Here is a 144,179-nt window from a genome sequence, read left to right on the forward strand (position 1 = left end):
CCCCTTTCCATGAAAGTGTTTCTCGCCAGTCAGTGCTTAGGGCTACATCAAGAGGAAACAAACCATAAAGATAGAACGTGAAACTACTTTACTGTGTCAAGTTTCAAGAAGCTAGCACAAACCGTGTTGGATTTAGAGTTCCAAATACATGTATCAATATAGGAGACAACAGAGTGAAACCTAAAATTTCAAACTGTTACTGGAAATGAACGCTTCAACATAGAAGAACGAAATTTGGGGAACCAAGTCGCCTTAGTGTACTGATCATTACCTGAAAGTATCATCCAGTTTGGGTGAAAAAATATTTGCTGAGATTTCTGGAGATTCGTAATTTTTGGAAGCTTGGAAACCCCTTTCCATGAAAGTGTTTCTCGCCAGTCAGTGCTTAGGGCTACATCAAGAGGAAACAAACCATAGAGATAGAACTTGAAACTACTTTACTGTGTCAAGTTTCAAGGAGCTAGCACAAACCGTGTTGGATTTAGAGTTCCAAATACATGTATCAATATAGGAGAAAACAGAGTGATACCTAAAAATTCAAACTGTTACTGGAAATGAACGCTTCAACATAGAAGAACAAAATTTGGGGAACCAAGTCGCCTTAGTGTACTGATCATTACCCGAAAGTATCATCCAGTTTGGGTGAAAAAATATTTGCTGAGATTTCTGGAGATTCGTAATTTTTGGAAGCTTGGCAACCCCTTTCCATGAAAGTGTTTCTCGCCAGTCAGTGCTTAGGGCTACATCAAGAGGAAACAAAACATAGAGATAGAACGTGAAACTACTTTACTGTGTCAAGTTTCAAGAAGCTAGCACAAACCGTGTTGGATTTAGAGTTCCAAATACATGTATCAATATGGGAGAAAACAGAGTGAAACCTAAAAATTCAAACTGTTACTGGAAATGAACGCTTCAACATAGAAGAACGAAATTTGGGGAACCAAGTCGCCTTAGTGTACTGATCATTACCTGAAAGTATCATCCAGTTTGGGTGAAAAAATATTGGCTGAGATTTCTGGAGATTCGTAATTTTTGGAAGCTGGGCAACCCCTTTCCATGAAAGTGTTTCTCGCCAGTCACTGCTTAGGGCTACATCAAGAGGAAACAAAACATAGAGAGAGAACGTGAAACTACTTTACTCTGTCAAGTTTCAAGAAGCTAGCACAAACCGTGTTGGATTTAGAGTTCCAAATACATGTATCAATATAGGAGAAAACAGAGTGAAACCTAAAAATTCAAACTGTTACTGGAAATGAACGCTTCAACATAGAAGAACGAAATTTGGGGAACCAAGTCGCCTTAGTGTACTGATCATTACCTGAAAGTATCATCCAGTTTGGGTGAAAAAATATTGGCTGAGATTTCTGGAGATTCGTAATTTTTGGAAGCTTGGCAACCCCTTTCCATGAAAGTGTTTCTCGCCAGTCAGTGCTTAGGGCTACATCAAGAGGAAACAAACCATAAAGATAGAACGTGAAACTACTTTACTGTGTCAAGTTTCAAGAAGCTAGCACAAACCGTGTTGGATTTAGAGTTCCAAATACATGTATCAATATAGGAGACAACAGAGTGAAACCTAAAATTTCAAACTGTTACTGGAAATGAACGCTTCAACATAGAAGAACGAAATTTGGGGAACCAAGTCGCCTTAGTGTACTGATCATTACCTGAAAGTATCATCCAGTTTGGGTGAAAAAATATTTGCTGAGATTTCTGGAGTTTCGTAATATTTGGAAGCTTGGCAACCACTTTCCATGAAAGTCTTTCTCACCAGTCACTCCTTAGGGCTACACCAAGAAGAAACAGAACATAGAGATAGAACGTGAAACTACTTTACTGTGTCAAGTTTCAAGAAGCTAGCACAAACCGTGTTGGATTTAGAGTTCCAAATACATGTATCAATATAGGAGAAAACAGAGTGATACCTAAAAATTCAAACTGTTACTGGAAATGAACGCTTCAACATAGAAGAATGAAATTTGGGGAACCAAGTCGCCTTAGTGTACTGATCATTACCTGAAAGTATCATCCAGTTTGGGTGAAAAAATATTTGCTGAGATTTCTGGAGATTCGTAATTTTTGGAAGCTGGGCAACCCCTTTCCATGAAAGTGTTTCTCGCCAGTCACTGCTTAGGGCTACATCAAGAGGAAACAAAACATAGAGATAGAACGTGAAACTACTTTACTCTGTCAAGTTTCAAGAAGCTAGCACAAACCGTGTTGGATTTAGAGTTCCAAATACATGTATCAATATGGGAGAAAACAGAGTGAAACCTAAAAATTCAAACTGTTACTGGAAATGAACGCTTCAACATAGAAGAACGAAATTTGGGGAACCAAGTCGCCTTAGTGTACTGATCATTACCTGAAAGTATCATCCAGTTTGGGTGAAAAAATATTTGCTGAGATTTCTGGAGATTCGTAATTTTTGGAAGCTTGGCAACCCCTTTCCATGAAAGTGTTTCTCGCCAGTCAGTGCTTAGGGCTACATCAAGAGGAAACAAACCGTAGAGAGAGAACGTGAAACTATTTTACTGTGTCAAGTTTCAAGAAGCTAGCACAAACCGTGTTGGATTTAGAGTTCCAAATACATGTATCAATATGGGAGAAAACAGAGTGATACCTACAAATTCAAACTGTTACTGGAAATGAACGCTTCAACATAGAAGAATGAAATTTGGGGAACCAAGTCGCCTTAGTGTACTGATTATTACCTGAAAGTATCATCCAGTTTGGGTGAAAAAATATTGGCTGAGATTTCTGGAGATTCGTAATTTTTGGAAGCTGGGCAACCCCTTTCCATGAAAGTGTTTCTCGCCAGTCACTGCTTAGGGCTACATCAAGAGGAAACAAAACATAGAGATAGAACGTGAAACTACTTTACTCTGTCAAGTTTCAAGAAGCTAGCACAAACCGTGTTGGATTTAGAGTTCCAAATACATGTATCAATATAGGAGAAAACAGAGTGAAACCTAAAAATTCAAACTGTTACTGGAAATGAACGCTTCAACATAGAAGAACGAAATTTGGGGAACCAAGTCGCCTTAGTGTACTGATCATTACCTGAAAGTATCATCCAGTTTGGGTGAAAAAATATTTGCTGAGATTTCTGGAGATTCGTAATTTTTGGAAGCTTGGAAACCCCTTTCCATGAAAGTGTTTCTCGCCAGTCAGTGCTTAGGGCTACATCAAGAGGAAACAAACCGTAGAGAGAGAACGTGAAACTATTTTACTGTGTCAAGTTTCAAGAAGCTAGCACAAACCGTGTTGGATTTAGAGTTCCAAATACATGTATCAATATAGGAGAAAACAGAGTGAAACCTAAAAATTCAAACTGTTACTGGAAATGAACGCTTCAACATAGAAGAACGAAATTTGGGTAACCAAGTCGCCTTAGTGTACTGATCATTACCTGAAAGTATCATCCAGTTTGGGTGAAAAAATATTGGCTGAGATTTCTGGAGATTCGTAATTTTTGGAAGCTGGGCAACCCCTTTCCATGAAAGTGTTTCTCGCCAGTCACTGCTTAGGGCTACATCAAGAGGAAACAAAACATAGAGATAGAACGTGAAACTACTTTACTCTGTCAAGTTTCAAGAAGCTAGCACAAACCGTGTTGGATTTAGAGTTCCAAATACATGTATCAATATAGGAGAAAACAGAGTGAAACCTAAAAATTCAAACTGTTACTGGAAATGAACGCTTCAACATAGAAGAACGAAATTTGGGGAACCAAGTCGCCTTAGTGTACTGATCATTACCTGAAAGTATCATCCAGTTTGGGTGAAAAAATATTTGCTGAGATTTCTGGAGATTCGTAATTTTTGGAAGCTTGGAAACCCCTTTCCATGAAAGTGTTTCTCGCCAGTCAGTGCTTAGGGCTACATCAAGAGGAAACAAACCATAGAGATAGAACGTGAAACTACTTTACTGTGTCAAGTTTCAAGGAGCTAGCACAAACCGTGTTGGATTTAGAGTTCCAAATACATGTATCAATATAGGAGAAAACAGAGTGAAACCTAAAAATTCAAACTGTTACTGGAAATGAACGCTTCAACATAGAAGAACGAAATTTGGGGAACCAAGTCGCCTTAGTGTACTGATCATTACCTGAAAGTATCATCCAGTTTGGGTGAAAAAATATTGGCTGAGATTTCTGGAGATTCGTAATTTTTGGAAGCTGGGCAACCCCTTTCCATGAAAGTGTTTCTCGCCAGTCACTGCTTAGGGCTACATCAAGAGGAAACAAAACATAGAGATAGAACGTGAAACTACTTTACTCTGTCAAGTTTCAAGAAGCTAGCACAAACCGTGTTGGATTTAGAGTTCCAAATACATGTATCAATATAGGAGAAAACAGAGTGAAACCTAAAAATTCAAACTGTTATTGGAAATGAACGCTTCAACATAAAAGAACGAAATTTGGGGAACCAAGTCGCCTTAGTGTACTGATCATTACCTGAAAGTATCATCCAGTTTGGGTGAAAAAATATTGGCTGAGATTTCTGGAGATTCGTAATTTTTGGAAGCTTGGCAACCCCTTTCCATGAAAGTGTTTCTCGCCAGTCAGTGCTTAGGGCGACATCAAGAGGAAACAAACCATAGAGAGAGAACGTGAAACTACTTTACTGTGTCAAGTTTCAAGAAGCTAGCACAAACCGTGTTGGATTTAGAGTTCCAAATACATGTATCAATATAGGAGAAAACACAGTGATACCTAAAAATTCAAACTGTTACTGGAAATGAACGCTTCAACATAGAAGAACGAAATTTGGGGAACCAAGTCGCCTTAGTGTACTGATCATTACCTGAAAGTATCATCCAGTTTGGGTGAAAAAATATTTGCTGAGATTTCTGGAGATTCGTAATTTTTGGAAGCTTGGCAACCCCTTTCCATGAAAGTGTTTCTCGCCAGTCAGTGCTTAGGGCTACATCAAGAGGAAACAAACCGTAGAGAGAGAACGTGAAACTATTTTACTGTGTCAAGTTTCAAGAAGCTAGCACAAACCGTGTTGGATTTAGAGTTCCAAATACATGTATCAATATGGGAGAAAACAGAGTGATACCTACAAATTCAAACTGTTACTGGAAATGAACGCTTCAACATAGAAGAATGAAATTTGGGGAACCAAGTCGCCTTAGTGTACTGATTATTACCTGAAAGTATCATCCAGTTTGGGTGAAAAAATATTGGCTGAGATTTCTGGAGATTCGTAATTTTTGGAAGCTGGGCAACCCCTTTCCATGAAAGTGTTTCTCGCCAGTCACTGCTTAGGGCTACATCAAGAGGAAACAAAACATAGAGATAGAACGTGAAACTACTTTACTCTGTCAAGTTTCAAGAAGCTAGCACAAACCGTGTTGGATTTAGAGTTCCAAATACATGTATCAATATAGGAGAAAACAGAGTGAAACCTAAAAATTCAAACTGTTACTGGAAATGAACGCTTCAACATAGAAGAACGAAATTTGGGGAACCAAGTCGCCTTAGTGTACTGATCATTACCTGAAAGTATCATCCAGTTTGGGTGAAAAAATATTTGCTGAGATTTCTGGAGATTCGTAATTTTTGGAAGCTTGGAAACCCCTTTCCATGAAAGTGTTTCTCGCCAGTCAGTGCTTAGGGCTACATCAAGAGGAAACAAACCATAGAGATAGAACTTGAAACTACTTTACTGTGTCAAGTTTCAAGGAGCTAGCACAAACCGTGTTGGATTTAGAGTTCCAAATACATGTATCAATATAGGAGAAAACAGAGTGATACCTAAAAATTCAAACTGTTACTGGAAATGAACGCTTCAACATAGAAGAACAAAATTTGGGGAACCAAGTCGCCTTAGTGTACTGATCATTACCCGAAAGTATCATCCAGTTTGGGTGAAAAAATATTTGCTGAGATTTCTGGAGATTCGTAATTTTTGGAAGCTTGGCAACCCCTTTCCATGAAAGTGTTTCTCGCCAGTCAGTGCTTAGGGCTACATCAAGAGGAAACAAACCGTAGAGAGAGAACGTGAAACTATTTTACTGTGTCAAGTTTCAAGAAGCTAGCACAAACCGTGTTGGATTTAGAGTTCCAAATACATGTATCAATATAGGAGAAAACAGAGTGAAACCTAAAAATTCAAACTGTTACTGGAAATGAACGCTTCAACATAGAAGAACGAAATTTGGGTAACCAAGTCGCCTTAGTGTACTGATCATTACCTGAAAGTATCATCCAGTTTGGGTGAAAAAATATTGGCTGAGATTTCTGGAGATTCGTAATTTTTGGAAGCTGGGCAACCCCTTTCCATGAAAGTGTTTCTCGCCAGTCACTGCTTAGGGCTACATCAAGAGGAAACAAAACATAGAGATAGAACGTGAAACTACTTTACTCTGTCAAGTTTCAAGAAGCTAGCACAAACCGTGTTGGATTTAGAGTTCCAAATACATGTATCAATATAGGAGAAAACAGAGTGAAACCTAAAAATTCAAACTGTTACTGGAAATGAACGCTTCAACATAGAAGAACGAAATTTGGGGAACCAAGTCGCCTTAGTGTACTGATCATTACCTGAAAGTATCATCCAGTTTGGGTGAAAAAATATTTGCTGAGATTTCTGGAGATTCGTAATTTTTGGAAGCTTGGAAACCCCTTTCCATGAAAGTGTTTCTCGCCAGTCAGTGCTTAGGGCTACATCAAGAGGAAACAAACCATAGAGATAGAACGTGAAACTACTTTACTGTGTCAAGTTTCAAGGAGCTAGCACAAACCGTGTTGGATTTAGAGTTCCAAATACATGTATCAATATAGGAGAAAACAGAGTGAAACCTAAAAATTCAAACTGTTACTGGAAATGAACGCTTCAACATAGAAGAACGAAATTTGGGGAACCAAGTCGCCTTAGTGTACTGATCATTACCTGAAAGTATCATCCAGTTTGGGTGAAAAAATATTGGCTGAGATTTCTGGAGATTCGTAATTTTTGGAAGCTGGGCAACCCCTTTCCATGAAAGTGTTTCTCGCCAGTCACTGCTTAGGGCTACATCAAGAGGAAACAAAACATAGAGATAGAACGTGAAACTACTTTACTCTGTCAAGTTTCAAGAAGCTAGCACAAACCGTGTTGGATTTAGAGTTCCAAATACATGTATCAATATAGGAGAAAACAGAGTGAAACCTAAAAATTCAAACTGTTATTGGAAATGAACGCTTCAACATAAAAGAACGAAATTTGGGGAACCAAGTCGCCTTAGTGTACTGATCATTACCTGAAAGTATCATCCAGTTTGGGTGAAAAAATATTGGCTGAGATTTCTGGAGATTCGTAATTTTTGGAAGCTTGGCAACCCCTTTCCATGAAAGTGTTTCTCGCCAGTCAGTGCTTAGGGCGACATCAAGAGGAAACAAACCATAGAGAGAGAACGTGAAACTACTTTACTGTGTCAAGTTTCAAGAAGCTAGCACAAACCGTGTTGGATTTAGAGTTCCAAATACATGTATCAATATAGGAGAAAACACAGTGATACCTAAAAATTCAAACTGTTACTGGAAATGAACGCTTCAACATAGAAGAACGAAATTTGGGGAACCAAGTCGCCTTAGTGTACTGATCATTACCTGAAAGTATCATCCAGTTTGGGTGAAAAAATATTTGCTGAGATTTCTGGAGATTCGTAATTTTTGGAAGCTTGGCAACCCCTTTCCATGAAAGTGTTTCTCGCCAGTCAGTGCTTAGGGCTACATCAAGAGGAAACAAACCGTAGAGAGAGAACGTGAAACTATTTTACTGTGTCAAGTTTCAAGAAGCTAGCACAAACCGTGTTGGATTTAGAGTTCCAAATACATGTATCAATATAGGAGAAAACACAGTGATACCTAAAAATTCAAACTGTTACTGGAAATGAATGCTTCAACATAGAAGAACGAAATTTGGGGAACCAAGTCGCCTTAGTGTACTGATCATTACCTGAAAGTATCATCCAGTTTGGGTGAAAAAATATTTGCTGAGATTTCTGGAGATTCGTAATTTTTGGAAGCTTGGCAACCCCTTTCCATGAAAGTGTTTCTCGCCAGTCAGTGCTTAGGGCTACATCAAGAGGAAACAAACCGTAGAGAGAGAACGTGAAACTATTTTACTGTGTCAAGTTTCAAGAAGCTAGCACAAACCGTGTTGGATTTAGAGTTCCAAATACATGTATCAATATGGGAGAAAACAGAGTGATACCTACAAATTCAAACTGTTACTGGAAATGAACGCTTCAACATAGAAGAACGAAATTTGGGGAACCAAGTCGCCTTAGTGTACTGATCATTACCTGAAAGTATCATCCAGTTTGGGTGAAAAAATATTGGCTGAGATTTCTGGAGATTCGTAATTTTTGGAAGCTGGGCAACCCCTTTCCATGAAAGTGTTTCTCGCCAGTCACTGCTTAGGGCTACATCAAGAGGAAACAAAACATAGAGATAGAACGTGAAACTACTTTACTCTGTCAAGTTTCAAGAAGCTAGCACAAACCGTGTTGGATTTAGAGTTCCAAATACATGTATCAATATAGGAGAAAACAGAGTGAAACCTAAAAATTCAAACTGTTACTGGAAATGAACGCTTCAACATAGAAGAACGAAATTTGGGGAACCAAGTCGCCTTAGTGTACTGATCATTACCTGAAAGTATCATCCAGTTTGGGTGAAAAAATATTTGCTGAGATTTCTGGAGATTCGTAATTTTTGGAAGCTTGGAAACCCCTTTCCATGAAAGTGTTTCTCGCCAGTCAGTGCTTAGGGCTACATCAAGAGGAAACAAACCATAGAGATAGAACTTGAAACTACTTTACTGTGTCAAGTTTCAAGGAGCTAGCACAAACCGTGTTGGATTTAGAGTTCCAAATACATGTATCAATATAGGAGAAAACAGAGTGATACCTAAAAATTCAAACTGTTACTGGAAATGAACGCTTCAACATAGAAGAACAAAATTTGGGGAACCAAGTCGCCTTAGTGTACTGATCATTACCCGAAAGTATCATCCAGTTTGGGTGAAAAAATATTTGCTGAGATTTCTGGAGATTCGTAATTTTTGGAAGCTTGGCAACCCCTTTCCATGAAAGTGTTTCTCGCCAGTCAGTGCTTAGGGCTACATCAAGAGGAAACAAAACATAGAGATAGAACGTGAAACTACTTTACTGTGTCAAGTTTCAAGAAGCTAGCACAAACCGTGTTGGATTTAGAGTTCCAAATACATGTATCAATATGGGAGAAAACAGAGTGAAACCTAAAAATTCAAACTGTTACTGGAAATGAACGCTTCAACATAGAAGAACGAAATTTGGGGAACCAAGTCGCCTTAGTGTACTGATCATTACCTGAAAGTATCATCCAGTTTGGGTGAAAAAATATTGGCTGAGATTTCTGGAGATTCGTAATTTTTGGAAGCTGGGCAACCCCTTTCCATGAAAGTGTTTCTCGCCAGTCACTGCTTAGGGCTACATCAAGAGGAAACAAAACATAGAGAGAGAACGTGAAACTACTTTACTCTGTCAAGTTTCAAGAAGCTAGCACAAACCGTGTTGGATTTAGAGTTCCAAATACATGTATCAATATAGGAGAAAACAGAGTGAAACCTAAAAATTCAAACTGTTACTGGAAATGAACGCTTCAACATAGAAGAACGAAATTTGGGGAACCAATTCGCCTTAGTGTACTGATCATTACCTGAAAGTATCATCCAGTTTGGGTGAAAAAATATTGGCTGAGATTTCTGGAGATTCGTAATTTTTGGAAGCTTGGCAACCCCTTTCCATGAAAGTGTTTCTCGCCAGTCAGTGCTTAGGGCTACATCAAGAGGAAACAAACCATAAAGATAGGACGTGAAACTACTTTACTGTGTCAAGTTTCAAGAAGCTAGCACAAACCGTGTTGGATTTAGAGTTCCAAATACATGTATCAATATAGGAGACAACAGAGTGAAACCTAAAATTTCAAACTGTTACTGGAAATGAACGCTTCAACATAGAAGAACGAAATTTGGGGAACCAAGTCGCCTTAGTGTACTGATCATTACCTGAAAGTATCATCCAGTTTGGGTGAAAAAATATTTGCTGAGATTTCTGGAGTTTCGTAATATTTGGAAGCTTGGCAACCACTTTCCATGAAAGTCTTTCTCACCAGTCACTCCTTAGGGCTACACCAAGAAGAAACAGAACATAGAGATAGAACGTGAAACTACTTTACTGTGTCAAGTTTCAAGAAGCTAGCACAAACCGTGTTGGATTTAGAGTTCCAAATACATGTATCAATATAGGAGAAAACAGAGTGATACCTAAAAATTCAAACTGTTACTGGAAATGAACGCTTCAACATAGAAGAATGAAATTTGGGGAACCAAGTCGCCTTAGTGTACTGATCATTACCTGAAAGTATCATCCAGTTTGGGTGAAAAAATATTTGCTGAGATTTCTGGAGATTCGTAATTTTTGGAAGCTGGGCAACCCCTTTCCATGAAAGTGTTTCTCGCCAGTCACTGCTTAGGGCTACATCAAGAGGAAACAAAACATAGAGATAGAACGTGAAACTACTTTACTCTGTCAAGTTTCAAGAAGCTAGCACAAACCGTGTTGGATTTAGAGTTCCAAATACATGTATCAATATGGGAGAAAACAGAGTGAAACCTAAAAATTCAAACTGTTACTGGAAATGAACGCTTCAACATAGAAGAACGAAATTTGGGGAACCAAGTCGCCTTAGTGTACTGATCATTACCTGAAAGTATCATCCAGTTTGGGTGAAAAAATATTTGCTGAGATTTCTGGAGATTCGTAATTTTTGGAAGCTTGGCAACCCCTTTCCATGAAAGTGTTTCTCGCCAGTCAGTGCTTAGGGCTACATCAAGAGGAAACAAACCGTAGAGAGAGAACGTGAAACTATTTTACTGTGTCAAGTTTCAAGAAGCTAGCACAAACCGTGTTGGATTTAGAGTTCCAAATACATGTATCAATATGGGAGAAAACAGAGTGATACCTACAAATTCAAACTGTTACTGGAAATGAACGCTTCAACATAGAAGAACGAAATTTGGGGAACCAAGTCGCCTTAGTGTACTGATCATTACCTGAAAGTATCATCCAGTTTGGGTGAAAAAATATTGGCTGAGATTTCTGGAGATTCGTAATTTTTGGAAGCTGGGCAACCCCTTTCCATGAAAGTGTTTCTCGCCAGTCACTGCTTAGGGCTACATCAAGAGGAAACAAAACATAGAGATAGAACGTGAAACTACTTTACTCTGTCAAGTTTCAAGAAGCTAGCACAAACCGTGTTGGATTTAGAGTTCCAAATACATGTATCAATATAGGAGAAAACAGAGTGAAACCTAAAAATTCAAACTGTTACTGGAAATGAACGCTTCAACATAGAAGAACGAAATTTGGGGAACCAAGTCGCCTTAGTGTACTGATCATTACCTGAAAGTATCATCCAGTTTGGGTGAAAAAATATTTGCTGAGATTTCTGGAGATTCGTAATTTTTGGAAGCTTGGAAACCCCTTTCCATGAAAGTGTTTCTCGCCAGTCAGTGCTTAGGGCTACATCAAGAGGAAACAAACCATAGAGATAGAACTTGAAACTACTTTACTGTGTCAAGTTTCAAGGAGCTAGCACAAACCGTGTTGGATTTAGAGTTCCAAATACATGTATCAATATAGGAGAAAACAGAGTGATACCTAAAAATTCAAACTGTTACTGGAAATGAACGCTTCAACATAGAAGAACAAAATTTGGGGAACCAAGTCGCCTTAGTGTACTGATCATTACCCGAAAGTATCATCCAGTTTGGGTGAAAAAATATTTGCTGAGATTTCTGGAGATTCGTAATTTTTGGAAGCTTGGCAACCCCTTTCCATGAAAGTGTTTCTCGCCAGTCAGTGCTTAGGGCTACATCAAGAGGAAACAAACCGTAGAGAGAGAACGTGAAACTATTTTACTGTGTCAAGTTTCAAGAAGCTAGCACAAACCGTGTTGGATTTAGAGTTCCAAATACATGTATCAATATAGGAGAAAACAGAGTGAAACCTAAAAATTCAAACTGTTACTGGAAATGAACGCTTCAACATAGAAGAACGAAATTTGGGTAACCAAGTCGCCTTAGTGTACTGATCATTACCTGAAAGTATCATCCAGTTTGGGTGAAAAAATATTGGCTGAGATTTCTGGAGATTCGTAATTTTTGGAAGCTGGGCAACCCCTTTCCATGAAAGTGTTTCTCGCCAGTCACTGCTTAGGGCTACATCAAGAGGAAACAAAACATAGAGATAGAACGTGAAACTACTTTACTCTGTCAAGTTTCAAGAAGCTAGCACAAACCGTGTTGGATTTAGAGTTCCAAATACATGTATCAATATAGGAGAAAACAGAGTGAAACCTAAAAATTCAAACTGTTACTGGAAATGAACGCTTCAACATAGAAGAACGAAATTTGGGGAACCAAGTCGCCTTAGTGTACTGATCATTACCTGAAAGTATCATCCAGTTTGGGTGAAAAAATATTTGCTGAGATTTCTGGAGATTCGTAATTTTTGGAAGCTTGGAAACCCCTTTCCATGAAAGTGTTTCTCGCCAGTCAGTGCTTAGGGCTACATCAAGAGGAAACAAACCATAGAGATAGAACTTGAAACTACTTTACTGTGTCAAGTTTCAAGGAGCTAGCACAAACCGTGTTGGATTTAGAGTTCCAAATACATGTATCAATATAGGAGAAAACAGAGTGATACCTAAAAATTCAAACTGTTACTGGAAATGAACGCTTCAACATAGAAGAACAAAATTTGGGGAACCAAGTCGCCTTAGTGTACTGATCATTACCCGAAAGTATCATCCAGTTTGGGTGAAAAAATATTTGCTGAGATTTCTGGAGATTCGTAATTTTTGGAAGCTTGGCAACCCCTTTCCATGAAAGTGTTTCTCGCCAGTCAGTGCTTAGGGCTACATCAAGAGGAAACAAACCGTAGAGAGAGAACGTGAAACTATTTTACTGTGTCAAGTTTCAAGAAGCTAGCACAAACCGTGTTGGATTTAGAGTTCCAAATACATGTATCAATATAGGAGAAAACAGAGTGAAACCTAAAAATTCAAACTGTTACTGGAAATGAACGCTTCAACATAGAAGAACGAAATTTGGGTAACCAAGTCGCCTTAGTGTACTGATCATTACCTGAAAGTATCATCCAGTTTGGGTGAAAAAATATTGGCTGAGATTTCTGGAGATTCGTAATTTTTGGAAGCTGGGCAACCCCTTTCCATGAAAGTGTTTCTCGCCAGTCACTGCTTAGGGCTACATCAAGAGGAAACAAAACATAGAGATAGAACGTGAAACTACTTTACTCTGTCAAGTTTCAAGAAGCTAGCACAAACCGTGTTGGATTTAGAGTTCCAAATACATGTATCAATATAGGAGAAAACAGAGTGAAACCTAAAAATTCAAACTGTTACTGGAAATGAACGCTTCAACATAGAAGAATGAAATTTGGGGAGCCAAGTCGCCTTAGTGTACTGATCATTACCTGAAAGTATCATCCAGTTTGGGTGAAAAAATATTTGCTGAGATTTCTGGAGATTCGTAATTTTTGGAAGCTTGGCAACCCCTTTCCATGAAAGTGTTTCTCGCCAGTCAGTGCTTAGGGCTACATCAAGAGGAAACAAACCATAGAGATAGAACGTGAAACTACTTTACTGTGTCAAGTTTCAAGAAGCTAGCGCAAACCGTGTTGGATTTAGAGTTCCAAATACATGTATCAATATAGGAGTAAACAGAGTGAAACCTAAAATTTCAAACTGTTACTGGAAATGAACGCTTCAACATAGAAGAACGAAATTTGGGGAACCAAGTCGCCTTAGTGTACTGATCATTACCTGAAAGTATCATCCAGTTTGGGTGAAAAAATATTTGCTGAGATTTCTGGAGATTCGTAATTTTTGGAAGCTTGGAAACCCCTTTCCATGAAAGTGTTTCTCGCCAGTCAGTGCTTAGGGCTACATCAAGAGGAAACAAACCGTAGAGAGAGAACGTGAAACTCTTTTACTGTGTCAAGTTTCAAGAAGCTAGCACAAACCGTGTTGGATTTAGAGTTCCAAATACATGTATCAATATAGGAGAAAACAGAGTGAAACCTAAAAATTCAAACTGTTACTGGAAATGAACGCTTCAACATAGAAGAACGAAATTTGGGGAACCAAGTCGCCTTAGTGTACTGATCATTACCTGAAAGTATCATCCAGTTTGGGTGAAAAAATATTGGCTGAGATTTCTGGAGATTCATAATTTTTGGAAGCTGGGCAACCCCTTTCCATGAAAGTGTTTCTCGCCAGTCACTGCTTAGGGCTACATCAAGAGGAAACAAAACATAGAGATAGAACGTGAAACTACTTTACTCTGTCAAGTTTCAAGAAGCTAGCACAAACCGTGTTGGATTTAGAGTTCCAAATACATGTATCAATATGGGAGAAAACAGAGTGAAACCTAAAAATTCAAACTGTTACTGGAAATGAACGCTTCAACATAGAAGAACGAAATTTGGGGAACCAAGTCGCCTTAGTGTACTGATCATTACCTGAAAGTATCATCCAGTTTGGGTGAAAAAATATTGGCTGAGATTTCTGGAGATTCGTAATTTTTGGAAGCTGGGCAACCCCTTTCCATGAAAGTGTTTCTCGCCAGTCACTGCTTAGGGCTACATCAAGAGGAAACAAAACATAGAGAGAGAACGTGAAACTACTTTACTCTGTCAAGTTTCAAGAAGCTAGCACAAACCGTGTTGGATTTAGAGTTCCAAATACATGTATCAATATAGGAGAAAACAGAGTGAAACCTAAAAATTCAAACTGTTACTGGAAATGAACGCTTCAACATAGAAGAACGAAATTTGGGGAACCAAGTCGCCTTAGTGTACTGATCATTACCTGAAAGTATCATCCAGTTTGGGTGAAAAAATATTGGCTGAGATTTCTGGAGATTCGTAATTTTTGGAAGCTTGGCAACCCCTTTCCATGAAAGTGTTTCTCGCCAGTCAGTGCTTAGGGCTACATCTAGAGGAAACAAACCATAAAGATAGAACGTGAAACTACTTTACTGTGTCAAGTTTCAAGAAGCTAGCACAAACCGTGTTGGATTTAGAGTTCCAAATACATGTATCAATATAGGAGACAACAGAGTGAAACCTAAAATTTCAAACTGTTACTGGAAATGAACGCTTCAACATAGAAGAACGAAATTTGGGGAACCAAGTCGCCTTAGTGTACTGATCATTACCTGAAAGTATCATCCAGTTTGGGTGAAAAAATATTTGCTGAGATTTCTGGAGTTTCGTAATATTTGGAAGCTTGGCAACCACTTTCCATGAAAGTCTTTCTCACCAGTCACTCCTTAGGGCTACACCAAGAAGAAACAGAACATAGAGATAGAACGTGAAACTACTTTACTGTGTCAAGTTTCAAGAAGCTAGCACAAACCGTGTTGGATTTAGAGTTCCAAATACATGTATCAATATAGGAGAAAACAGAGTGATACCTAAAAATTCAAACTGTTACTGGAAATGAACGCTTCAACATAGAAGAATGAAATTTGGGGAACCAAGTCGCCTTAGTGTACTGATCATTACCTGAAAGTATCATCCAGTTTGGGTGAAAAAATATTTGCTGAGATTTCTGGAGATTCGTAATTTTTGGAAGCTGGGCAACCCCTTTCCATGAAAGTGTTTCTCGCCAGTCACTGCTTAGGGCTACATCAAGAGGAAACAAAACATAGAGATAGAACGTGAAACTACTTTACTCTGTCAAGTTTCAAGAAGCTAGCACAAACCGTGTTGGATTTAGAGTTCCAAATACATGTATCAATATGGGAGAAAACAGAGTGAAACCTAAAAATTCAAACTGTTACTGGAAATGAACGCTTCAACATAGAAGAACGAAATTTGGGGAACCAAGTCGCCTTAGTGTACTGATCATTACCTGAAAGTATCATCCAGTTTGGGTGAAAAAATATTGGCTGACATTTCTGGAGATTCGTAATTTTTGGAAGCTGGGCAACCCCTTTCTATGAAAGTGTTTCTCGCCAGTCAGTGCTTAGGGCTACATCAAGAGGAAACAAAACATAGAGATAGAACGTGAAACTACTTTACTCTGTCAAGTTTCAAGAAGCTAGCACAAACCGTGTTGGATTTAGAGTTCCAAATACATGTATCACTATAGGAGAAAACAGAGTGAAACCTAAAAATTCAAACTGTTACTGGAAATGAACGCTTCAACATAGAAGAACGAAATTTGGGGAACCAAGTCGCCTTAGTGTACTGATCATTACCTGAAAGTATCATCCAGTTTGGGTGAAAAAATATTTGCTGAGATTTCTGGAGATTCGTAATTTTTGGAAGCTTGGCAACCCCTTTCCATGAAAGTGTTTCTCGCCAGTCAGTGCTTAGGGCTACATCAAGAGGAAACAAACCGTAGAGAGAGAACGTGAAACTATTTTACTGTGTCAAGTTTCAAGAAGCTAGCACAAACCGTGTTGGATTTAGAGTTCCAAATACATGTATCAATATGGGAGAAAACAGAGTGATACCTACAAATTCAAACTGTTACTGGAAATGAACGCTTCAACATAGAAGAACGAAATTTGGGGAACCAAGTCGCCTTAGTGTACTGATCATTACCTGAAAGTATCATCCAGTTTGGGTGAAAAAATATTGGCTGAGATTTCTGGAGATTCGTAATTTTTGGAAGCTGGGCAACCCCTTTCCATGAAAGTGTTTCTCGCCAGTCACTGCTTAGGGCTACATCAAGAGGAAACAAAACATAGAGATAGAACGTGAAACTACTTTACTCTGTCAAGTTTCAAGAAGCTAGCACAAACCGTGTTGGATTTAGAGTTCCAAATACATGTATCAATATAGGAGAAAACAGAGTGAAACCTAAAAATTCAAACTGTTACTGGAAATGAACGCTTCAACATAGAAGAACGAAATTTGGGGAACCAAGTCGCCTTAGTGTACTGATCATTACCTGAAAGTATCATCCAGTTTGGGTGAAAAAATATTTGCTGAGATTTCTGGAGATTCGTAATTTTTGGAAGCTTGGAAACCCCTTTCCATGAAAGTGTTTCTCGCCAGTCAGTGCTTAGGGCTACATCAAGAGGAAACAAACCATAGAGATAGAACTTGAAACTACTTTACTGTGTCAAGTTTCAAGGAGCTAGCACAAACCGTGTTGGATTTAGAGTTCCAAATACATGTATCAATATAGGAGAAAACAGAGTGATACCTAAAAATTCAAACTGTTACTGGAAATGAACGCTTCAACATAGAAGAACAAAATTTGGGGAACCAAGTCGCCTTAGTGTACTGATCATTACCCGAAAGTATCATCCAGTTTGGGTGAAAAAATATTTGCTGAGATTTCTAGAGATTCGTAATTTTTGGAAGCTTGGCAACCCCTTTCCATGAAAGTGTTTCTCGCCAGTCAGTGCTTAGGGCTACATCAAGAGGAAACAAACCGTAGAGAGAGAACGTGAAACTATTTTACTGTGTCAAGTTTCAAGAAGCTAGCACAAACCGTGTTGGATTTAGAGTTCCAAATACATGTATCAATATAGGAGAAAACAGAGTGAAACCTAAAAATTCAAACTGTTACTGGAAATGAACGCTTCAACATAGAAGAACGAAATTTGGGTAACCAAGTCGGCTTAGTGTACTGATCATTACCTGAAAGTATCATCCAGTTTGGGTGAAAAAATATTGGCTGAGATTTCTGGAGATTCGTAATTTTTGGAAGCTGGGCAACCCCTTTCCATGAAAGTGTTTCTCGCCAGTCACTGCTTAGGGCTACATCAAGAGGAAACAAAACATAGAGATAGAACGTGAAACTACTTTACTCTGTCAAGTTTCAAGAAGCTAGCACAAACCGTGTTGGATTTAGAGTTCCAAATACATGTATCAATATAGGAGAAAACAGAGTGAAACCTAAAAATTCAAACTGTTACTGGAAATGAACGCTTCAACATAGAAGAATGAAATTTGGGGAGCCAAGTCGCCTTAGTGTACTGATCATTACCTGAAAGTATCATCCAGTTTGGGTGAAAAAATATTTGCTGAGATTTCTGGAGATTCGTAATTTTTGGAAGATTGGCAACCCCTTTCCATGAAAGTGTTTCTCGCCAGTCAGTGCTTAGGGCTACATCAAGAGGAAACAAACCATAGAGATAGAACGTGAAACTACTTTACTGTGTCAAGTTTCAAGAAGCTAGCGCAAACCGTGTTGGATTTAGAGTTCCAAATACATGTATCAATATAGGAGTAAACCGAGTGAAACCTAAAATTTCAAACTGTTACTGGAAATGAACGCTTCAACATAGAAGAACGAAATTTGGGGAACCAAGTCGCCTTAGTGTACTGATCATTACCTGAAAGTATCATCCAGTTTGGGTGAAAAAATATTTGCTGAGATTTCTGGAGATTCGTAATTTTTGGAAGCTTGGAAACCCCTTTCCATGAAAGTGTTTCTCGCCAGTCAGTGCTTAGGGCTACATCAAGAGGAAACAAACCGTAGAGAGAGAACGTGAAACTCTTTTACTGTGTCAAGTTTCAAGAAGCTAGCACAAACCGTGTTGGATTTAGAGTTCCAAATACATGTATCAATATAGGAGAAAACAGAGTGAAACCTAAAAATTCAAACTGTTACTGGAAATGAACGCTTCAACATAGAAGAACGAAATTTGGGGAACCAAGTCGCCTTAGTGTACTGATCATTACCTGAAAGTATCATCCAGTTTGGGTGAAAAAATATTGGCTGAGATTTCTGGAGATTCATAATTTTTGGAAGCTGGGCAACCCCTTTCCATGAAATTGTTTCTCGCCAGTCACTGCTTAGGGCTACATCAAGAGGAAACAAAACATAGAGATAGAACGTGAAACTACTTTACTCTGTCAAGTTTCAAGAAGCTAGCACAAACCGTGTTGGATTTAGAGTTCCAAATACATGTATCAATATGGGAGAAAACAGAGTGAAACCTAAAAATTCAAACTGTTACTGGAAATGAACGCTTCAACATAGAAGAACGAAATTTGGGGAACCAAGTCGCCTTAGTGTACTGATCATTACCTGAAAGTATCATCCAGTTTGGGTGAAAAAATATTGGCTGAGATTTCTGGAGATTCGTAATTTTTGGAAGCTGGGCAACCCCTTTCCATGAAAGTGTTTCTCGCCAGTCACTGCTTAGGGCTACATCAAGAGGAAACAAAACATAGAGAGAGAACGTGAAACTACTTTACTCTGTCAAGTTTCAAGAAGCTAGCACAAACCGTGTTGGATTTAGAGTTCCAAATACATGTATCAATATAGGAGAAAACAGAGTGAAACCTAAAAATTCAAACTGTTACTGGAAATGAACGCTTCAACATAGAAGAACGAAATTTGGGGAACCAAGTCGCCTTAGTGTACTGATCATTACCTGAAAGTATCATCCAGTTTGGGTGAAAAAATATTGGCTGAGATTTCTGGAGATTCGTAATTTTTGGAAGCTTGGCAACCCCTTTCCATGAAAGTGTTTCTCGCCAGTCAGTGCTTAGGGCTACATCAAGAGGAAACAAACCATAAAGATAGAACGTGAAACTACTTTACTGTGTCAAGTTTCAAGAAGCTAGCACAAACCGTGTTGGATTTAGAGTTCCAAATACATGTATCAATATAGGAGACAACAGAGTGAAACCTAAAATTTCAAACTGTTACTGGAAATGAACGCTTCAACATAGAAGAACGAAATTTGGGGAACCAAGTCGCCTTAGTGTACTGATCATTACCTGAAAGTATCATCCAGTTTGGGTGAAAAAATATTTGCTGAGATTTCTGGAGTTTCGTAATATTTGGAAGCTTGGCAACCACTTTCCATGAAAGTCTTTCTCACCAGTCACTCCTTAGGGCTACACCAAGAAGAAACAGAACATAGAGATAGAACGTGAAACTACTTTACTGTGTCAAGTTTCAAGAAGCTAGCACAAACCGTGTTGGATTTAGAGTTCCAAATACATGTATCAATATAGGAGAAAACAGAGTGATACCTAAAAATTCAAACTGTTACTGGAAATGAACGCTTCAACATAGAAGAATGAAATTTGGGGAACCAAGTCGCCTTAGTGTACTGATCATTACCTGAAAGTATCATCCAGTTTGGGTGAAAAAATATTTGCTGAGATTTCTGGAGATTCGTAATTTTTGGAAGCTTGGCAACCCCTTTCCATGAAAGTGTTTCTCGCCAGTCAGTGCTTAGGGCTACATCAAGAGGAAACAAACCATAGAGATAGAACGTGAAACTACTTTACTGTGTCAAGTTTCAAGAAGCTAGCGCAAACCGTGTTGGATTTAGAGTTCCAAATACATGTATCAATATAGGAGTAAACAGAGTGAAACCTAAAATTTCAAACTGTTACTGGAAATGAACGCTTCAACATAGAAGAACGAAATTTGGGGAACCAAGTCGCCTTAGTGTACTGATCATTACCTGAAAGTATCATCCAGTTTGGGTGAAAAAATATTTGCTGAGATTTCTGGAGATTCGTAATTTTTGGAAGCTTGGAAACCCCTTTCCATGAAAGTGTTTCTCGCCAGTCAGTGCTTAGGGCTACATCAAGAGGAAACAAACCGTAGAGAGAGAACGTGAAACTCTTTTACTGTGTCAAGTTTCAAGAAGCTAGCACAAACCGTGTTGGATTTAGAGTTCCAAATACATGTATCAATATAGGAGAAAACAGAGTGAAACCTAAAAATTCAAACTGTTACTGGAAATGAACGCTTCAACATAGAAGAACGAAATTTGGGGAACCAAGTCGCCTTAGTGTACTGATCATTACCTGAAAGTATCATCCAGTTTGGGTGAAAAAATATTGGCTGAGATTTCTGGAGATTCATAATTTTTGGAAGCTGGGCAACCCCTTTCCATGAAATTGTTTCTCGCCAGTCACTGCTTAGGGCTACATCAAGAGGAAACAAAACATAGAGATAGAACGTGAAACTACTTTACTCTGTCAAGTTTCAAGAAGCTAGCACAAACCGTGTTGGATTTAGAGTTCCAAATACATGTATCAATATGGGAGAAAACAGAGTGAAACCTAAAAATTCAAACTGTTACTGGAAATGAACGCTTCAACATAGAAGAACGAAATTTGGGGAACCAAGTCGCCTTAGTGTACTGATCATTACCTGAAAGTATCATCCAGTTTGGGTGAAAAAATATTGGCTGAGATTTCTGGAGATTCGTAATTTTTGGAAGCTGGGCAACCCCTTTCCATGAAAGTGTTTCTCGCCAGTCACTGCTTAGGGCTACATCAAGAGGAAACAAAACATAGAGAGAGAACGTGAAACTACTTTACTCTGTCAAGTTTCAAGAAGCTAGCACAAACCGTGTTGGATTTAGAGTTCCAAATACATGTATCAATATAGGAGAAAACAGAGTGAAACCTAAAAATTCAAACTGTTACTGGAAATGAACGCTTCAACATAGAAGAACGAAATTTGGGGAACAAAGTCGCCTTAGTGTACTGATCATTACCTGAAAGTATCATCCAGTTTGGGTGAAAAAATATTGGCTGAGATTTCTGGAGATTCGTAATTTTTGGAAGCTTGGCAACCCCTTTCCATGAAAGTGTTTCTCGCCAGTCAGTGCTTAGGGCTACATCAAGAGGAAACAAACCATAAAGATAGAACGTGAAACTACTTTACTGTGTCAAGTTTCAAGAAGCTAGCACAAACCGTGTTGGATTTAGAGTTCCAAATACATGTATCAATATAGGAGACAACAGAGTGAAACCTAAAATTTCAAACTGTTACTGGAAATGAACGCTTCAACATAGAAGAACGAAATTTGGGGAACCAAGTCGCCTTAGTGTACTGATCATTACCTGAAAGTATCATCCAGTTTGGGTGAAAAAATATTTGCTGAGATTTCTGGAGTTTCGTAATATTTGGAAGCTTGGCAACCACTTTCCATGAAAGTCTTTCTCACCAGTCACTCCTTAGGGCTACACCAAGAAGAAACAGAACATAGAGATAGAACGTGAAACTACTTTACTGTGTCAAGTTTCAAGAAGCTAGCACAAACCGTGTTGGATTTAGAGTTCCAAATACATGTATCAATATAGGAGAAAACAGAGTGATACCTAAAAATTCAAACTGTTACTGGAAATGAACGCTTCAACATAGAAGAATGAAATTTGGGGAACCAAGTCGCCTTAGTGTACTGATCATTACCTGAAAGTATCATCCAGTTTGGGTGAAAAAATATTTGCTGAGATTTCTGGAGATTCGTAATTTTTGGAAGCTGGGCAACCCCTTTCCATGAAAGTGTTTCTCGCCAGTCACTGCTTAGGGCTACATCAAGAGGAAACAAAACATAGAGATAGAACGTGAAACTACTTTACTCTGTCAAGTTTCAAGAAGCTAGCACAAACCGTGTTGGATTTAGAGTTCCAAATACATGTATCAATATGGGAGAAAACAGAGTGAAACCTAAAAATTCAAACTGTTACTGGAAATGAACGCTTCAACATAGAAGAACGAAATTTGGGGAACCAAGTCGCCTTAGTGTACTGATCATTACCTGAAAGTATCATCCAGTTTGGGTGAAAAAATATTGGCTGACATTTCTGGAGATTCGTAATTTTTGGAAGCTGGGCAACCCCTTTCTATGAAAGTGTTTCTCGCCAGTCAGTGCTTAGGGCTACATCAAGAGGAAACAAAACATAGAGATAGAACGTGAAACTACTTTACTCTGTCAAGTTTCAAGAAGCTAGCACAAACCGTGTTGGATTTAGAGTTCCAAATACATGTATCACTATAGGAGAAAACAGAGTGAAACCTAAAAATTCAAACTGTTACTGGAAATGAACGCTTCAACATAGAAGAACGAAATTTGGGGAACCAAGTCGCCTTAGTGTACTGATCATTACCTGAAAGTATCATCCAGTTTGGGTGAAAAAATATTTGCTGAGATTTCTGGAGATTCGTAATTTTTGGAAGCTTGGCAACCCCTTTCCATGAAAGTGTTTCTCGCCAGTCAGTGCTTAGGGCTACATCAAGAGGAAACAAACCATAGTGATAGAACGTGAAACTACTTTACTGTGTCAAGTTTCAAGAAGCTAGCACAAACCGTGTTGGATTTAGAGTTCCAAATACATGTATCAATATAGGAAAAAACAGAGTGATACCTAAAAATTCAAACTGTTACTGGAAATGAACGCTTCAACATAGAAGAACGAAATTTGGGGAACCAAGTCACCTTAGTGTACTGATCATTACCTGAAAGTATCATCCAGATTGGGTGAAAAAATATTTGCTGAGATTTCTGGAGATTCGTAATTTTTGGAAGCTTGGCAACCCCTTTCCATGAAAGTGTTTCTCGCCAGTCAGTGCTTAGGGCTACATCAAGAGGAAACAAACCATGGAGATAGACGTGAAACTACTTTACTGTGTCAAGTTTCAAGAAGCTAGCACAAACCGTGTTGGATTTAGAGTTCCAAATACATGTATCAATATAGGAGAAAACAGAGTGAAACCTAAAAATTCAAACTGTTACTGGAAATGAACGCTTCAACATAGAAGAACGAAATTTGGGGAACCAAGTCGCCTTAGTGTACTGATCATTACCTGAAAGTATCATCCAGATTGGGTGAAAAAATATTTGCTGAGATTTCTGGAGATTCGTAATTTTTGGAAGCTTGGCAACCCCTTTCCATGAAAGTGTTTCTCGCCAGTCAGTGCTTAGGGCTACATCAAGAGGAAACAAACCATAGAGAGAGAACGTGAAACTATTTTACTGTGTCAAGTTTCAAGAAGCTAGCACAAACCGTGTTGGATTTAGAGTTCCAAATACATGTATCAATATAGGAGAAAACAGAGGGAAACCTAAAAATTCAAACTGTTACTGGAAATGAACGCTTCAACATAGAAGAACGAAATTTGGGGAACCAAGTCGCCTTAGTGTACTGATCATTACCTCAAAGTATCATCCAGTTTGGGTGAAAAAATATTTGCTGAGATTTCTGGAGATTCGTAATTTTTGGAAGCTTGGAAACCCCTTTCCATGAAAGTGTTTCTCGCCAGTCAGTGCTTAGGGCTACATCAAGAGGAAACAAACCATAGAGATAGAACGTGAAACTACTTTACTGTGTCAAGTTTCAAGAAGCTAGCACAAACCGTTGCTAGGAGCCACAAGCAAATATACAATGTATGGCACCTTTGGTTGTAAAGTGACGCCAGCTAGCCACTGAGATGATTATGTTAAGATTTACATTCATATGCAAATTGGACTCCCGCTGTTCACCTTGGCCTGCTACCGGACTCATGTTACGGACTCATGTTACCAGACTCTTGGAGAGTTCCCATTGGTTGGGGAAGGATAGTAGGAGGAAATTCCGGGGGAGGTCCGGGGGGACCCCGGGGGTTCCGGTCGGCGCGCGGTTCCGGTCGGACACCCTCGTGGGAGGACCGGTTTTTGACTTGCTGGCGCTGAGAGTGTTAGCGGCTTTTTCAAAATAAAGTTTTGTTCCTGCTTGATTGGCTCGTGATTCTGTGCCCAGCCAAGACTGCGGCATTTGGCGGCCCGTGCGGGGAACGCCTGAAGCTTAGAGGTGAGTAAATTGCTCGCCCCTGAGGGAAGGCGACAGGATGGATGACCTTCTCAGAAAACAATGTGTTCTTGTTTTGATTTATTTTGTTTTCATTTCGAGCTCCCTAGCCCTAGAATTTTCTCAGGCGAACTGGAAAAAATGGTTGGCTCAAGGTTTGAAGTTATTCAGCCCTGAGAAAGAGAAAATTGATACAACCATTGTCTGCTCCGTCTTTGTTTCATTCTGCTTCGGCTTTGTTTTATCCTACCTTATTGGGTTAGGTTATAGTAGATTAGAATCCAATAAAAAACAAACCGAAAAACTGTTAAGTAAATTGTTAGAGGTCCAGACTATGGTAGAAAAAACGCTAGGTCAAGCAAAAGAGAAGGTCTCTCAAGCTAGTCAGACAGAGGAGAATTTAAAGAAAGCAAGCTTAGAGGACAAGCAGCCATCAGGTGGAGAATTACAACAGGAGGTTGCTACCAACTCCGTTCTATCACCAGAGGGCGTAACTCAGCCAACAGCTCCATCTACCGCTGAGCGGCCCTCAACTACCGTAGTTGATGGACGGAATTCTGAGGCAGGACCCCAAAGATTAGCATGCCCTGTACTTGAGCAGGCAGGAGGGCAACGAATTCACCGTGCTTTAGATTTCAAAACAATAAAGCAATTAAAGGAGGCTGTAACGACCTATGGGCCGCAAGCTCCCTTCACAATAAGCATGGTTGAATCTGTTACCAACTTGGACATGACACCAGCAGATTGGGCTAACATGTGTCGATCTGTGCTAAACGGAGGACAATATTTGTTATGGAAGGTTGCCAATGAGGAATTTTGCATGGAGACAGCTAGGCGAAATGCAGAAGCTGGGTACCCTCAAAGAAATATGGACATGCTTTTGGGGAAGGGACCTTATGAGGGTCAAAGACAACAAATTGAATATGACCCTGGTGTGTACGCACAAATTGCTGTAGATGCAGTTAGGGCATGGAAAACTTTACAGGGGCATGGAGACTTACAAGGTCAATTATCTAAGGTAATACAAGGAACTAATGAACCTTATGCTGAATTTGTAGATAGACTTATTCAGTCAGCCTCTAGGATATTTGGAAATACAGAACAGGTAATGCCATTTATAAAACAACTGGCTTATGACCAAGCAAATCGTTGCTGCAGAGAGGTCATTAGACCATGGAGACATGAGGATTTAAACACATATATTAAATTATGTAGAGACATTAATGAACAGGGGCAAGTCTTAGCAGCAGTACAACAGGCTTTAGATGCCAGGCCAAGAACATGCTATAATTGTAATCAAACAGGACATTTTAAAAGGAGTTGCCCCATAAGAGGAGGGTTTAACAAAGCTGGATATCAAAGGAATAGAATACCAGGTATTTGCCCACGATGCCGTAGAGGGAGACATTGGGCTAATGAATGCCGTTCTCAAACCACCATAGAGGGTATTCCGTTATCAAAAAACGAACAAGGACCAAGTGTTTACCCACGATATCGTGGAGAAAGGTATCAAGCTCCATTGCCAAAAAACGGACTAGAGGGCCCAATGCCCCGGGGCCCCAAACCACAAATATATGGGGCAATGGAGGAACCCAACAGCCCCATCAAGGTAGTGCCCAGGACGCATTATCCATTAAATCCCTCATCAGACAAACTAGAGGGAGCGCAGGGCTGGACATCTGCGCCTCTGCCAGAGCAGTACTAACCCCAGAGATGGGAATTCAAATCATTCCCACAGGAGTAAAAGGACCTCTTCCCCAGGGAACAGTAGGCTTATTATTGGGACGCAGTTCTTCTACACTAAAAGGACTTATGATAAGTCCTGGGGTAATTGATCCCGATTATGAAGGTGAAATAAAAATTATAGCTAGTTCTCCAAGAGGTATATCAGTAATTTCACCAGGAGATAGAATAGCACAGTTATTAATAATACCCAGCCTGCATGATAAATTTTCCAGTTGTAATGTAGAAAGAGGTTCCAAGGGATTAGGCTCCACAGGTGTAGATTGGGCTATGCTGTCTTTGAATTTAGATTCTCGCCCAATGCTAAAATTAAATATTCAAGGACATGACTTTAATGGGCTGCTGGACACAGGAGCTGACCTTAGTGTCATCTCTCGTCAAGAATGGCCAAAATATTGGCCATTACAACAAGCCACTCAAACGCTTCGAGGCCTAGGAGTGGCAACAAATCCCCATAGAAGTGCTATGGTATTAGATTGGAGGGATCCTGAAGGATGTGAAGGAACTATACAGCCCTATGTATTGGATCATCTTCCTGTAAATTTATGGGGACGAGATGTCCTAGATCAATTAGGATTGACATTAACAAATAACATCAATCCTAACGCGCCCACTACTAGGGCTAAACAAGGCTTTAGGAAAGAAAAAAGATTAAGAGAACAAGAACAAGGTATGACAGCACCTATTCAAATAGATCAAGAAATAAATAGACATGAATTGGGTTTTCAGAAAGGGCCACTGAGACAATCAAAATTACTTGGAAATCAGAAAGACCAGTGTGGGTTCCTCAGTGGCCCTTGACTAAAGAAAAGATACAAGTAGCCCATGACTTGGTCAGACAACAGTTAGCGGAAGGACATATACAACCTTCCGTATCCCCCTATAATACTCCCATTTTTGTCATTAAAAAGAAATCTGGTAAATGGAGATTATTACAAGATTTAAGAGCCATTAATAATGAGATGGTTATTATGGGACCTGCTCAATCAGGGATTCCTCAATTGTCTGCTTTACCAAAAACCTGGCATGTTTTAGTTATAGATATTAAAGATTGTTTCTTTTCAATTCCAATTCATCCCGAGGATAGTCCACATTTTGCATTTACTATCCCTGCACTGAATCATGAAGGTCCTGATCAGAGATATGAATGGAAAGTACTCCCTCAAGGGATGGCTAACAGCCCAACTATGTGTCAAATTTATGTTAATAAAGCAATCCAGCCACTTAGAAACCAAAATCCTGAACTACAAATATTTCACTATATGGATGATGTGTTACTGGCACATAAAGATAAAAACACATTACTAGAATGTTATGCCACACTTACAAATTTATTGAAAAATTATAATCTAGAGATAGCAATAGATAAAGTACAATTAAATCTTCCAATTAATTATTTAGGAGTTCTATTATCCTCAACCATGGTCCGTCCACCAAAAATTCAAATACGAGTAGATCAACTCAAATCACTTAATGATTTTCAAAAGTTATTGGGAGACATAAATTGGATAAGGCCTTATCTAGGCATACCAACAGGAGAGTTAGGACCTTTATTTGATATTCTAAAAGGTCCATCAGATCCAAATTCACCCCGCATGTTAACGCCTGAAGCAAGAAAAGTATTAAAAATCATTGAAACATATATGGAAAATATGCATTTGGATAGAATTGATATAAGTTTGCCTTTATTATTTATTGTACTACCAACAAAAAATATTCCTACAGGAGTATTTTGGCAAGAAGGTCCATTATTGTGGATACATTTATCTTATTCCCCTAACACTATTCTTACTAGATATCCTGAGGCTGTAGGACAATTAATACTCAAAGGAATAAAAGCAGCTAAGGGAGTGTTTGGGATTTCTCCCAATAAAATTATTACTCCATATACTATGGATCAAATTGATGAGTTAGCTAATGAGTTAAATACTTGGGCAATAATCCTGTGTAAAACTAGTGTTTCATTTGATAATCACTTACCATCTAATCCTTTGTTGTCTTTTTGGTCTAAGCATCCTGTAGTTTTTCCAAAAATGACAAGAAAAACCCCTATCATAAATGCTCCAAATATATTCACTGATGGGTCAAACAATGGTACAGCAGCAGTAGTTACTCCTGATCAAACTTTTACATTTTTAGTACCCAAACAATCAGCTCAAAAGGTAGAGCTTAATGCAGTATTACAAGCTTTTATGATGTTTAAAGATTCTGTATTTAATTTATTTTCTGATAGTCAGTATGTAGTTAATGCTATTAATTCCCTTGAAGATGCTGGTAGGATTTCCCCTTCCTCTACTGTTTTCTCTTTGTTTTCCGCTATACAAAGTCTAATCTGGGACCGAAAAGATCCATTCTTCATAGGTCATATCAGGGCACATACAGGATTGCCTGGAGCCCTTAGTATGGGCAATGAACTAGCAGATAAATCTACACATGACATACATATTTTCTCCACAATAGAAGAAGCTATAAATTTTCATAAAAGGTTCCATGTCAATGCTAATACTTTACAAAAGCGTTTTAAAATAACTAAAGAACAGGCCAGACATATAATAAAACAATGTCAAAATTGTGTGACATTTTTACCACAAGTTAATCTTGGAGTCAATCCTAGAGGACTAATACCTAACCATATTTGGCAGATGGACGTCACACACTTGCCAGAATTTGGAAAATTAAAATATTTACATGTTACAGTTGATACCTCTTCCGGATTTTTGATGGGCTCCCTTCATGCCGGAGAAAAAACTAAAGATGTTATAGCTCATTGCTTACAAAATTTTGCCACTGTGGGCGTTCCAAAACAGTTAAAAACGGACAACGGTCCTGGTTATACTTCCTCCTCTTTTAAACAATTTTGCTCATCATTTGGTATTACTCACATAACAGGAATTCCATACAATCCACAAGGACAAGGCATAGTTGAAAGAGCTCATCAAACTATTAAAATGTACTTATTAAAACAAAAGGAGGGAATTGGAAAGGGGTATATATCCCCCAAAGATAAACTTAAAATAACCCTTTTTACTCTAAACTTTTTAAATTTAGATTCATCGGGACTTAGTGCTGCGGAAAGACATTTGTACCCCAAAAATGTACATAAGCCTAAGGTACTTTGGAAAGATATTCTAACAGGACAATGGAAAGGCCCGGATCCAGTGATAGTCTGGAATCGGGGCGCTGTCTGTGTTTTCCCACAGGATGAACAGCAACCAATTTGGATTCCAGAGAGATTAACTAAAACAATTTCTACAGAAAAAGAAGATGATTTGACTCAAATCCATAACAGCTGACATCCAGAGCTCCAGCTTGGCTATTCTTACATCGGCGACAGTGATTAACCAAGGTGTTTTTTTTTTTTTTTTTTTTTTTTCAGTATCTATTTTATTATTGCATTTTTCCACATCATAAAGTTCTATTTTATTTTTGAGCTCATACAAACCTAGGTTAATGTTTTTCTGATCAGTTTTATTTTTTGACTGTGTTTTATTTTTTTTTTATTTATTTATTTATTTATTTATTTTTTGACTGTGGAGTTTTTAAACATTGCAATGGAGATTTCACCTAAGTATAGTTACAAGGCCTTTATTTACTATTGTCTTATGTGTTGTATGTTGTGTGCACACTTCTGTTTTGTGTTGTATGTCTGTATGTGTGTATGTCCATATTTCTTATATGAGGAGCGCTCATGAAAAAATGGATCCGAATTTTTTCTTTATTCACGTGATTTATATGGTTTAATTTAAATTAGGTGAACAGCTGTTTATGATTGTTGTTAAAGATGGTTAACAGATCTGTTTGTTTACTTTCACCATTCCTTTTCATTATATTTAATAACTCTGTTCAGGATAATGTCTCTTTAGCATCATTGCCAGAATTTCCATCTCCATCCCAATTCCGGTGAAGACTGAGATAAAACCAAACTACAGCTTCTATGATAGCTATCACAGTAAACTGTATAAACTGATGCATCAATGAATATAACTCAACAAGTAATGCTCAATCAAGGACTTGATTTACTTTGGGAGGAAATGGACATATTGATAGACTCCTCCAATTTGAACTGCTTGCAGAACTTGCCTGGACTATATATCAGTTGTATACATTGTAAAATATCATCTGGTGCACCGAATTGTGGTACTGCTGGCATATCTTTGCTGATGGTGTCACCAGTGATGCAATTTCCTTGCCAGCTCACCCCATGTTTATTGTGGTAATACTGGCATATCTTTGCTGATGGTGTCACCAGTGACGCAATTTTTCCAAGGAGCCATCAATTGGCTTGGTGTCGTGGCATTTCTGTATCCTCCTCCCTTCTACTAGTGATGGTCTAAAATTTGGGGGCCAACAGAGGTGAGGCAAAGAACCTCACCCCCCCACTGGCACCAAGGCAAAATTTGGGGGCCAACAGAGGTGAGGCAAGAACCTCACCCCCCCACTGGTGCATAGGCCTATCCACGAGCATGGCTGAATGCTGGACCGGTAGTCAGCGACGGGTTGCTCTGATTACAGTGGATTCAACCTAAGACAGGAAGCTGACGCCTAAAGGTCAGTTCTCCCATGACGGGTAAGAACCATATGTTAAATTGGACAACCTACCAGGCACGGTCCCTAGCCACATTGCTTGTTGCTTAATTAAACAGAAGGGGGCAGATGCTAGGAGCCACAAGCAAATATACAATGTATGGCACCTTTGGTTGTAAAGTGACGCCAGCTAGCCACTGAGATGATTATGTTAAGATTTACATTCATATGCAAATTGGACTCCCGCTGTTCACCTTGGCCTGCTACCGGACTCATGTTACGGACTCATGTTACCAGACTCTTGGAGAGTTCCCATTGGTTGGGGAAGGATAGTAGGAGGAAATTCCGGGGGAGGTCCGGGGGGACCCCGGGGGTTCCGGTCGGCGCGCGGTTCCGGTCGGACACCCTCGTGGGAGGACCGGTTTTTGACTTGCTGGCGCTGAGAGTGTTAGCGGCTTTTTCAAAATAAAGTTTTGTTCCTGCTTGATTGGCTCGTGATTCTGTGCCCAGCCAAGACTGCGGCAAACCGTGTTGGATTTAGAGTTCCAAATACATGTATCAATATAGGAGAAAACAGAGTGATACCTAAAAATTCAAACTGTTACTGGAAATGAACGCTTCAACATAGAAGAACGAAATTTGGGGAACCAAGTCGCCTTAGTGTACTGATCATTACCTGAAAGTATCATCCAGTTTGGGTGAAAAAATATTTGCTGAGATTTCTGGAGATTCGTAATTTTTGGAAGCTTGGCAACCCCTTTCCATGAAAGTGTTTCTCGCCAGTCAGTGCTTAGGGCTACATCAAGAGGAAACAAACCATGGAGATAGAACGTGAAACTACTTTACTGTGTCAAGTTTCAAGAAGCTAGCACAAACCGTGTTGGATTTAGAGTTCCAAATACATGTATCAATATAGGAGAAAACAGAGTGAAACCTAAAAATTCAAACTGTTACTGGAAATGAACGCTTCAACCTAGAAGAACGAAATTTGGGGAACCAAGTCGCCTTAGTGTACTGATCATTACCTGAAAGTATCATCCAGTTTGGGTGAAAAAATATTTGCTGAGATTTCTGGAGATTCGTAATTTTTGGAAGCTTGGCAACCCCTTTCCATGAAAGTGTTTCTTGCCAGTCAGTGCTTAGGGCTACATCAAGAGGAAACAAACCGTAGAGAGAGAACGTGAAACTATTGTACTGTGTCAAGTTTCAAGAAGCTAGCACAAACCGTGTTGGATTTAGAGTTCCAAATACATGTATCAATATAGGAGAAAACAGAGTGAAAGCTAAAAATTCAAACTGTTACTGGAAATGAACGCTTCAACATAGAAGAACGAAATTTGGGGAACCAAGTCGCCTTAGTGTACTGATCATTACCTGAAAGTATAATCCAGTTTGGGTGAAAAAATATTGGCTGAGATTTCTGGAGATTCGTAATTTTTGGAAGCTGGGCAACCCCTTTCCATGAAAGTGTTTCTCGCCAGTCACTGCTTAGGGCTACATCAAGAGGAAACAAACCATGGAGATAGAACGTGAAACTACTTTACTGTGTCAAGTTTCAAGAAGCTAGCACAAACCGTGTTGGATTTAGAGTTCCAAATACATGTATCAATATAGGAGAAAACAGAGTGAAACCTAAAAATTCAAACTGTTACTGGAAATGAACGCTTCAACATAGAAGAACGAAATTTGGGGAACCAAGTCGCCTTAGTGTACTGATCATTACCTGAAAGTATCATCCAGTTTGGGTGAAAAAATATTTGCTGAGATTTCTGGAGATTCGTAATTTTTGGAAGCTTGGCAACCCTTTCCATGAAAGTGTTTCTCGCCAGTCAGTGCTTAGGGCTACATCAAGAGGAAACAAACCGTAGAGAGAGAACGTGAAACTATTTTACTGTGTCAAATTTCAAGAAGCTAGCACAAACCGTGTTGGATTTAGAGTTCCAAATACATGTATCAATATGGGAGAAAACAGAGTGAAACCTAAAAATTCAAACTGTTACTGGAAATGAACGCTTCAACATAGAAGAACGAAATTTGGGGAACCAAGTCGCCTTAGTGTACTGATCATTACCTGAAAGTATCATCCAGTTTGGGTGAAAAAATATTGGCTGAGATTTCTGGAGATTCGTAATTTTTGGAAGCTTGGCAACCCCTTTCCATGAAAGTGTTTCTCGCCAGTCAGTGCTTAGGGCTACATCAAGAGGAAACAAACCGTAGAGAGAGAACGTGAAACTATTTTACTGTGTCAAGTTTCAAGAAGCTAGCACAAACCGTGTTGGATTTAGAGTTCCAAATACATGTATCAATATAGGAGAAAACAGAGTGAAACCTAAAAATTCAAACTGTTACTGGAAATGAACGCTTCAACATTGAAGAACGAAATTTGGGGAACCAAGTCGCCTTAGTGTACTGATCATTACCTGAAAGTATCATCCAGTTTGGGTGAAAAAATATTTGCTGAGATTTCTGGAGATTCGTAATTTTTGGAAGCTTGGCAACCCCTTTCCATGAAAGTGTTTCTCGCCAGTCAGTGCTTAGGGCTACATCAAGAGGAAACAAACCGTAGAGAGAGAACGTGAAACTATTTTACTGTGTCAAGTTTCAAGAAGCTAGCACAAACCGTGTTGGATTTAGAGTTCCAAATACATGTATCAATATAGGAGAAAACAGAGTGATACCTAAAAATTCAAACTGTTACTGGAAATGAACGCTTCAACATAGAAGAACGAAATTTGGGGAACCAAGTCGCCTTAGTGTACTGATCATTACCTGGAAGTATCATCCAGTTTGGGTGAAAAAATATTGGCTGAGATTTCTGGAGATTCGTAATTTTTGGAAGCTGGGCAACCCCTTTCCATGAAAGTGTTTCTCGCCAGTCACTGCTTAGGGCTACATCAAGAGGAAACAAAACATAGAGATAGAACGTGAAACTACTTTACTCTGTCAAGTTTCAAGAAGCTAGCACAAACCGTGTTGGATTTAGAGTTCCAAATACATGTATCAATATAGGAGAAAACAGAGTGAAACCTAAAAATTCAAACTGTTACTGGAAATGAACGCTTCAACATAGAAGAACGAAATTTGGGGAACCAAGTCGCCTTAGTGTACTGATCATTACCTGAAAGTATCATCCAGTTTGGGTGAAAAAATATTGGCTGAGATTTCTGGAGATTCGTAATTTTTGGAAGCTTGGCAACCCCTTTCCATGAAAGTGTTTCTCGCCAGTCAGTGCTTAGGGCTACATCAAGAGGAAACAAACCGTAGAGAGAGAACGTGAAACTATTTTACTGTGTCAAGTTTCAAGAAGCTAGCACAAACCGTGTTGGATTTAGAGTTCCAAATACATGTATCAATATAGGAGAAAACAGAGTGAAACCTAAAAATTCAAACTGTTACTGGAAATGAACGCTTCAACATAGAAGAACGAAATTTGGGGAACCAAGTCGCCTTAGTGTACTGATCATTACCTGAAAGTATCATCCAGTTTGGGTGAAAAAATATTTGCTGAGATTTCTGGAGATTCGTAATTTTTGGAAGCTTGGCAACCCCTTTCCATGAAAGTGTTTCTCGCCAGTCAGTGCTTAGGGCTACATCAAGAGGAAACAAACCATAGAGATAGAACGTGAAACTACTTTACTGTGTCAAGTTTCAAGAAGCTAGCACAAACCGTGTTGGATTTAGAGTTCCAAATACATGTATCAATATAGGAGAAAACAGAGTGATACCTAAAAATTCAAACTGTTACTGGAAATGAACGCTTCAACATAGAATAACGAAATTTGGGGAACCAAGTCGCCTTAGTGTACTGATCATTACCTGAAAGTATCATCCAGTTTGGGTGAAAAAATATTTGCTGAGATTTCTGGAGATTCGTAATTTTTGGAAGCTTGGCATCCCCTTTCCATGAAAGTGTTTCTCGCCAGTCAGTGCTTAGGGCTACATCAAGAGGAAACAAACCATGGAGATAGAATGTGAAACTACTTTACTGTGTCAAGTTTCAAGAAGCTAGCACAAACCGTGTTGGATTTAGAGTTCCAAATACATGTATCAATATAGGAGAAAACAGAGTGAAACCTAAAAATTCAAACTGTTATTGGAAATGAACGCTTCAACATAGAAGAACGAAATTTGGGGAACCAAGTCGCCTTAGTGTACTGATCATTACCTGAAAGTATCATCTAGTTTGGGTGAAAAAATATTTGCTGAGATTTCTGGAGATTCGTAATTTTTGGAAGCTTGGCAACCCCTTTCCATGAAAGTGTTTCTCGCCAGTCAGTGCTTAGGGCTACATCAAGAGGAAACAAACCGTAGAGAGAGAACGTGAAACTATTTTACTGTGTCAAGTTTCAAGAAGCTAGCACAAACCGTGTTGGATTTAGAGTTCCAAATACATGTATCAATATAGGAGAAAACAGAGTGAAACCTAAAAATTCAAACTGTTACTGGAAATGAACGCTTCAACATAGAAGAACGAAATTTGGGGAACCAAGTCGCCTTAGTGTACTGATCATTACCTGAAAGTATCATCCAGTTTGGGTGAAAAAATATTTGCTGAGATTTCTGGAGATTCGTAATTTTTGGAAGCTTGGCAACCCCTTTCCATGAAAGTGTTTCTCGCCAGTCAGTGCTTAGGGCTACATCAAGAGGAAACAAACCATAGAGATAGAACGTGAAACTACTTTACTCTGTCAAGTTTCAAGAAGCTAGCACAAACCGTGTTGGATTTAGAGTTCCAAATACATGTATCAATATAGGAGAAAACAGAGTGATACCTAAAAATTCAAACTGTTACTGGAAATGAACGCTTCAACATAGAAGAACGAAATTTGGGGAACCAAGTCGCCTTAGTGTACTGATCATTACCTGAAAGTATCATCCAGTTTGGGTGAAAAAATATTGGCTGAGATTTCTGGAGATTCGTAATTTTTGGAAGCTGGGCAACCCCTTTCCATGAAAGTGTTTCTCGCCAGTCACTGCTTAGGGCTACATCAAGAGGAAACAAAACATAGAGATAGAACGTGAAACTACTTTACTGTGTCAAGTTTCAAGAAGCTAGCACAAACCGTGTTGGATTTAGAGTTCCAAATACATGTATCAATATAGGAGAAAACAGAGTGAAACCTAAAAACTCAAACTGTTACTGGAAATGAACGCTTCAACATAGAAGAACGAAATTTGGGGAACCAAGTCGCCTTAGTGTACTGATCATTACCTGAAAGTATCATCCAGTTTGGGTGAAAAAATATTTGCTGAGATTTCTGGAGATTCGTAATTTTTGGAAGCTTGGCAACCCCTTTCCATGAAAGTGTTTCTCGCCAGTCAGTGCTTAGGGCTACATCAAGAGGAAACAAACCATAGAGATAGAACGTGAAACTACTTTACTGTGTCAAGTTTCAAGAAGCTAGCACAAACCGTGTTGGATTTAGAGTTCCAAATACATGTATCAATATAGGAGAAAACAGAGTGATACCTAAAAATTCAAACTGTTACTGGAAATGAACGCTTCAACATAGAATAACGAAATTTGGGGAACCAAGTCGCCTTAGTGTACTGATCATTACCTGAAAGTATCATCCAGTTTGGGTGAAAAAATATTTGCTGAGATTTCTGGAGATTCGTAATTTTTGGAAGCTTGGCATCCCCTTTCCATGAAAGTGTTTCTCGCCAGTCAGTGCTTAGGGCTACATCAAGAGGAAACAAACCATGGAGATAGAATGTGAAACTACTTTACTGTGTCAAGTTTCAAGAAGCTAGCACAAACCGTGTTGGATTTAGAGTTCCAAATACATGTATCAATATAGGAGAAAACAGAGTGAAACCTAAAAATTCAAACTGTTATTGGAAATGAACGCTTCAACATAGAAGAACGAAATTTGGGGAACCAAGTCGCCTTAGTGTACTGATCATTACCTGAAAGTATCATCTAGTTTGGGTGAAAAAATATTTGCTGAGATTTCTGGAGATTCGTAATTTTTGGAAGCTTGGCAACCCCTTTCCATGAAAGTGTTTCTCGCCAGTCAGTGCTTAGGGCTACATCAAGAGGAAACAAACCGTAGAGAGAGAACGTGAAACTATTTTACTGTGTCAAGTTTCAAGAAGCTAGCACAAACCGTGTTGGATTTAGAGTTCCAAATACATGTATCAATATAGGAGAAAACAGAGTGAAACCTAAAAATTCAAACTGTTACTGGAAATGAACGCTTCAACATAGAAGAACGAAATTTGGGGAACCAAGTCGCCTTAGTGTACTGATCATTACCTGAAAGTATCATCCAGTTTGGGTGAAAAAATATTTGCTGAGATTTCTGGAGATTCGTAATTTTTGGAAGCTTGGCAACCCCTTTCCATGAAAGTGTTTCTCGCCAGTCAGTGCTTAGGGCTACATCAAGAGGAAACAAACCATAGAGATAGAACGTGAAACTACTTTACTCTGTCAAGTTTCAAGAAGCTAGCACAAACCGTGTTGGATTTAGAGTTCCAAATACATGTATCAATATAGGAGAAAACAGAGTGATACCTAAAAATTCAAACTGTTACTGGAAATGAACGCTTCAACATAGAAGAACGAAATTTGGGGAACCAAGTCGCCTTAGTGTACTGATCATTACCTGAAAGTATCATCCAGTTTGGGTGAAAAAATATTGGCTGAGATTTCTGGAGATTCGTAATTTTTGGAAGCTGGGCAACCCCTTTCCATGAAAGTGTTTCTCGCCAGTCACTGCTTAGGGCTACATCAAGAGGAAACAAAACATAGAGATAGAACGTGAAACTACTTTACTGTGTCAAGTTTCAAGAAGCTAGCACAAACCGTGTTGGATTTAGAGTTCCAAATACATGTATCAATATAGGAGAAAACAGAGTGAAACCTAAAAACTCAAACTGTTACTGGAAATGAACGCTTCAACATAGAAGAACGAAATTTGGGGAACCAAGTCGCCTTAGTGTACTGATCATTACCTGAAAGTATCATCCAGTTTGGGTGAAAAAATATTTGCTGAGATTTCTGGAGATTCGTAATTTTTGGAAGCTTGGCAACCCCTTTCCATGAAAGTGTTTCTCGCCAGTCAGTGCTTAGGGCTACATCAAGAGGAAACAAACCGTAGAGAGAGAACGTGAAACTATTTTACTGTGTCAAGTTTCAAGAAGCTAGCACAAACCGTGTTGGATTTAGAGTTCCAAATACATGTATCAATATAGGAGAAAACAGAGGGAAACCTAAAAATTCAAACTGTTACTGGAAATGAACGCTTCAACATAGAAGAACGAAATTTGGGGAACCAAGTCGCCTTAGTGTACTGATCATTACCTGAAAGTATCATCCAGTTTGGGTGAAAAAATATTTGCTGAGATTTCTGGAGATTCGTAATTTTTGGAAGCTTGGCAACCCCTTTCCATGAAAGTGTTTCTCGCCAGTCAGTGCTTAGGGCTACATCAAGAGGAAACAAACCATAGAGATAGAACGTGAAACTACTTTACTGTGTCAAGTTTCAAGAAGCTAGCACAAACCGTGTTGGATTTAGAGTTCCAAATACATGTATCAATATAGGAGAAAACAGAGTGAAACCTAAAATTTCAAACTGTTACTGGAAATGAACGCTTCAACATAGAAGAACGAATTTTGGGGAACCAAGTCGCCTTAGTGTACTGATAATTACCTGAAAATATCATCCAGTTTGGGTGAAAAAATATTTGCTGAGATTTCTGGAGTTTCGTAATATTTGGAAGCTTGGCAACCCCTTTCCATGAAAGTCTTTCTCACCAGTCACTGCTTAGGGCTACACCAAGAAGAAACAGAACATAGAGATAGAACGTGAAACTACTTTACTGTGTCAAGTTTCAAGAAGCTAGCACAAACCGTGTTGGATTTAGAGTTCCAAATACATGTATCAATATAGGAGAAAACAGAGTGATACCTAAAAATTCAAACTGTTACTGGAAATGAACGCTTCAACATAGAAGAATGAAATTTGGGGAACCAAGTCGCCTTAGTGTACTGATCATTACCTGAAAGTATCATCCAGTTTGGGTGAAAAAATATTTGCTGAGATTTCTGGAGATTCGTAATTTTTGGAAGCTGGGCAACCCCTTTCCATGAAAGTGTTTCTCGCCAGTCACTGCTTAGGGCTACATCAAGAGGAAACAAAACATAGAGATAGAACGTGAAACTACTTTACTCTGTCAAGTTTCAAGAAGCTAGCACAAACCGTGTTGGATTTAGAGTTCCAAATACATGTATCAATATAGGAGAAAACAGAGTGAAACCTAAAAATTCAAACTGTTACTGGAAATGAACGCTTCAACATAGAAGAACGAAATTTGGGGAACCAAGTCGCCTTAGTGTACTGATCATTACCTGAAAGTATCATCCAGTTTGGGTGAAAAAATATTTGCTGAGATTTCTGGAGATTCGTAATTTTTGGAAGCTTGGCAACCCCTTTCCATGAAAGTGTTTCTCGCCAGTCAGTGCTTAGGGCTACATCAAGAGGAAACAAACCATAGAGATAGAACGTGAAACTACTTTACTGTGTCAAGTTTCAAGAAGCTAGCACAAACCGTGTTGGATTTAGAGTTCCAAATACATGTATCAATATAGGAGAAAACAGAGTGATACCTAAAAATTCAAACTGTTACTGGAAATGAACGCTTCAACATAGAAGAACGAAATTTGGGGAACCAAGTCGCCTTAGTGTACTGATCATTACCTGAAAGTATCATCCAATTTGGGTGAAAAAATATTTGCTGAGATTTCTGGAGATTCGTAATTTTTGGAAGCTTGGCAACCCCTTTCCATGAAAGTGTTTCTCGCCAGTCAGTGCTTAGGGCTACATCAAGAGGAAACAAACCATGGAGATAGAACCTGACACTACTTTACTGTGTCAAATTTCAAGAAGCTAGCACAAACCGTGTTGGATTTAGAGTTCCAAATACATGTATCAATATAGGAGAAAACAGAGTGAAACCTAAAAATTCAAACTGTTACTGGAAATGAACGCTTCAACATAGAAGAACGAAATTTGGGGAACCAAGTCGCCTTAGTGTACTGATCATTACCTGAAAGTATCATCCAGTTTGGGTGAAAAAATATTGGCTGAGATTTCTGGAGATTCGTAATTTTTGGAAGCTTGGCAACCCCTTTCCATGAAAGTGTTTCTCGCCAGTCAGTGCTTAGGGCTACATCAAGAGGAAACAAACCGTAGAGAGAGAACGTGAAACTATTTTACTGTGTCAAGTTTCAAGAAGCTAGCACAAACCGTGTTGGATTTAGAGTTCCAAATACATGTATCAATATAGGAGAAAACAGAGTGAAACCTAAAAATTCAAACTGTTACTGGAAATGAACGCTTCAACATAGAAGAACGAAATTTGGGGAACCAAGTCGCCTTAGTGTACTGATCATTACCTGAAAGTATCATCCAGTTTGGGTGAAAAAATATTTGCTGAGATTTCTGGAGATTCGTAATTTTTGGAAGCTTGGCAACCCCTTTCCATGAAAGTGTTTCTCGCCAGTCAGTGCTTAGGGCTACATCAAGAGGAAACAAACCATAGAGATAGAACGTGAAACTACTTTACTGTGTCAAGTTTCAAGAAGCTAGCACAAACCGTGTTGGATTTAGAGTTCCAAATACATGTATCAATATAGGAGAAAACAGAGTGATACCTAAAAATTCAAACTGTTACTGGAAATGAACGCTTCAACATAGAATAACGAAATTTGGGGAACCAAGTCGCCTTAGTGTACTGATCATTACCTGAAAGTATCATCCAGTTTGGGTGAAAAAATATTTGCTGAGATTTCTGGAGATTCGTAATTTTTGGAAGCTTGGCATCCCCTTTCCATGAAAGTGTTTCTCGCCAGTCAGTGCTTAGGGCTACATCAAGAGGAAACAAACCATGGAGATAGAATGTGAAACTACTTTACTGTGTCAAGTTTCAAGAAGCTAGCACAAACCGTGTTGGATTTAGAGTTCCAAATACATGTATCAATATAGGAGAAAACAGAGTGAAACCTAAAAATTCAAACTGTTATTGGAAATGAACGCTTCAACATAGAAGAACGAAATTTGGGGAACCAAGTCGCCTTAGTGTACTGATCATTACCTGAAAGTATCATCTAGTTTGGGTGAAAAAATATTTGCTGAGATTTCTGGAGATTCGTAATTTTTGGAAGCTTGGCAACCCCTTTCCATGAAAGTGTTTCTCGCCAGTCAGTGCTTAGGGCTACATCAAGAGGAAACAAACCGTAGAGAGAGAACGTGAAACTATTTTACTGTGTCAAGTTTCAAGAAGCTAGCACAAACCGTGTTGGATTTAGAGTTCCAAATACATGTATCAATATAGGAGAAAACAGAGTGAAACCTAAAAATTCAAACTGTTACTGGAAATGAACGCTTCAACATAGAAGAACGAAATTTGGGGAACCAAGTCGCCTTAGTGTACTGATCATTACCTGAAAGTATCATCCAGTTTGGGTGAAAAAATATTTGCTGAGATTTCTGGAGATTCGTAATTTTTGGAAGCTTGGCAACCCCTTTCCATGAAAGTGTTTCTCGCCAGTCAGTGCTTAGGGCTACATCAAGAGGAAACAAACCATAGAGATAGAACGTGAAACTACTTTACTCTGTCAAGTTTCAAGAAGCTAGCACAAACCGTGTTGGATTTAGAGTTCCAAATACATGTATCAATATAGGAGAAAACAGAGTGATACCTAAAAATTCAAACTGTTACTGGAAATGAACGCTTCAACATAGAAGAACGAAATTTGGGGAACCAAGTCGCCTTAGTGTACTGATCATTACCTGAAAGTATCATCCAGTTTGGGTGAAAAAATATTGGCTGAGATTTCTGGAGATTCGTAATTTTTGGAAGCTGGGCAACCCCTTTCCATGAAAGTGTTTCTCGCCAGTCACTGCTTAGGGCTACATCAAGAGGAAACAAAACATAGAGATAGAACGTGAAACTACTTTACTGTGTCAAGTTTCAAGAAGCTAGCACAAACCGTGTTGGATTTAGAGTTCCAAATACATGTATCAATATAGGAGAAAACAGAGTGAAACCTAAAAACTCAAACTGTTACTGGAAATGAACGCTTCAACATAGAAGAACGAAATTTGGGGAACCAAGTCGCCTTAGTGTACTGATCATTACCTGAAAGTATCATCCAGTTTGGGTGAAAAAATATTTGCTGAGATTTCTGGAGATTCGTAATTTTTGGAAGCTTGGCAACCCCTTTCCATGAAAGTGTTTCTCGCCAGTCAGTGCTTAGGGCTACATCAAGAGGAAACAAACCATAGAGATAGAACGTGAAACTACTTTACTGTGTCAAGTTTCAAGAAGCTAGCACAAACCGTGTTGGATTTAGAGTTCCAAATACATGTATCAATATAGGAGAAAACAGAGTGATACCTAAAAATTCAAACTGTTACTGGAAATGAACGCTTCAACATAGAATAACGAAATTTGGGGAACCAAGTCGCCTTAGTGTACTGATCATTACCTGAAAGTATCATCCAGTTTGGGTGAAAAAATATTTGCTGAGATTTCTGGAGATTCGTAATTTTTGGAAGCTTGGCATCCCCTTTCCATGAAAGTGTTTCTCGCCAGTCAGTGCTTAGGGCTACATCAAGAGGAAACAAACCATGGAGATAGAATGTGAAACTACTTTACTGTGTCAAGTTTCAAGAAGCTAGCACAAACCGTGTTGGATTTAGAGTTCCAAATACATGTATCAATATAGGAGAAAACAGAGTGAAACCTAAAAATTCAAACTGTTATTGGAAATGAACGCTTCAACATAGAAGAACGAAATTTGGGGAACCAAGTCGCCTTAGTGTACTGATCATTACCTGAAAGTATCATCTAGTTTGGGTGAAAAAATATTTGCTGAGATTTCTGGAGATTCGTAATTTTTGGAAGCTTGGCAACCCCTTTCCATGAAAGTGTTTCTCGCCAGTCAGTGCTTAGGGCTACATCAAGAGGAAACAAACCGTAGAGAGAGAACGTGAAACTATTTTACTGTGTCAAGTTTCAAGAAGCTAGCACAAACCGTGTTGGATTTAGAGTTCCAAATACATGTATCAATATAGGAGAAAACAGAGTGAAACCTAAAAATTCAAACTGTTACTGGAAATGAACGCTTCAACATAGAAGAACGAAATTTGGGGAACCAAGTCGCCTTAGTGTACTGATCATTACCTGAAAGTATCATCCAGTTTGGGTGAAAAAATATTTGCTGAGATTTCTGGAGATTCGTAATTTTTGGAAGCTTGGCAACCCCTTTCCATGAAAGTGTTTCTCGCCAGTCAGTGCTTAGGGCTACATCAAGAGGAAACAAACCATAGAGATAGAACGTGAAACTACTTTACTCTGTCAAGTTTCAAGAAGCTAGCACAAACCGTGTTGGATTTAGAGTTCCAAATACATGTATCAATATAGGAGAAAACAGAGTGATACCTAAAAATTCAAACTGTTACTGGAAATGAACGCTTCAACATAGAAGAACGAAATTTGGGGAACCAAGTCGCCTTAGTGTACTGATCATTACCTGAAAGTATCATCCAGTTTGGGTGAAAAAATATTGGCTGAGATTTCTGGAGATTCGTAATTTTTGGAAGCTGGGCAACCCCTTTCCATGAAAGTGTTTCTCGCCAGTCACTGCTTAGGGCTACATCAAGAGGAAACAAAACATAGAGATAGAACGTGAAACTACTTTACTGTGTCAAGTTTCAAGAAGCTAGCACAAACCGTGTTGGATTTAGAGTTCCAAATACATGTATCAATATAGGAGAAAACAGAGTGAAACCTAAAAACTCAAACTGTTACTGGAAATGAACGCTTCAACATAGAAGAACGAAATTTGGGGAACCAAGTCGCCTTAGTGTACTGATCATTACCTGAAAGTATCATCCAGTTTGGGTGAAAAAATATTTGCTGAGATTTCTGGAGATTCGTAATTTTTGGAAGCTTGGCAACCCCTTTCCATGAAAGTGTTTCTCGCCAGTCAGTGCTTAGGGCTACATCAAGAGGAAACAAACCGTAGAGAGAGAACGTGAAACTATTTTACTGTGTCAAGTTTCAAGAAGCTAGCACAAACCGTGTTGGATTTAGAGTTCCAAATACATGTATCAATATAGGAGAAAACAGAGGGAAACCTAAAAATTCAAACTGTTACTGGAAATGAACGCTTCAACATAGAAGAACGAAATTTGGGGAACCAAGTCGCCTTAGTGTACTGATCATTACCTGAAAGTATCATCCAGTTTGGGTGAAAAAATATTTGCTGAGATTTCTGGAGATTCGTAATTTTTGGAAGCTTGGCAACCCCTTTCCATGAAAGTGTTTCTCGCCAGTCAGTGCTTAGGGCTACATCAAGAGGAAACAAACCATAGAGATAGAACGTGAAACTACTTTACTGTGTCAAGTTTCAAGAAGCTAGCACAAACCGTGTTGGATTTAGAGTTCCAAATACATGTATCAATATAGGAGAAAACAGAGTGAAACCTAAAATTTCAAACTGTTACTGGAAATGAACGCTTCAACATAGAAGAACGAATTTTGGGGAACCAAGTCGCCTTAGTGTACTGATAATTACCTGAAAATATCATCCAGTTTGGGTGAAAAAATATTTGCTGAGATTTCTGGAGTTTCGTAATATTTGGAAGCTTGGCAACCCCTTTCCATGAAAGTCTTTCTCACCAGTCACTGCTTAGGGCTACACCAAGAAGAAACAGAACATAGAGATAGAACGTGAAACTACTTTACTGTGTCAAGTTTCAAGAAGCTAGCACAAACCGTGTTGGATTTAGAGTTCCAAATACATGTATCAATATAGGAGAAAACAGAGTGATACCTAAAAATTCAAACTGTTACTGGAAATGAACGCTTCAACATAGAAGAATGAAATTTGGGGAACCAAGTCGCCTTAGTGTACTGATCATTACCTGAAAGTATCATCCAGTTTGGGTGAAAAAATATTTGCTGAGATTTCTGGAGATTCGTAATTTTTGGAAGCTGGGCAACCCCTTTCCATGAAAGTGTTTCTCGCCAGTCACTGCTTAGGGCTACATCAAGAGGAAACAAAACATAGAGATAGAACGTGAAACTACTTTACTCTGTCAAGTTTCAAGAAGCTAGCACAAACCGTGTTGGATTTAGAGTTCCAAATACATGTATCAATATAGGAGAAAACAGAGTGAAACCTAAAAATTCAAACTGTTACTGGAAATGAACGCTTCAACATAGAAGAACGAAATTTGGGGAACCAAGTCGCCTTAGTGTACTGATCATTACCTGAAAGTATCATCCAGTTTGGGTGAAAAAATATTGGCTGAGATTTCTGGAGATTCGTAATTTTTGGAAGCTTGGCAACCCCTTTCCATGAAAGTGTTTCTCGCCAGTCAGTGCTTAGGGCTACATCAAGAGGAAACAAACCATAGAGATAGAACGTGAAACTACTTTACTGTGTCAAGTTTCAAGAAGCTAGCACAAACCGTGTTGGATTTAGAGTTCCAAATACATGTATCAATATAGGAGAAAACAGAGTGATACCTAAAAATTCAAACTGTTACTGGAAATGAACGCTTCAACATAGAAGAACGAAATTTGGGGAACCAAGTCGCCTTAGTGTACTGATCATTACCTGAAAGTATCATCCAATTTGGGTGAAAAAATATTTGCTGAGATTTCTGGAGATTCGTAATTTTTGGAAGCTTGGCAACCCCTTTCCATGAAAGTGTTTCTCGCCAGTCAGTGCTTAGGGCTACATCAAGAGGAAACAAACCATGGAGATAGAACCTGAAACTACTTTACTGTGTCAAATTTCAAGAAGCTAGCACAAACCGTGTTGGATTTAGAGTTCCAAATACATGTATCAATATAGGAGAAAACAGAGTGAAACCTAAAAATTCAAACTGTTACTGGAAATGAACGCTTCAACATAGAAGAACGAAATTTGGGGAACCAAGTCGCCTTAGTGTACTGATCATTACCTGAAAGTATCATCCAGTTTGGGTGAAAAAATATTTGCTGAGATTTCTGGAGATTCGTAATTTTTGGAAGCTTGGCAACCCCTTTCCATGAAAGTGTTTCTCGCCAGTCAGTGCTTAGGGCTACATCAAGAGGAAACAAACCGTAGAGAGAGAACGTGAAACTATTTTACTGTGTCAAGTTTCAAGAAGCTAGCACAAACCGTGTTGGATTTAGAGTTCCAAATACATGTATCAATATAGGAGAAAACAGAGGGAAACCTAAAAATTCAAACTGTTACTGGAAATGAACGCTTCAACATAGAAGAACGAAATTTGGGGAACCAAGTCGCCTTAGTGTACTGATCATTACCTGAAAGTATCATCCAGTTTGGGTGAAAAAATATTGGCTGAGATTTCTGGAGATTCGTAATTTTTGGAAGCTTGGAAACACCTTTCCATGAAAGTGTTTCTCGCCAGTCAGTGCTTAGGGCTACATCAAGAGGAAACAAACCGTAGAGAGAGAACGTGAAACTATTTTACTGTGTCAAGTTTCAAGAAGCTAGCACAAACCGTGTTGGATTTAGAGTTCCAAATACATGTATCAATATAGGAGAAAACAGAGTGAAACCTAAAAATTCAAACTGTTACTGGAAATGAACGCTTCAACATAGAAGAACGAAATTTGGGGAACCAAGTCGCCTTAGTGTACTGATCATTACCTGAAAGTATCATCCAGTTTGGGTGAAAAAATATTGGCTGAGATTTCTGGAGATTCATAATTTTTGGCAGCTGGGCAACCCATTTCCATGAAAGTGTTTCTCGCCAGTCACTGCTTAGGGCTACATCAAGAGGAAACAAAACATAGAGATAGAACGTGAAACTACTTTACTCTGTCAAGTTTCAAGAAGCTAGCACAAACCGTGTTGGATTTAGAGTTCCAAATACATGTATCAATATAGGAGAAAACAGAGTGAAACCTAAAAATTCAAACTGTTATTGGAAATGAACGCTTCAACATAGAAGAACGAAATTTGGGGAACCAAGTCGCCTTAGTGTACTAATCATTACCTGAAAGTATCATCCAGTTTGGGTGAAAAAATATTTGCTGAGATTTCTGGAGATTCGTAATTTTTGGAAGCTTGGCAACCCCTTTCCATGAAAGTGTTTCTCGCCAGTCAGTGCTTAGGGCTACATCAAGAGGAAACAAACCGTAGAGAGAGAACGTGAAACTATTTTACTGTGTCAAGTTTCAAGAAGCTAGCACAAACCGTGTTGGATTTAGAGTTCCAAATACATGTATCAATATAGGAGAAAACACAGTGATACCTAAAAATTCAAACTGTTACTGGAAATGAACGCTTCAACATAGAAGAACGAAATTTGGGGAACCAAGTCGCCTTAGTGTACTGATCATTACCTGAAAGTATCATCCAGTTTGGGTGAAAAAATATTTGCTGAGATTTCTGGAGATTCGTAATTTTTGGAAGCTTGGCAACCCCTTTCCATGAAAGTCTTTCTCGCCAGTCAGTGCTTAGGGCTACACCAAGAAGAAACAGAACATAGAGATAGAACGTGAAACTACTTTACTGTGTCAAGTTTCAAGAAGCTAGCACAAACCGTGTTGGATTTAGAGTTCCAAATACATGTATCAATATAGGAGAAAACAGAGTGATACCTAAAAATTCAAACTGTTACTGGAAATGAACGCTTCAACATAGAAGAATGAAATTTGGGGAACCAAGTCGCCTTAGTGTACTGATCATTACCTGAAAGTATCATCCAGTTTGGGTGAAAAAATATTTGCTGAGATTTCTGGAGATTCGTAATTTTTGGAAGCTGGGCAACCCCTTTCCATGAAAGTGTTTCTCGCCAGTCACTGCTTAGGGCTACATCAAGAGGAAACAAAACATAGAGATAGAACGTGAAACTACTTTACTCTGTCAAGTTTCAAGAAGCTAGCACAAACCGTGTTGGATTTAGAGTTCCAAATACATGTATCAATATAGGAGAAAACAGAGTGAAACCTAAAAATTCAAACTGTTACTGGAAATGAACGCTTCAACATAGAAGAACGAAATTTGGGGAACCAAGTCGCCTTAGTGTACTGATCATTACCTGAAAGTATCATCCAGTTTGGGTGAAAAAATATTTGCTGAGATTTCTGGAGATTCGTAATTTTTGGAAGCTTGGCAACCCCTTTCCATGAAAGTGTTTCTCGCCAGTCAGTGCTTAGGGCTACATCAAGAGGAAACAAACCATAGAGATAGAACGTGAAACTACTTTACTGTGTCAAGTTTCAAGAAGCTAGCACAAACCGTGTTGGATTTAGAGTTCCAAATACATGTATCAATATAGGAGAAAACAGAGTGATACCTAAAAATTCAAACTGTTACTGGAAATGAACGCTTCAACATAGAAGAACGAAATTTGGGGAACCAAGTCGCCTTAGTGTACTGATCATTACCTGAAAGTATCATCCAATTTGGGTGAAAAAATATTTGCTGAGATTTCTGGAGATTCGTAATTTTTGGAAGCTTGGCAACCCCTTTCCATGAAAGTGTTTCTCGCCAGTCAGTGCTTAGGGCTACATCAAGAGGAAAGAAACCATGGAGATAGAACCTGAAACTACTTTACTGTGTCAAATTTCAAGAAGCTAGCACAAACCGTGTTGGATTTAGAGTTCCAAATACATGTATCAATATAGGAGAAAACAGAGTGAAACCTAAAAATTCAAACTGTTACTGGAAATGAACGCTTCAACATAGAAGAACGAAATTTGGGGAACCAAGTCGCCTTAGTGTACTGATCATTACCTGAAAGTATCATCCAGTTTGGGTGAAAAAATATTTGCTGAGATTTCTGGAGATTCGTAATTTTTGGAAGCTTGGCAACCCCTTTCCATGAAAGTGTTTCTCGCCAGTCAGTGCTTAGGGCTACATCAAGAGGAAACAAACCGTAGAGAGAGAACGTGAAACTATTTTACTGTGTCAAGTTTCAAGAAGCTAGCACAAACCGTGTTGGATTTAGAGTTCCAAATACATGTATCAATATAGGAGAAAACAGAGGGAAACCTAAAAATTCAAACTGTTACTGGAAATGAACGCTTCAACATAGAAGAACGAAATTTGGGGAACCAAGTCGCCTTAGTGTACTGATCATTACCTGAAAGTATCATCCAGTTTGGGTGAAAAAATATTGGCTGAGATTTCTGGAGATTCGTAAATTTTGGAAGCTTGGAAACACCTTTCCATGAAAGTGTTTCTCGCCAGTCAGTGCTTAGGGCTACATCAAGAGGAAACAAACCGTAGAGAGAGAACGTGAAACTATTTTACTGTGTCAAGTTTCAAGAAGCTAGCACAAACCGTGTTGGATTTAGAGTTCCAAATACATGTATCAATATAGGAGAAAACAGAGTGAAACCTAAAAATTCAAACTGTTACTGGAAATGAACGCTTCAACATAGAAGAACGAAATTTGGGGAACCAAGTCGCCTTAGTGTACTGATCATTACCTGAAAGTATCATCCAGTTTGGGTGAAAAAATATTGGCTGAGATTTCTGGAGATTCATAATTTTTGGCAGCTGGGCAACCCATTTCCATGAAAGTGTTTCTCGCCAGTCACTGCTTAGGGCTACATCAAGAGGAAACAAAACATAGAGATAGAACGTGAAACTATTTTACTGTGTCAAGTTTCAAGAAGCTAGCACAAACCGTGTTGGATTTAGAGTTCCAAATACATGTATCAATATAGGAGAAAACAGAGGGAAACCTAAAAATTCAAACTGTTACTGGAAATGAACGCTTCAACATAGAAGAACGAAATTTGGGGAACCAAGTCGCCTTAGTGTACTGATCATTACCTGAAAGTATCATCCAGTTTGGGTGAAAAAATATTGGCTGAGATTTCTGGAGATTCGTAAATTTTGGAAGCTTGGAAACACCTTTCCATGAAAGTGTTTCTCGCCAGTCAGTGCTTAGGGCTACATCAAGAGGAAACAAACCGTAGAGAGAGAACGTGAAACTATTTTACTGTGTCAAGTTTCAAGAAGCTAGCACAAACCGTGTTGGATTTAGAGTTCCAAATACATGTATCAATATAGGAGAAAACAGAGTGAAACCTAAAAATTCAAACTGTTACTGGAAATGAACGCTTCAACATAGAAGAACGAAATTTGGGGAACCAAGTCGCCTTAGTGTACTGATCATTACCTGAAAGTATCATCCAGTTTGGGTGAAAAAATATTGGCTGAGATTTCTGGAGATTCATAATTTTTGGCAGCTGGGCAACCCATTTCCATGAAAGTGTTTCTCGCCAGTCACTGCTTAGGGCTACATCAAGAGGAAACAAAACATAGAGATAGAACGTGAAACTACTTTACTCTGTCAAGTTTCAAGAAGCTAGCAAAAACCGTGTTGGATTTAGAGTTCCAAATACATGTATCAATATAGGAGAAAACAGAGTGAAACCTAAAAATTCAAACTGTTATTGGAAATGAACGCTTCAACATAGAAGAACGAAATTTGGGGAACCAAGTCGCCTTAGTGTACTAATCATTACCTGAAAGTATCATCCAGTTTGGGTGAAAAAATATTTGCTGAGATTTCTGGAGATTCGTAATTTTTGGAAGCTTGGCAACCCCTTTCCATGAAAGTGTTTCTCGCCAGTCAGTGCTTAGGGCTACATCAAGAGGAAACAAACCGTAGAGAGAGAACGTGAAACTATTTTACTGTGTCAAGTTTCAAGAAGCTAGCACAAACCGTGTTGGATTTAGAGTTCCAAATACATGTATCAATATAGGAGAAAACACAGTGATACCTAAAAATTCAAACTGTTACTGGAAATGAACGCTTCAACATAGAAGAACGAAATTTGGGGAACCAAGTCGCCTTAGTGTACTGATCATTACCTGAAAGTATCATCCAGTTTGGGTGAAAAAATATTTGCTGAGATTTCTGGAGATTCGTAATTTTTGGAAGCTTGGCAACCCATTTCCATGAAAGTGTTTCTCGCCAGTCAGTGCTTAGGGCTACATCAAGAGGAAACAAACCGTAGAGAGAGAACGTGAAACTATTTTACTGTGTCAAGTTTCAAGAAGCTAGCACAAACCGTGTTGGATTTAGAGTTCCAAATACATGTATCAATATGGGAGAAAACAGAGTGAAACCTAAAAATTCAAACTGTTACTGGAAATGAACGCTTCAACATAGAAGAACAAAATTTGGGGAACCAAGTCGCCTTAGTGTACTGATCATTACCTGAAAGTATCATCCAGTTTGGGTGAAAAAATATTTGCTGAGATTTCTGGAGATTCGTAATTTTTGGAAGCTTGGAAACCCCTTTCCATGAAAGTGTTTCTCGCCAGTCAGTGCTTAGGGCTACATCAAGAGGAAACAAACCATAGAGATAGAACTTGAAACTACTTTACTGTGTCAAGTTTCAAGGAGCTAGCACAAACCGTGTTGGATTTAGAGTTCCAAATACATGTATCAATATAGGAGAAAACAGTGTGATACCTAAAAATTCAAACTGTTACTGGAAATGAAAGCTTCAACATAGAAGAACAAAATTTGGGGAACCAAGTCGCCTTAGTGTACTGATCATTACCCGAAAGTATCATCCAGTTTGGGTGAAAAAATATTTGCTGAGATTTCTGGAGATTCGTAATTTTTGGAAGCTTGGCAACCCCTTTCCATGAAAGAGTTTCTCGCCAGTCAGTGCTTAGGGCTACATCAAGAGGAAACAAACCGTAGAGAGAGAACGTGAAACTATTTTACTGTGTCAAGTTTCAAGAAGCTAGCACAAACCGTGTTGGATTTAGAGTTCCAAATACATGTATCAATATAGGAGAAAACACAGTGAAACCTAAAAATTCAAACTGTTACTGGAAATGAACGCTTCAACATAGAAGAACGAAATTTGGGGAACCAAGTCGCCTTAGTGTACTGATCATTACCTGAAAGTATCATCCAGTTTGGGTGAAAAAATATTTGCTGAGATTTCTGGAGATTCGTAATTTTTGGAAGCTTGGCAACCCCTTTCCATGAAAGTGTTTCTCGCCAGTCAGTGCTTAGGGCTACATCAAGAGGAAACAAACCATGGAGATAGAACCTGAAACTACTTTACTGTGTCAAGTTTCAAGAAGCTAGCACAAACCGTGTTGGATTTAGAGTTCCAAATACATGTATCAATATAGGAGAAAACAGAGTGAAACCTAAAAATTCAAACTGTTACTGGAAATGAACGCTTCAACATAGAAGAACGAAATTTGGGGAACCAAGTCGCCTTAGTGTACTGATCATTACCTGAAAGTATCATCCAGTTTGGGTGAAAAAATATTGGCTGAGATTTCTGGAGATTCGTAATTTTTGGCAGCTGGGCAACCCATTTCCATGAAAGTGTTTCTCGCCAGTCACTGCTTAGGGCTACATCAAGAGGAAACAAAACATAGAGATAGAACGTGAAACTACTTTACTCTGTCAAGTTTCAAGAAGCTAGCACAAACCGTGTTGGATTTAGAGTTCCAAATACATGTATCAATATAGGAGAAAACAGAGTGAAACCTAAAAATTCAAACTGTTATTGGAAATGAACGCTTCAACATAGAAGAACGAAATTTGGGGAACCAAGTCGCCTTAGTGTACTGATCATTACCTGAAAGTATCATCCAGTTTGGGTGAAAAAATATTGGCTGAGATTTCTGGAGATTCGTAATTTTTGGAAGCTTGGCAACCCCTTTCCATGAAAGTGTTTCTCGCCAGTCAGTGCTTAGGGCGACATCAAGAGGAAACAAACCATAGAGAGAGAACGTGAAACTACTTTACTGTGTCAAGTTTCAAGAAGCTAGCACAAACCGTGTTGGATTTAGAGTTCCAAATACATGTATCAATATAGGAGAAAACACAGTGATACCTAAAAATTCAAACTGTTACTGGAAATGAACGCTTCAACATAGAAGAACGAAATTTGGGGAACCAAGTCGCCTTAGTGTACTGATCATTACCTGAAAGTATCATCCAGTTTGGGTGAAAAAATATTTGCTGAGATTTCTGGAGATTCGTAATTTTTGGAAGCTTGGCAACCCCTTTCCATGAAAGTGTTTCTCGCCAGTCAGTGCTTAGGGCTACATCAAGAGGAAACAAACCGTAGAGAGAGAACGTGAAACTATTTTACTGTGTCAAGTTTCAAGAAGCTAGCACAAACCGTGTTGGATTTAGAGTTCCAAATACATGTATCAATATAGGAGAAAACACAGTGATACCTAAAAATTCAAACTGTTACTGGAAATGAATGCTTCAACATAGAAGAACGAAATTTGGGGAACCAAGTCGCCTTAGTGTACTGATCATTACCTGAAAGTATCATCCAGTTTGGGTGAAAAAATATTCGCTGAGATTTCTGGAGATTCGTAATTTTTGGAAGCTTGGCAACCCCTTTCCATGAAAGTGTTTCTCGCCAGTCAGTGCTTAGGGCTACATCAAGAGGAAACAAACCGTAGAGAGAGAACGTGAAACTATTTTACTGTGTCAAGTTTCAAGAAGCTAGCACAAACCGTGTTGGATTTAGAGTTCCAAATACATGTATCAATATAGGAGAAAACAGAGGGAAACCTAAAAATTCAAACTGTTACTGGAAATGAACGCTTCAACATAGAAGAACGAAATTTGGGGAACCAAGTCGCCTTAGTGTACTGATCATTACCTGAAAGTATCATCCAGTTTGGGTGAAAAAATATTTGCTGAGATTTCTGGAGATTCGTAATTTTTGGAAGCTTGGCAACCCCTTTCCATGAAAGTGTTTCTCGCCAGTCAGTGCTTAGGGCTACATCAAGAGGAAACAAACCGTAGAGAGAGAACGTTAAACTATTTTACTGTGTCAAGTTTCAAGAAGCTAGCACAAACCGTGTTGGATTTAGAGTTCCAAATACATGTATCAATATAGGAGAAAACAGAGGGAAACCTAAAAATTCAAACTGTTACTGGAAATGAACGCTTCAACATAGAAGAACGAAATTTGGGGAACCAAGTCGCCTTAGTGTACTGATCATTACCTGAAAGTATCATCCAGTTTGGGTGAAAAAATATTTGCTGAGATTTTTGGAGATTCGTAATTTTTGGAAGCTTGGCAACCACTTTCCATGAAAGTGTTTCTCGCCAGTCAGTGCTTAGGGCTACATCAAGAGGAAACAAACCGTAGAGAGAGAACGTGAAACTATTTTACTGTGTCAAGTTTCAAGAAGCTAGCACAAACCGTGTTGGATTTAGAGTTCCAAATACATGTATCAATATAGGAGAAAACAGAGTGAAACCTAAAAATTCAAACTGTTACTGGAAATGAACGCTTCAACATAGAAGAACGAAATTTGGGGAACCAAGTCGCCTTAGTGTACTGATCATTACCTGAAAGTATCATCCAGTTTGGGTGAAAAAATATTTGCTGAGATTTCTGGAGATTCGTAATTTTTGGAAGCTTGGCAACCCCTTTCCATGAAAGTGTTTCTCGCCAGTCAGTGCTTAGGGCTACATCAAGAGGAAACAAACCGTAGAGAGAGAACGTGAAACTATTTTACTGTGTCAAGTTTCAAGAAGCTAGCACAAACCGTGTTGGATTTAGAGTTCCAAATACATGTATCAATATAGGAGAAAACACAGTGATTCCTAAAAATTCAAACTGTTACTGGAAATGAACGCTTCAACATAGAAGAACGAAATTTGGGGAACCAAGTCGCCTTAGTGTACTGATCATTACCTGAAAGTATCATCCAGTTTGGGTGAAAAAATATTTGCTGAGATTTCTGGAGATTCGTAATTTTTGGAAGCTTGGCAACCCCTTTCCATGAAAGTGTTTCTCGCCAGTCAGTGCTTAGGGCTACATCAAGAGGAAACAAACCGTAGAGAGAGAACGTGAAACTATTTTACTGTGTCAAGTTTCAAGAAGCTAGCACAAACCGTGTTGGATTTAGAGTTCCAAATACATGTATCAATATAGGAGAAAACAGAGTGAAACCTAAAAATTCAAACTGTTACTGGAAATGAACGCTTCAACATAGAAGAACGAAATTTGGGGAACCAAGTCGCCTTAGTGTACTGATCATTACCTGAAAGTATCATCCAGTTTGGGTGAAAAAATATTGGCTGAGATTTCTGGAGATTCGTAATTTTTGGCAGCTGGGCAACCCATTTCCATGAAAGTGTTTCTCGCCAGTCACTGCTTAGGGCTACATCAAGAGGAAACAAAACATAGAGATAGAACGTGAAACTACTTTACTCTGTCAAGTTTCAAAAAGCTAGCACAAACCGTGTTGGATTTAGAGTTCCAAATACATGTATCAATATAGGAGAAAACAGAGTGAAACCTAAAAATTCAAACTGTTATTGGAAATGAACGCTTCAACATAGAAGAACGAAATTTGGGGAACCAAGTCGCCTTAGTGTACTGATCATTACCTGAAAGTATCATCCAGTTTGGGTGAAAAAATATTTGCTGAGATTTCTGGAGATTCGTAATTTTTGGAAGCTTGGCAACCCCTTTCCATGAAAGTGTTTCTCGCCAGTCAGTGCTTAGGGCTACATCAAGAGGAAACAAACCGTAGAGAGAGAACGTGAAACTATTTTACTGTGTCAAGTTTCAAGAAGCTAGCACAAACCGTGTTGGATTTAGAGTTCCAAATACATGTATCAATATAGGAGAAAACACAGTGATACCTAAAAATTCAAACTGTTACTGGAAATGAACGCTTCAACATAGAAGAACGAAATTTGGGGAACCAAGTCGCCTTAGTGTACTGATCATTACCTGAAAGTATCATCCAGTTTGGGTGAAAACATATTTGCTGAGATTTCTGGAGATTCGTAATTTTTGGAAGCTTGGCAACCCCTTTCCATGAAAGTGTTTCTCGCCAGTCAGTGCTTAGGGCTACATCAAGAGGAAACAAACCGTAGAGAGAGAACGTGAAACTATTTTACTGTGTCAAGTTTCAAGAAGCTAGCACAAACCGTGTTGGATTTAGAGTTCCAAATACATGTATCAATATGGGAGAAAACAGAGTGATACCTACAAATTCAAACTGTTACTGGAAATGAACGCTTCAACATAGAAGAACGAAATTTGGGGAACCAAGTCGCCTTAGTGTACTGATCATTACCTGAAAGTATCATCCAGTTTGGGTGAAAAAATATTGGCTGAGATTTCTGGAGATTCGTAATTTTTGGAAGCTGGGCAACCCCTTTCCATGAAAGTGTTTCTCGCCAGTCACTGCTTAGGGCTACATCAAGAGGAAACAAAACATAGAGATAGAACGTGAAACTACTTTACTCTGTCAAGTTTCAAGAAGCTAGCACAAACCGTGTTGGATTTAGAGTTCCAAATACATGTATCAATATAGGAGAAAACAGAGTGAAACCTAAAAATTCAAACTGTTACTGGAAATGAACGCTTCAACATAGAAGAACGAAATTTGGGGAACCAAGTCGCCTTAGTGTACTGATCATTACCTGAAAGTATCATCCAGTTTGGGTGAAAAAATATTTGCTGAGATTTCTGGAGATTTGTAATTTTTGGAAGCTTGGAAACCCCTTTCCATGAAAGTGTTTCTCGCCAGTCAGTGCTTAGGGCTACATCAAGAGGAAACAAACCATAGAGATAGAACTTGAAACTACATTACTGTGTCAAGTTTCAAGGAGCTAGCACAAACCGTGTTGGATTTAGAGTTCCAAATACATGTATCAATATAGGAGAAAACAGAGTGATACCTAAAAATTCAAACTGTTACTGGAAATGCACGCTTCAACATAGAAGAACAAAATTTGGGGAACCAAGTCGCCTTAGTGTACTGATCATTACCCGAAAGTATCATCCAGTTTGGGTGAAAAAATATTTGCTGAGATTTCTGGAGATTCGTAATTTTTGGAAGCTTGGCAACCCCTTTCCATGAAAGTGTTTCTCGCCAGTCAGTGCTTAGGGCTACATCAAGAGGAAACAAACCGTAGAGAGAGAACGTGAAACTATTTTACTGTGTCAAGTTTCAAGAAGCTAGCACAAACCGTGTTGGATTTAGAGTTCCAAATACATGTATCAATATAGGAGAAAACAGAGTGAAACCTAAAAATTCAAACTGTTACTGGAAATGAACGCTTCAACATAGAAGAACGAAATTTGGGGAACCAAGTCGCCTTAGTGTACTGATCATTACCTGAAAGTATCATCCAGTTTGGGTGAAAAAATATTTGCTGAGATTTCTGGAGATTCGTAATTTTTGGAAGCTTGGCAACCCCTTTCCATGAAAGTGTTTCTCGCCAGTCAGTGCTTAGGGCTACATCAAGAGGAAACAAAACATAGAGATAGAACGTGAAACTACTTTACTCTGTCAAGTTTCAAAAAGCTAGCACAAACCGTGTTGGATTTAGAGTTCCAAATACATGTATCAATATAGGAGAAAACAGAGTGAAACCTAAAAATTCAAACTGTTATTGGAAATGAACGCTTCAACATAGAAGAACGAAATTTGGGGAACCAAGTCGCCTTAGTGTACTGATCATTACCTGAAAGTATCATCCAGTTTGGGTGAAAAAATATTTGCTGATATTTCTGGAGATTCGTAATTTTTGGAAGCTTGGCAACCCCTTTCCATGAAAGTGTTTCTCGCCAGTCAGTGCTTAGGGCTACATCAAGAGGAAACAAACCATAGAGATAGAACTTGAAACTACTTTACTGTGTCAAGTTTCAAGGAGCTAGCACAAACCGTGTTGGATTTAGAGTTCCAAATACATGTATCAATATAGGAGAAAACAGAGTGATACCTAAAAATTCAAACTGTTACTGGAAATGAACGCTTCAACATAGAAGAACAAAATTTGGGGAACCAAGTCGCCTTAGTGTACTGATCATTACCCGAAAGTATCATCCAGTTTGGGTGAAAAAATATTTGCTGAGATTTCTGGAGATTCGTAATTTTTGGAAGCTTGGCAACCCCTTTCCATGAAAGTGTTTCTCGCCAGTCAGTGCTTAGGGCTACATCAAGAGGAAACAAACCGTAGAGAGAGAACGTGAAACTATTTTACTGTGTCAAGTTTCAAGAAGCTAGCACAAACCGTGTTGGATTTAGAGTTCCAAATACATGTATCAATATAGGAGAAAACAGAGTGAAACCTAAAAATTCAAACTGTTACTGGAAATGAACGCTTCAACATAGAAGAACGAAATTTGGGGAACCAAGTCGCCTTAGTGTACTGATCATTACCTGAAAGTATCATCCAGTTTGGGTGAAAAAATATTTGCTGAGATTTCTGGAGATTCGTAATTTTTGGAAGCTTGGCAACCCCTTTCCATGAAAGTGTTTCTCGCCAGTCAGTGCTTAGGGCTACATCAAGAGGAAACAAACCGTAGAGAGAGAACGTGAAACTATTTTACTGTGTCAAGTTTCAAGAAGCTAGCACAAACCGTGTTGGATTTAGAGTTCCAAATACATTTATCAATATAGGAGAAAACAGAGTGATACCTAAAAATTCAAACTGTTACTGGAAATGAACGCTTCAACATAGAAGAACGAAATTTGGGGAACCAAGTCGCCTTAGTGTACTGATCATTACCTGAAAGTATCATCCAGTTTGGGTGAAAAAATATTTGCTGAGATTTCTGGAGATTCGTAATTTTTGGAAGCTTGGCAACCCCTTTCCATGAAAGTGTTTCTCGCCAGTCAGTGCTTAGGGCTACATCAAGAGGAAACAAACCGTAGAGAGAGAACGTGAAACTATTTTACTGTGTCAAGTTTCAAGAAGCTAGCACAAACCGTGTTGGATTTAGAGTTCCAAATACATGTATCAATATAGGAGAAAACAGAGTGAAACCTAAAAATTCAAACTGTTACTGGAAATGAACGCTTCAACATAGAAGAACGAAATTTGGGGAACCAAGTCGCCTTAGTGTACTGATCATTACCTGAAAGTATCATCCAGTTTGAGTGAAAAAATATTGGCTGAGATTTCTGGAGATTCGTAATTTTTGGCAGCTGGGCAACCCATTTCCATGAAAGTGTTTCTCGCCAGTCACTGCTTAGGGCTACATCAAGAGGAAACAAAACATAGAGATAGAACATGAAACTACTTTACTCTGTCAAGTTTCAAGAAGCTAGCACAAACCGTGTTGGATTTAGAGTTCCAAATACATGTATCAATATAGGAGAAAACACAGTGAAACCTAAAAATTCAAACTGTTACTGGAAATGAACGCTTCAACATAGAAGAACGAAATTTGGGGAACCAAGTCGCCTTAGTGTACTGATCATTACCTGAAAGTATCATCCAGTTTGGGTGAAAAAATATTTGCTGAGATTTCTGGAGATTCGTAATTTTTGGGAGCTTGGCAACCCCTTTCCATGAAAGTGTTTCTCGCCAGTCAGTGCTTAGGGCTACATCAAGAGGAAACAAACCGTAGAGAGAGAACGTGAAACTATTTTACTGTGTCAAGTTTCAAGAAGCTAGCACAAACCGTGTTGGATTTAGAGTTCCAACTACATGTATCAATATAGGAGAAAACACAGTGATACCTAAAAATTCAAACTGTTACTGGAAATGAATGCTTCAACATAGAAGAACGAAATTTGGGGAACCAAGTCGCCTTAGTGTACTGATCATTACCTGAAAGTATCATCCAGTTTGGGTGAAAAAATATTTGCTGAGATTTCTGGAGATTCGTAATTTTTGGAAGCTTGGCAACCCCTTTCCATGAAAGTGTTTCTCGCCAGTCAGTGCTTAGGGCTACATCAAGAGGAAACAAACCGTAGAGAGAGAACGTGAAACTATTTTACTGTGTCAAGTTTCAAGAAGCTAGCACAAACCGTGTTGGATTTAGAGTTCCAAATACATGTATCAATATGGGAGAAAACAGAGTGATACCTACAAATTCAAACTGTTACTGGAAATGAACGCTTCAACATAGAAGAACGAAATTTGGGGAACCAAGTCGCCTTAGTGTACTGATCATGACCTGAAAGTATCATCCAGTTTGGGTGAAAAAATATTTGCTGAGATTTCTGGAGATTCGTAATTTTTGGAAGCTGGGCAACCCCTTTCCATGAAAGTGTTTCTCGCCAGTCACTGCTTAGGGCTACATCAAGAGGAAACAAAACATAGAGATAGAACGTGAAACTACTTTACTCTGTCAAGTTTCAGGAAGCTAGCACAAACCGTGTTGGATTTAGAGTTCCAAATACATGTATCAATATAGGAGAAAACAGAGTGAAACCTAAAAATTCAAACTGTTACTGGAAATGAACGCTTCAACATAGAAGAACGAAATTTGGGGAACCAAGTTGACTTAGTGTACTGATCATTACCTGAAAGTACCATCCAGTTTGGGTGAAAAAATATTTTCTGAGATTTCTGGAGATTCGTAATTTTTGGAAGCTTGGAAACCCCTTTCCATGAAAGTGTTTCTCGCCAGTCAGTGCTTAGGGCTACATCAAGAGGAAACAAACCATAGAGATAGAACTTGAAACTACTTTACTGTGTCAAGTTTCAAGGAGCTAGCACAAACCGTGTTGGATTTAGAGTTCCAAATACATGTATCAATATAGGAGAAAACAGAGTGATACCTAAAAATTCAAACTGTTACTGGAAATGAACGCTTCAACATAGAAGAACAAAATTTGGGGAACCAAGTCGCCTTAGTGTACTGATCATTACCCGAAAGTATCATCCAGTTTGGGTGAAAAAATATTTGCTGAGATTTCTGGAGATTCGTAATTTTTGGAAGCTTGGCAACCCCTTTCCATGAAAGTGTTTCTCGCCAGTCAGTGCTTAGGGCTACATCAAGAGGAAACAAACCGTAGAGAGAGAACGTGAAACTATTTTACTGTGTCAAGTTTCAAGAAGCTAGCACAAACCGTGTTGGATTTAGAGTTCCAAATACATGTATCAATATAGGAGAAAACAGAGTGAAACCTAAAAATTCAAACTGTTACTGGAAATGAACGCTTCAACATAGAAGAACGAAATTTGGGGAACCAAGTCGCCTTAGTGTACTGATCATTACCTGAAAGTATCATCCAGTTTGGGTGAAAAAATATTTGCTGAGATTTCTGGAGATTCGTAATTTTTGGAAGCTTGGCAACCCCTTTCCATGAAAGTGTTTCTCGCCAGTCAGTGCTTAGGGCTACATCAAGAGGAAACAAACCGTAGAGAGAGAACGTGAAACTATTTTACTGTGTCAAGTTTCAAGAAGCTAGCACAAACCGTGTTGGATTTAGAGTTCCAAATACATGTATCAATATAGGAGAAAACACAGTGATTCCTAAAAATTCAAACTGTTACTGGAAATGAACGCTTCAACATAGAAGAACGAAATTTGGGGAACCAAGTCGCCTTAGTGTACTGATCATTACCTGAAAGTATCATCCAGTTTGGGTGAAAAAATATTGGCTGAGATTTCTGGAGATTCGTAATTTTTGGAAGCTGGGCAACCCCTTTCCATGAAAGTGTTTCTCGCCAGTCACTGCTTAGGGCTACATCAAGAGGAAACAAAACATAGAGATAGAACGTGAAACTACTTTACTCTGTCAAGTTTCAAGAAGCTAGCACAAACCGTGTTGGATTTAGAGTTCCAAATACATGTATCAATATAGGAGAAAACAGAGTGAAACCTAAAAATTCAAACTGTTACTGGAAATGAACGCTTCAACATAGAAGAATGAAATTTGGGGAACCAAGTCGCCTTAGTGTACTGATCATTACCTGAAAGTATCATCCAGTTTGGGTGAAAAAATATTTGCTGAGATTTCTGGATATTCGTAATTTTTGGAAGCTTGGCAACCCCTTTCCATGAAAGTGTTTCTCGCCAGTCAGTGCTTAGGGCTACATCAAGAGGAAACAAACCATAGAGATAGAACGTGAAACTACTTTACTGTGTCAAGTTTCAAGAAGCTAGCACAAACCGTGTTGGATTTAGAGTTCCAAATACATGTATCAATATAGGAGTAAACAGAGTGAAACCTAAAATTTCAAACTGTTACTGGAAATGAACGCTTCAACATAGAAGAACGAAATTTGGGGAACCAAGTTGCCTTAGTGTACTGATCATTACCTGAAAGTATCATCCAGTTTGGGTGAAAAAATATTGGCTGAGATTTCTGGAGATTCGTAATTTTTGGAAGCTGGGCAACCCCTTTCCATGAAAGTGTTTCTCGCCAGTCACTGCTTAGGGCTACATCAAGAGGAAACAAAACATAGAGATAGAACGTGAAACTACTTTACTCTGTCAAGTTTCAAGAAGCTAGCACAAACCGTGTTGGATTTAGAGTTCCAAATACATGTATCAATATGGGAGAAAACAGAGTGAAACTTAAAAATTCAAACTGTTACTGGAAATGAACGCTTCAACATAGAAGAACGAAATTTGGGGAACCAAGTCGCCTTAGTGTACTGATCATTACCTGAAAGTATCATCCAGTTTGGGTGAAAAAATATTGGCTGAAATTTCTGGAGATTCGTAATTTTTGGAAGCTGGGCAACCCCTTTCCATGAAAGTGTTTCTCGCCAGTCACTGCTTAGGGCTACATCAAGAGGAAACAAAACATAGAGATAGAACGTGAAACTACTTTACTCTGTCAAGTTTCAAGAAGCTAGCACAAACCGTGTTGGATTTAGAGTTCCAAATACATGTATCAATATGGGAGAAAACAGAGTGAAACCTAAAAATTCAAACTGTTACTGGAAATGAACGCTTCAACATAGAAGAACGAAATTTGGGGAACCAAGTCACCTTACTGTACTGATCATTACCTGAAAATATCATCCAGTTTGGGTGAAAAAATATTGGCTGAGATTTCTGGAGATTTGTAATTTTTGGAAGCTGGGCAACCCCTTTCCATGAAAGTGTTTCTCGCCAGTCACTGCTTAGGGCTACATCAAGAGGAAACAAAACATAGAGATAGAACGTGAAACTACTTTACTCTGTCAAGTTTCAAGAAGCTAGCACAAACCGTGTTGGATTTAGAGTTCCAAATACATGTATCAATATAGGAGAAAACAGAGTGAAACCTAAAAATTCAAACTGTTACTGGAAATGAACGCTTCAACATAGAAGAACGAAATTTGGGGAACCAAGTCGCCTTAGTGTACTGATCATTACCTGAAAGTATCATCCAGTTTGGGTGAAAAAATATTGGCTGAGATTTCTGGAGATTCGTAATTTTTGGAAGCTGGGCAACCCCTTTCCATGAAAGTGTTTCTCGCCAGTCACTGCTTAGGGCTACATCAAGAGGAAACAAAACATAGAGATAGAACGTGAAACTACTTTACTCTGTCAAGTTTCAAGAAGCTAGCACAAACCGTGTTGGATTTAGAGTTCCAAATACATGTATCAATATAGGAGAAAACAGAGTGAAACCTAAAAATTCAAACTGTTACTGGAAATGAACGCTTCAACATAGAAGAACGAAATTTGGGGAACCAAGTCGCCTTAGTGTACTGATCATTACCTGAAAGTATCATCCAGTTTGGGTGAAAAAATATTTGCTGAGATTTCTGGAGATTCGTAATTTTTGGAAGCTTGGAAACCCCTTTCCATGAAAGTGTTTCTCGCCAGTCAGTGCTTAGGGCTACATCAAGAGGAAACAAACCATAGAGATAGAACTTGAAACTACTTTACTGTGTCAAGTTTCAAGGAGCTAGTACAAACCATGTTGGATTTAGAGTTCCAAATACATGTATCAATATAGGAGAAAACAGAGTGATACCTAAAAATTCAAACTGTTACTGGAAATGAACGCTTCAACATAGAAGAACAAAATTTGGGGAACCAAGTCGCCTTAGTGTACTGATCATTACCCGAAAGTATCATCCAGTTTGGGTGAAAAAATATTTGCTGAGATTTCTGGAGATTCGTAATTTTTGGAAGCTTGGCAACCCCTTTCCATGAAAGTGTTTCTCGCCAGTCAGTGCTTAGGGCTACATCAAGAGGAAACAAAACATAGAGATAGAACGTGAAACTACTTTACTCTGTCAAGTTCCAAGAAGCTAGCACAAACCGTGTTGGATTTAGAGTTCCAAATACATGTATCAATATAGGAGAAAACAGAGTGAAACCTAAAAATTCAAACTGTTATTGGAAATGAACGCTTCAACATAAAAGAACGAAATTTGGGGAACCAAGTCGCCTTAGTGTACTGATCATTACCTGAAAGTATCATCCAGTTTGGGTGAAAAAATATTGGCTGAGATTTCTGGAGATTCGTAATTTTTGGAAGCTTGGCAACCCCTTTCCATGAAAGTGTTTCTCGCCAGTCAGTGCTTAGGGCGACATCAAGAGGAAACAAACCATAGAGAGAGAACGTGAAACTACTTTACTGTGTCAAGTTTCAAGAAGCTAGCACAAACCGTGTTGGATTTAGAGTTCCAAATACATGTATCAATATAGGAGAAAACACAGTGATACCTAAAAATTCAAACTGTTACTGGAAATGAACGCTTCAACATAGAAGAACGAAATTTGGGGAACCAAGTCGCCTTAGTGTACTGATCATTACCTGAAAGTATCATCCAGTTTGGGTGAAAAAATATTTGCTGAGATTTCTGGAGATTCGTAATTTTTGGAAGCTTGGCAACCCCTTTCCATGAAAGTGTTTCTCGCCAGTCAGTGCTTAGGGCTACATCAAGAGGAAACAAACCGTAGAGAGAGAACGTGAAACTATTTTACTGTGTCAAGTTTCAAAAAGCTAGCACAAACCGTGTTGGATTTAGAGTTCCAAATACATGTATCAATATAGGAGAAAACACAGTGATTCCTAAAAATTCAAACTGTTACTGGAAATGAACGCTTCAACATAGAAGAACGAAATTTGGGGAACCAAGTCGCCTTAGTGTACTGATCATTACCTGAAAGTATCATCCAGTTTGGGTGAAAAAATATTTGCTGAGATTTCTGGAGATTCGTAATTTTTGGAAGCTTGGCAACCCCTTTCCATGAAAGTGTTTCTCGCCAGTCAGTGCTTAGGTCTACATCAAGAGGAAACAAACCGTAGAGAGAGAACGTGAAACTATTTTACTGTGTCAAGTTTCAAGAAGCTAGCACAAACCGTGTTGGATTTAGAGTTCCAAATACATGTATCAATATAGGAGAAAACAGAGTGAAACCTAAAAATTCAAACTGTTACTGGAAATGAACGCTTCAACATAGAAGAACGAAATTTGGGGAACCAAGTCGCCTTAGTGTACTGATCATTACCTGAAAGTATCATCCAGTTTGGGTGAAAAAATATTGGCTGAGATTTCTGGAGATTCGTAATTTTTGGCAGCTGGGCAACCCATTTCCATGAAAGTGTTTCTCGCCAGTCACTGCTTAGGGCTACATCAAGAGGAAACAAAACATAGAGATAGAACGTGAAACTACTTTACTCTGTCAAGTTTCAAGAAGCTAGCACAAACCGTGTTGGATTTAGAGTTCCAAATACATGTATCAATATAGGAGAAAACAGAGTGAAACCTAAAAATTCAAACTGTTATTGGAAATGAACGCTTCAACATAGAAGAACGAAATTTGGGGAACCAAGTCGCCTTAGTGTACTGATCATTACCTGAAAGTATCATCCAGTTTGGGTGAAAAAATATTTGCTGAGATTTCTGGAGATTCGTAATTTTTGGAAGCTTGGCAACCCCTTTCCATGAAAGTGTTTCTCGCCAGTCAGTGCTTAGGGCTACATCAAGAGGAAACAAACCGTGAGAGAGAACGTGAAACTATTTTACTGTGTCAAGTTTCAAGAAGCTAGCACAAACCGTGTTGGATTTAGAGTTCCAAATACATGTATCAATATAGGAGAAAACACAGTGATACCTAAAAATTCAAACTGTTACTGGAAATGAACGCTTCAACATAGAAGAACGAAATTTGGGGAACCAAGTCGCCTTAGTGTACTGATCATTACCTGAAAGTATCATCCAGTTTGGGTGAAAAAATATTTGCTGAGATTTCTGGAGATTCGTAATTTTTGGAAGCTTGGCAACCCCTTTCCATGAAAGTGTTTCTCGCCAGTCAGTGCTTAGGGCTACATCCATAGGAAACAAACCGTAGAGAGAGAATGTGAAACTATTTTACTGTGTCAAGTTTCAAGAAGCTAGCACAAACCGTGTTGGATTTAGAGTTCCAAATACATGTATCAATATGGGAGAAAACTGAGTGATACCTACAAATTCAAACTGTTACTGGAAATGAACGCTTCAACATAGAAGAACGAAATTTGGGGAACCAAGTCGCCTTAGTGTACTGATCATTACCTGAAAGTATCATCCAGTTTGGGTGAAAAAATATTGGCTGAGATTTCTGGAGATTCGTAATTTTTGGAAGCTGGGCAACCCCTTTCCATGAAAGTGTTTCTCGCCAGTCACTGCTTAGGGCTACATCAAGAGGAAACAAAACATAGAGATAGAACGTGAAACTACTTTACTCTGTCAAGTTTCAAGAAGCTAGCACAAACCGTGTTGGATTTAGAGTTCCAAATACATGTATCAATATAGGAGAAAACAGAGTGAAACCTAAAAATTCAAACTGTTACTGGAAATGAACGCTTCAACATAGAAGAACGAAATTTGGGGAACCAAGTCGCCTTAGTGTACTGATCATTACCTGAAAGTATCATCCAGTTTGGGTGAAAAAATATTTGCTGAGATTTCTGGAGATTCGTAATTTTTGGAAGCTTGGAAACCCCTTTCCATGAAAGTGTTTCTCGCCAGTCAGTGCTTAGTGCTACATCAAGAGGAAACAAACCATAGAGATAGAACTTGAAACTACTTTACTGTGTCAAGTTTCAAGGAGCTAGCACAAACCGTGTTGGATTTAGAGTTCCAAATACATGTATCAATATAGGAGAAAACAGAGTGATACCTAAAAATTCAAACTGTTACTGGAAATGAACGCTTCAACATAGAAGAACAAAATTTGGGGAACCAAGTCGCCTTAGTGTACTGATCATTACCCGAAAGTATCATCCAGTTTGGGTGAAAAAATATTTGCTGAGATTTCTGGAGATTCGTAATTTTTGGAAGCTTGGCAACCCCTTTCCATGAAAGTGTTTCTCGCCAGTCAGTGCTTAGGGCTACATCAAGAGGAAACAATCCGTAGAGAGAGAACGTGAAACTCTTTTACTGTGTCAAGTTTCAAGAAGCTAGCACAAACCGTGTTGGATTTAGAGTTCCAAATACATGTATCAATATAGGAGAAAACAGAGTGAAACCTAAAAATTCAAACTGTTACTGGAAATGAACGCTTCAACATAGAAGAACGAAATTTGGGGAACCAAGTCGCCTTAGTGTACTGATCATTACCTGAAAGTATCATCCAGTTTGGGTGAAAAAATATTTGCTGAGATTTCTGGAGATTCGTAATTTTTGGAAGCTTGGCAACCCCTTTCCATGAAAGTGTTTCTCGCCAGTCAGTGCTTAGGGCTACATCAAGAGGAAACAAACCGTAGAGAGAGAACTTGAAACTATTTTACTGTGTCAAGTTTCAAGAAGCTAGCACAAACCGTGTTGGATTTAGAGTTCCAAATACATGTATCAATATAGGAGAAAACACAGTGATTCCTAAAAATTCAAACTGTTACTGGAAATGAACGCTTCAACATAGAAGAACGAAATTTGGGGAACCAAGTCGCCTTAGTGTACTGATCATTACCTGAAAGTATCATCCAGTTTGGGTGAAAAAATATTTGCTGAGATTTCTGGAGATTCGTAATTTTTGGAAGCTTGGCAACCCCTTTCCATGAAAGTGTTTCTCGCCAGTCAGTGCTTAGGGCTACATCAAGAGGAAACAAACCATGGAGATAGACGTGAAACTACTTTACTGTGTCAAGTTTCAAGAAGCTAGCACAAACCGTGTTGGATTTAGAGTTCCAAATACATGTATCAATATAGGAGAAAACAGAGTGAAACCTAAAAATTCAAACTGTTACTGGAAATGAACGCTTCAACATAGAAGAACGAAATTTGGGGAACCAAGTCGCCTTAGTGTACTGATCATTACCTGAAAGTATCATCCAGATTGGGTGAAAAAATATTTGCTGAGATTTCTGGAGATTCGTAATTTTTGGAAGCTTGGCAACCCCTTTCCATGAAAGTGTTTCTCGCCAGTCAGTCCTTAGGGCTACATCAAGAGGAAACAAACCGTAGAGAGAGAACGTGAAACTATTTTACTGTGTCAAGTTTCAAGAAGCTAGCACAAACCATGTTGGATTTAGAGTTCCAAATACATGTATCAATATGGGAGAAAACAGAGTGATACCTACAAATTCAAACTGTTACTGGAAATGAACGCTTCAACATAGAAGAACGAAATTTGGGGAACCAAGTCGCCTTAGTGTACTGATCATTACCTGAAAGTATCATCCAGTTTGGGTGAAAAAATATTGGCTGAGATTTCTGGAGATTCGTAATTTTTGGAAGCTGGGCAACCCCTTTCCATGAAAGTGTTTCTCGCCAGTCACTGCTTAGGGATACATCAAGAGGAAACAAAACATAGAGATAGAACGTGAAACTACTTTACTCTGTCAAGTTTCAAGAAGCTAGCACAAACCGTGTTGGATTTAGAGTTCCAAATACATGTATCAATATAGGAGAAAACAGAGTGAAACCTAAAAATTCAAACTGTTACTGGAAATGAACGCTTCAACATAGAAGAACGAAATTTGGGGAACCAAGTCGCCTTAGTGTACTGATCATTACCTGAAAGTATCATCCAGTTTGGGTGAAAAAATATTTGCTGAGATTTCTGGAGATTCGTAATTTTTGGAAGCTTGGAAACCCCTTTCCATGAAAGTGTTTCTCGCCAGTCAGTGCTTAGGGCTACATCAAGAGGAAACAAACCATAGAGATAGAACTTGAAACTACTTTACTGTGTCAAGTTTCAAGGAGCTAGCACAAACCGTGTTGGATTTAGAGTTCCAAATACATGTATCAATATAGGAGAAAACAGAGTGATACCTAAAAATTCAAACTGTTACTGGAAATGAAAGCTTCAACATAGAAGAACAAAATTTGGGGAACCAAGTCGCCTTAGTGTACTGATCATTACCCGAAAGTATCATCCAGTTTGGGTGAAAAAATATTTGCTGAGATTTCTGGAGATTCGTAATTTTTGGAAGCTTGGCAACCCCTTTCCATGAAAGTGTTTCTCGCCAGTCAGTGCTTAGGGCTACATCAAGAGGAAACAAACCGTAGAGAGAGAACGTGAAACTATTTTACTGTGTCAAGTTTCAAGAAGCTAGCACAAACCGTGTTGGATTTAGAGTTCCAAATACATGTATCAATATAGGAGAAAACAGAGTGAAACCTAAAAATTCAAACTGTTACTGGAAATGAACGCTTCAACATAGAAGAACGAAATTTGGGGAACCAAGTCGCCTTAGTGTACTGATCATTACCTGAAAGTATCATCCAGTTTGGGTGAAAAAATATTTGCTGAGATTTCTGGAGATTCGTAATTTTTGGAAGCTTGGCAACCCCTTTCCATGAAAGTGTTTCTCGCCAGTCAGTGCTTAGGGCTACATCAAGAGGAAACAAACCGTAGAGAGAGAACGTGAAACTATTTTACTGTGTCAAGTTTCAAGAAGCTAGCACAAACCGTGTTGGATTTAGAGTTCCAAATACATGTATCAATATAGGAGAAAACACAGTGATTCCTAAAAATTCAAACTGTTACTGGAAATGAACGCTTCAACATAGAAGAACGAAATTTGGGGAACCAAGTCGCCTTAGTGTACTGATCATTACCTGAAAGTATCATCCAGTTTGGGTGAAAAAATATTTGCTGAGATTTCTGGAGATTCGTAATTTTTGGAAGCTTGGCAACCCCTTTCCATGAAAGTGTTTCTCGCCAGTCAGTGCTTAGGTCTACATCAAGAGGAAACAAACCGTAGAGAGAGAACGTGAAACTATTTTACTGTGTCAAGTTTCAAGAAGCTAGCACAAACCGTGTTGGATTTAGAGTTCCAAATACATGTATCAATATAGGAGAAAACAGAGTGAAACCTAAAAATTCAAACTGTTACTGGAAATGAACGCTTCAACATAGAAGAACGAAATTTGGGGAACCAAGTCGCCTTAGTGTACTGATCATTACCTGAAAGTATCATCCAGTTTGGGTGATAAAATATTGGCTGAGATTTCTGGAGATTCGTAATTTTTGGCAGCTGGGCAACCCATTTCCATGAAAGTGTTTCTCGCCAGTCACTGCTTAGGGCTACATCAAGAGGAAACAAAACATAGAGATAGAACGTGAAACTACTTTACTCTGTCAAGTTTCAAGAAGCTAGCACAAACCGTGTTGGATTTAGAGTTCCAAATACATGTATCAATATAGGAGAAAACAGAGTGAAACCTAAAAATTCAAACTGTTATTGGAAATGAACGCTTCAACATAGAAGAACGAAATTTGGGGAACCAAGTCGCCTTAGTGTACTGATCATTACCTGAAAGTATCATCCAGTTTGGGTGAAAAAATATTTGCTGAGATTTCTGGAGATTCGTAATTTTTGGAAGCTTGGCAACCCCTTTCCATGAAAGTGTTTCTCGCCAGTCAGTGCTTAGGGCTACATCAAGAGGAAACAAACCGTGAGAGAGAACGTGAAACTATTTTACTGTGTCAAGTTTCAAGAAGCTAGCACAAACCGTGTTGGATTTAGAGTTCCAAATACATGTATCAATATAGGAGAAAACACAGTGATACCTAAAAATTCAAACTGTTACTGGAAATGAACGCTTCAACATAGAAGAACGAAATTTGGGGAACCAAGTCGCCTTAGTGTACTGATCATTACCTGAAAGTATCATCCAGTTTGGGTGAAAAAATATTTGCTGAGATTTCTGGAGATTCGTAATTTTTGGAAGCTTGGCAACCCCTTTCCATGAAAGTGTTTCTCGCCAGTCAGTGCTTAGGGCTACATCCATAGGAAACAAACCGTAGAGAGAGAATGTGAAACTATTTTACTGTGTCAAGTTTCAAGAAGCTAGCACAAACCGTGTTGGATTTAGAGTTCCAAATACATGTATCAATATGGGAGAAAACTGAGTGATACCTACAAATTCAAACTGTTACTGGAAATGAACGCTTCAACATAGAAGAACGAAATTTGGGGAACCAAGTCGCCTTAGTGTACTGATCATTACCTGAAAGTATCATCCAGTTTGGGTGAAAAAATATTGGCTGAGATTTCTGGAGATTCGTAATTTTTGGAAGCTGGGCAACCCCTTTCCATGAAAGTGTTTCTCGCCAGTCACTGCTTAGGGCTACATCAAGAGGAAACAAAACATAGAGATAGAACGTGAAACTACTTTACTCTGTCAAGTTTCAAGAAGCTAGCACAAACCGTGTTGGATTTAGAGTTCCAAATACATGTATCAATATAGGAGAAAACAGAGTGAAACCTAAAAATTCAAACTGTTACTGGAAATGAACGCTTCAACATAGAAGAACGAAATTTGGGGAACCAAGTCGCCTTAGTGTACTGATCATTACCTGAAAGTATCATCCAGTTTGGGTGAAAAAATATTTGCTGAGATTTCTGGAGATTCGTAATTTTTGGAAGCTTGGAAACCCCTTTCCATGAAAGTGTTTCTCGCCAGTCAGTGCTTAGTGCTACATCAAGAGGAAACAAACCATAGAGATAGAACTTGAAACTACTTTACTGTGTCAAGTTTCAAGGAGCTAGCACAAACCGTGTTGGATTTAGAGTTCCAAATACATGTATCAATATAGGAGAAAACAGAGTGATACCTAAAAATTCAAACTGTTACTGGAAATGAACGCTTCAACATAGAAGAACAAAATTTGGGGAACCAAGTCGCCTTAGTGTACTGATCATTACCCGAAAGTATCATCCAGTTTGGGTGAAAAAATATTTGCTGAGATTTCTGGAGATTCGTAATTTTTGGAAGCTTGGCAACCCCTTTCCATGAAAGTGTTTCTCGCCAGTCAGTGCTTAGGGCTACATCAAGAGGAAACAAACCGTAGAGAGAGAACGTGAAACTCTTTTACTGTGTCAAGTTTCAAGAAGCTAGCACAAACCGTGTTGGATTTAGAGTTCCAAATACATGTATCAATATAGGAGAAAACAGAGTGAAACCTAAAAATTCAAACTGTTACTGGAAATGAACGCTTCAACATAGAAGAACGAAATTTGGGGAACCAAGTCGCCTTAGTGTACTGATCATTACCTGAAAGTATCATCCAGTTTGGGTGAAAAAATATTTGCTGAGATTTCTGGAGATTCGTAATTTTTGGAAGCTTGGCAACCCCTTTCCATGAAAGTGTTTCTCGCCAGTCAGTGCTTAGGGCTACATCAAGAGGAAACAAACCGTAGAGAGAGAACTTGAAAGTATTTTACTGTGTCAAGTTTCAAGAAGCTAGCACAAACCGTGTTGGATTTAGAGTTCCAAATACATGTATCAATATAGGAGAAAACACAGTGATTCCTAAAAATTCAAACTGTTACTGGAAATGAACGCTTCAACATAGAAGAACGAAATTTGGGGAACCAAGTCGCCTTAGTGTACTGATCATTACCTGAAAGTATCATCCAGTTTGGGTGAAAAAATATTTGCTGAGATTTCTGGAGATTCGTAATTTTTGGAAGCTTGGCAACCCCTTTCCATGAAAGTGTTTCTCGCCAGTCAGTGCTTAGGGCTACATCAAGAGGAAACAAACCATGGAGATAGACGTGAAACTACTTTACTGTGTCAAGTTTCAAGAAGCTAGCACAAACCATGTTGGATTTAGAGTTCCAAATACATGTATCAATATAGGAGAAAACAGAGTGAAACCTAAAAATTCAAACTGTTACTGGAAATGAACGCTTCAACATAGAAGAACGAAATTTGGGGAACCAAGTCGCCTTAGTGTACTGATCATTACCTGAAAGTATCATCCAGATTGGGTGAAAAAATATTTGCTGAGATTTCTGGAGATTCGTAATTTTTGGAAGCTTGGCAACCCCTTTCCATGAAAGTGTTTCTCGCCAGTCAGTCCTTAGGGCTACATCAAGAGGAAACAAACCGTAGAGAGAGAACGTGAAACTATTTTACTGTGTCAAGTTTCAAGAAGCTAGCACAAACCATGTTGGATTTAGAGTTCCAAATACATGTATCAATATGGGAGAAAACAGAGTGATACCTACAAATTCAAACTGTTACTGGAAATGAACGCTTCAACATAGAAGAACGAAATTTGGGGAACCAAGTCGCCTTAGTGTACTGATCATTACCTGAAAGTATCATCCAGTTTGGGTGAAAAAATATTGGCTGAGATTTCTGGAGATTCGTAATTTTTGGAAGCTGGGCAACCCCTTTCCATGAAAGTGTTTCTCGCCAGTCACTGCTTAGGGATACATCAAGAGGAAACAAAACATAGAGATAGAACGTGAAACTACTTTACTCTGTCAAGTTTCAAGAAGCTAGCACAAACCGTGTTGGATTTAGAGTTCCAAATACATGTATCAATATAGGAGAAAACAGAGTGAAACCTAAAAATTCAAACTGTTACTGGAAATGAACGCTTCAACATAGAAGAACGAAATTTGGGGAACCAAGTCGCCTTAGTGTACTGATCATTACCTGAAAGTATCATCCAGTTTGGGTGAAAAAATATTTGCTGAGATTTCTGGAGATTCGTAATTTTTGGAAGCTTGGAAACCCCTTTCCATGAAAGTGTTTCTCGCCAGTCAGTGCTTAGGGCTACATCAAGAGGAAACAAACCATAGAGATAGAACTTGAAACTACTTTACTGTGTCAAGTTTCAAGGAGCTAGCACAAACCGTGTTGGATTTAGAGTTCCAAATACATGTATCAATATAGGAGAAAACAGAGTGATACCTAAAAATTCAAACTGTTACTGGAAATGAAAGCTTCAACATAGAAGAACAAAATTTGGGGAACCAAGTCGCCTTAGTGTACTGATCATTACCCGAAAGTATCATCCAGTTTGGGTGAAAAAATATTTGCTGAGATTTCTGGAGATTCGTAATTTTTGGAAGCTTGGCAACCCCTTTCCATGAAAGTGTTTCTCGCCAGTCAGTGCTTAGGGCTACATCAAGAGGAAACAAACCGTAGAGAGAGAACGTGAAACTATTTTACTGTGTCAAGTTTCAAGAAGCTAGCACAAACCGTGTTGGATTTAGAGTTCCAAATACATGTATCAATATAGGAGAAAACAGAGTGAAACCTAAAAATTCAAACTGTTACTGGAAATGAACGCTTCAACATAGAAGAACGAAATTTGGGGAACCAAGTCGCCTTAGTGTACTGATCATTACCTGAAAGTATCATCCAGTTTGGGTGAAAAAATATTTGCTGAGATTTCTGGAGATTCGTAATTTTTGGAAGCTTGGCAACCCCTTTCCATGAAAGTGTTTCTCGCCAGTCAGTGCTTAGGGCTACATCAAGAGGAAACAAACCGTAGAGAGAGAACGTGAAACTATTTTACTGTGTCAAGTTTCAAGAAGCTAGCACAAACCGTGTTGGATTTAGAGTTCCAAATACATGTATCAATATAGGAGAAAACAGAGTGAAACCTAAAAATTCAAACTGTTACTGGAAATGAACGCTTCAACATAGAAGAACAAAATTTGGGGAACCAAGTCGCCTCAGTGTACTGATCATTACCCGAAAGTATCATCCAGTTTGGGTGAAAAAATATTTGCTGAGATTTCTGGAGATTCGTAATTTTTGGAAGCTTGGCAACCCCTTTCCATGAAAGTGTTTCTCGCCAGTCAGTGCTTAGGGCTACATCAAGAGGAAACAAACCGTAGAGAGAGAACGTGAAACTATTTTACTGTGTCAAGTTTCAAGAAGCTAGCACAAACCGTGTTGGATTTAGAGTTCCAAATACATGTATCAATATAGGAGAAAACACAGTGATTCCTAAAAATTCAAACTGTTACTGGAAATGAACGCTTCAACATAGAAGAACGAAATTTGGGGAACCAAGTCGCCTTAGTGTACTGATCATTACCTGAAAGTATCATCCAGTTTGGGTGAAAAAATATTTGCTGAGATTTCTGGAGATTCGTAATTTTTGGAAGCTTGGCAACCCCTTTCCATGAAAGTGTTTCTCGCCAGTCAGTGCTTAGGTCTACATCAAGAGGAAACAAACCGTAGAGAGAGAACGTGAAACTATTTTACTGTGTCAAGTTTCAAGAAGCTAGCACAAACCGTGTTGGATTTAGAGTTCCAAATGCATGTATCAATATAGGAGAAAACAGAGTGAAACCTAAAAATTCAAACTGTTACTGGAAATGAACGCTTCAACATAGAAGAACGAAATTTGGGGAACCAAGTCGCCTTAGTGTACTGATCATTACCTGAAAGTATCATCCAGTTTGGGTGAAAAAATATTGGCTGAGATTTCTGGAGATTCGTAATTTTTGGCAGCTGGGCAACCCATTTCCATGAAAGTGTTTCTCGCCAGTCACTGCTTAGGGCTACATCAAGAGGAAACAAAACATAGAGATAGAACGTGAAACTACTTTACTCTGTCAAGTTTCAAGAAGCTAGCACAAACCGTGTTGGATTTAGAGTTCCAAATACATGTATCAATATAGGAGAAAACAGAGTGATACCTAAAAATTCAAACTGTTACTGGAAATGAACGCTTCAACATAGAAGAACAAAATTTGGGGAACCAAGTCGCCTTAGTGTACTGATCATTACCCGAAAGTATCATCCAGTTTGGGTGAAAAAATATTTGCTGAGATTTCTGGAGATTCGTAATTTTTGGAAGCTTGGCAACCCCTTTCCATGAAAGTGTTTCTCGCCAGTCAGTGCTTAGGGCTACATCAAGAGGAAACAAAACATAGAGATAGAACGTGAAACTACTTTACTGTGTCAAGTTTCAAGAAGCTAGCACAAACCGTGTTGGATTTAGAGTTCCAAATACATGTATCAATATAGGAGAAAACAGAGTGAAACCTAAAAATTCAAACTGTTACTGGAAATGAACGCTTCAACATAGAAGAACGAAATTTGGGGAACCAAGTCGCCTTAGTGTACTGATCATTACCTGAAAGTATCATCCAGTTTGGGTGAAAAAATATTTGCTGAGATTTCTGGAGATTCGTAATTTTTGGAAGCTTGGAAACCCCTTTCCATGAAAGTGTTTCTCGCCAGTCAGTGCTTAGGGCTACATCAAGAGGAAACAAACCGTAGAGAGAGAACGTGAAACTATTTTACTGTGTCAAGTTTCAAGAAGCTAGCACAAACCGTGTTGGATTTAGAGTTCCAAATACATGTATCAATATAGGAGAAAACACAGTGATTCCTAAAAATTCAAACTGTTACTGGAAATGAACGCTTCAACATAGAAGAACGAAATTTGGGGAACCAAGTCGCCTTAGTGTACTGATCATTACCTGAAAGTATCATCCAGTTTGGGTGAAAAAATATTTGCTGAGATTTCTGGAGATTCGTAATTTTTGGAAGCTTGGCAACCCCTTTCCATGAAAGTGTTTCTCGCCAGTCAGTGCTTAGGGCTACATCAAGAGGAAACAAACCATGGAGATAGACGTGAAACTACTTTACTGTGTCAAGTTTCAAGAAGCTAGCACAAACCGTGTTGGATTTAGAGTTCCAAATACATGTATCAATATAGGAGAAAACAGAGTGAAACCTAAAAATTCAAACTGTTACTGGAAATGAACGCTTCAACATAGAAGAACGAAATTTGGGGAACCAAGTCGCCTTAGTGTACTGATCATTACCTGAAAGTATCATCCAGATTGGGTGAAAAAATATTTGCTGAGATTTCTGGAGATTCGTAATTTTTGGAAGCTTGGCAACCCCTTTCCATGAAAGTGTTTCTCGCCAGTCAGTGCTTAGGGCTACATCAAGAGGAAACAAACCGTAGAGAGAGAACGTGAAACTATTTTACTGTGTCAAGTTTCAAGAAGCTAGCACAAACCGTGTTGGATTTAGAGTTCCAAATACATGTATCAATATAGGAGAAAACACAGTGATACCTAAAAATTCAAACTGTTACTGGAAATGAACGCTTCAACATAGAAGAACGAAATTTGGGGAACCAAGTCGCCTTAGTGTACTGATCATTACCTGAAAGTATCATCCAGTTTGGGTGAAAAAATATTTGCTGAGATTTCTGGAGATTCGTAATTTTTGGAAGCTTGGCAACCCCTTTCCATGAAAGTGTTTCTCGCCAGTCAGTGCTTAGGGCTACATCAAGAGGAAACAAACCGTAGAGAGAGAACGTGAAACTATTTTACTGTGTCAAGTTTCAAGAAGCTAGCACAAACCGTGTTGGATTTAGAGTTCCAAATACATGTATCAATATAGGAGAAAACACAGTGATTCCTAAAATTTCAAACTGTTACTGGAAATGAACGCTTCAACATAGAAGAACGAAATTTGGGGAACCAAGTCGCCTTAGTGTACTGATCATTACCTGAAAGTATCATCCAGTTTGGGTGAAAAAATATTTGCTGAGATTTCAGGAGATTCGTAATTTTTGGAAGCTTGGCAACCCCTTTCCATGAAAGTGTTTCTCGCCAGTCAGTGCTTAGGGCTACATCAAGAGGAAACAAACCATGGAGATAGACGTGAAACTACTTTACTGTGTCAAGTTTCAAGAAGCTAGCACAAACCGTGTTGGATTTAGAGTTCCAAATACATGTATCAATATAGGAGAAAACAGAGTGAAACCTAAAAATTCAAACTGTTACTGGAAATGCACGCTTCAACATAGAAGAACGAAATTTGGGGAACCAAGTCGCCTTAGTGTACTGATCATTACCTGAAAGTATCATCCAGATTGGGTGAAAAAATATTTGCTGAGATTTCTGGAGATTCGTAATTTTTGGAAGCTTGGCAACCCCTTTCCATGAAAGTGTTTCTCGCCAGTCAGTGCTTAGGGCTACATCAAGAGGAAACAAACCGTAGAGAGAGAACGTGAAACTGTTTTACTGTGTCAAGTTTCAAGAAGCTAGCACAAACCGTGTTGGATTTAGAGTTCCAAATACATGTATCAATATGGGAGAAAACAGAGTGATACCTACAAATTCAAACTGTTACTGGAAATGAACGCTTCAACATAGAAGAACGAAATTTGGGGAACCAAGTCGCCTTAGTGTACTGATCATTACCTGAAAGTATCATCCAGTTTGGGTGAAAAAATATTGGCTGAGATTTCTGGAGATTCGTAATTTTTGGAAGCTGGGCAACCCCTTTCCATGAAAGTGTTTCTCGCCAGTCACTGCTTAGGGCTACATCAAGAGGAAACAAAACATAGAGATAGAACGTGAAACTACTTTACTCTGTCAAGTTTCAAGAAGCTAGCACAAACCGTCTTGGATTTAGAGTTCCAAATACATGTATCAATATAGGAGAAAACAGAGTGAAACCTAAAAATTCAAACTGTTACTGGAAATGAACGCTTCAACGTAGAAGAACGAAATTTGGGGAACCAAGTCGCCTTAGTGTACTGATCATTACCTGAAAGTATCATCCAGTTTGGGTGAAAAAATATTTGCTGAGATTTCTGGAGATTCGTAATTTTTGGAAGCTTGGCAACCCCTTTCCATGAAAGTGTTTCTCGCCAGTCAGTGCTTAGGGCTACATCAAGAGGAAACAAACCATAGACATAGAACTTGAAACTACTTTACTGTGTCAAGTTTCAAGGAGCTAGCACAAACCGTGTTGGATTTAGAGTTCCAAATACATGTATCAATATAGGAGAAAACAGAGTGATACCTAAAAATTCAAACTGTTACTGGAAATGAAAGCTTCAACATAGAAGAACAAAATTTGGGGAACCATGTCGCCTTAGTGTACTGATCATTACCCGAAAGTATCATCCAGTTTGGGTGAAAAAATATTTGCTGAGATTTCTGGAGATTCGTAATTTTTGGAAGCTTGGCAACCCCTTTCCATGAAAGTGTTTCTCGCCAGTCAGTGCTTAGGGCTACATCAAGAGGAAACAAACCGTAGAGAGAGAACGTGAAACTATTTTACTGTGTCAAGTTTCAAGAAGCTAGCACAAACCGTGTTGGATTTAGAGTTCCAAATACATGTATCAATATAGGAGAAAACAGAGTGAAACCTAAAAATTCAAACTGTTACTGGAAATGAACGCTTCAACATAGAAGAACGAAATTTGGGGAACCAAGTCGCCTTAGTGTACTGATCATTACATGAAAGTATCATCCAGTTTGGGTGAAAAAATATTTGCTGAGATTTCTGGAGATTCGTAATTTTTGGAAGCTTGGCAACCCCTTTCCATGAAAGTGTTTCTCGCCAGTCAGTGCTTAGGGCTACATCAAGAGGAAACAAACCGTAGAGAGAGAACGTGAAACTATTTTACTGTGTCAAGTTTCAAGAAGCTAGCACAAACCGTGTTGGATTTAGAGTTCCAAATACATGTATCAATATAGGAGAAAACAGAGTGAAACCTAAAAATTCAAACTGTTACTGGAAATGAACGCTTCAAAATAGAAGAACAAAATTTGGGGAACCAAGTCGCCTTAGTGTACTGATCATTACCCGAAAGTATCATCCAGTTTGGGTGAAAAAATATTTGCTGAGATTTCTGGAGATTCGTAATTTTTGGAAGCTTGGCAACCCCTTTCCATGAAAGTGTTTCTCGCCAGTCAGTGCTTAGGGCTACATCAAGAGGAAACAAACCGTAGAGAGAGAACGTGAAACTATTTTACTGTGTCAAGTTTCAAGAAGCTAGCACAAACCGTGTTGGATTTAGAGTTCCAAATACATGTATCAATATAGGAGAAAACACAGTGATTCCTAAAAATTCAAACTGTTACTGGAAATGAACGCTTCAACATAGAAGAACGAAATTTGGGGAACCAAGTCGCCTTAGTGTACTGATCATTACCTGAAAGTATCATCCAGTTTGGGTGAAAAAATATTTGCTGAGATTTCTGGAGATTCGTAATTTTTGGAAGCTTGGCAACCCCTTTCCATGAAAGTGTTTCTCGCCAGTCAGTGCTTAGGTCTACATCAAGAGGAAACAAACCGTAGAGAGAGAACGTGAAACTATTTTACTGTGTCAAGTTTCAAGAAGCTAGCACAAACCGTGTTGGATTTAGAGTTCCAAATACATGTATCAATATAGGAGAAAACAGAGTGAAACCTAAAAATTCAAACTGTTACTGGAAATGAACGCTTCAACATAGAAGAACGAAATTTGGGGAACCAAGTCGCCTTAGTGTACTGATCATTACCTGAAAGTATCATCCAGTTTGGGTGAAAAAATATTGGCTGAGATTTCTGGAGATTCGTAATTTTTGGCAGCTGGGCAACCCATTTCCATGAAAGTGTTTCTCGCCAGTCACTGCTTAGGGCTACATCAAGAGGAAACAAAACATAGAGATAGAACGTGAAACTACTTTACTCTGTCAAGTTTCAAGAAGCTAGCACAAACCGTGTTGGATTTAGAGTTCCAAATACATGTATCAATATAGGAGAAAACAGAGTGAAACCTAAAAATTCAAACTGTTATTGGAAATGAACGCTTCAACATAGAAGAACGAAATTTGGGGAACCAAGTCGCCTTAGTGTACTGATCATTACCTGAAAGTATCATCCAGTTTGGGTGAAAAAATATTTGCTGAGATTTCTGGAGATTCGTAATTTTTGGAAGCTTGGCAACCCCTTTCCATGAAAGTGTTTCTCGCCAGTCAGTGCTTAGGGCTACATCAAGAGGAAACAAACCGTAGAGAGAGAACGTGAAACTATTTTACTGTGTCAAGTTTCAAGAAGCTAGCACAAACCGTGTTGGATTTAGAGTTCCAAATACATGTATCAATATGGGAGAAAACAGAGTGATACCTACAAATTCAAACTGTTACTGGAAATGAACGTTTCAACATAGAAGAACGAAATTTGGGGAACCAAGTCGCCTTAGTGTACTGATCATTACCTGAAAGTATCATCCAGTTTGGGTGAAAAAATATTTGCTGAGATTTCTGGAGATTCGTAATTTTTGGAAGCTTGGAAACCCCTTTCCATGAAAGTGTTTCTCGCCAGTCAGTGCTTAGGGCTACATCAAGAGGAAACAAACCATAGAGATAGAACTTGAAACTACTTTACTGTGTCAAGTTTCAAGGAGCTAGCACAAACAGTGTTGGATTTAGAGTTCCAAATACATGTATCAATATAGGAGAAAACAGAGTGATACCTAAAAATTCAAACTGTTACTGGAAATGAACGCTTCAACATAGAAGAACAAAATTTGGGGAACCAAGTCGCCTTAGTGTACTGATCATTACCCGAAAGTATCATCCAGTTTGGGTGAAAAAATATTTGCTGAGATTTCTGGAGATTCGTAATTTTTGGAAGCTTGGCAACCCCTTTCCATGAAAGTGTTTCTCACCAGTCAGTGCTTAGGGCTACATCAAGAGGAAACAAAACATAGAGATAGAACGTGAAACTACTTTACTGTGTCAAGTTTCAAGAAGCTAGCACAAACCGTGTTGGATTTAGAGTTCCAAATACATGTATCAATATAGGAGAAAACAGAGTGAAACCTAAAAATTCAAACTGTTACTGGAAATGAACGCTTCAACATAGAAGAACGAAATTTGGGGAACCAAGTCGCCTTAGTGTACTGATCATTACCTGAAAGTATCATCCAGTTTGGGTGAAAAAATATTTGCTGAGATTTCTGGAGATTCGTAATTTTTGGAAGCTTGGAAACCCCTTTCCATGAAAGTGTTTCTCGCCAGTCAGTGCTTAGGGCTACATCAAGAGGAAACAAACCGTAGAGAGAGAACGTGAAACTATTTTACTGTGTCAAGTTTCAAGAAGCTAGCACAAACCGTGTTGGATTTAGAGTTCCAAATACATGTATCAATATAGGAGAAAACACAGTGATTCCTAAAAATTCAAACTGTTACTGGAAATGAACGCTTCAACATAGAAGAACGAAATTTGGGGAACCAAGTCGCCTTAGTGTACTGATCATTACCTGAAAGTATCATCCAGTTTGGGTGAAAAAATATTTGCTGAGATTTCTGGAGATTCGTAATTTTTGGAAGCTTGGCAACCCCTTTCCATGAAAGTGTTTCTCGCCAGTCAGTGCTTAGGGCTACATCAAGAGGAAACAAACCATGGAGATAGACGTGAAACTACTTTACTGTGTCAAGTTTCAAGAAGCTAGCACAAACCGTGTTGGATTTAGAGTTCCAAATACATGTATCAATATAGGAGAAAACAGAGTGAAACCTAAAAATTCAAACTGTTACTGGAAATGAACGCTTCAACATAGAAGAACGAAATTTGGGGAACCAAGTCGCCTTAGTGTACTGATCATTACCTGAAAGTATCATCCAGATTGGGTGAAAAAATATTTGCTGAGATTTCTGGAGATTCGTAATTTTTGGAAGCTTGGCAACCCCTTTCCATGAAAGTGTTTCTCGCCAGTCAGTGCTTAGGGCTACATCAAAAGGAAACAAACCGTAGAGAGAGAACGTGAAACTATTTTACTGTGTCAAGTTTCAAGAAGCTAGCACAAACCGTGTTGGATTTAGAGTTCCAAATACATGTATCAATATAGGAGAAAACAGAGTGAAACCTAAAAATTCAAACTGTTACTGGAAATGAACGCTTCAACATAGAAGAACGAAATTTGGGGAACCAAGTCGCCTTAGTGTACTGATCATTACCTGAAAGTATCATCCAGTTTGGGTGAAAAAATATTTGCTGAGATTTCTGGAGATTCGTAATTTTTGGAAGCTTGGCAACCCCTTTCCATGAAAGTGTTTCTCGCCAGTCAGTGCTTAGGGCTACATCAAGAGGAAACAAACCGTAGAGAGAGAACGTGAAACTATTTTACTGTGTCAAGTTTCAAGAAGCTAGCACAAACCGTGTTGGATTTAGAGTTCCAAATACATGTATCAATATAGGAGAAAACACAGTGATTCCTAAAAATTCAAACTGTTACTGGAAATGAACGCTTCAACATAGAAGAACGAAATTTGGGGAACCAAGTCGCCTTAGTGTACTGATCATTACCTGAAAGTATCATCCAGTTTGGGTGAAAAAATATTTGCTGAGATTTCTGGAGATTCGTAATTTTTGGAAGCTTGGCAACCCCTTTCCATGAAAGTGTTTCTCGCCAGTCAGTGCTTAGGGCTACATCAAGAGGAAACAAACCATGGAGATAGACGTGAAACTACTTTACTGTGTCAAGTTTCAAGAAGCTAGCACAAACCGTGTTGGATTTAGAGTTCCAAATACATGTATCAATATAGGAGAAAACAGAGTGAAACCTAAAAATTCAAACTGTTACTGGAAATGAACGCTTCAACATAGAAGAACGAAATTTGGGGAACCAAGTCGCCTTAGTGTACTGATCATTACCTGAAAGTATCATCCAGATTGGGTGAAAAAATATTTGCTGAGATTTCTGGAGATTCGTAATTTTTGGAAGCTTGGCAACCCCTTTCCATGAAAGTGTTTCTCGCCAGTCAGTGCTTAGGGCTACATCAAGAGGAAACAAACCGTAGAGAGAGAACGTGAAACTATTTTACTGTGTCAAGTTTCAAGAAGCTAGCACAAACCGTGTTGGATTTAGAGTTCCAAATACATGTATCAATATGGGAGAACACAGAGTGATACCTACAAATTCAAACTGTTACTGGAAATGAACGCTTCAACATAGAAGAACGAAATTTGGGGAACCAAGTCGCCTTAGTGTACTGATCATTACCTGAAAGTATCATCCAGTTTGGGTGAAAAAATATTGGCTGAGATTTCTGGAGATTCGTAATTTTTGGAAGCTGGGCAACCCCTTTCCATGAAAGTGTTTCTCGCCAGTCACTGCTTAGGGCTACATCAAGAGGAACCAAAACATAGAGATAGAACGTGAAACTACTTTACTCTGTCAAGTTTCAAGAAGCTAGCACAAACCGTGTTGGATTTAGAGTTCCAAATACATGTATCAATATAGGAGAAAACAGAGTGAAACCTAAAAATTCAAACTGTTACTGGAAATGAACGCTTCAACGTAGAAGAACGAAATTTGGGGAACCAAGTCGCCTTAGTGTACTGATCATTACCTGAAAGTATCATCCAGTTTGGGTGAAAAAATATTTGCTGAGATTTCTGGAGATTCGTAATTTTTGGAAGCTTGGCAACCCCTTTCCATGAAAGTGTTTCTCGCCAGTCAGTGCTTAGGGCTACATCAAGAGGAAACAAACCATAGAGATAGAACTTGAAACTACTTTACTGTGTCAAGTTTCAAGGAGCTAGCACAAACCGTGTTGGATTTAGAGTTCCAAATACATGTATCAATATAGGAGAAAACAGAGTGATACCTAAAAATTCAAACTGTTACTGGAAATGAACGCTTCAACATAGAAGAACAAAATTTGGGGAACCAAGTCGCCTTAGTGTACTGATCATTACCTGAAAGTATCATCCAGTTTGGGTGAAAAAATATTTGCTGAGATTTCTGGAGATTCGTAATTTTTGGAAGCTTGGCAACCCCTTTCCATGAAAGTGTTTCTCGCCAGTCAGTGCTTAGGGCTACATCAAGAGGAAACAAACCATGGAGATAGACGTGAAACTACTTTACTGTGTCAAGTTTCAAGAAGCTAGCACAAACCGTGTTGGATTTAGAGTTCCAAATACATGTATCAATATAGGAGAAAACAGAGTGAAACCTAAAAATTCAAACTGTTACTGGAAATGAACGCTTCAACATAGAAGAACGAAATTTGGGGAACCAAGTCGCCTTAGTGTACTGATCATTACCTGAAAGTATCATCCAGATTGGGTGAAAAAATATTTGCTGAGATTTCTGGAGATTCGTAATTTTTGGAAGCTTGGCAACCCCTTTCCATGAAAGTGTTTCTCGCCAGTCAGTGCTTAGGGCTACATCAAGAGGAAACAAACCGTAGAGAGAGAACGTGAAACTATTTTACTGTGTCAAGTTTCAAGAAGCTAGCACAAACCGTGTTGGATTTAGAGTTCCAAATACATGTATCAATATAGGAGAAAACAGAGTGAAACCTAAAAATTCAAACTGTTACTGGAAATGAACGCTTCAACATAGAAGAACGAAATTTGGGGAACCAAGTCGCCTTAGTGTACTGATCATTACCTGAAAGTATCATCCAGTTTGGGTGAAAAAATATTTGCTGAGATTTCTGGAGATTCGTAATTTTTGGAAGCTTGGCAACCCCTTTCCATGAAAGTGTTTCTCGCCAGTCAGTGCTTAGGGCTACATCAAGAGGAAACAAACCGTAGAGAGAGAACGTGAAACTATTTTACTGTGTCAAGTTTCAAGAAGCTAGCACAAACCGTGTTGGATTTAGAGTTCCAAATACATGTATCAATATAGGAGAAAACAGAGTGAAACCTAAAAATTCAAACTGTTACTGGAAATGAACGCTTCAACATTGAAGAACGAAATTTGGGGAACCAAGTCGCCTTAGTGTACTGATCATTACCTGAAAGTATCATCCAGTTTGGGTGAAAAAATATTTGCTGAGATTTCTGGAGATTCGTAATTTTTGGAAGCTTGGCAACCCCTTTCCATGAAAGTGTTTCTCGCCAGTCAGTGCTTAGGGCTACATCAAGAGGAAACAAACCATGGAGATAGACGTGAAACTACTTTACTGTGTCAAGTTTCAAGAAGCTAGCACAAACCGTGTTGGATTTAGAGTTCCAAATACATGTATCAATATAGGAGAAAACAGAGTGAAACCTAAAAATTCAAACTGTTACTGGAAATGAACGCTTCAACATAGAAGAACGAAATTTGGGGAACCAAGTCGCCTTAGTGTACTGATCATTACCTGAAAGTATCATCCAGATTGGGTGAAAAAATATTTGCTGAGATTTCTGGAGATTCGTAATTTTTGGAAGCTTGGCAACCCCTTTCCATGAAAGTGTTTCTCGCCAGTCAGTGCTTAGGGCTACATCAAGAGGAAACAAACCGTAGAGAGAGAACGTGAAACTATTTTACTGTGTCAAGTTTCAAGAAGCTAGCACAAACCGTGTTGGATTTAGAGTTCCAAATACATGTATCAATATGGGAGAAAACAGAGTGATACCTACAAATTCAAACTGTTACTGGAAATGAACGCTTCAACATAGAAGAACGAAATTTGGGGAACCAAGTCGCCTTAGTGTACTGATCATTACCTGAAAGTATCATCCAGTTTGGGTGAAAAAATATTGGCTGAGATTTCTGGAGATTCGTAATTTTTGGAAGCTGGGCAACCCCTTTCCATGAAAGTGTTTCTCGCCAGTCACTGCTTAGGGCTACATCAAGAGGAAACAAAACATAGAGATAGAACGTGAAACTACTTTACTCTGTCAAGTTTCAAGAAGCTAGCACAAACCGTGTTGGATTTAGAGTTCCAAATACATGTATCAATATAGGAGAAAACAGAGTGAAACCTAAAAATTCAAACTGTTACTGGAAATGAACGCTTCAACGTAGAAGAACGAAATTTGGGGAACCAAGTCGCCTTAGTGTACTGATCATTACCTGAAAGTATCATCCAGTTTGGGTGAAAAAATATTTGCTGAGATTTCTGGAGATTCGTAATTTTTGGAAGCTTGGCAACCCCTTTCCATGAAAGTGTTTCTCGCCAGTCAGTGCTTAGGGCTACATCAAGAGGAAACAAACCATAGACATAGAACTTGAAACTACTTTACTGTGTCAAGTTTCAAGGAGCTAGCACAAACCGTGTTGGATTTAGAGTTCCAAATACATGTATCAATATAGGAGAAAACAGAGTGATACCTAAAAATTCAAACTGTTACTGGAAATGAAAGCTTCAACATAGAAGAACAAAATTTGGGGAACCAAGTCGCCTTAGTGTACTGATCATTACCCGAAAGTATCATCCAGTTTGGGTGAAAAAATATTTGCTGAGATTTCTGGAGATTCGTAATTTTTGGAAGCTTGGCAACCCCTTTCCATGAAAGTGTTTCTCGCCAGTCAGTGCTTAGGGCTACATCAAGAGGAAACAAACCGTAGAGAGAGAACGTGAAACTATTTTACTGTGTCAAGTTTCAAGAAGCTAGCACAAACCGTGTTGGATTTAGAGTTCCAAATACATGTATCAATATAGGAGAAAACAGAGTGAAACCTAAAAATTCAAACTGTTACTGGAAATGAACGCTTCAACATAGAAGAACGAAATTTGGGGAACCAAGTCGCCTTAGTGTACTGATCATTACCTGAAAGTATCATCCAGTTTGGGTGAAAAAATATTTGCTGAGATTTCTGGAGATTCGTAATTTTTGGAAGCTTGGCAACCCCTTTCCATGAAAGTGTTTCTCGCCAGTCAGTGCTTAGGGCTACATCAAGAGGAAACAAACCGTAGAGAGAGAACGTGAAACTATTTTACTGTGTCAAGTTTCAAGAAGCTAGCACAAACCGTGTTGGATTTAGAGTTCCAAATACATGTATCAATATAGGAGAAAACAGAGTGAAACCTAAAAATTCAAACTGTTACTGGAAATGAACGCTTCAACATAGAAGAACGAAATTTGGGGAACCAAGTCGCCTTAGTGTACTGATCATTACCTGAAAGTATCATCCAGTTTGGGTGAAAAAATATTTGCTGAGATTTCTGGAGATTCGTAATTTTTGGAAGCTTGGCAACCCCTTTCCATGAAAGTGTTTCTCGCCAGTCAGTGCTTAGGGCTACATCAAGAGGAAACAAACCGTAGAGAGAGAACGTGAAACTATTTTACTGTGTCAAGTTTCAAGAAGCTAGCACAAACCGTGTTGGATTTAGAGTTCCAAATACATGTATCAATATAGGAGAAAACAGAGTGAAACCTAAAAATTCAAACTGTTACTGGAAATGAACGCTTCAACATAGAAGAACGAAATTTGGGGAACCAAGTCGCCTTAGTGTACTGATCATTACCTGAAAGTATCATCCAGATTGGGTGAAAAAATATTTGCTGAGATTTCTGGATATTCGTAATTTTTGGAAGCTTGGCAACCCCTTTCCATGAAAGTGTTTCTCGCCAGTCAGTGCTTAGGGCTACATCAAGAGGAAACAAACCGTAGAGAGAGAACGTGAAACTATTTTACTGTGTCAAGTTTCAAGAAGCTAGCACAAACCGTGTTGGATTTAGAGTTCCAAATACATGTATCAATATGGGAGAAAACAGAGTGATACCTACAAATTCAAACTGTTACTAGAAATGAACGCTTCAACATAGAAGAACGAAATTTGGGGAACCAAGTCGCCTTAGTGTACTGATCATTACCTGAAAGTATCATCCAGTTTGGGTGAAAAAATATTGGCTGAGATTTCTGGAGATTCGTAATTTTTGGAAGCTGGGCAACCCCTTTCCATGAAAGTGTTTCTCGCCAGTCACTGCTTAGGGCTACATCAAGAGGAAACAAAACATAGAGATAGAACGTGAAACTACTTTACTCTGTCAAGTTTCAAGAAGCTAGCACAAACCGTGTTGGATTTAGAGTTCCAAATACATGTATCAATATAGGAGAAAACAGAGTGAAACCTAAAAATTCAAACTGTTACTGGAAATGAACGCTTCAACGTAGAAGAACGAAATTTGGGGAACCAAGTCGCCTTAGTGTACTGATCATTACCTGAAAGTATCATCCAGTTTGGGTGAAAAAATATTTGCTGAGATTTCTGGAGATTCGTAATTTTTGGAAGCTTGGCAACCCCTTTCCATGAAAGTGTTTCTCGCCAGTCAGTGCTTAGGGCTACATCAAGAGGAAACAAACCATAGACATAGAACTTGAAACTACTTTACTGTGTCAAGTTTCAAGGAGCTAGCACAAACCGTGTTGGATTTAGAGTTCCAAATACATGTATCAATATAGGAGAAAACAGAGTGATACCTAAAAATTCAAACTGTTACTGGAAATGAAAGCTTCAACATAGAAGAACAAAATTTGGGGAACCAAGTCGCCTTAGTGTACTGATCATTACCCGAAAGTATCATCCAGTTTGGGTGAAAAAATATTTGCTGAGATTTCTGGAGATTCGTAATTTTTGGAAGCTTGGCAACCCCTTTCCATGAAAGTGTTTCTCGCCAGTCAGTGCTTAGGGCTACATCAAGAGGAAACAAACCGTAGAGAGAGAACGTGAAACTATTTTACTGTGTCAAGTTTCAAGAAGCTAGCACAAACCGTGTTGGATTTAGAGTTCCAAATACATGTATCAATATAGGAGAAAACAGAGTGAAACCTAAAAATTCAAACTGTTACTGGAAATGAACGCTTCAACATAGAAGAACGAAATTTGGGGAACCAAGTCGCCTTAGTGTACTGATCATTACCTGAAAGTATCATCCAGTTTGGGTGAAAAAATATTTGCTGAGATTTCTGGAGATTCGTAATTTTTGGAAGCTTGGCAACCCCTTTCCATGAAAGTGTTTCTCGCCAGTCAGTGCTTAGGGCTACATCAAGAGGAAACAAACCGTAGAGAGAGAACGTGTAACTATTTTACTGTGTCAAGTTTCAAGAAGCTAGCACAAACCGTGTTGGATTTAGAGTTCCAAATAAATGTATCAATATAGGAGAAAACACAGTGATTCCTAAAAATTCAAACTGTTACTGGAAATGAACGCTTCAACATAGAAGAACGAAATTTGGGGAACCAAGTCGCCTTAGTGTACTGATCATTACCTGAAAGTATCATCCAGTTTGGGTGAAAAAATATTTGCTGAGATTTCTGGAGAGTCGTAATTTTTGGAAGCTTGGCAACCCCTTTCCATGAAAGTGTTTCTCGCCAGTCAGTGCTTAGGGCTACATCAAGAGGAAACAAACCGTAGAGAGAGAACGTGAAACTATTTTACTGTGTCAAGTTTCAAGAAGCTAGCACAAACCGTGTTGGATTTAGAGTTCCAAATACATGTATCAATATAGGAGAAAACAGAGTGAAACCTAAAAATTCAAACTGTTACTGGAAATGAACGCTTCAACATAGAAGAACGAAATTTGGGGAACCAAGTCGCCTTAGTGTACTGATCATTACCTGAAAGTATCATCCAGTTTGGGTGAAAAAATATTGGCTGAGATTTCTGGAGATTCGTAATTTTTGGCAGCTGGGCAACCCATTTCCATGAAAGTGTTTCTCGCCAGTCACTGCTTAGGGCTACATCAAGAGGAAACAAAACATAGAGATAGAACGTGAAACTACTTTACTCTGTCAAGTTTCAAGAAGCTAGCACAAACCGTGTTGGATTTAGAGTTCCAAATACATGTATCAATATAGGAGAAAACAGAGTGAAACCTAAAAATTCAAACTGTTATTGGAAATGAACGCTTCAACATAGAAGAACGAAATTTGGGGAACCAAGTCGCCTTAGTGTACTGATCATTACCTGAAAGTATCATCCAGTTTGGGTGAAAAAATATTTGCTGAGATTTCTGGAGATTCGTAATTTTTGGAAGCTTGGCAACCCCTTTCCATGAAAGTGTTTCTCGCCAGTCAGTGCTTAGGGCTACATCAAGAGGAAACAAACCATAGAGAGAGAACGTGAAACTATTTTACTGTGTCAAGTTTCAAGAAGCTAGCACAAACCGTGTTGGATTTAGAGTTCCAAATACATGTATCAATATAGGAGAAAACACAGTGATACCTAAAAATTCAAACTGTTACTGGAAATGAACGCTTCAACATAGAAGAACGAAATTTGGGGAACCAAGTCGCCTTAGTGTACTGATCATTACCTGAAAGTATCATCCAGTTTGGGTGAAAAAATATTTGCTGAGATTTCTGGAGATTCGTAATTTTTGGAAGCTTGGCAACCCCTTTCCATGAAAGTGTTTCTCGCCAGTCAGTGCTTAGGGCTACATCAAGAGGAAACAAACCGTAGAGAGAGAACGTGAAACTATTTTACTGTGTCAAGTTTCAAGAAGCTAGCACAAACCGTGTTGGATTTAGAGTTCCAAATACATGTATCAATATGGGAGAAAACAGAATGATACCTACAAATTCAAACTGTTACTGGAAATGAACGCTTCAACATAGAAGAACGAAATTTGGGGAACCAAGTCGCCTTAGTGTACTGATCATTACCTGAAAGTATCATCCAGTTTGGGTGAAAAAATATTGGCTGAGATTTCTGGAGATTCGTAATTTTTGGAAGCTGGGCAACCCCTTTCCATGAAAGTGTTTCTCGCCAGTCACTGCTTAGGGCTACATCAAGAGGAAACAAAACATAGAGATAGAACGTGAAACTACTTTACTGTGTCAAGTTTCAAGAAGCTAGCACAAACCGTGTTGGATTTAGAGTTCCAAATACATGTATCAATATAGGAGAAAACAGAGTGAAACCTAAAAATTCAAACTGTTACTGGAAATGAACGCTTCAACATAGAAGAACGAAATTTGGGGAACCAAGTCGCCTTAGTGTACTGATCATTACCTGAAAGTATCATCCAGTTTGGGTGAAAAAATATTTGCTGAGATTTCTGGAGATTCGTAATTTTTGGAAGCTTGGAAACCCCTTTCCATGAAAGTGCTTCTCGCCAGTCAGTGCTTAGGGCTACATCAAGAGGAAACAAACCATAGAGATAGAACTTGAAACTACTTTACTGTGTCAAGTTTCAAGGAGCTAGCACAAACCGTGTTGGATTTAGAGTTCCAAATACATGTATCAATATAGGAGAAAACAGAGTGATACCTAAAAATTCAAACTGTTACTGGAAATGAACGCTTCAACATAGAAGAACAAAATTTGGGGAACCAAGTCGCCTTAGTGTACTGATCATTACCCGAAAGTATCATCCAGTTTGGGTGAAAAAATATTTGCTGAGATTTCTGGAGATTCGTAATTTTTGGAAGCTTGGCAACCCCTTTCCATGAAAGTGTTTCTCGCCAGTCAGTGCTTAGGGCTACATCAAGAGGAAACAAACCGTAGAGAGAGAACGTGAAACTATTTTACTGTGTCAAGTTTCAAGAAGCTAACACAAACCGTGTTGGATTTAGAGTTCCAAATACATGTATCAATATAGGAGAAAACAGAGTGAAACCTAAAAATTCAAACTGTTACTGGAAATGAACGCTTCAACATAGAAGAACGAAATTTGGGGAACCAAGTCGCCTTAGTGTACTGATCATTACCTGAAAGTATCATCCAGTTTGGGTGAAAAAACATTTGCTGAGATTTCTGGAGATTCGTAATTTTTGGAAGCTTGGCAACCCCTTTCCATGAAAGTGTTTCTCGCCAGTCAGTGCTTAGGGCTACATCAAGAGGAAACAAACCATAGAGAGAGAACGTGAAACTATTTTACTGTGTCAAGTTTCAAGAAGCTAGCACAAACCGTGTTGGATTTAGAGTTCCAAATACATGTATCAATATAGGAGAAAACACAGTGATACCTAATAATTCAAACTGTTACTGGAAATGAACGCTTCAACATAGAAGAACGAAATTTGGGGAACCAAGTCGCCTTAGTGTACTGATCATTACCTGAAAGTATCATCCAGTTTGGGTGAAAAAATATTTGCTGAGATTTCTGGAGATTCGTAATTTTTGGAAGCTGGGCAACCCCTTTCCATGAAAGTGTTTCTCGCCGGTCAGTGCTTAGGGCTACATCAAGAGGAAACAAACCGTAGAGAGAGAACGTGAAACTATTTTACTGTGTCAAGTTTCAAGAAGCTAGCACAAACCGTGTTGGATTTAGAGTTCCAAATACATGTATCAATATGGGAGAAAACAGAGTGATACCTACAAATTCAAACTGTTACTGGAAATGAACGCTTCAACATAGAAGAACGAAATTTGGGGAACCAAGTCGCCTTAGTGTACTGATCATTACCTGAAAGTATCATCCAGTTTGGGTGAAAAAATATTGGCTGAGATTTCTGGAGATTCGTAATTTTTGGAAGCTGGGCAACCCCTTTCCATGAAAGTGTTTCTCGCCAGTCACTGCTTAGGGCTACATCAAGAGGAAACAAAACATAGAGATAGAACGTGAAACTACTTTACTGTGTCAAGTTTCAAGAAGCTAGCACAAACCGTGTTGGATTTAGAGTTCCAAATACATGTATCAATATAGGAGAAAACAGAGTGAAACCTAAAAATTCAAACTGTTACTGGAAATGAACGCTTCAACATAGAAGAACGAAATTTGGGGAACCAAGTCGCCTTAGTGTACTGATCATTACCTGAAAGTATCATCCAGTTTGGGTGAAAAAATATTTGCTGAGATTTCTGGAGATTCGTAATTTTTGGAAGCTTGGCAACCCCTTTCCATGAAAGTGTTTCTCGCCAGTCAGTGCTTAGGGCTACATCAAGAGGAAACAAACCATAGAGATAGAACTTGAAACTACTTTACTGTGTCAAGTTTCAAGGAGCTAGCACAAACCGTGTTGGATTTAGAGTTCCAAATACATGTATCAATATAGGAGAAAACAGAGTGATACCTAAAAATTCAAACTGTTACTGGAAATGAACGCTTCAACATAGAAGAACAATATTTGGGGAACCAAGTCGCCTTAGTGTACTGATCATTACCCGAAAGTATCATCCAGTTTGGGTGAAAAAATATTTGCTGAGATTTCTGGAGATTCGTAATTTTTGGAAGCTTGGCAACCCCTTTCCATGAAAGTGTTTCTCGCCAGTCAGTGCTTAGGGCTACATCAAGAGGAAACAAACCGTAGAGAGAGAACGTGAAACTATTTTACTGTGTCAAGTTTCAAGAAGCTAGCACAAACCGTGTTGGATTTAGAGTTCCAAATACATGTATCAATATAGGAGAAAACAGAGTGAAACCTAAAAATTCAAACTGTTACTGGAAATGAACGCTTCAACATAGAAGAACGAAATTTGGGGAACCAAGTCGCCTTAGTGTACTGATCATTACCTGAAAGTATCATCCAGTTTGGGTGAAAAAATATTTGCTGAGATTTCTGGAGATTCGTAATTTTTGGAAGCTTGGCAACCCCTTTCCATGAAAGTGTTTCTCGCCAGTCAGTGCTTAGGGCTACATCAAGAGGAAACAAACCGTAGAGAGAGAACGTGAAACTATTTTACTGTGTCAAGTTTCAAGAAGCTAGCACAAACCGTGTTGGATTTAGAGTTCCAAATACATGTATCAATATAGGAGAAAACACAGTGATTCCTAAAAATTCAAACTGTTACTGGAAATGAACGCTTCAACATAGAAGAACGAAATTTGGGGAACCAAGTCGCCTTAGTGTACTGATCATTACCTGAAAGTATCATCCAGTTTGGGTGAAAAAATATTGGCTGAGATTTCTGGAGATTCGTAATTTTTGGAAGCTTGGCAACCCCTTTCCATGAAAGTGTTTCTCGCCAGTCAGTGCTTAGGGCGACATCAAGAGGAAACAAACCATAGAGAGAAAACGTGAAACTACTTTACTGTGTCAAGTTTCAAGAAGCTAGCACAAACCGTGTTGGATTTAGAGTTCCAAATACATGTATCAATATAGGAGAAAACACAGTGATACCTAAAAATTCAAACTGTTACTGGAAATGAACGCTTCAACATAGAAGAACGAAATTTGGGGAACCAAGTCGCCTTAGTGTACTGATCATTACCTGAAAGTATCATCCAGTTTGGGTGAAAAAATATTTGCTGAGATTTCTGGAGATTCGTAATTTTTGGAAGCTTGGCAACCCCTTTCCATGAAAGTGTTTCTCGCCAGTCAGTGCTTAGGGCTACATCAAGAGGAAACAAACCGTAGAGAGAGAACGTGAAACTATTTTACTGTGTCAAGTTTCAAGAAGCTAGCACAAACCGTGTTGGATTTAGAGTTCCAAATACATGTATCAATATAGGAGAAAACACAGTGATACCTAAAAATTCAAACTGTTACTGGAAATGAATGCTTCAACATAGAAGAACGAAATTTGGGGAACCAAGTCGCCTTAGTGTACTGATCATTACCTGAAAGTATCATCCAGTTTGGGTGAAAAAATATTTGCTGAGATTTCTGGAGATTCGTAATTTTTGGAAGCTTGGCAACCCCTTTCCATGAAAGTGTTTCTCGCCAGTCAGTGCTTAGGGCTACATCAAGAGGAAACAAACCGTAGAGAGAGAACGTGAAACTATTTTACTGTGTCAAGTTTCAAGAAGCTAGCACAAACCGTGTTGGATTTAGAGTTCCAAATACATGTATCAATATGGGAGAAAACAGAGTGATACCTACAAATTCAAACTGTTACTGGAAATGAACGCTTCAACATAGAAGAACAAAATTTGGGGAACCAAGTCGCCTTAGTGTACTGATCATTACCTGAAAGTATCATCCAGTTTGGGTGAAAAAATATTGGCTGAGATTTCTGGAGATTCGTAATTTTTGGAAGCTGGGCAACCCCTTTCCATGAAAGTGTTTCTCGCCAGTCACTGCTTAGGGCTACATCAAGAGGAAACAAAACATAGAGATAGAACGTGAAACTACTTTACTCTGTCAAGTTTCAAGAAGCTAGCACAAACCGTGTTGGATTTAGAGTTCCAAATACATGTATCAATATAGGAGAAAACAGAGTGAAACCTAAAAATTCAAACTGTTACTGGAAATGAACGCTTCAACATAGAAGAACGAAATTTGGGGAACCAAGTCGCCTTAGTGTACTGATCATTACCTGAAAGTATCATCCAGTTTGGGTGAAAAAATATTTGCTGAGATTTCTGGAGATTCGTAATTTTTGGAAGCTTGGAAACCCTTTCCATGAAAGTGTTTCTCGCCAGTCAGTGCTTAGGGCTACATCAAGAGGAAACAAACCATAGATATATAACTTGAAACTACTTTACTGTGTCAAGTTTCAAGGAGCTAGCACAAACCGTGTTGGATTTAGAGTTCCAAATACATGTATCAATATAGGAGAAAACAGAGTGATACCTAAAAATTCAAACTGTTACTGGAAATGAAAGCTTCAACATAGAAGAACAAAATTTGGGGAACCAAGTCGCCTTAGTGTACTGATCATTACCCGAAAGTATCATCCAGTTTGGGTGAAAAAATATTTGCTGAGATTTCTGGAGATTCGTAATTTTTGGAAGCTTGGCAACCCCTTTCCATGAAAGTGTTTCTCGCCAGTCAGTGCTTAGGGCTACATCAAGAGGAAACAAACCATAGAGAGAGAACGTGAAACTATTTTACTGTGTCAAGTTTCAAGAAGCTAGCACAAACCGTGTTGGATTTAGAGTTCCAAATACATGTACAATATAGGAGAAAACAGAGTGAAACCTAAAAATTCAAACTGTTACTGGAAATGAACGCTTCAACATAGAAGAACGAAATTTGGGGAACCAAGTCGCCTTAGTGTACTGATCATTACCTGAAAGTATCATCCAGTTTGGGTGAAAAAATATTTGCTGAGATTTCTGGAGATTCGTAATTTTTGGAAGCTTGGCAACCCCTTTCCATGAAAGTGTTTCTCGCCAGTCAGTGCTTAGGGCTACATCAAGAGGAAACAAACCGTAGAGAGAGAACGTGAAACTATTTTACTGTGTCAAGTTTCAAGAAGCTAGCACAAACCGTGTTGGATTTAGAGTTCCAAATACATGTATCAATATAGGAGAAAACAGAGTGAAACCTAAAAATTCAAACTGTTACTGGAAATGAACGCTTCAACATAGAAGAACGAAATTTGGGGAAACAAGTCGCCTTAGTGTACTGATCATTACCTGAAAGTATCATCCAGTTTGGGTGAAAAAATATTTGCTGAGATTTCTGGAGATTCGTAATTTTTGGAAGCTTGGCAACCCCTTTCCATGAAAGTGTTTCTCGCCAGTCAGTGCTTAGGGCTACATCAAGAGGAAACAAACCGTAGAGAGAGAACGTGAAACTATTTTACTGTGTCAAGTTTCAAGAAGCTAGCACAAACCGTGTTGGATTTAGAGTTCCAAATACATGTATCAATATAGGAGAAAACAGAGTGAAACCTAAAAATTCAAACTGTTACTGGAAATGAACGCTTCAACATAGAAGAACGAAATTTGGGGAACCAAGTCGCCTTAGTGTACTGATCATTACCTGAAAGTATCATCCAGTTTGGGTGAAAAAATATTGGCTGAGATTTCTGGAGATTCGTAATTTTTGGCAGCTGGGCAACCCATTTCCATGAAAGTGTTTCTCGCCAGTCACTGCTTAGGGCTACATCAAGAGGAAACAAAACATAGAGATAGAACGTGAAACTACTTTACTCTGTCAAGTTTCAAGAAGCTAGCACAAACCGTGTTGGATTTAGAGTTCCAAATACATGTATCAATATAGGAGAAAACAGAGTGAAACCTAAAAATTCAAACTGTTATTGGAAATGAACGCTTCAACATAGAAGAACGAAATTTGGGGAACCAAGTCGCCTTAGTGTACTGATCATTACCTGAAAGTATCATCCAGTTTGGGTGAAAAAATATTTGCTGAGATTTCTGGAGATTCGTAATTTTTGGAAGCTTGGCAACCCCTTTCCATGAAAGTGTTTCTCGCCAGTCAGTGCTTAGGGCTACATCAAGAGGAAACAAACCGTAGAGAGAGAACGTGAAACTATTTTACTGTGTCAAGTTTCAAGAAGCTAGCACAAACCGTGTTGGATTTAGAGTTCCAAATACATGTATCAATATAGGAGAAAACACAGTGATACCTAAAAATTCAAACTGTTACTGGAAATGAACGCTTCAACATAGAAGAACGAAATTTGGGGAACCAAGTCGCCTTAGTGTACTGATCATTACCTGAAAGTATCATCCAGTTTGGGTGAAAAAATATTTGCTGAGATTTCTGGAGATTCGTAATTTTTGGAAGCTTGGAAACCCCTTTCCATGAAAGTGTTTCTCGCCAGTCAGTGCTTAGGGCTACATCAAGAGGAAACAAACCATAGAGATAGAACTTGAAACTACTTTACTGTGTCAAGTTTCAAGGAGCTAGCACAAACCGTGTTGGATTTAGAGTTCCAAATACATGTATCAATATAGGAGAAAACAGAGTGATACCTAAAAATTCAAACTGTTACTGGAAATGAACGCTTCAACATAGAAGAACAAAATTTGGGGAACCAAGTCGCCTTAGTGTACTGATCATTACCCGAAAGTATCATCCAGTTTGGGTGAAAAAATATTTGCTGAGATTTCTGGAGATTCGTAATTTTTGGAAGCTTGGCAACCCCTTTCCATGAAAGTGTTTCTCGCCAGTCAGTGCTTAGGGCTACATCAAGAGGAAACAAACCGTAGAGAGAGAACGTGAAACTATTTTACTGTGTCAAGTTTCAAGAAGCTAGCACAAACCGTGTTGGATTTAGAGTTCCAAATACATGTATCAATATAGGAGAAAACAGAGTGAAACCTAAAAATTCAAACTGTTACTGGAAATGAACGCTTCAACATAGAAGAACGAAATTTGGGGAACCAAGTCGCCTTAGTGTACTGATCATTACCTGAAAGTATCATCCAGTTTGGGTGAAAAAATATTTGCTGAGATTTCTGGAGATTCGTAATTTTTGGAAGCTTGGCAACCCCTTTCCATGAAAGTGTTTCTCGCCAGTCAGTGCTTAGGGCTACATCAAGAGGAAACAAACCGTAGAGAGAGAACGTGAAACTATTTTACTATGTCAAGTTTCAAGAAGCTAGCACAAACCGTGTTGGATTTAGAGTTCCAAATACATGTATCAATATAGGAGAAAACACAGTGATTCCTAAAAATTCAAACTGTTACTGGAAATGAACGCTTCAACATAGAAGAACGAAATTTGGGGAACCAAGTCGCCTTAGTGTACTGATCATTACCTGAAAGTATCATCCAGTTTGGGTGAAAAAATATTTGCTGAGATTTCTGGAGATTCGTAATTTTTGGAAGCTTGGCAACCCCTTTCCATGAAAGTGTTTCTCGCCAGTCAGTGCTTAGGGCTACATCAAGAGGAAACAAACCGTAGAGAGAGAACGTGAAACTATTTTACTGTGTCAAGTTTCAAGAAGCTAGCACAAACCGTGTTGGATTTAGAGTTCCAAATACATGTATCAATATAGGAGAAAACAGAGTGAAACCTAAAAATTCAAACTGTTACTGGAAATGAACGCTTCAACATAGAAGAACGAAATTTGGGGAACCAAGTCGCCTTAGTGTACTGATCATTACCTGAAAGTATCATCCAGTTTGGGTGAAAAAATATTTGCTGAGATTTCTGGAGATTCGTAATTTTTGGAAGCTTGGCAACCCCTTTCCATGAAAGTGTTTCTCGCCAGTCAGTGCTTAGGGCTACATCAAGAGGAAACAAACCGTAGAGAGAGAACGTGAAACTATTTTACTGTGTCAAGTTTCAAGAAGCTAGCACAAACCGTGTTGGATTTAGAGTTCCAAATACATGTATCAATATAGGAGAAAACACAGTGATACCTAAAAATTCAAACTGTTACTGGAAATGAATGCTTCAACATAGAAGAACGAAATTTGGGGAACCAAGTCGCCTTAGTGTACTGATCATTACCTGAAAGTATCATCCAGTTTGGGTGAAAAAATATTTGCTGAGATTTCTGGAGATTCGTAATTTTTGGAAGCTTGGCAACCCCTTTCCATGAAAGTGTTTCTCGCCAGTCAGTGCTTAGGGCTACATCAAGAGGAAACAAACCGTAGAGAGAGAACGTGAAACTATTTTACTGTGTCAAGTTTCAAGAAGCTAGCACAAACCGTGTTGGATTTAGAGTTCCAAATACATGTATCAATATGGGAGAAAACAGAGTGATACCTACAAATTCAAACTGTTACTGGAAATGAACGCTTCAACATAGAAGAACGAAATTTGGGGAACCAAGTCGCCTTAGTGTACTGATCATTACCTGAAAGTATCATCCAGTTTGGGTGAAAAAATATTGGCTGAGATTTCTGGAGATTCGTAATTTTTGGAAGCTGGGCAACCCCTTTCCATGAAAGTGTTTCTCGCCAGTCACTGCTTAGGGCTACATCAAGAGGAAACAAACCGTAGAGAGAGAACGTGAAACTATTTTACTGTGTCAAGTTTCAAGAAGCTAGCACAAACCGTGTTGGATTTAGAGTTCCAAATACATGTATCAATATAGGAGAAAACACAGTGATTCCTAAAAATTCAAACTGTTACTGGAAATGAACACTTCAACATAGAAGAACGAAATTTGGGGAACCAAGTCGCCTTAGTGTACTGATCATTACCTGAAAGTATCATCCAGTTTGGGTGAAAAAATATTGGCTGAGATTTCTGGAGATTCGTAATTTTTGGAAGCTTGGCAACCCCTTTCCATGAAAGTGTTTCTCGCCAGTCAGTGCTTAGGGCTACATCAAGAGGAAACAAACCATGGAGATAGACGTGAAACTACTTTACTGTGTCAAGTTTCAAGAAGCTAGCACAAACCGTGTTGGATTTAGAGTTCCAAATACATGTATCAATATAGGAGAAAACAGAGTGAAACCTAAAAATTCAAACTGTTACTGGAAATGAACGCTTCAACATAGAAGAACGAAATTTGGGGAACCAAGTCGCCTTAGTGTACTGATCATTACCTGAAAGTATCATCCAGTTTGGGTGAAAAAATATTGGCTGAGATTTCTGGAGATTCGTAATTTTTGGAAGCTGGGCAACCCCTTTCCATGAAAGTGTTTCTCGCCAGTCACTGCTTAGGGCTACATCAAGAGGAAACAAAACATAGAGATAGAACGTGAAACTACTTTACTCTGTCAAGTTTCAAGAAGCTAGCACAAACCGTGTTGGATTTAGAGTTCCAAATACATGTATCAATATAGGAGAAAACAGAGTGAAACCTAAAAATTCAAACTGTTACTGGAAATGAACGCTTCAACGTAGAAGAACGAAATTTGGGGAACCAAGTCGCCTTAGTGTACTGATCATTACCTGAAAGTATCATCCAGTTTGGGTGAAAAAATATTTGCTGAGATTTCTGGAGATTCGTAATTTTTGGAAGCTTGGCAACCCCTTTCCATGAAAGTGTTTCTCGCCAGTCAGTGCTTAGGGCTACATCAAGAGGAAACAAACCATAGAAATAGAACTTGAAACTACTTTACTGTGTCAAGTTTCAAGGAGCTAGCACAAACCGTGTTGGATTTAGAGTTCCAAATACATGTATCAATATAGGAGAAAACAGAGTGATACCTAAAAATTCAAACTGTTACTGGAAATGAAAGCTTCAACATAGAAGAACAAAATTTGGGGAACCAAGTCGCCTTAGTGTACTGATCATTACCCGAAAGTATCATCCAGTTTGGGTGAAAAAATATTTGCTGAGATTTCTGGAGATTCGTAATTTTTGGAAGCTTGGCAACCCCTTTCCATGAAAGTGTTTCTCGCCAGTCAGTGCTTAGGGCTACATCAAGAGGAAACAAACCGTAGAGAGAGAACGTGAAACTATTTTACTGTGTCAAGTTTCAAGAAGCTAGCACAAACCGTGTTGGATTTAGAGTTCCAAATACATGTATCAATATAGGAGAAAACAGAGTGAAACCTAAAAATTCAAACTGTTACTGGAAATGAACGCTTCAACATAGAAGAACGAAATTTGGGGAACCAAGTCGCCTTAGTGTACTGATCATTACCTGAAAGTATCATCCAGTTTGGGTGAAAAAATATTTGCTGAGATTTCTGGAGATTCGTAATTTTTGGAAGCTTGGCAACCCCTTTCCATGAAAGTGTTTCTCGCCAGTCAGTGCTTAGGGCTACATCAAGAGGAAACAAACCGTAGAGAGAGAACGTGAAACTATTTTACTGTGTCAAGTTTCAAGAAGCTAGCACAAACCGTGTTGGATTTAGAGTTCCAAATACATGTATCAATATAGGAGAAAACAGAGTGAAACCTAAAAATTCAAACTGTTACTGGAAATGAACGCTTCAACATAGAAGAACAAAATTTGGGGAACCAAGTCGCCTTAGTGTACTGATCATTACCCGAAAGTATCATCCAGTTTGGGTGAAAAAATATTTGCTGAGATTTCTGGAGATTCGTAATTTTTGGAAGCTTGGCAACCCCTTTCCATGAAAGTGTTTCTCGCCAGTCAGTGCTTAGGGCTACATCAAGAGGAAACAAACCGTAGAGAGAGAACGTGAAACTATTTTACTGTGTCAAGTTTCAAGAAGCTAGCACAAACCGTGTTGGATTTAGAGTTCCAAATACATGTATCAATATAGGAGAAAACACAGTGATTCCTAAAAATTCAAACTGTTACTGGAAATGAACGCTTCAACATAGAAGAACGAAATTTGGGGAACCAAGTCGCCTTAGTGTACTGATCATTACCTGAAAGTATCATCCAGTTTGGGTGAAAAAATATTTGCTGAGATTTCTGGAGATTCGTAATTTTTGGAAGCTTGGCAACCCCTTTCCATGAAAGTGTTTCTCGTCAGTCAGTGCTTAGGTCTACATCAAGAGGAAACAAACCGTAGAGAGAGAACGTGAAACTATTTTACTGTGTCAAGTTTCAAGAAGCTAGCACAAACCGTGTTGGATTTAGAGTTCCAAATACATGTATCAATATAGGAGAAAACAGAGTGAAACCTAAAAATTCAAACTGTTACTGGAAATGAACGCTTCAACATAGAAGAACGAAATTTGGGGAACCAAGTCGCCTTAGTGTACTGATCATTACCTGAAAGTATCATCCAGTTTGGGTGAAAAAATATTGGCTGAGATTTCTGGAGATTCGTAATTTTTGGCAGCTGGGCAACCCATTTCCATGAAAGTGTTTCTCGCCAGTCACTGCTTAGGGCTACATCAAGAGGAAACAAAACATAGAGATAGAACGTGAAACTACTTTACTCTGTCAAGTTTCAAGAAGCTAGCACAAACCGTGTTGGATTTAGAGTTCCAAATACATGTATCAATATAGGAGAAAACAGAGTGAAACCTAAAAATTCAAACTGTTATTGGAAATGAACGCTTCAACATAGAAGAACGAAATTTGGGGAACCAAGTCGCCTTAGTGTACTGATCATTACCTGAAAGTATCATCCAGTTTGGGTGAAAAAATATTTGCTGAGATTTCTGGAGATTCGTAATTTTTGGAAGCTTGGCAACCCCTTTCCATGAAAGAGTTTCTCGCCAGTCAGTGCTTAGGGCTACATCAAGAGGAAACAAACCATAGAGAGAGAACGTGAAACTATTTTACTGTGTCAAGTTTCAAGAAGCTAGCACAAACCGTGTTGGATTTAGAGTTCCAAATACATGTATCAATATAGGAGAAAACACAGTGATACCTAAAAATTCAAACTGTTACTGGAAATGAACGCTTCAACATAGAAGAACGAAATTTGGGGAACCAAGTCGCCTTAGTGTACTGATCATTACCTGAAAGTATCATCCAGTTTGGGTGAAAAAATATTTGCTGAGATTTCTGGAGATTCGTAATTTTTGGAAGCTTGGCAACCCCTTTCCATGAAAGTGTTTCTCGCCAGTCAGTGCTTAGGGCTACATCAAGAGGAAACAAACCGTAGAGAGAGAACGTGAAACTATTTTACTGTGTCAAGTTTCAAGAAGCTAGCACAAACCGTGTTGGATTTAGAGTTCCAAATACATGTATCAATATGGGAGAAAACACAGTGATTCCTAAAAATTCAAACTGTTACTGGAAATGAACGCTTCAACATAGAAGAACGAAATTTGGGGAACCAAGTCGCCTTAGTGTACTGATCATTACCTGAAAGTATCATCCAGTTTGGGTGAAAAAATATTTGCTGAGATTTCTGGAGATTCGTAATTTTTGGAAGCTTGGCAACCCCTTTCCATGAAAGTGTTTCTCGCCAGTCAGTGCTTAGGGCTACATCAAGAGGAAACAAACCGTAGAGAGAGAACGTGAAACTATTTTACTGTGTCAAGTTTCAAGAAGCTAGCACAAACCGTGTTGGATTTAGAGTTCCAAATACATGTATCAATATAGGAGAAAACAGAGTGAAACCTAAAAATTCAAACTGTTACTGGAAATGAACGCTTCAACATAGAAGAACGAATTTTGGGGAACCAAGTCGCCTTAGTGTACTGATCATTACCTGAAAGTATCATCCAGTTTGGGTGAAAAAATATTGGCTGAGATTTCTGGAGATTCGTAATTTTTGGCAGCTGGGCAACCCATTTCCATGAAAGTGTTTCTCGCCAGTCACTGCTTAGGGCTACATCAAGAGGAAACAAAACATAGAGATAGAACATGAAACTACTTTACTCTGTCAAGTTTCAAGAAGCTAGCACAAACCGTGTTGGATTTAGAGTTCCAAATACATGTATCAATATAGGAGAAAACAGAGTGAAACCTAAAAATTCAAACTGTTATTGGAAATGAACGCTTCAACATAGAAGAACGAAATTTGGGGAACCAAGTCGCCTTAGTGTACTGATCATTACCTGAAAGTATCATCCAGTTTGGGTGAAAAAATATTGGCTGAGATTTCTGGAGATTCGTAATTTTTGGAAGCTTGGCAACCCCTTTCCATGAAAGTGTTTCTCGCCAGTCAGTGCTTAGGGCGACATCAAGAGGAAACAAACCATAGAGAGAGAACGTGAAACTACTTTACTGTGTCAAGTTTCAAGAAGCTAGCACAAACCGTGTTGGATTTAGAGTTCCAAATACATGTATCAATATGGGAGAAAACAGAGTGATACCTACAAATTCAAACTGTTACTGGAAATGAACGCTTCAACATAGAAGAACGAAATTTGGGGAACCAAGTCGCCTTAGTGTACTGATCATTACCTGAAAGTATCATCCAGTTTGGGTGAAAAAATATTGGCTGAGATTTCTGGAAATTCGTAATTTTTGGAAGCTGGGCAACCCCTTTCCATGAAATGTTTCTCGCCAGTCACTGCTTAGGGCTACATCAAGAGGAAACAAAACATAGAGATAGAACGTGAAACTACTTTACTCTGTCAAGTTTCAAGAAGCTAGCACAAACCGTGTTGGATTTAGAGTTCCAAATACATGTATCAATATAGGAGAAAACAGAGTGAAACCTAAAAATTCAAACTGTTACTGGAAATGAACGCTTCAACATAGAAGAACGAAATTTGGGGAACCAAGTCGCCTTAGTGTACTGATCATTACCTGAAAGTATCATCCAGTTTGGGTGAAAAAATATTTGCTGAGATTTCTGAAGATTCGTAATTTTTGGAAGCTTGGAAACCCCTTTCCATGAAAGTGTTTCTCGCCAGTCAGTGCTTAGGGCTACATCAAGAGGAAACAAACCATAGAGATAGAACTTGAAACTACTTTACTGTGTCAAGTTTCAAGGAGCTAGCACAAACCGTGTTGGATTTAGATCCAAATACATGTATCAATATAGGAGAAAACAGAGTGATACCTAAAAATTCAAAGTGTTACTGGAAATGAACGCTTCAACATAGAAGAACAAAATTTGGGGAACCAAGTCGCCTTAGTGTACTGATCATTACCCGAAAGTATCATCCAGTTTGGGTGAAAAAATATTTGCTGAGATTTCTGGAGATTCGTAATTTTTGGAAGCTTGGCAACCCCTTTCCATGAAAGTGTTTCTCGCCAGTCAGTGCTTAGGGCTACATCAAGAGGAAACAAACCGTAGAGAGAGAACGTGAAACTATTTTACTGTGTCAAGTTTCAAGAAGCTAGCACAAACCGTGTTGGATTTAGAGTTCCAAATACATGTATCAATATAGGAGAAAACAGAGTGAAACCTAAAAATTCAAACTGTTACTGGAAATGAACGCTTCAACATAGAAGAACGAAATTTGGGGAACCAAGTCGCCTTAGTGTACTGATCATTACCTGAAAGTATCATCCAGTTTGGGTGAAAAAATATTTGCTGAGATTTCTGGAGATTCGTAATTTTTGGAAGCTTGGCAACCCCTTTCCATGAAAGTGTTTCTCGCCAGTCAGTGCTTAGGGCTACATCAAGAGGAAACAAACCGTATGGAGAGAACGTGAAACTATTTTACTGTGTCAAGTTTCAAGAAGCTAGCACAAACCGTGTTGGATTTAGAGTTCCAAATACATGTATCAATATTGGAGAAAACACAGTGATTCCTAAAAATTCAAACTGTTACTGGAAATGAACGCTTCAACATAGAAGAACGAAATTTGGGGAACCAAGTCGCCTTAGTGTACTGATCATTACCTGAAAGTATCATCCAGTTTGGGTGAAAAAATATTTGCTGAGATTTCTGGAGATTCGTAATTTTTGGAAGCTTGGCAACCCCTTTCCATGAAAGTGTTTCTCGCCAGTCAGTGCTTAGGGCTACATCAAGAGGAAACAAACCGTAGAGAGAGAACGTGAAACTATTTTACTGTGTCAAGTTTCAAGAAGCTAGCACAAACCGTGTTGGATTTAGAGTTCCAAATACATGTATCAATATAGGAGAAAACAGAGTGAAACCTAAAAATTCAAACTGTTACTGGAAATGAACGCTTCAACATAGAAGAACGAAATTTGGGGAACCAAGTCGCCTTAGTGTACTGATCATTACCTGAAAGTATCATCCAGTTTGGGTGAAAAAATATTGGCTGAGATTTCTGGAGATTCGTAATTTTTGGCAGCTGGGCAACCCATTTCCATGAAAGTGTTTCTCGCCAGTCACTGCTTAGGGCTACATCAAGAGGAAACAAAACATAGAGATAGAACATGAAACTACTTTACTCTGTCAAGTTTCAAGAAGCTAGCACAAACCGTGTTGGATTTAGAGTTCCAAATACATGTATCAATATTGGAGAAAACACAGTGATTCCTAAAAATTCAAACTGTTACTGGAAATGAACGCTTCAACATAGAAGAACGAAATTTGGGGAACCAAGTCGCCTTAGTGTACTGATCATTACCTGAAAGTATCATCCAGTTTGGGTGAAAAAATATTTGCTGAGATTTCTGGAGATTCGTAATTTTTGGAAGCTTGGCAACCCCTTTCCATGAAAGTGTTTCTCGCCAGTCAGTGCTTAGGGCTACATCAAGAGGAAACAAACCGTAGAGAGAGAACGTGAAACTATTTTACTGTGTCAAGTTTCAAGAAGCTAGCACAAACCGTGTTGGATTTAGAGTTCCAAATACATGTATCAATATTGGAGAAAACACAGTGATTCCTAAAAATTCAAACTGTTACTGGAAATGAACGCTTCAACATAGAAGAACGAAATTTGGGGAACCAAGTCGCCTTAGTGTACTGATCATTACCTGAAAGTATCATCCAGTTTGGGTGAAAAAATATTTGCTGAGATTTCTGGAGATTCGTAATTTTTGGAAGCTTGGCAACCCCTTTCCATGAAAGTGTTTCTCGCCAGTCAGTGCTTAGGGCTACATCAAGAGGAAACAAACCGTAGAGAGAGAACGTGAAACTATTTTACTGTGTCAAGTTTCAAGAAGCTAGCACAAACCGTGTTGGATTTAGAGTTCCAAATACATGTATCAATATGGGAGAAAACAGAGTGATACCTACAAATTCAAACTGTTACTGGAAATGAACGCTTCAACATAGAAGAACGAAATTTGGGGAACCAAGTCGCCTTAGTGTACTGATCATTACCTGAAAGTATCATCCAGTTTGGGTGAAAAAATATTGGCTGAGATTTCTGGAGATTCGTAATTTTTGGAAGCTGGGCAACCCCTTTCCATGAAAGTGTTTCTCGCCAGTCACTGCTTAGGGCTACATCAAGAGGAAACAAACCGTAGAGAGAGAACGTGAAACTATTTTACTGTGTCAAGTTTCAAGAAGCTAGCACAAACCGTGTTGGATTTAGAGTTCCAAATACATGTATCAATATAGGAGAAAACACAGTGATTCCTAAAAATTCAAACTGTTACTGGAAATGAACGCTTCAACATAGAAGAACGAAATTTGGGGAACCAAGTCGCCTTAGTGTACTGATCATTACCTGAAAGTATCATCCAGTTTGGGTGAAAAAATATTTGCTGAGATTTCTGGAGATTCGTAATTTTTGGAAGCTTGGCAACCCCTTTCCATGAAAGTGTTTCTCGCCAGTCAGTGCTTAGGGCTACATCAAGAGGAAACAAACCATGGAGATAGACGTGAAACTACTTTACTGTGTCAAGTTTCAAGAAGCTAGCACAAACCGTGTTGGATTTAGAGTTCCAAATACATGTATCAATATAGGAGAAAACAGAGTGAAACCTAAAAATTCAAACTGTTACTGGAAATGAACGCTTCAACATAGAAGAACGAAATTTGGGGAACCAAGTCGCCTTAGTGTACTGATCATTACCTGAAAGTATCATCCAGTTTGGGTGAAAAAATATTGGCTGAGATTTCTGGAGATTCGTAATTTTTGGAAGCTGGGCAACCCCTTTCCATGAAAGTGTTTCTCGCCAGTCACTGCTTAGGGCTACATCAAGAGGAAACAAAACATAGAGATAGAACGTGAAACTACTTTACTCTGTCAAGTTTCAAGAAGCTAGCACAAACCATGTTGGATTTAGAGTTCCAAATACATGTATCAATATAGGAGAAAACAGAGTGAAACCTAAAAATTCAAACTGTTACTGGAAATGAACGCTTCAACGTAGAAGAACGAAATTTGGGGAACCAAGTCGCCTTAGTGTACTGATCATTACCTGAAAGTATCATCCAGTTTGGGTGAAAAAATATTTGCTGAGATTTCTGGAGATTCGTAATTTTTGGAAGCTTGGCAACCCCTTTCCATGAAAGTGTTTCTCGCCAGTCAGTGCTTAGGGCTACATCAAGAGGAAACAAACCATAGAAATAGAACTTGAAACTACTTTACTGTGTCAAGTTTCAAGGAGCTAGCACAAACCGTGTTGGATTTAGAGTTCCAAATACATGTATCAATATAGGAGAAAACAGAGTGATACCTAAAAATTCAAACTGTTACTGGAAATGAAAGCTTCAACATAGAAGAACAAAATTTGGGGAACCAAGTCGCCTTAGTGTACTGATCATTACCCGAAAGTATCATCCAGTTTGGGTGAAAAAATATTTGCTGAGATTTCTGGAGATTCGTAATTTTTGGAAGCTTGGCAACCCCTTTCCATGAAAGTGTTTCTCGCCAGTCAGTGCTTAGGGCTACATCAAGAGGAAACAAACCGTAGAGAGAGAACGTGAAACTATTTTACTGTGTCAAGTTTCAAGAAGCTAGCACAAACCGTGTTGGATTTAGAGTTCCAAATACATGTATCAATATAGGAGAAAACAGAGTGAAACCTAAAAATTCAAACTGTTACTGGAAATGAACGCTTCAACATAGAAGAACGAAATTTGGGGAACCAAGTCGCCTTAGTGTACTGATCATTACCTGAAAGTATCATCCAGTTTGGGTGAAAAAATATTTGCTGAGATTTCTGGAGATTCGTAATTTTTGGAAGCTTGGCAACCCCTTTCCATGAAAGTGTTTCTCGCCAGTCAGTGCTTAGGGCTACATCAAGAGGAAACAAACCGTAGAGAGAGAACGTGAAACTATTTTACTGTGTCAAGTTTCAAGAAGCTAGCACAAACCGTGTTGGATTTAGAGTTCCAAATACATGTATCAATATAGGAGAAAACAGAGTGAAACCTAAAAATTCAAACTGTTACTGGAAATGAACGCTTCAACATAGAAGAACAAAATTTGGGGAACCAAGTCGCCTTAGTGTACTGATCATTACCCGAAAGTATCATCCAGTTTGGGTGAAAAAATATTTGCTGAGATTTCTGGAGATTCGTAATTTTTGGAAGCTTGGCAACCCCTTTCCATGAAAGTGTTTCTCGCCAGTCAGTGCTTAGGGCTACATCAAGAGGAAACAAACCGTAGAGAGAGAACGTGAAACTATTTTACTGTGTCAAGTTTCAAGAAGCTAGCACAAACCGTGTTGGATTTAGAGTTCCAAATACATGTATCAATATAGGAGAAAACACAGTGATTCCTAAAAATTCAAACTGTTACTGGAAATGAACGCTTCAACATAGAAGAACGAAATTTGGGGAACCAAGTCGCCTTAGTGTACTGATCATTACCTGAAAGTATCATCCAGTTTGGGTGAAAAAATATTTGCTGAGATTTCTGGAGATTCGTAATTTTTGGAAGCTTGGCAACCCCTTTCCATGAAAGTGTTTCTCGCCAGTCAGTGCTTAGGTCTACATCAAGAGGAAACAAACCGTTGAGAGAGAACGTGAAACTATTTTACTGTGTCAAGTTTCAAGAAGCTAGCACAAACCGTGTTGGATTTAGAGTTCCAAATACATGTATCAATATAGGAGAAAACAGAGTGAAACCTAAAAATTCAAACTGTTACTGGAAATGAACGCTTCAACATAGAAGAACGAAATTTGGGGAACCAAGTCGCCTTAGTGTACTGATCATTACCTGAAAGTATCATCCAGTTTGGGTGAAAAAATATTGGCTGAGATTTCTGGAGATTCGTAATTTTTGGCAGCTGGGCAACCCATTTCCATGAAAGTGTTTCTCGCCAGTCACTGCTTAGGGCTACATCAAGAGGAAACAAAACATAGAGATAGAACGTGAAACTACTTTACTCTGTCAAGTTTCAAGAAGCTAGCACAAACCGTGTTGGATTTAGAGTTCCAAATACATGTATCAATATAGGAGAAAACAGAGTGAAACCTAAAAATTCAAACTGTTATTGGAAATGAACGCTTCAACATAGAAGAACGAAATTTGGGGAACCAAGTCGCCTTAGTGTACTGATCATTACCTGAAAGTATCATCCAGTTTGGGTGAAAAAATATTTGCTGAGATTTCTGGAGATTCGTAATTTTTGGAAGCTTGGCAACCCCTTTCCATGAAAGAGTTTCTCGCCAGTCAGTGCTTAGGGCTACATCAAGAGGAAACAAACCATAGAGAGAGAACGTGAAACTATTTTACTGTGTCAAGTTTCAAGAAGCTAGCACAAACCGTGTTGGATTTAGAGTTCCAAATACATGTATCAATATAGGAGAAAACACAGTGATACCTAAAAATTCAAACTGTTACTGGAAATGAACGCTTCAACATAGAAGAACGAAATTTGGGGAACCAAGTCGCCTTAGTGTACTGATCATTACCTGAAAGTATCATCCAGTTTGGGTGAAAAAATATTTGCTGAGATTTCTGGAGATTCGTAATTTTTGGAAGCTTGGCAACCCCTTTCCATGAAAGTGTTTCTCGCCAGTCAGTGCTTAGGGCTACATCAAGAGGAAACAAACCGTAGAGAGAGAACGTGAAACTATTTTACTGTGTCAAGTTTCAAGAAGCTAGCACAAACCGTGTTGGATTTAGAGTTCCAAATACATGTATCAATATGGGAGAAAACACAGTGATTCCTAAAAATTCAAACTGTTACTGGAAATGAACGCTTCAACATAGAAGAACGAAATTTGGGGAACCAAGTCGCCTTAGTGTACTGATCATTACCTGAAAGTATCATCCAGTTTGGGTGAAAAAATATTTGCTGAGATTTCTGGAGATTCGTAATTTTTGGAAGCTTGGCAACCCCTTTCCATGAAAGTGTTTCTCGCCAGTCAGTGCTTAGGGCTACATCAAGAGGAAACAAACCGTAGAGAGAGAACGTGAAACTATTTTACTGTGTCAAGTTTCAAGAAGCTAGCACAAACCGTGTTGGATTTAGAGTTCCAAATACATGTATCAATATAGGAGAAAACAGAGTGAAACCTAAAAATTCAAACTGTTACTGGAAATGAACGCTTCAACATAGAAGAACGAATTTTGGGGAACCAAGTCGCCTTAGTGTACTGATCATTACCTGAAAGTATCATCCAGTTTGGGTGAAAAAATATTGGCTGAGATTTCTGGAGATTCGTAATTTTTGGCAGCTGGGCAACCCATTTCCATGAAAGTGTTTCTCGCCAGTCACTGCTTAGGGCTACATCAAGAGGAAACAAAACATAGAGATAGAACATGAAACTACTTTACTCTGTCAAGTTTCAAGAAGCTAGCACAAACCGTGTTGGATTTAGAGTTCCAAATACATGTATCAATATAGGAGAAAACAGAGTGAAACCTAAAAATTCAAACTGTTATTGGAAATGAACGCTTCAACATAGAAGAACGAAATTTGGGGAACCAAGTCGCCTTAGTGTACTGATCATTACCTGAAAGTATCATCCAGTTTGGGTGAAAAAATATTGGCTGAGATTTCTGGAGATTCGTAATTTTTGGAAGCTTGGCAACCCCTTTCCATGAAAGTGTTTCTCGCCAGTCAGTGCATAGGGCGACATCAAGAGGAAACAAACCATAGAGAGAGAACGTGAAACTACTTTACTGTGTCAAGTTTCAAGAAGCTAGCACAAACCGTGTTGGATTTAGAGTTCCAAATACATGTATCAATATGGGAGAAAACAGAGTGAAACCTAAAAATTCAAACTGTTACTGGAAATGAACGCTTCAACATAGAAGAACGAAATTTGGGGAACCAAGTCGCCTTAGTGTACTGATCATTACCTGAAAGTATCATCCAGTTTGGGTGAAAAAATATTGGCTGAGATTTCTGGAGATTCGTAATTTTTGGCAGCTGGGCAACCCATTTCCATGAAAGTGTTTCTCGCCAGTCACTGCTTAGGGCTACATCAAGAGGAAACAAAACATAGAGATAGAACATGAAACTACTTTACTCTGTCAAGTTTCAAGAAGCTAGCACAAACCGTGTTGGATTTAGAGTTCCAAATACATGTATCAATATAGGAGAAAACAGAGTGAAACCTAAAAATTCAAACTGTTATTGGAAATGAACGCTTCAACATAGAAGAACGAAATTTGGGGAACCAAGTCGCCTTAGTGTACTGATCATTACCTGAAAGTATCATCCAGTTTGGGTGAAAAAATATTGGCTGAGATTTCTGGAGATTCGTAATTTTTGGAAGCTTGGCAACCCCTTTCCATGAAAGTGTTTCTCGCCAGTCAGTGCTTAGGGCGACATCAAGAGGAAACAAACCATAGAGAGAGAACGTGAAACTACTTTACTGTGTCAAGTTTCAAGAAGCTAGCACAAACCGTGTTGGATTTAGAGTTCCAAATACATGTATCAATATGGGAGAAAACAGAGTGATACCTACAAATTCAAACTGTTACTGGAAATGAACGCTTCAACATAGAAGAACGAAATTTGGGGAACCAAGTCGCCTTAGTGTACTGATCATTACCTGAAAGTATCATCCAGTTTGGGTGAAAAAATATTGGCTGAGATTTCTGGAAATTCGTAATTTTTGGAAGCTGGGCAACCCCTTTCCATGAAAGTGTTTCTCGCCAGTCACTGCTTAGGGCTACATCAAGAGGAAACAAAACATAGAGATAGAACGTGAAACTACTTTACTCTGTCAAGTTTCAAGAAGCTAGCACAAACCGTGTTGGATTTAGAGTTCCAAATACATGTATCAATATAGGAGAAAACAGAGTGAAACCTAAAAATTCAAACTGTTACTGGAAATGAACGCTTCAACATAGAAGAACGAAATTTGGGGAACCAAGTCGCCTTAGTGTACTGATCATTACCTGAAAGTATCATCCAGTTTGGGTGAAAAAATATTTGCTGAGATTTCTGAAGATTCGTAATTTTTGGAAGCTTGGAAACCCCTTTCCATGAAAGTGTTTCTCGCCAGTCAGTGCTTAGGGCTACATCAAGAGGAAACAAACCATAGAGAGAGAACGTGAAACTACTTTACTGTGTCAAGTTTCAAGAAGCTAGCACAAACCGTGTTGGATTTAGAGTTCCAAATACATGTATCAATATGGGAGAAAACAGAGTGAAACCTAAAAATTCAAACTGTTACTGGAAATGAACGCTTCAACATAGAAGAACGAAATTTGGGGAACCAAGTCGCCTTAGTGTACTGATCATTACCTGAAAGTATCATCCAGTTTGGGTGAAAAAATATTGGCTGAGATTTCTGGAGATTCGTAATTTTTGGCAGCTGGGCAACCCATTTCCATGAAAGTGTTTCTCGCCAGTCACTGCTTAGGGCTACATCAAGAGGAAACAAAACATAGAGATAGAACATGAAACTACTTTACTCTGTCAAGTTTCAAGAAGCTAGCACAAACCGTGTTGGATTTAGAGTTCCAAATACATGTATCAATATAGGAGAAAACAGAGTGAAACCTAAAAATTCAAACTGTTATTGGAAATGAACGCTTCAACATAGAAGAACGAAATTTGGGGAACCAAGTCGCCTTAGTGTACTGATCATTACCTGAAAGTATCATCCAGTTTGGGTGAAAAAATATTGGCTGAGATTTCTGGAGATTCGTAATTTTTGGAAGCTTGGCAACCCCTTTCCATGAAAGTGTTTCTCGCCAGTCAGTGCTTAGGGCGACATCAAGAGGAAACAAACCATAGAGAGAGAACGTGAAACTACTTTACTGTGTCAAGTTTCAAGAAGCTAGCACAAACCGTGTTGGATTTAGAGTTCCAAATACATGTATCAATATGGGAGAAAACAGAGTGATACCTACAAATTCAAACTGTTACTGGAAATGAACGCTTCAACATAGAAGAACGAAATTTGGGGAACCAAGTCGCCTTAGTGTACTGATCATTACCTGAAAGTATCATCCAGTTTGGGTGAAAAAATATTGGCTGAGATTTCTGGAAATTCGTAATTTTTGGAAGCTGGGCAACCCCTTTCCATGAAAGTGTTTCTCGCCAGTCACTGCTTAGGGCTACATCAAGAGGAAACAAAACATAGAGATAGAACGTGAAACTACTTTACTCTGTCAAGTTTCAAGAAGCTAGCACAAACCGTGTTGGATTTAGAGTTCCAAATACATGTATCAATATAGGAGAAAACAGAGTGAAACCTAAAAATTCAAACTGTTACTGGAAATGAACGCTTCAACATAGAAGAACGAAATTTGGGGAACCAAGTCGCCTTAGTGTACTGATCATTACCTGAAAGTATCATCCAGTTTGGGTGAAAAAATATTTGCTGAGATTTCTGAAGATTCGTAATTTTTGGAAGCTTGGAAACCCCTTTCCATGAAAGTGTTTCTCGCCAGTCAGTGCTTAGGGCTACATCAAGAGGAAACAAACCATAGAGATAGAACTTGAAACTACTTTACTGTGTCAAGTTTCAAGGAGCTAGCACAAACCGTGTTGGATTTAGATCCAAATACATGTATCAATATAGGAGAAAACAGAGTGATACCTAAAAATTCAAAGTGTTACTGGAAATGAACGCTTCAACATAGAAGAACAAAATTTGGGGAACCAAGTCGCCTTAGTGTACTGATCATTACCCGAAAGTATCATCCAGTTTGGGTGAAAAAATATTTGCTGAGATTTCTGGAGATTCGTAATTTTTGGAAGCTTGGCAACCCCTTTCCATGAAAGTGTTTCTCGCCAGTCAGTGCTTAGGGCTACATCAAGAGGAAACAAACCGTAGAGAGAGAACGTGAAACTATTTTACTGTGTCAAGTTTCAAGAAGCTAGCACAAACCGTGTTGGATTTAGAGTTCCAAATACATGTATCAATATAGGAGAAAACAGAGTGAAACCTAAAAATTCAAACTGTTACTGGAAATGAACGCTTCAACATAGAAGAACGAAATTTGGGGAACCAAGTCGCCTTAGTGTACTGATCATTACCTGAAAGTATCATCCAGTTTGGGTGAAAAAATATTTGCTGAGATTTCTGGAGATTCGTAATTTTTGGAAGCTTGGCAACCCCTTTCCATGAAAGTGTTTCTCGCCAGTCAGTGCTTAGGGCTACATCAAGAGGAAACAAACCGTAGAGAGAGAACGTGAAACTATTTTACTGTGTCAAGTTTCAAGAAGCTAGCACAAACCGTGTTGGATTTAGAGTTCCAAATACATGTATCAATATTGGAGAAAACACAGTGATTCCTAAAAATTCAAACTGTTACTGGAAATGAACGCTTCAACATAGAAGAACGAAATTTGGGGAACCAAGTCGCCTTAGTGTACTGATCATTACCTGAAAGTATCATCCAGTTTGGGTGAAAAAATATTTGCTGAGATTTCTGGAGATTCGTAATTTTTGGAAGCTTGGCAACCCCTTTCCATGAAAGTGTTTCTCGCCAGTCAGTGCTTAGGGCTACATCAAGAGGAAACAAACCGTAGAGAGAGAACGTGAAACTATTTTACTGTGTCAAGTTTCAAGAAGCTAGCACAAACCGTGTTGGATTTAGAGTTCCAAATACATGTATCAATATAGGAGAAAACAGAGTGAAACCTAAAAATTCAAACTGTTACTGGAAATGAACGCTTCAACATAGAAGAACGAAATTTGGGGAACCAAGTCGCCTTAGTGTACTGATCATTACCTGAAAGTATCATCCAGTTTGGGTGAAAAAATATTGGCTGAGATTTCTGGAGATTCGTAATTTTTGGCAGCTGGGCAACCCATTTCCATGAAAGTGTTTCTCGCCAGTCACTGCTTAGGGCTACATCAAGAGGAAACAAAACATAGAGATAGAACATGAAACTACTTTACTCTGTCAAGTTTCAAGAAGCTAGCACAAACCGTGTTGGATTTAGAGTTCCAAATACATGTATCAATATAGGAGAAAACAGAGTGAAACCTAAAAAGTCAAACTGTTATTGGAAATGAACGCTTCAACATAGAAGAACGAAATTTGGGGAACCAAGTCGCCTTAGTGTACTGATCATTACCTGAAAGTATCATCCAGTTGGGAGAAAAAATATTGGCTGAGATTTCTTGAGATTCGTAATTTTTGGAAGCTTGGCAACCCCTTTCCATGAAAGTGTTTCTCGCCAGTCAGTGCTTAGGGCGACATCAAGAGGAAACAAACCATAGAGAGAGAACGTGAAACTACTTTACTGTGTCAAGTTTCAAGAAGCTAGCACAAACCGTGTTGGATTTAGAGTTCCAAATACATGTATCAATATAGGAGAAAACAGAGTGAAACCTAAAAATTCAAACTGTTACTGGAAATGAACGCTTCAACATAGAAGAACGAAATTTGGGGAACCAAGTCGCCTTAGTGTACTGATCATTACCTGAAAGTATCATCCAGTTTGGGTGAAAAAATATTTGCTGAGATTTCTGGAGATTCGTAATTTTTGGAAGCTTGGCAACCCCTTTCCATGAAAGTGTTTCTCGCCAGTCAGTGCTTAGGGCTACATCAAGAGGAAACAAACCGTAGAGAGAGAACGTGAAACTATTTTACTGTGTCAAGTTTCAAGAAGCTAGCACAAACCGTGTTGGATTTAGATCCAAATACATGTATCAATATAGGAGAAAACAGAGTGATACCTAAAAATTCAAAGTGTTACTGGAAATGAACGCTTCAACATAGAAGAACAAAATTTGGGGAACCAAGTCGCCTTAGTGTACTGATCATTACCCGAAAGTATCATCCAGTTTGGGTGAAAAAATATTTGCTGAGATTTCTGGAGATTCGTAATTTTTGGAAGCTTGGCAACCCCTTTCCATGAAAGTGTTTCTCGCCAGTCAGTGCTTAGGGCTACATCAAGAGGAAACAAACCGTAGAGAGAGAACGTGAAACTATTTTACTGTGTCAAGTTTCAAGAAGCTAGCACAAACCGTGTTGGATTTAGAGTTCCAAATACATGTATCAATATAGGAGAAAACAGAGTGAAACCTAAAAATTCAAACTGTTACTGGAAATGAACGCTTCAACATAGAAGAACGAAATTTGGGGAACCAAGTCGCCTTAGTGTACTGATCATTACCTGAAAGTATCATCCAGTTTGGGTGAAAAAATATTTGCTGAGATTTCTGGAGATTCGTAATTTTTGGAAGCTTGGCAACCCCTTTCCATGAAAGTGTTTCTCGCCAGTCAGTGCTTAGGGCTACATCAAGAGGAAACAAACCGTAGAGAGAGAACGTGAAACTATTTTACTGTGTCAAGTTTCAAGAAGCTAGCACAAACCGTGTTGGATTTAGAGTTCCAAATACATGTATCAATATTGGAGAAAACACAGTGATTCCTAAAAATTCAAACTGTTACTGGAAATGAACGCTTCAACATAGAAGAACGAAATTTGGGGAACCAAGTCGCCTTAGTGTACTGATCATTACCTGAAAGTATCATCCAGTTTGGGTGAAAAAATATTTGCTGAGATTTCTGGAGATTCGTAATTTTTGGAAGCTTGGCAACCCCTTTCCATGAAAGTGTTTCTCGCCAGTCAGTGCTTAGGGCTACATTAAGAGGAAACAAACCGTAGAGAGAGAACGTGAAACTATTTTACTGTGTCAAGTTTCAAGAAGCTAGCACAAACCGTGTTGGATTTAGAGTTCCAAATACATGTATCAATATAGGAGAAAACAGAGTGAAACCTAAAAATTCAAACTGTTACTGGAAATGAACGCTTCAACATAGAAGAACGAAATTTGGGGAACCAAGTCGCCTTAGTGTACTGATCATTACCTGAAAGTATCATCCAGTTTGGGTGAAAAAATATTGGCTGAGATTTCTGGAGATTCGTAATTTTTGGCAGCTGGGCAACCCATTTCCATGAAAGTGTTTCTCGCCAGTCACTGCTTAGGGCTACATCAAGAGGAAACAAAACATAGAGATAGAACATGAAACTACTTTACTCTGTCAAGTTTCAAGAAGCTAGCACAAACCGTGTTGGATTTAGAGTTCCAAATACATGTATCAATATAGGAGAAAACAGAGTGAAACCTAAAAAGTCAAACTGTTATTGGAAATGAACGCTTCAACATAGAAGAACGAAATTTGGGGAACCAAGTCGCCTTAGTGTACTGATCATTACCTGAAAGTATCATCCAGTTGGGAGAAAAAATATTGGCTGAGATTTCTTGAGATTCGTAATTTTTGGAAGCTTGGCAACCCCTTTCCATGAAAGTGTTTCTCGCCAGTCAGTGCTTAGGGCGACATCAAGAGGAAACAAACCATAGAGAGAGAACGTGAAACTACTTTACTGTGTCAAGTTTCAAGAAGCTAGCACAAACCGTGTTGGATTTAGAGTTCCAAATACATGTATCAATATAGGAGAAAACAGAGTGAAACCTAAAAATTCAAACTGTTACTGGAAATGAACGCTTCAACATAGAAGAACGAAATTTGGGGAACCAAGTCGCCTTAGTGTACTGATCATTACCTGAAAGTATCATCCAGTTTGGGTGAAAAAATATTTGCTGAGATTTCTGGAGATTCGTAATTTTTGGAAGCTTGGCAACCCCTTTCCATGAAAGTGTTTCTCGCCAGTCAGTGCTTAGGGCTACATCAAGAGGAAACAAACCGTAGAGAGAGAACGTGAAACTATTTTACTGTGTCAAGTTTCAAGAAGCTAGCACAAACCGTGTTGGATTTAGAGTTCCAAATACATGTATCAATATAGGAGAAAACACAGTGATACCTAAAAATTCAAACTGTTACTGGAAATGAATGCTTCAACATAGAAGAACGAAATTTGGGGAACCAAGTCGCCTTAGTGTACTGATCATTACCTGAAAGTATCATCCAGTTTGGGTGAAAAAATATTGGCTGAGATTTCTGGAGATTCGTAATTTTTGGAAGCTTGGCAACCCCTTTCCATGAAAGTGTTTCTCGCCAGTCAGTGCTTAGGGCTACATCAAGAGGAAACAAACCGTAGAGAGAGAACGTGAAACTATTTTACTGTGTCAAGTTTCAAGAAGCTAGCACAAACCGTGTTGGATTTAGAGTTCCAAATACATGTATCAATATGGGAGAAAACAGAGTGATACCTACAAATTCAAACTGTTACTGGAAATGAACGCTTCAACATAGAAGAACGAAATTTGGGGAACCAAGTCGCCTTAGTGTACTGATCATTACCTGAAAGTATCATCCAGTTTGGGTGAAAAAATATTGGCTGAGATTTCTGGAGATTCGTAATTTTTGGAAGCTGGGCAACCCCTTTCCATGAAAGTGTTTCTCGCCAGTCACTGCTTAGGGCTACATCAAGAGGAAACAAAACATAGAGATAGAACGTGAAACTACTTTACTCTGTCAAGTTTCAAGAAGCTAGCACAAACCGTGTTGGATTTAGAGTTCCAAATACATGTATCAATATAGGAGAAAACAGAGTGAAACCTAAAAATTCAAACTGTTACTGGAAATGAACGCTTCAACATAGAAGAACGAAATTTGGGGAACCAAGTCGCCTTAGTGTACTGATCATTACCTGAAAGTATCATCCAGTTTGGGTGAAAAAATATTTGCTGAGATTTCTGGAGATTCGTAATTTTTGGAAGCTTGGCAACCCCTTTCCATGAAAGTGTTTCTCGCCAGTCAGTGCTTAGGGCTACATCAAGAGGAAACAAACCGTAGAGAGAGAACGTGAAACTATTTTACTGTGTCAAGTTTCAAGAAGCTAGCACAAACCGTGTTGGATTTAGAGTTCCAAATACATGTATCAATATAGGAGAAAACACAGTGATACCTAAAAATTCAAACTGTTACTGGAAATGAATGCTTCAACATAGAAGAACGAAATTTGGGGAACCAAGTCGCCTTAGTGTACTGATCATTACCTGAAAGTATCATCCAGTTTGGGTGAAAAAATATTGGCTGAGATTTCTGGAGATTCGTAATTTTTGGAAGCTTGGCAACCCCTTTCCATGAAAGTGTTTCTCGCCAGTCAGTGCTTAGGGCTACATCAAGAGGAAACAAACCGTAGAGAGAGAACGTGAAACTATTTTACTGTGTCAAGTTTCAAGAAGCTAGCACAAACCGTGTTGGATTTAGAGTTCCAAATACATGTATCAATATGGGAGAAAACAGAGTGATACCTACAAATTCAAACTGTTACTGGAAATGAACGCTTCAACATAGAAGAACGAAATTTGGGGAACCAAGTCGCCTTAGTGTACTGATCATTACCTGAAAGTATCATCCAGTTTGGGTGAAAAAATATTGGCTGAGATTTCTGGAGATTCGTAATTTTTGGAAGCTGGGCAACCCCTTTCCATGAAAGTGTTTCTCGCCAGTCACTGCTTAGGGCTACATCAAGAGGAAACAAAACATAGAGATAGAACGTGAAACTACTTTACTCTGTCAAGTTTCAAGAAGCTAGCACAAACCGTGTTGGATTTAGAGTTCCAAATACATGTATCAATATAGGAGAAAACAGAGTGAAACCTAAAAATTCAAACTGTTACTGGAAATGAACGCTTCAACATAGAAGAACGAAATTTGGGGAACCAAGTCGCCTTAGTGTACTGATCATTACCTGAAAGTATCATCCAGTTTGGGTGAAAAAATATTTGCTGAGGTTTCTGGAGATTCGTAATTTTTGGAAGCTTGGAAACCCCTTTCCATGAAAGTGTTTCTCGCCAGTCAGTGCTTAGGGCTACATCAAGAGGAAACAAACCATAGAGATAGAACTTGAAACTACTTTACTGTGTCAAGTTTCAAGGAGCTAGCACAAACCGTGTTGGATTTAGAGTTCCAAATACATGTATCAATATAGGAGAAAACAGAGTGATACCTAAAAATTCAAACTGTTACTGGAAATGAACGCTTCAACATAGAAGAACAAAATTTGGGGAACCAAGTCGCCTTAGTGTACTGATCATTACCCGAAAGTATCATCCAGTTTGGGTGAAAAAATATTTGCTGAGATTTCTGGAGATTCGTAATTTTTGGAAGCTTGGCAACCCCTTTCCATGAAAGTGTTTCTCGCCAGTCAGTGCTTAGGGCTACATCAAGAGGAAACAAACCGTAGAGAGAGAACGTGAAACTATTTTACTGTGTCAAGTTTCAAGAAGCTAGCACAAACCGTGTTGGATTTAGAGTTCCAAATACATGTATCAATATAGGAGAAAACAGAGTGAAACCTAAAAATTCAAACTGTTACTGGAAATGAACGCTTCAACATAGAAGAACGAAATTTGGGGAACCAAGTCGCCTTAGTGTACTGATCATTACCTGAAAGTATCATCCAGTTTGGGTGAAAAAATATTTGCTGAGATTTCTGGAGATTCGTAATTTTTGGAAGCTTGGCAACCCCTTTCCATGAAAGTGTTTCTCGCCAGTCAGTGCTTAGGGCTACATCAAGAGGAAACAAACCGTAGAGAGAGAACGTGAAACTATTTTACTGTGTCAAGTTTCAAGAAGCTAGCACAAACCGTGTTGGATTTAGAGTTCCAAATACATGTATCAATATAGGAGAAAACAGAGTGAAACCTAAAAATTCAAACTGTTACTGGAAATGAACGCTTCAACATAGAAGAACGAAATTTGGGGAACCAAGTCGCCTTAGTGTACTGATCATTACCTGAAAGTATCATCCAGTTTGGGTGAAAAAATATTGGCTGATATTTCTGGAGATTCGTAATTTTTGGCAGCTGGGCAACCCAATTCCATGAAAGTGTTTCTCGCCAGTCACTGCTTAGGGCTACATCAAGAGGAAACAAAACATAGAGATAGAACATGAAACTACTTTACTCTGTCAAGTTTCAAGAAGCTAGCACAAACCGTGTTGGATTTAGAGTTCCAAATACATGTATCAATATAGGAGAAAACAGAGTGAAACCTAAAAATTCAAACTGTTATTGGAAATGAACGCTTCAACATAGAAGAACGAAATTTGGGGAACCAAGTCGCCTTAGTGTACTGATCATTACCTGAAAGTATCATCCAGTTTGGGTGAAAAAATATTGGCTGAGATTTCTGGAGATTCGTAATTTTTGGAAGCTTGGCAACCCCTTTCCATGAAAGTGTTTCTCGCCAGTCAGTGCTTAGGGCGACATCAAGAGGAAACAAACCATAGAGAGAGAACGTGAAACTACTTTACTGTGTCAAGTTTCAAGAAGCTAGCACAAACCGTGTTGGATTTAGAGTTCCAAATACATGTATCAATATAGGAGAAAACAGAGTGAAACCTAAAAATTCAAACTGTTACTGGAAATGAACGCTTCAACATAGAAGAACGAAATTTGGGGAACCAAGTCGCCTTAGTGTACTGATCATTACCTGAAAGTATCATCCAGTTTGGGTGAAAAAATATTTGCTGAGATTTCTGGGGATTCGTAATTTTTGGAAGCTTGGCAACCCCTTTCCATGAAAGTGTTTCTCGCCAGTCAGTGCTTAGGGCTACATCAAGAGGAAACAAACCGTAGAGAGAGAACGTGAAACTATTTTACTGTGTCAAGTTTCAAGAAGCTAGCACAAACCGTGTTGGATTTAGAGTTCCAAATACATGTATCAATATAGGAGAAAACACAGTGATACCTAAAAATTCAAACTGTTACTGGAAATGAATGCTTCAACATAGAAGAACGAAATTTGGGGAACCAAGTCGCCTTAGTGTACTGATCATTACCTGAAAGTATCATCCAGTTTGGGTGAAAAAATATTTGCTGAGATTTCTGGAGATTCGTAATTTTTGGAAGCTTGGCAACCCCTTTCCATGAAAGTGTTTCTCGCCAGTCAGTGCTTAGGGCTACATCAAGAGGAAACAAACCGTAGAGAGAGAATGTGAAACTATTTTACTGTGTCAAGTTTCAAGAAGCTAGCACAAACCGTGTTGGATTTAGAGTTCCAAATACATGTATCAATATGGGAGAAAACAGAGTGATACCTACAAATTCAAACTGTTACTGGAAATGAACGCTTCAACATAGAAGAACGAAATTTGGGGAACCAAGTCGCCTTAGTGTACTGATCATTACCTGAAAGTATCATCCAGTTTGGGTGAAAAAATATTGGCTGAGATTTCTGGAGATTCGTAATTTTTGGAAGCTGGGCACCCCTTTCCATGAAAGTGTTTCTCGCCAGTCACTGCTTAGGGCTACATCAAGAGGAAACAAAACATAGAGATAGAACGTGAAACTACTTTACTCTGTCAAGTTTCAAGAAGCTAGCACAAACCGTGTTGGATTTAGAGTTCCAAATACATGTATCAATATAGGAGAAAACAGAGTGAAACCTAAAAATTCAAACTGTTACTGGAAATGAACGCTTCAACATAGAAGAACGAAATTTGGGGAACCAAGTCGCCTTAGTGTACTGATCATTACCTGAAAGTATCATCCAGTTTGGGTGAAAAAATATTTGCTGAGATTTCTGGAGATTCGTAATTTTTGGAAGCTTGGAAACCCCTTTCCATGAAAGTGTTTCTCGCCAGTCAGTGCTTAGGGCTACATCAAGAGGAAACAAACCATAGAGATAGAACTTGAAACTACTTTACTGTGTCATTTTCAAGAAGCTAGCACAAACCGTGTTGGATTTAGAGTTCCAAATACATGTATCAATATAGGAGAAAACAGAGTGAAACCTAAAAATTCAAACTGTTACTGGAAATGAACGCTTCAACATAGAAGAAAGAAATTTGGGGAACCAAGTCGCCTTAGTGTACTGATCATTACCTGAAAGTATCATCCAGTTTGGGTGAAAAAATATTTGCTGAGATTTCTGGAGATTCGTAATTTTTGGAAGCTTGGCAACCCCTTTCCATGAAAGTGTTTCTCGCCAGTCAGTGCTTAGGGCTACATCAAGAGGAAACAAACCATAGAGATAGAACGTGAAACTACTTTACTGTGTCAAGTTTCAAGAAGCTAGCACAAACCGTGTTGGATTTAGAGTTCCAAATACATGTATCAATATAGGAGTAAACAGAGTGAAACCTAAAATTTCAAACTGTTAATGGAAATGAACGCTTCAACATAGAAGAACGAAATTTGGGGAACCAAGTCGCCTTAGTGTACTGATCATTACCTGAAAGTATCATCCAGTTTGGGTGAAAAAATATTGGCTGAGATTTCTGGAGATTCGTAATTTTTGGAAGCTGGGCAACCCCTTTCCATGAAAGTATTTCTCGCCAGTCACTGCTTAGGGCTACATCAAGAGGAAACAAAACATAGAGATAGAACGTGAAACTACTTTACTCTGTCAAGTTTCAAGAAGCTAGCACAAACCGTGTTGGATTTAGAGTTCCAAATACATGTATCAATATGGGAGAAAACAGAGTGAAACCTAAAAATTCAAACTGTTACTGGAAATGAACGCTTCAACATAGAAGAACGAAATTTGGGGAACCAAGTCGCCTTAGTGTACTGATCATTACCTGAAAGTATCATCCAGTTTGGGTGAAAAAATATTGGCTGAGATTTCTGGAGATTCGTAATTTTTGGAAGCTGGGCAACCCCTTTCCATGAAAGTGTTTCTCGCCAGTCACTGCTTAGGGCTACATCAAGAGGAAACAAAACATAGAGATAGAACGTGAAACTACTTTCCTCTGTCAAGTTTCAAGAAGCTAGCACAAACCGTGTTGGATTTAGAGTTCCAAATACATGTATCAATATGGGAGAAAACAGAGTGAAACCTAAAAATTCAAACTGTTACTGGAAATGAACGCTTCAACATAGAAGAACGAAATTTGGGGAACCAAGTCGCCTTAGTGTACTGATCATTACCTGAAAGTATCATCCAGTTTGGGTGAAAAAATATTGGCTGAGATTTCTGGAGATTCGTAATTTTTGGAAGCTGGGCAACCCCTTTGCATGAAAGTGTTTCTCGCCAGTCACTGCTTAGGGCTACATCAAGAGGAAACAAACCGTAGAGAGAGAACGTGAAACTATTTTACTGTGTCAAGTTTCAAGAAGCTAGCACAAACCGTGTTGGATTTAGAGTTCCAAATACATGTATCAATATAGGAGAAAACAGAGTGAAACCTAAAAATTCAAACTGTTACTGGAAATGAACACTTCAACATAGAAGAACGAAATTTGGGGAACCAAGTCGCCTTAGTGTACTGATCATTACCTGAAAGTATCATCCAGTTTGGGTGAAAAAATATTTGCTGAGATTTCTGGAGATTCGTAATTTTTGGAAGCTTGGCAACCCCTTTCCATGAAAGTGTTTCTCGCCAGTCAGTGCTTAGAGCTACATCAAGAGGAAACAAACCGTAGAGAGAGAACGTGAAACTATTTTACTGTGTCAAGTTTCAAGAAGCTAGCACAAACCGTGTTGGATTTAGAGTTCCAAATACATGTATCAATATAGGAGTAAACACAGTGATTCCTAAAAATTCAAACTGTTACTGGAAATGAACGCTTCAACATAGAAGAACGAAATTTGGGGAACCAAGTCGCCTTAGTGTACTGATCATTACCTGAAAGTATCATCCAGTTTGGGTGAAAAAATATTTGCTGAGATTTCTGGAGATTCGTAATTTTTGGAAGCTTGGCAACCCCTTTCCATGAAAGTGTTTCTCGCCAGTCAGTGCTTAGGGCTACATCAAGAGGAAACAAACCGTAGAGAGAGAACGTGAAACTATTTTACTGTGTCAAGTTTCAAGAAGCTAGCACAAACCGTGTTGGATTTAGAGTTCCAAATACATGTATCAATATAGGAGAAAACAGAGTGAAACCTAAAAATTCAAACTGTTACTGGAAATGAACGCTTCAACATAGAAGAACGAAATTTGGGGAACCAAGTCGCCTTAGTGTACTGATCATTACCTGAAAGTATCATCCAGTTTGGGTGAAAAAATATTGGCTGAGATTTCTGGAGATTCGTAATTTTTGGCAGCTGGGCAACCCATTTCCATGAAAGTGTTTCTCGCAAGTCACTGCTTAGGGCTACATCAAGAGGAAACAAAACATAGAGATAGAACGTGAAACTACTTTACTCTGTCAAGTTTCAAGAAGCTAGCACAAACCGTGTTGGATTTAGAGTTCCAAATACATGTATCAATATAGGAGAAAACAGAGTGAAACCTAAAAATTCAAACTGTTATTGGAAATGAACGCTTCAACATAGAAGAATGAAATTTGGGGAACCAAGTCGCCTTAGTGTACTGATCATTACCTGAAAGTATCATCCAGTTTGGGTGAAAAAATATTTGCTGAGATTTCTGGAGATTCGTAATTTTTGGAAGCTTGGCAACCCCTTTCCATGAAAGTGTTTCTCGCCAGTCAGTGCTTAGGGCTACATCAAGAGGAAACAAACTGTAGAGAGAGAACGTGAAACTATTTTACTGTGTCAAGTTTCAAGAAGCTAGCACAAACCGTGTTGGATTTAGAGTTCCAAATACATGTATCAATATAGGAGAAAACACAGTGATACCTAAAAATTCAAACTGTTACTGGAAATGAACGCTTCAACATAGAAGAACGAAATTTGGGGAACCAAGTCGCCTTAGTGTACTGATCATTACCTGAAAGTATCATCCAGTTTGGGTGAAAAAATATTTGCTGAGATTTCTGGAGATTCTTAATTTTTGGAAGCTTGGCAACCCCTTTCCATGAAAGTGTTTCTCGCCAGTCAGTGCTTAGGGCTACATCAAGAGGAAACAAACCGTAGAGAGAGAACGTGAAACTATTTTACTGTGTCAAGTTTCAAGAAGCTAGCACAAACCGTGTTGGATTTAGAGTTCCAAATACATGTATCAATATGGGAGAAAACAGAGTGATACCTACAAATTCAAACTGTTACTGGAAATGAACGCTTCAACATAGAAGAACGAAATTTGGGGAACCAAGTCGCCTTAGTGTACTGATCATTACCTGAAAGTATCATCCAGTTTGGGTGAAAAAATATTGGCTGAGATTTCTGGAGATTCGTAATTTTTGGAAGCTGGGCAACCCCTTTCCATGAAAGTGTTTCTCGCCAGTCACTGCTTAGGGCTACATCAAGAGGAAACAAACCATAGAGATAGAACGTGAAACTACTTTACTCTGTCAAGTTTCAAGAAGCTAGCACAAACCGTGTTGGATTTAGAGTTCCAAATACATGTATCAATATAGGAGAAAACAGAGTGAAACCTAAAAATTCAAACTGTTACTGGAAATGAACGCTTCAACATAGAAGAACGAAATTTGGGGAACCAAGTCGCCTTAGTGTACTGATCATTACCTGAAAGTATCATCCAGTTTGGGTGAAAAAATATTTGCTGAGATTTCTGGAGATTCGTAATTTTTGGAAGCTTGGAAACCCCTTTCCATGAAAGTGTTTCTCGCCAGTCAGTGCTTAGGGCTACATCAAGAGGAAACAAACCATAGAGATAGAACTTGAAACTACTTTACTGTGTCAAGTTTCAAGGAGCTAGCACAAACCGTGTTGGATTTAGAGTTCCAAATACATGTATCAATATAGGAGAAAACAGAGTGATACCTAAAAATTCAAACTGTTACTGGAAATGAACGCTTCAACATAGAAGAACAAAATTTGGGGAACCAAGTCGCCTTAGTGTACTGATCATTACCCGAAAGTATCATCCAGTTTGGGTGAAATAATATTTGCTGAGATTTCTGGAGATTCGTAATTTTTGGAAGCTTGGCAACCCCTTTCCATGAAAGTGTTTCTCGCCAGTCAGTACTTAGGGCTACATCAAGAGGAAACAAACCGTAGAGAGAGAACGTGAAACTATTTTACTGTGTCAAGTTTCAAGAAGCTAGCACAAACCGTGTTGGATTTAGAGTTCCAAATACATGTATCAATATAGGAGAAAACAGAGTGAAACCTAAAAATTCAAACTGTTACTGGAAATGAACGCTTCAACATAGAAGAACGAAATTTGGGGAACCAAGTCGCCTTAGTGTACTGATCATTACCTGAAAGTATCATCCAGTTTGGGTGAAAAAATATTTGCTGAGTTTTCTGGAGATTCGTAATTTTTGGAAGCTTGGCAACCCCTTTCCATGAAAGTGTTTCTCGCCAGTCAGTGCTTAGGGCTACATCAAGAGGAAACAAACCGTAGAGAGAGAACGTGAAACTATTTTACTGTGTCAAGTTTCAAGAAGCTAGAACAAACCGTGTTGGATTTAGAGTTCCAAATACATGTATCAATATAGGAGAAAACACAGTGATTCCTAAAAATTCAAACTGTTACTGGAAATGAACGCTTCAACATAGAAGAACGAAATTTGGGGAACCAAGTCGCCTTAGTGTACTGATCATTACCTGAAAGTATCATCCAGTTTGGGTGAAAAAATATTTGCTGAGATTTCTGGAGATTCGTAATTTTTGGAAGCTTGGCAACCCCTTTCCATGAAAGTGTTTCTCGCCAGTCAGTGCTTAGGGCTACATCAAGAGGAAACAAACCGTAGAGAGAGAACGTGAAACTATTTTACTGTGTCAAGTTTCAAGAAGCTAGCACAAACCGTGTTGGATTTAGAGTTCCAAATACATGTATCAATATAGGAGAAAACAGAGTGAAACCTAAAAATTCAAACTGTTACTGGAAATGAACGCTTCAACATAGAAGAACGAAATTTGGGGAACCAAGTCGCCTTAGTGTACTGATCATTACCTGAAAGTATCATCCAGTTTGGGTGAAAAAATATTGGCTGAGATTTCTGGAGATTCGTAATTTTTGGAAGCTGGGCAACCCATTTCCATGAAAGTGTTTCTCGCCAGTCACTGCTTAGGGCTACATCAAGAGGAAACAAAACATAGAGATAGAACATGAAACTACTTTACTCTGTCAAGTTTCAAGAAGCTAGCACAAACCGTGTTGGATTTAGAGTTCCAAATACATGTATCAATATAGGAGAAAACAGAGTGAAACCTAAAAATTCAAACTGTTATTGGAAATGAACGCTTCAACATAGAAGAACGAAATTTGGGGAACCAAGTCGCCTTAGTGTACTGATCATTACCTGAAAGTATCATCCAGTTTGGGTGAAAAAATATTTGCTGAGATTTCTGGAGATTCGTAATTTTTGGAAGCTTGGCAACCCCTTTCCATGAAAGTGTTTCTCGCCAGTCAGTGCTTAGGGCTACATCAAGAGGAAACAAACCGTAGAGAGAGAACGTGAAACTATTTTACTGTGTCAAGTTTCAAGAAGCTAGCACAAACCGTGTTGGATTTAGAGTTCCAAATACATGTATCAATATAGGAGAAAACACAGTGATACCTAAAAATTCAAACTGTTACTGGAAATGAACGCTTCAACATAGAAGAACGAAATTTGGGGAACCAAGTCGCCTTAGTGTACTGATCATTACCTGAAAGTATCATCCAGTTTGGGTGAAAAAATATTTGCTGAGATTTCTGGAGATTCGTAATTTTTGGAAGCTTGGCAACCCCTTTCCATGAAAGTGTTTCTCGCCAGTCAGTGCTTAGGGCTACATCAAGAGGAAACAAACCGTAGAGAGAGAACGTGAAACTATTTTACTGTGTCAAGTTTCAAGAAGCTAGCACAAACCGTGTTGGATTTAGAGTTCCAAATACATGTATCAATATGGGAGAAAACAGAGTGATACCTACAAATTCAAACTGTTACTGGAAATGAACGCTTCAACATAGAAGAACGAAATTTGGGGAACCAAGTCGCCTTAGTGTACTGATCATTACCTGAAAGTATCATCCAGTTTGGGTGAAAAAATATTGGCTGAGATTTCTGGAGATTCGTAATTTTTGGAAGCTGGGCAACCCCTTTCCATGAAAGTGTTTCTCGCCAGTCACTGCTTAGGGCTACATCAAGAGGAAACAAACCATAGAGATAGAACGTGAAACTACTTTACTCTGTCAAGTTTCAAGAAGCTAGCACAAACCGTGTTGGATTTAGAGTTCCAAATACATGTATCAATATAGGAGAAAACAGAGTGAAACCTAAAAATTCAAACTGTTACTGGAAATGAACGCTTCAACATAGAAGAACGAAATTTGGGGAACCAAGTCGCCTTAGTGTACTGATCATTACCTGAAAGTATCATCCAGTTTGGGTGAAAAAATATTTGCTGAGATTTCTGGAGATTCGTAATTTTTGGAAGCTTGGAAACCCCTTTCCATGAAAGTGTTTCTCGCCAGTCAGTGCTTAGGGCTACATCAAGAGGAAACAAACCATAGAGATAGAACTTGAAACTACTTTACTGTGTCAAGTTTCAAGGAGCTAGCACAAACCGTGTTGGATTTAGAGTTCCAAATACATGTATCAATATAGGAGAAAACAGAGTGATACCTAAAAATTCAAACTGTTACTGGAAATGAACGCTTCAACATAGAAGAACAAAATTTGGGGAACCAAGTCGCCTTAGTGTACTGATCATTACCCGAAAGTATCATCCAGTTTGGGTGAAAAAATATTTGCTGAGATTTCTGGAGATTCGTAATTTTTGGAAGCTTGGCAACCCCTTTCCATGAAAGTGTTTCTCGCCAGTCAGTGCTTAGGGCTACATCAAGAGGAAACAAACCGTAGAGAGAGAACGTGAAACTATTTTACTGTGTCAAGTTTCAAGAAGCTAGCACAAACCGTGTTGGATTTAGAGTTCCAAATACATGTATCAATATAGGAGAAAACAGAGTGAAACCTAAAAATTCAAACTGTTACTGGAAATGAACGCTTCAACATAGAAGAACGAAATTTGGGGAACCAAGTCGCCTTAGTGTACTGATCATTACCTGAAAGTATCATCCAGTTTGGGTGAAAAAATATTTGCTGAGTTTTCTGGAGATTCGTAATTTTTGGAAGCTTGGCAACCCCTTTCCATGAAAGTGTTTCTCGCCAGTCAGTGCTTAGGGCTACATCAAGAGGAAACAAACCGTAGAGAGAGAACGTGAAACTATTTTACTGTGTCAAGTTTCAAGAAGCTAGCACAAACCGTGTTGGATTTAGAGTTCCAAATACATGTATCAATATAGGAGAAAACACAGTGATTCCTAAAAATTCAAACTGTTACTGGAAATGAACGCTTCAACATAGAAGAACGAAATTTGGGGAACCAAGTCGCCTTAGTGTACTGATCATTACCTGAAAGTATCATCCAGTTTGGGTGAAAAAATATTTGCTGAGATTTCTGGAGATTCGTAATTTTTGGAAGCTTGGCAACCCCTTTCCATGAAAGTGTTTCTCGCCAGTCAGTGCTTAGGGCTACATCAAGAGGAAACAAACCGTAGAGAGAGAACGTGAAACTATTTTACTGTGTCAAGTTTCAAGAAGCTAGCACAAACCGTGTTGGATTTAGAGTTCCAAATACATGTATCAATATAGGAGAAAACAGAGTGAAACCTAAAAATTCAAACTGTTACTGGAAATGAACGCTTCAACATAGAAGAACGAAATTTGGGGAACCAAGTCGCCTTAGTGTACTGATCATTACCTGAAAGTATCATCCAGTTTGGGTGAAAAAATATTGGCTGAGATTTCTGGAGATTCGTAATTTTTGGCAGCTGGGCAACCCATTTCCATGAAAGTGTTTCTCGCCAGTCACTGCTTAGGGCTACATCAAGAGGAAACAAAACATAGAGATAGAACATGAAACTACTTTACTCTGTCAAGTTTCAAGAAGCTAGCACAAACCGTGTTGGATTTAGAGTTCCAAATACATGTATCAATATAGGAGAAAACAGAGTGAAACCTAAAAATTCAAACTGTTATTGGAAATGAACGCTTCAACATAGAAGAACGAAATTTGGGGAACCAAGTCGCCTTAGTGTACTGATCATTACCTGAAAGTATCATCCAGTTTGGGTGAAAAAATATTGGCTGAGATTTCTGGAGATTCGTAATTTTTGGAAGCTTGGCAACCCCTTTCCATTAAAGTGTTTCTCGCCAGTCAGTGCTTAGGGCGACATCAAGAGGAAACAAACCATAGAGAGAGAACGTGAAACTACTTTACTGTGTCAAGTTTCAAGAAGCTAGCACAAACCGTGTTGGATTTAGAGTTCCAAATACATGTATCAATATAGGAGAAAACAGAGTGAAACCTAAAAATTCAAACTGTTACTGGAAATGAACGCTTCAACATAGAAGAACGAAATTTGGGGAACCAAGTCGCCTTAGTGTACTGATCATTACCTGAAAGTATCATCCAGTTTGGGTGAAAAAATATTTGCTGAGATTTCTGGAGATTCGTAATTTTTGGAAGCTTGGCAACCCCTTTCCATGAAAGTGTTTCTCGCCAGTCAGTGCTTAGGGCTACATCAAGAGGAAACAAACCGTAGAGAGAGAACGTGAAACTATTTTACTGTGTCAAGTTTCAAGAAGCTAGCACAAACCGTGTTGGATTTAGAGTTCCAAATACGTGTATCAATATAGGAGAAAACACAGTGATACCTAAAAATTCAAACTGTTACTGGAAATGAATGCTTCAACATAGAAGAACGAAATTTGGGGAACCAAGTCGCCTTAGTGTACTGATCATTACCTGAAAGTATCATCCAGTTTGGGTGAAAAAATATTTGCTGAGATTTCTGGAGATTCGTAATTTTTGGAAGCTTGGCAACCCCTTTCCATGAAAGTGTTTCTCGCCAGTCAGTGCTTAGGGCTACATCAAGAGGAAACAAACCGTAGAGAGAGAACGTGAAACTATTTTACTGTGTCAAGTTTCAAGAAGCTAGCACAAACCGTGTTGGATTTAGAGTTCCAAATACATGTATCAATATGGGAGAAAACAGAGTGATACCTACAAATTCAAACTGTTACTGGAAATGAACGCTTCAACATAGAATAACGAAATTTGGGGAACCAAGTCGCCTTCGTGTACTGATCATTACCTGAAAGTATCATCCAGTTTGGGTGAAAAAATATTGGCTGAGATTTCTGGAGATTCGTAATTTTTGGAAGCTGGGCAACCCCTTTCCATGAAAGTGTTTCTCGCCAGTCACTGCTTAGGGCTACATCAAGAGGAAACAAAACATAGAGATAGAACGTGAAACTACTTTACTCTGTCAAGTTTCAAGAAGCTAGCACAAACCGTGTTGGATTTAGAGTTCCAAATACATGTATCAATATAGGAGAAAACAGAGTGAAACCTAAAAATTCAAACTGTTACTGGAAATGAACGCTTCAACATAGAAGAACGAAATTTGGGGAACCAAGTCGCCTTAGTGTACTGATCATTACCTGAAAGTATCATCCAGTTTGGGTGAAAAAATATTTGCTGAGATTTCTGGAGATTCGTAATTTTTGGAAGCTTGGAAACCCCTTTCCATGAAAGTGTTTCTCGCCAGTCAGTGCTTAGGGCTACATCAAGAGGAAACAAACCATAGAGATAGAACTTGAAACTACTTTACTGTGTCAAGTTTCAAGGAGCTAGCACAAACCGTGTTGGATTTAGAGTTCCAAATACATGTATCAATATAGGAGAAAACAGAGTGATACCTAAAAATTCAAACTGTTACTGGAAATGAACGCTTCAACATAGAAGAACAAAATTTGGGGAACCAAGTCGCCTTAGTGTACTGATCATTACCCGAAAGTATCATCCAGTTTGGGTGAAAAAATATTTGCTGAGATTTCTGGAGATTCGTAATTTTTGGAAGCTTGGCAACCCCTTTCCATGAAAGTGTTTCTCGCCAGTCAGTGCTTAGGGCTACATCAAGAGGAAACAAACCGTAGAGAGAGAACGTGAAACTATTTTACTGTGTCAAGTTTCAAGAAGCTAGCACAAACCGTGTTGGATTTAGAGTTCCAAATACATGTATCAATATAGGAGAAAACAGAGTGAAACCTAAAAATTCAAACTGTTACTGGAAATGAACGCTTCAACATAGAAGAACGAAATTTGGGGAACCAAGTCGCCTTAGTGTACTGATCATTACCTGAAAGTATCATCCAGTTTGGGTGAAAAAATATTTGCTGAGATTTCTGGAGATTCGTAATTTTTGGAAGCTTGGAAACCCCTTTCCATGAAAGTGTTTCTCGCCAGTCAGTGCTTAGGGCTACATCAAGAGGAAACAAACCATAGAGATAGAACTTGAAACTACTTTACTGTGTCAAGTTTCAAGGAGCTAGCACAAACCGTGTTGGATTTAGAGTTTCAAATACATGTATCAATATAGGAGAAAACAGAGTGATACCTAAAAATTCAAACTGTTACTGGAAATGAACGCTTCAACATAGAAGAACAAAATTTGGGGAACCAAGTCGCCTTAGTGTACTGATCATTACCCGAAAGTATCATCCAGTTTGGGTGAAAAAATATTTGCTGAGATTTCTGGAGATTCGTAATTTTTGGAAGCTTGGCAACCCCTTTCCATGAAAGTGTTTCTCGCCAGTCAGTGCTTAGGGCTACATCAAGAGGAAACAAACCGTAGAGAGAGAACGTGAAACTATTTTACTGTGTCAAGTTTCAAGAAGCTAGCACAAACCGTGTTGGATTTAGAGTTCCAAATACATGTATCAATATAGGAGAAAACAGAGTGAAACCTAAAAATTCAAACTGTTACTGGAAATGAACGCTTCAACATAGAAGAACGAAATTTGGGGAACCAAGTCGCCTTAGTGTACTGATCATTACCTGAAAGTATCATCCAGTTTGGGTGAAAAAATATTTGCTGAGTTTTCTGGAGATTCGTAATTTTTGGAAGCTTGGCAACCCCTTTCCATGAAAGTGTTTCTCGCCAGTCAGTGCTTAGGGCTACATCAAGAGGAAACAAACCGTAGAGAGAGAACGTGAAACTATTTTACTGTGTCAAGTTTCAAGAAGCTAGCACAAACCGTGTTGGATTTAGAGTTCCAAATACATGTATCAATATAGGAGAAAACACAGTGATTCCTAAAAATTCAAACTGTTACTGGAAATGAACGCTTCAACATAGAAGAACGAAATTTGGGGAACCAAGTCGCCTTAGTGTACTGATCATTACCTGAAAGTATCATCCAGTTTGGGTGAAAAAATATTTGCTGAGATTTCTGGAGATTCGTAATTTTTGGAAGCTTGGCAACCCCTTTCCATGAAAGTGTTTCTCGCCAGTCAGTGCTTAGGGCTACATCAAGAGGAAACAAACCGTAGAGAGAGAACGTGAAACTATTTTACTGTGTCAAGTTTCAAGAAGCTAGCACAAACCGTGTTGGATTTAGAGTTCCAAATACATGTATCAATATAGGAGAAAACAGAGTGAAACCTAAAAATTCAAACTGTTACTGGAAATGAACGCTTCAACATAGAAGAACGAAATTTGGGGAACCAAGTCGCCTTAGTGTACTGATCATTACCTGAAAGTATCATCCAGTTTGGGTGAAAAAATATTGGCTGAGATTTCTGGAGATTCGTAATTTTTGGCAGCTGGGCAACCCATTTCCATGAAAGTGTTTCTCGCCAGTCACTGCTTAGGGCTACATCAAGAGGAAACAAAACATAGAGATAGAACATGAAACTACTTTACTCTGTCAAGTTTCAAGAAGCTAGCACAAACCGTGTTGGATTTAGAGTTCCAAATACATGTATCAATATAGGAGAAAACAGAGTGAAACCTAAAAATTCAAACTGTTATTGGAAATGAACGCTTCAACATAGAAGAACGAAATTTGGGGAACCAAGTCGCCTTAGTGTACTGATCATTACCTGAAAGTATCGTCCAGTTTGGGTGAAAAAATATTGGCTGAGATTTCTGGAGATTCGTAATTTTTGGAAGCTTGGCAACCCCTTTCCATTAAAGTGTTTCTCGCCAGTCAGTGCTTAGGGCGACATCAAGAGGAAACAAACCATAGAGAGAGAACGTGAAACTACTTTACTGTGTCAAGTTTCAAGAAGCTAGCACAAACCGTGTTGGATTTAGAGTTCCAAATACATGTATCAATATAGGAGAAAACAGAGTGAAACCTAAAAATTCAAACTGTTACTGGAAATGAACGCTTCAACATAGAAGAACGAAATTTGGGGAACCAAGTCGCCTTAGTGTACTGATCATTACCTGAAAGTATCATCCAGTTTGGGTGAAAAAATATTTGCTGAGATTTCTGGAGATTCGTAATTTTTGGAAGCTTGGCAACCCCTTTCCATGAAAGTGTTTCTCGCCAGTCAGTGCTTAGGGCTACATCAAGAGGAAACAAACCGTAGAGAGAGAACGTGAAACTATTTTACTGTGTCAAGTTTCAAGAAGCTAGCACAAACCGTGTTGGATTTAGAGTTCCAAATACATGTATCAATATAGGAGAAAACACAGTGATACCTAAAAATTCAAACTGTTACTGGAAATGAATGCTTCAACATAGAAGAACGAAATTTGGGGAACCAAGTCACCTTAGTGTACTGATCATTACCTGAAAGTATCATCCAGTTTGGGTGAAAAAATATTTGCTGAGATTTCTGGAGATTCGTAATTTTTGGAAGCTTGGCAACCCCTTTCCATGAAAGTGTTTCTCGCCAGTCAGTGCTTAGGGCTACATCAAGAGGAAACAAACCGTAGAGAGAGAACGTGAAACTATTTTACTGTGTCAAGTTTCAAGAAGCTAGCACAAACCGTGTTGGATTTAGAGTTCCAAATACATGTATCAATATGGGAGAAAACAGAGTGATACCTACAAATTCAAACTGTTACTGGAAATGAACGCTTCAACATAGAATAACGAAATTTGGGGAACCAAGTCGCCTTCGTGTACTGATCATTACCTGAAAGTATCATCCAGTTTGGGTGAAAAAATATTGGCTGAGATTTCTGGAGATTCGTAATTTTTGGAAGCTGGGCAACCCCTTTCCATGAAAGTGTTTCTCGCCAGTCACTGCTTAGGGCTACATCAAGAGGAAACAAAACATAGAGATAGAACGTGAAACTACTTTACTGTGTCAAGTTTCAAGGAGCTAGCACAAACCGTGTAGGATTTAGAGTTCCAAATACATGTATCAATATAGGAGAAAACAGAGTGATACCTAAAAATTCAAACTGTTACTGGAAATGAACGCTTCAACATAGAAGAACAAAATTTGGGGAACCAAGTCGCCTTAGTGTACTGATCATTACCCGAAAGTATCATCCAGTTTGGGTGAAAAAATATTTGCTGAGATTTCTGGAGATTCGTAATTTTTGGAAGCTTGGCAACCCCTATCCATGAAAGTGTTTCTCGCCAGTCAGTGCTTAGGGCTACATCAAGAGGAAACAAACCGTAGAGAGAGAACGTGAAACTATTTTACTGTGTCAAGTTTCAAGAAGCTAGCACAAACCGTGTTGGATTTAGAGTTCCAAATACATGTATCAATATAGGAGAAAACAGAGTGAAACCTAAAAATTCAAACTGTTACTGGAAATGAACGCTTCAACATAGAAGAACGAAATTTGGGGAACCAAGTCGCCTTAGTGTACTGATCATTACCTGAAAGTATCATCCAGTTTGGGTGAAAAAATATTTGCTGAGATTTCTGGAGATTCGTAATTTTTGGAAGCTTGGCAACCCCTTTCCATGAAAGTGTTTCTCGCCAGTCAGTGCTTAGGGCTACATCAAGAGGAAACAAACCATAGAGAGAGAACGTGAAACTATTTTACTGTGTCAAGTTTCAAGAAGCTAGCACAAACCGTGTTGGATTTAGAGTTCCAAATACATGTATCAATATAGGAGAAAACACAGTGATTCCTAAAAATTCAAACTGTTACTGGAAATGAACGCTTCAACATAGAAGAACGAAATTTGGGGAACCAAGTCGCCTTAGTGTACTGATCATTACCTGAAAGTATCATCCAGTTTGGGTGAAAAAATATTTGCTGAGATTTCTGGAGATTCGTAATTTTTGGAAGCTTGGCAACCCCTTTCCATGAAAGTGTTTCTCGCCAGTCAGTGCTTAGGGCTACATCAAGAGGAAACAAACCATAGAGAGAGAACGTGAAACTATTTTACTGTGTCAAGTTTCAAGAAGCTAGCACAAACCGTGTTGGATTTAGAGTTCCAAATACATGTATCAATATAGGAGAAAACAGAGTGAAACCTAAAAATTCAAACTGTTACTGGAAATGAACGCTTCAACATAGAAGAACGAAATTTGGGGAACCAAGTCGCCTTAGTGTACTGATCATTACCTGAAAGTATCATCCAGTTTGGGTGAAAAAATATTGGCTGAGATTTCTGGAGATTCGTAATTTTTGGCATCTGGGCAACCCATTTCCATGAAAGTGTTTCTCGCCAGTCACTGCTTAGGGCTACATCAAGAGGAAACAAAACATAGAGATAGAACATGAAACTACTTTACTCTGTCAAGTTTCAAGAAGCTAGCACAAACCGTGTTGGATTTAGAGTTCCAAATACATGTATCAATATAGGAGAAAACAGAGTGAAACCTAAAAATTCAAACTGTTATTGGAAATGAACGCTTCAACATAGAAGAACGAAATTTGGGGAACCAAGTCGCCTTAGTGTACTGATCATTACCTGAAAGTATCATCCAGTTTGGGTGAAAAAATATTGGCTGAGATTTCTGGAGATTCGTAATTTTTGGAAGCTTGGCAACCCCTTTCCATGAAAGTGTTTCTCGCCAGTCAGTGCTTAGGGCGACATCAAGAGGAAACAAACCATAGAGAGAGAACGTGAAACTACTTTACTGTGTCAAGTTTCAAGAAGCTAGCACAAACCGTGTTGGATTTAGAGTTCCAAATACATGTATCAATATAGGAGAAAACAGAGTGAAACCTAAAAATTCAAACTGTTACTGGAAATGAACGCTTCAACATAGAAGAACGAAATTTGGGGAACCAAGTCGCCTTAGTGTACTGATCATTACCTGAAAGTATCATCCAGTTTGGGTGAAAAAATATTGGCTGAGATTTCTGGAGATTCGTAATTTTTGGAAGCTGGGCAACCCCTTTCCATGAAAGTGTTTCTCGCCAGTCAGTGCTTAGGGCTACATCAAGAGGAAACAAACCATAGAGAGAGAACGTGAAACTATTTTACTGTGTCAAGTTTCAAGAAGCTAGCACAAACCGTGTTGGATTTAGAGTTCCAAATACATGTATCAATATAGGAGAAAACAGAGTGAAACCTAAAAATTCAAACTGTTACTGGAAATGAACGCTTCAACATAGAAGAACGAAATTTGGGGAACCAAGTCGCCTTAGTGTACTGATCATTACCTGAAAGTATCATCCAGTTTGGGTGAAAAAATATTGGCTGAGATTTCTGGAGATTCGTAATTTTTGGAAGCTGGGCAACCCCTTTCCATGAAAGTGTTTCTCGCCAGTCACTGCTTAGGGCTACATCAAGAGGAAACAAAACATAGAGATAGAACGTGAAACTACTTTACTCTGTCAAGTTTCAAGAAGCTAGCACAAACCGTGTTGGATTTAGAGTTCCAAATACATGTATCAATATAGGAGAAAACAGAGTGAAACCTAAAAATTCAAACTGTTACTGGAAATGAACGCTTCAACATAGAAGAAAGAAATTTGGGGAACCAAGTCGCCTTAGTGTACTGATCATTACCTGAAAGTATCATCCAGTTTGGGTGAAAAAATATTGGCTGAGATTTCTGGAGATTCGTAATTTTTGGAAGCTTGGCAACCCCTTTCCATGAAAGTGTTTCTCGCCAGTCAGTGCTTAGGGCTACATCAAGAGGAAACAAACCGTAGAGAGAGAACGTGAAACTATTTTACTGTGTCAAGTTTCAAGAAGCTAGCACAAACCGTGTTGGATTTAGAGTTCCAAATACATGTATCAATATAGGAGAAAACACAGTGATACCTAAAAATTCAAACTGTTACTGGAAATGAATGCTTCAACATAGAAGAACGAAATTTGGGGAACCAAGTCGCCTTAGTTTACTGATTATTACCTGAAAGTATCATCCAGTTTGGGTGAAAAAATATTTGCTGAGATTTCTGGAGATTCGTAATTTTTGGAAGCTTGGCAACCCCTTTCCATGAAAGTGTTTCTCGCCAGTCAGTGCTTAGGGCTACATCAAGAGGAAACAAACCGTAGAGAGAGAACGTGAAACTATTTTACTGTGTCAAGTTTCAAGAAGCTAGCACAAACCGTGTTGGATTTAGAGTTCCAAATACATGTATCAATATGGGAGAAAACAGAGTGATACCTACAAATTCAAACTGTTACTGGAAATGAACGCTTCAACATAGAATAACGAAATTTGGGGAACCAAGTCGCCTTCGTGTACTGATCATTACCTGAAAGTATCATCCAGTTTGGGTGAAAAAATATTGGCTGAGATTTCTGGAGATTCGTAATTTTTGGAAGCTGGGCAACCCCTTTCCATGAAAGTGTTTCTCGCCAGTCACTGCTTAGGGCTACATCAAGAGGAAACAAAACATAGAGATAGAACGTGAAACTACTTTACTCTGTCAAGTTTCAAGAAGCTAGCACAAACCGTGTTGGATTTAGAGTTCCAAATACATGTATCAATATAGGAGAAAACAGAGTGAAACCTAAAAATTCAAACTGTTACTGGAAATGAACGCTTCAACATAGAAGAACGAAATTTGGGGAACCAAGTCGCCTTAGTGTACTGATCATTACCTGAAAGTATCATCCAGTTTGGGTGAAAAAATATTTGCTGAGATTTCTGGAGATTCGTAATTTTTGGAAGCTTGGAAACCCCTTTCCATGAAAGTGTTTCTCGCCAGTCAGTGCTTAGGGCTACATCAAGAGGAAACAAACCATAGAGATAGAACTTGAAACTACTTTACTGTGTCAAGTTTCAAGGAGCTAGCACAAACCGTGTTGGATTTAGAGTTCCAAATACATGTATCAATATAGGAGAAAACAGAGTGATACCTAAAAATTCAAACTGTTACTGGAAATGAACGCTTCAACATAGAAGAACAAAATTTGGGGAACCAAGTCGCCTTAGTGTACTGATCATTACCCGAAAGTATCATCCAGTTTGGGTGAAAAAATATTTGCTGAGATTTCTGGAGATTCGTAATTTTTGGAAGCTTGGCAACCCCTTTCCATGAAAGTGTTTCTCGCCAGTCAGTGCTTAGGGCTACATCAAGAGGAAACAAACCGTAGAGAGAGAACGTGAAACTATTTTACTGTGTCAAGTTTCAAGAAGCTAGCACAAACCGTGTTGGATTTAGAGTTCCAAATACATGTATCAATATAGGAGAAAACAGAGTGAAACCTAAAAATTCAAACTGTTACTGGAAATGAACGCTTCAACATAGAAGAACGAAATTTGGGGAACCAAGTCGCCTTAGTGTACTGATCATTACCTGAAAGTATCATCCAGTTTGGGTGAAAAAATATTTGCTGAGATTTCTGGAGATTCGTAATTTTTGGAAGCTTGGCAACCCCTTTCCATGAAAGTGTTTCTCGCCAGTCAGTGCTTAGGGCTACATCAAGAGGAAACAAACCATAGAGAGAGAACGTGAAACTATTTTACTGTGTCAAGTTTCAAGAAGCTAGCACAAACCGTGTTGGATTTAGAGTTCCAAATACATGTATCAATATAGGAGAAAACACAGTGATTCCTAAAAATTCAAACTGTTACTGGAAATGAACGCTTCAACATAGAAGAACGAAATTTGGGGAACCAAGTCGCCTTAGTGTACTGATCATTACCTGAAAGTATCATCCAGTTTGGGTGAAAAAATATTTGCTGAGATTTCTGGAGATTCGTAATTTTTGGAAGCTTGGCAACCCCTTTCCATGAAAGTGTTTCTCGCCAGTCAGTGCTTAGGGCTACATCAAGAGGAAACAAACCATAGAGAGAGAACGTGAAACTATTTTACTGTGTCAAGTTTCAAGAAGCTAGCACAAACCGTGTTGGATTTAGAGTTCCAAATACATGTATCAATATAGGAGAAAACAGAGTGAAACCTAAAAATTCAAACTGTTACTGGAAATGAACGCTTCAACATAGAAGAACGAAATTTGGGGAACCAAGTCGCCTTAGTGTACTGATCATTACCTGAAAGTATCATCCAGTTTGGGTGAAAAAATATTGGCTGAGATTTCTGGAGATTCGTAATTTTTGGCATCTGGGCAACCCATTTCCATGAAAGTGTTTCTCGCCAGTCACTGCTTAGGGCTACATCAAGAGGAAACAAAACATAGAGATAGAACATGAAACTACTTTACTCTGTCAAGTTTCAAGAAGCTAGCACAAACCGTGTTGGATTTAGAGTTCCAAATACATGTATCAATATAGGAGAAAACAGAGTGAAACCTAAAAATTCAAACTGTTATTGGAAATGAACGCTTCAACATAGAAGAACGAAATTTGGGGAACCAAGTCGCCTTAGTGTACTGATCATTACCTGAAAGTATCATCCAGTTTGGGTGAAAAAATATTGGCTGAGATTTCTGGAGATTCGTAATTTTTGGAAGCTTGGCAACCCCTTTCCATGAAAGTGTTTCTCGCCAGTCAGTGCTTAGGGCGACATCAAGAGGAAACAAACCATAGAGAGAGAACGTGAAACTACTTTACTGTGTCAAGTTTCAAGAAGCTAGCACAAACCGTGTTGGATTTAGAGTTCCAAATACATGTATCAATATAGGAGAAAACAGAGTGAAACCTAAAAATTCAAACTGTTATTGGAAATGAACGCTTCAACATAGAAGAACGAAATTTGGGGAACCAAGTCGCCTTAGTGTACTGATCATTACCTGAAAGTATCATCCAGTTTGGGTGAAAAAATATTGGCTGAGATTTCTGGAGATTCGTAATTTTTGGAAGCTTGGCAACCCCTTTCCATGAAAGTGTTTCTCGCCAGTCAGTGCTTAGGGCTACATCAAGAGGAAACAAACCATAGAGAGAGAACGTGAAACTATTTTACTGTGTCAAGTTTCAAGAAGCTAGCACAAACCGTGTTGGATTTAGAGTTCCAAATACATGTATCAATATAGGAGAAAACAGAGTGAAACCTAAAAATTCAAACTGTTACTGGAAATGAACGCTTCAACATAGAAGAACGAAATTTGGGGAACCAAGTCGCCTTAGTGTACTGATCATTACCTGAAAGTATCATCCAGTTTGGGTGAAAAAATATTGGCTGAGATTTCTGGAGATTCGTAATTTTTGGCATCTGGGCAACCCATTTCCATGAAAGTGTTTCTCGCCAGTCACTGCTTAGGGCTACATCAAGAGGAAACAAAACATAGAGATAGAACATGAAACTACTTTACTCTGTCAAGTTTCAAGAAGCTAGCACAAACCGTGTTGGATTTAGAGTTCCAAATACATGTATCAATATAGGAGAAAACAGAGTGAAACCTAAAAATTCAAACTGTTATTGGAAATGAACGCTTCAACATAGAAGAACGAAATTTGGGGAACCAAGTCGCCTTAGTGTACTGATCATTACCTGAAAGTATCATCCAGTTTGGGTGAAAAAATATTGGCTGAGATTTCTGGAGATTCGTAATTTTTGGAAGCTTGGCAACCCCTTTCCATGAAAGTGTTTCTCGCCAGTCAGTGCTTAGGGCGACATCAAGAGGAAACAAACCATAGAGAGAGAACGTGAAACTACTTTACTGTGTCAAGTTTCAAGAAGCTAGCACAAACCGTGTTGGATTTAGAGTTCCAAATACATGTATCAATATAGGAGAAAACAGAGTGAAACCTAAAAATTCAAACTGTTATTGGAAATGAACGCTTCAACATAGAAGAACGAAATTTGGGGAACCAAGTCGCCTTAGTGTACTGATCATTACCTGAAAGTATCATCCAGTTTGGGTGAAAAAATATTGGCTGAGATTTCTGGAGATTCGTAATTTTTGGAAGCTGGGCAACCCCTTTCCATGAAAGTGTTTCTCGCCAGTCAGTGCTTAGGGCTACATCAAGAGGAAACAAACCATAGAGAGAGAACGTGAAACTATTTTACTGTGTCAAGTTTCAAGAAGCTAGCACAAACCGTGTTGGATTTAGAGTTCCAAATACATGTATCAATATAGGAGAAAACAGA

The sequence above is a fragment of the Spermophilus citellus genome, assembly GCF_964194105.1.
Source record: "Spermophilus citellus genome assembly, chromosome: 12".
Lineage (NCBI taxonomy): Eukaryota > Metazoa > Chordata > Mammalia > Rodentia > Sciuridae > Spermophilus > Spermophilus citellus.